Source organism: Schistocerca nitens, chromosome 5 (assembly GCF_023898315.1).
Source record: "Schistocerca nitens isolate TAMUIC-IGC-003100 chromosome 5, iqSchNite1.1, whole genome shotgun sequence".
In the NCBI taxonomy this organism is placed as follows: Eukaryota; Metazoa; Arthropoda; class Insecta; order Orthoptera; family Acrididae; genus Schistocerca; species Schistocerca nitens.
The window spans coordinates 470,198,388-470,322,657 of NC_064618.1; the positions used below are offsets into that span (position 1 = coordinate 470,198,388).

At 41.6% G+C, this 124,270-nt stretch overlaps 2 protein-coding genes across 3 annotated transcripts; one reads left to right on the top strand and one right to left on the bottom strand.

Annotated features, from left to right (window-relative positions):
- The first annotated feature begins 1,321 nt into the window (after positions 1 to 1,321).
- LOC126259331 (UDP-glucose 6-dehydrogenase) lies at positions 1,322 to 94,825 on the top strand. Of its 2 annotated transcripts, XM_049956027.1 has the most exons (11): positions 1,322 to 1,474; positions 1,597 to 1,756; positions 5,510 to 5,647; positions 39,776 to 39,940; positions 60,469 to 60,666; positions 62,462 to 62,609; positions 65,140 to 65,234; positions 74,235 to 74,438; positions 77,448 to 77,603; positions 78,055 to 78,172; positions 94,679 to 94,825. In XM_049956027.1, exons 2-11 carry the CDS (start codon positions 1,598 to 1,600, stop codon positions 94,759 to 94,761), a joined length of 1,464 nt encoding a protein of 487 aa, XP_049811984.1. In that variant the 5' UTR covers positions 1,322 to 1,474; position 1,597; the 3' UTR covers positions 94,762 to 94,825. The 2 variants fall into 2 exon arrangements, with proteins under 2 accessions (XP_049811984.1, XP_049811985.1); XM_049956028.1 differs by lacking the exon at positions 94,679 to 94,825 and having other exon boundaries at positions 78,055 to 81,081.
- Positions 94,826 to 100,082: 5,257 nt separating this feature from the next.
- Positions 100,083 to 102,348, bottom strand: LOC126260535 (piggyBac transposable element-derived protein 2-like). Its single transcript, XM_049957869.1, has 2 exons — positions 100,633 to 102,348; positions 100,083 to 100,115 (listed from the first exon to the last, which is right to left on the bottom strand). The coding sequence occupies exons 1-2, from the start codon at positions 102,346 to 102,348 to the stop codon at positions 100,083 to 100,085; spliced, it is 1,749 nt and encodes a 582-aa protein (XP_049813826.1).
- Between the last annotated feature and the right edge of the window lie 21,922 nt (positions 102,349 to 124,270).

Here is a 124,270-nt window from a genome sequence, read left to right on the forward strand (position 1 = left end):
AGACAGTTGGCATATAAACTTGTTCTACTGTGGTACGTGTGGGCTTCATGTCTATCTTGCCTACAATAATGCATTCACTATGCTGTTTGTAGAAGCTTACCTTGTGCTCCTATTTTTGTATTCATTGCTAAACCTGCTCCTGCATGACTCCTATTTGATTTTGTATTTATAAACCTGTATTCACCTGACCAGAAGTCTTGTTCTGACAGTGAACTTCGCTAATTCCCATTATATCTTACTTCAACCTATCCCATTCCCTTTTTAAATTTTATAACCTACCTACCCGATTAAGGGAATTGACATTCCACGCTCCAATCAGTAGAACGCCAGTTTTGTTTTTGCTGATAACGACGTCCTCCTGAGTAGTCCCCGGAATATTTTACCCAAGGAGACGCCATCATCATTTAACCATACAGTAAAGCTGCATGCCTTCGGAAAAAATTGCGGCTGTAGTTTTCCCTTGCTTTCAGCCGTTCGCAGTACCAGCACAGCAAGGTCGTTTTGGTTAATGTTACAAGGCCAGATCTGTCAATCATCCAGACTGTTGTCCCTACAACTACCACTGCCCCCTACAAGCACTAAGGGCCTGTGCGATTGCACCGTTTGCACATGCGTAAGGCTGGCCCTGAGTGCAAGAGACATATTCATGGTTCAGGAGTCACCAGCAGATGTCCTGAATGTGCAGCAATCAAGAGCAAAACTATGTTTCATATTATAAGTTATCTAGAGCAAGTTTTGTGTAAATCAAGAACTAGTGTACAAAAGGACCAAACGAATGAGGCAGTGCAGTTGTAAAGACACAGACTCCATATTCGGGAGGACAGTGAGACATCTAATTTAGATTTTTTTAAATCATTTCAGGTAAATGCCGGGGTGGTTCCTTCATCAAGGCCACGACGACCAGCCACCCCATCTTCATAAAAGCATACTTATATATTCTGCGTTTATATATTTCTGAGCTAATTATTTTTATCTTATTTCAATGGCAGATCCTGTATCATTGTAAGATGATACCTGGATGACTAAGTAAATGTTCGTACCCATGCGCTTTCAAATAAAAACAAATATGTACCGTAACAGAATACAGAATTTCCAGCTAGATACGAGGTCAAGTATGCGAGTGCGAAAATCCGTCAAACAAACACGCGTAATACCGCTTTTGCTGGAAACTGGCGTCGAAACGTAGAGTTAAACCGAAGCGACTCGAAGATTGTTATTTTAAATACCGCGCGCTTCTGTTTCGGTCGGTGTAGAGGGGGGCGAAGAGAGAGAGTGTCATCTGGCGTCTCTTCAAAACACAAGGCTTCGCTCCGGTAGAATCAGTGTGCATGTAACCAGCAGCAGGGACGGTGTGCGTGGAAGTGGGTGTGTGACGTGAGATTCGCTGGATGCTTTTTCGCATCCGATCTCGCAAAGCAATAGTAAACGGTAGTTAATTTATTTAACTTAGTGCGACGGTACACATATTAGGCAGGTGAGCGAGAAGTCTTATCGTCAGCATTACTCAGAAGAAAAGGATTTTGTTTAATTGTCAGACATTTCTTAATTGCCTGTGTGTAAATTGAGAACTATTCTAATTTCCGCACGTATTAACAGCATGGTTATCAACAAAATTTGTTGCATTGGTGCCGGGTACGTTGGTGGACCCACTTGCAGTGTTATAGCGTTGAAATGTCCAAAAATCAGAGTTACCGTAGTTGACAAGAGCACGGAGAGAATAGCGCAATGGAATTCGGAGAAATTACCAATATATGAGGTAACTTCAAAATTTTAATGTTTTTTGTTAAGCTGTAGCATTTGAGATGTGTGCGCTGATATTTATATAACCTAATTTTCTCACAAACATATTTTGTTTATTATTCATAATTAATGTAATAAAATTTCTTAGATGCATCTTTACAGGCCATGTTAGGTTTCCTATAAGTAAAATAAATCGGCATTCTTTTATTATGATACGTTCATTCTGTGTAAACGTGCCGTGTTACTCATTAGTTTACACAGAAAAAGATCCCCGATTAGTATGATTGCCATTTTTCAGGTGCAAAAGTACTATGATGCTATCGTTGTTGTAGTTTGAAGCAGTAAAGAACAGTTGGCTGCTTCCTCCAAGATCCCCAACATTGCTACTCCTTAAAATCCCACAGAAGAGGAACTACAAACTTATTTGTATTATTGTCAGACAGAATAAAATTGATGCCCTGTAATTGAAAATCTGTTTCAGTACTCAAACACACTAACAGCTGAACATTCAGTTGCAGTGTTTTGCAGTTGGAATGTAAACCAGAAACTGATTTTCAAAAGTAGGTGTAGGATGCACAAAGGAAACTTTGATCATTCATGTTTGGGCTGTTGTCACTGATATTAATTCTTTGTGTGGATTTTCAGTCTTTCCGACTCATTTGGTTAGCTGAGTTGTTTGTTATTCTCTGGAACTGAAATGAGGGGAAAGATTGTGTTCCAATATAAAGTGCCAATGTTTTGTTTCCTTAAAATTTCTGTTGCATTTCACATGACTATATTTGTTAAAGAACTAGTACTTTAGGATGCATATTTAATTCTATTTTTGGGATTGTGCTCTTGAAGAAATGCTAGTCCCAAGTCAATGTCTTACAATTCTGATAACTTTTCAATGACTGAAAACATGCTTGTCCTACAATTTCCATTGGGCTGGTTGATCAGAAGAATTAGAGTAACGACTACCGCTGTAGGTGCCTACAATGGTTTTTGGGATAGTGTAATTCGTATAAACTTTTTTATTAGAAAGATTATGAAAAACAGCTACCCCACTTGTATGTTGCTTGCTAGGTATTTTTGTCTCCTGTTTAGGTTATCTTCAGAGCATACTATTACTATTTTTCTTTTCTTTCCTACCGAACTAATGTTAATTTGACAATCCTCACAAATACACTAATCACACGGTCACATCACGCCAACTTCTAATAATGTGTAGGGTAGTGCACAGTTGAAAATAATATTGTAATTGACTATTTTTATATGAACTTTTCTGTTGTCAGCAGTGTAGCAAAATATGTACAATGTGCAAATGAGCTTTCTTGTAGCTGATCTGCAACAAGAAATAATTCTCTGTTGTTGAAAGGACGGACCAACTCTGAGTTTCTTATTATTGTAACTGTGATTGGATTGAAATTCTTAATGGAAGGCGTGTGCAAAAGAAAAAGTTTCAGAATGGGAGTCATACTGGCTGTTGGGGGAACATAATGATAATGATGATGATGTGGCAGGTGACTCCATATGTATGCTAGTGGAAGGAGAACAGATCACTGAGATCTTAGTTTTGTGTGTATGTATTAACTTTTTAAATATAGGTTGTGATAACACTGATCCGTAATGTAGCTCAAAGTCTAGGTTAGGTTGGAAAGTGACAATTTGGTTGCATGTTGGCAAAGCTAGCAAAGGTGAATACGAAATTTTTGATTTGGTGAGCTACTGATATGTAGTGCCACCGGATGTGTAGGCTAGGTTGGAACATGACAGTTTGTTTGTGAGCAGGCAGAGTGATATATTTAACACAGCAGTTAATGTAGAGCAGTCACAAAGGTACGAACAGATGGGTTGAAGAAGATCAAAGTTATTACAATGGTTAGAACAGCAAATTGCTATGTAAATGAGATGAGAGTTATGCTTAGGATGGTCATAATTTTCCTGGTGAGTAAGTTTCATGATGTATTTCATGTGCTTGTAAAAAATACAAACTGAACTGTAGGCATCTACTGTGAACCAGTCTAATAAGGTGTGGAGGCCTTGATGTGAATGACATTGCATATGTGTAGCAAGTTAACAACTGTCACATTTTACATAAGTGTAAATAAACATAATGGAATGCATTTCATCCCTAAAATATTTTTGAAGATTAGATGATGACTGTTTATAATGTTGAAACTGGTTGTCAATAATAAATGTATATTAATGCGATCTTGGCTGTAAAATGTTTTTTCAGGCTAAATTTAGATCACTCCATACATTTTCTCAATATGAGAAACTTCAATGAAATATAAAGGCTTCTGAAGATGTATTCTTATGTAGAATGACAGCTGTTTCTTGTGCAAGTACTGCTGTTTGTGCATTGAAACATTTCAAATCTTCACTGGTTTTCTGCAATTCAACTAAATCGTGAAAGTTCAGAGCGTGAGATCATGCCATAAATGGGGCATGCATGTATATCTACGCATGTGTTACAACCATTAATAGTACTTTCATAGTGAGAAACCACATTAAATTGTATTTCTTTTTGGTATGTCATTATCTTTGACCAGATGAAGCTACCAATACCAGATGCTGGCTTAGTCCCATGACATGATGATGATAATGATGTGCCATTTAACGACAATATGTATTTGCAAATAGGAAGAGCACAGAATACTGACTTTTTAGTCTTTATATTACTTTTTGGTATGTTGGTTGTGGGACAGAATGATTTGTCCTGAGCTAGAGGGGTATAGTAGAGGTTGAATTGGTGAAGTGGTATCACAAGCTTCAGTTAATTATCTGTTGTCTTTATCCCATTATTCAATGCCACACAGGATTTTCCAGGATCAAAATAATCTTATCAGATGAAAAGGGACCATTGAATTGGCAGCAGAGTAACGTGAAGTTCCCAATTGATACATCTTCGGTGTTTTCATCCTGTTTTGGCTATGTCTGTATTTCTAATTAATAGACTACCACTAAGATTATGGATGAAGCACAGCTGTTAAGTTTTACTGGCTTTTTTATATCTTGGAGTCATCTCAAATTATCAGCCTACTAACACCACTATAGAGATGCAACATTTCAAAATGTTTGTTACTTACAAATGAGAAGTACCTTGCTTCTCATAACATTGTATTTTGTCATTGGTAATGCTTGGTCAACAGCTTAGGTTGAGAGATGGTATAGTATGTTCTCATATATAGACCATTGCACAATTGCAACTTCCCAAAACTTGAACTTCTGCTCAAACATCCAGTTCCAAGCAAAATCACTGTGGACAATGATTCTTGTACCAGCATCACGCTTAGCTAACTTGGAATGTCAAATTGGTTTAGACTGTTATCTACATAAGAGAGTTAGTTATAAGTCTAGTGGTAAGTGTAAGAATGTTAATGTTGTTTGCAAAGTTTATATTACTTCCTGTTCAAATGCTTTCAGAAATAAATGACGAAAACTGCCATAATTTTTCCCTTTTTATTCTGCTTAGTATCATTAATGCCTCCCCCTCTTCTCTCTGTCTCTGTCTGTTTCTCGATGGTCCAGGGCATTACTTAACATTATACTAATGCAACGTAATGCATAGACTAATTGTCACATTAAAATCTTTGCAGCAGATGTAGCATATTACTGGAGTGCATTCTTCAAAATAACTTTTTCTGTTTGGAATCTGGCAGAAAAAATTAGTTAGAAGAATTAAATGGAGGAGGAACTGTTATGTAACAAAAAAATGTTCTCAATCTTGTTGGTGAGTTATACATATGGATGTTCACGGTATTCCATTTCTTTTATTATTTTACAGCCTGGTCTAGATGATGTTGTAAAGGAATGCAGAGGACGCAATCTGTTTTTCTCCACCGACATTGAAACTGCTATCAAAGAAGCAGACCTAATATTTATTTCAGTTAACACACCCACAAAGACATTTGGAAATGGAAAGGTAAGATTCCTATTTTACAATTAGTAGTCATAAATATTGTCCACACTCAGTTGGTTGCTCTTGCCTTTTGGTCCAATCACAAATCTTCTTTGAGTGTTTTACAAGTGTTTGATTTTGCAGCCAAACTGTTAGTTTACGTATACTATATTTTGATAACTTACATTATCTCAGATGTTAAATACAGATTGTGATGCTTGCTCTTTTTACTCGAACCAAATGGTATGGGAGTGAGATGTTTCATAGGACACTCAGTTTTGATAAGCTGCACCAGAAGAAGAATGGACTACTGTGTGCACTGATCTTCTTTCATGAGGTTTTGGGACAAACAGGTATACCAGTGTACGTAAAAATGTAGCATTGTGTCAACAACACAGGATAAAATGTGCCAGGCTGGCACTAAACAAAGAAAGGATTGGGGAGAAAGAATGGATACTTTTTCTCCATCTCCAAATGATAGCCATATCCCTTGCAAAATTCATGTGAATGGAATGGAGGGAATGTACAAACAGAAACCTGGCACTATAAGACTGCTGCTCAACTGAAGTTAAATTTAGATTGTCTGCTAAAGAAGCTAAGGCAAGAAACAGTCAGCCCGACAGGGAAGTATATAAATGACAAAGCACTGCATATGCTGTGCAAAGGACTAAACTTTGTGGGACTTCAAAAGCACCAGTAGTAACACATTATACATGGTCCTGTCACATTAACACTGTCACCGCCTATGTTGGATGTCAACAGACAATGACGACTCACAGGTGGCAAATGGCAGCACTAGCAGTGGATTACATATAAAGGTTATCAGGGGGATACGGAAAACGGTGCATTCTTTGTCATAATGTGTAATGTGATTGACCCGACAGCTAAAGGGACATGATAATTGGCTTTTGGGCCTAAGGTGGAAGAGTATCCAAAATGTCTAATTTTATGAACTTCTTGTGTACCGGCATGTTTAATGCATACTGTGGACAGCAAAATGTGCAACTGATGAGCAACTAACTGCACAGATGAACCAAGGGGCTAGCAATAGTGTCTCATCAATGACCATTCAGCAAGTGTTGCTGCATATGGGCCTACATCTACATTTACACTCCGCAAGCCACCCAACGGTGTGTGGCGGAGGGCACCTTACAAGCCACTGTCATTACCTCCCCTTTCTGTTCCAGTCGCGTATGGTTCGCGGGAAGAACGACTGTCTGAAAGCCTCCATGTGCACTCGAATCTCTCTAATTTTACATTTGTGATCTCCTCGGGAGGTATAAGTAGGGGGAAGCAATATATTCGATACCTCATCCAGAAACGCACCCTCTTGAAACCTGGCGAGCAAGCTACACCACGATGCAGAGCGCCTCTCTTGCAGAGTCTGCCACTTGAGTTTGCTAAACATCTCCGTAACGCTATCACGGTTACCAAATAACCCTGTGACGAAACACGCCGCTCTTCTTTGGATCTTCTCTATCTCCTCCGTCAACCCGATCTGGTACGGATCCCACACTGATGAGCAATACTCAAGTATAGGTCGAACGAGTGTTTTGTAAGCCACGTGCTTTGTTGATGGACTACATTTTCTAAGGACTCTCCCAATGAATATCAACCTGGTACCCACCTTACCAACAATTAATTTTATATGATCATTCCACTTCAAATTGTTCCGCAGACATACTCCCAGATATTTTACAGAAGTAACTGCTACCAGTGTTTGTTCCGCTATCATGTAATCGTACAATAAAGGATCCTTCTTTCTATGTATTCGCAATACATTACATTTGTCTATGTTAAGGGTCAGTTGCCACTCCGTGCACCAAGTGCCTATCCACTGCAGATCTTCCTGCTGCATTTCGCTACAATTTTCTAATGCTGCAACTTCTCTGTATACTACAGCATCATCTGCGAAAAGCCACATGGAACTTCAGACACAGCAAGCACCTGGTTCAGGCACCAATACTGACTGCTGTTCATTGGCGATGCAGGTGGAATTTGCATGCCAGTATCACAACTGGATGTCCACTGAGTGGCGACAGGTGGCCACTTCATATGAACCATGTTTTATGCACCATTGGACAGATGGCTGTTGGCGTTTATGGCATGAAAAATCTGAAAGCAAACACGCTTCAACAATCTTTGGAAAGGTCCAGGAAGACAGAGGGCATTCATTGTGTGATTTCATCATTCTGAAAGGGACATTGGATCAACACAATTGTGCATCTATTCTCAGGCACTATGTCCACCCCTACTCGCAGTTTGATTTTTCGTGGCGCAATGGCATGTACCTGCAGGACAGTGCAACATGTTACTTAGCTAGCAATGTTCACGTGTGATTCAAAGGGCACCAGGATCTAGGTCTACATCATACTTTGCAAGCCCCCTAATGGTGTGTGACAGAGGGTTCTTCTGGTACCACTAACTGATCCCCCTTCACCTGTTCCACTCGCAAATGGTGTGAGGGAAGAGTGATTGCCATTAAGCCTCTGTATTATCTCTAATTTCTCCAGTTTTCTCTTTAAGGTCATTTCACAAGATGTATGTGGAAGGATTTCTTCTCCTATGTGTGTGCAATACATAACATTTATTCACATTCAGTGTCAACTGCCAGAGTCTGCTCCATTCATCAATACCTTGCACATCATTCTGCAATTCGATAATGTCATCTGGCATTGCTACTTTCCTGTAGACAGTCCTATCATCTGTGAGCAGTCTTAAAGAGCTTCTGACCCGTTCCACTAGGTCATTTATATACACTGTAAACAGTAATGGTCCTATTACACATCCTTAGGGCAACACGTTGAGTTCTGTCCGCAAGTAATTCTTGAATCCATTCATAAATCTGGTCCAACATTTGTTAAGACCATATTTTTTTCACCAACCAGCAGTGTGGGACGGTGTTAATGCCTTTTTGAAGTCAAGGAACACATCGTCAACCTCAGTGCCATTGTCAATAGACTATGGATCTCATGGAGAAACAGAGTGAGCTGAGTTTTGCAAGATCTCCGTTTACGGAATCCATATTGATCTGCTCCTGATGTCCACCTTCATAGCTCAGTGGTCAGCATGATAGAATGCCATGCGAGGGGCCTGGGCTTGATTCCCAGCTGGGTCAGAGATTTGCTCCACTCGGGTACTGGGTGTTCTGTTATCTTCATCATCATCTCATCCTCAGCAACAAGCAAGTCACTGAAGTGGCACTAACTAAAAAGACTTGCACCAGGCGACAGATCTAGGTGATGGGAGGCCCTCGCCCATTTGATTTCATCTGCTCCTGATGCCTTTCCACTTCTAAGCGACTGTAATCGCTTTTCTAATCCACAGTAGGTTATCTCAATACCTGCCATATCGATGTCCATATGGTGATTGACAAGAGGGACCCTGTTACAATCTTCCACGGTGAAAGCATTTTAGAAGACCAAATTCAGCATTTCAGTCTTCTCTCTGTTATCTTCCGTTTTAGTGCCAGTATGGTCACGGAGTAAATGAATAGAGGATTTTGAATTACTTATTGATTTTTACATAAGATCAAAGCCTCTTATGGTTTTTACTCAGATCGGTTGCCAAAATTTTACTTGCAGAGCCATTGAACACTTCTCTCATTGCTGACCTCATACTCATTTTAGCTTCATTCAGTTTTTGTCTGCCAAATAGGTTTTGACTTAACTAGAAAGAGTGATGAAGCTCTCTTTGTTTATGTATCAGTTTTCTAAAATGGCTATTAACAATTATGGATCTTCTCAATCCCTTAAAAACATGCTCAGAACATACTTGTCTAAGGCATATTAAACAGTGCTTTTGAATTTTTTCCATTTGTGCCTCACATCTTTGTCTTCATCACTGAATATTTGATGCTGCCTGCTCAGATACTCTGCAGTTTTTATCCTGTCACTCTTGCTAAGCAAAAATATCTTCCTACCTTTCTTAACATTCCTTGTAAAACCTGTGCTCATAGTTGCCATCACAGCCTTATGGACACTGATACCTTACTCTGTGTTAAGTGATTTGATAAGTTCAAGTCTGTCTGTTGCTAGGAGGCCTAAGACTCACAAGATGATTCTCTACCCATCTGCTCGAAGTACTTTTTGAACACGATATTCAAATAATGTCACACAAATCCTAGTCAATGACACTAGTTTTGATAGCATGACTCTCTCACTGTATACCTGGCAAGTTGAAGTCGCCCCCCATTACTACAGCATGATCGAGGAAATTATTAGCGATATTCTGCAAGTTCTCTCTGAAATGCTCTACAACTACAGCACTCTATAAAAGCATCCAATGGCCATTTTTGGCTGACTTATGATGCTCAACTTCACCCAGATTAATTCACATTTGGAACCCATAATGACCTGTCTAGATATTACTGAGTTCTTTACTGCAATAAATGTGTCATCACCATTGACAACTAACTTATGATAAATATTCCAATCTGAAACCAGGTTTTTGTTGCTATTCAACCCCCACCCTTCCCTCCCCGGGGAGCCCACGGTTCTTTCGTGAGTTCGAGCATGGGACCCCAAGCTGTTGCAGCCTCTTCTTCTTTGCACCCCTCCCTCCCCATCCTCACTCCTTTCCTGCTGCCCCCTACTTCCCATTCTGTGCTCTTAGTTATGTCGACCTGGCGATCCATGTGGTTTTCTGTATTTCTTGTGGTTTCATTTCTCTTGCCTTTTCTCTTTCATCATTTTTGGTGTTTTTGGGTACCCCGTAGGTGTTTGACCTCCACTTCTAATCTTATGTCCTTAATGTGAGTCATTTGGGAAAGAACTCCCTCCGTAGCATCTACAGTGTGGATTTCTCTCTTTCCCCCCTTCCTTCCCCACCTAACCACCCTTCGCCCTGCTAGGTCACCAGCATGTGCAGCTAGTCTGTATGGTGGGGCTGTTATGTTCTCATCTGGCTGATCCCACTGACAACACAGGGATCACACTACTGATGCCTGAGCTGTTGCTTGTCATCCAGGAGCATCATAATTACTGGTAATGGCTACCATGCCAGATGGCCTTTGCTGTGGTGGGTGGTGCCCATGAGGAGAGCCTCTGAGCAAGCTTCAAAAATCTGGCCATTCTCAAACTGCCATCTCTTCTATTGGTAACTGCTCATTGAATGCTGCTTCTTATGACTCTGCAATCTTCCCTTCTCTGGCTGCCCTGTGGGAGGAGGGCTGGGCTTGCATTTGGGATGAAACATTTTCCCCAGTATCTGGTCTGTACTAGAATGGATGGGCACACATTCACTGCCACAAAGCCATTGTTTTTTGTGAAGAATATTGAGGACAAGTTTGGTGAACTGAAGTCTCTCAGTAAGATGCATCCAGTCTGCTGCTCTCTGTGCTTGAGATCATCTTGGCAATGTCCCAGAGTCTCACCAGTCTTTTAATATGGCCCAGGAAGTGATTTTTCATAGGGATCTCATCCTTCAAACTGATCAGGAACTTTGGGCCGAAGTGGGCTGGAGCGATGCACCGTTAATTTTGCTCAACATGTGCAGAAGGATAGTAAAGACAACTGTGTTGACACTGGTGCCTTTATTCTGGCCTTCTTGGGAGATACCATCCAAGAGCTGGTCAACATTTTGTGTTATCAGTGTGACGTAAAGCCGTGCACCCCGCTACCCGTGATGCTGCCAGTTCTTGCGTTTTGGTCATATGTTTTCCTGCTGTGTGGAGGCTGTGGACACCTACCCTTGTTTGGTGCCGCTGGTGGTAGGGTTCCCTCCTTCAGCAACTCCCCCCTCCCTTCCTCCTCGTTGGGGATTTTAATTCCCATCACCCTGTGCGGAGCTGTGCTTAGTCATCTAGGTGGGGGCCCCTCACTGACAAGTTTCTTGCAGGCCACAACCTGTGCCTTCTTAATGATGGTTCCCATTCCCATTTTAGTGCTGCAAGTAGCACTTTCTCTGCCACTGATCTTCCGCTCTCTTCCCCATCCCTTCTTCCTTCCTTACACTGGTCACCACAGGATGACCTCTGTGACAGTGACCAGTTTCTGTTGATTCTCTTCCTCCCTTCCTGCCTCCCAATGACTCGGTTACCCCCCTGGGCTTTCCATCATGCTGATTGGCCTCTATATACCTCGTAGGTCATGTTTCCATCGTCTTTGTCAGGTTGCATTGGTGAAGTCATCTGCGATCTGTGCAGTAAGATAATCCATGCTGCTGGCATTGCCATTCTCTGCTTGATGGCCCCCATTTGCCATTGGTCAGTTCTGTGGTGGAGCGACTGCTACCTGTGGTTGTCATCATGTTTTGCAACACGTAAGTGACACCCATCCTCTGCCGGTCTTATTACTTTGAGCCAAAGCCCATTACTTAATCAGACAGAGCAAACTGGTGTGATGGGAACGCTATGTCTCCTCTCTGGGTTCTTCTGTCTCTTCATCATGGCCTCCTGTAGGTTTGGGGGTTAGAACAGGCCCGAGGTATTCCTGCCCGTTGTAAGAGGCGACTAAAAGGAGTCTCACAGGCTTTGGCCTTTATGTGATGGTCCCATGTCGGATTTGACCTCCATATTTCTAAATTTTCCCGAAGAGCAAACCAACTGTGGAAGGGCGCCTTACATGGTGCATCATGTCCATTGTGCATTGAGATCTTTAGCCCACTTTCTCATTGTCGCATTTCAGTCCCACTCATTCTCCATCTCTTTGGTGAGGACACCTTCCTGGGTGTGTTTTCCACCATGCACTGTGCAGTGTCACTTTTTGCCCCGATGATGACCATGGATTTCTTAGCACCTCATATCCAGCATGGTAGCCAATCCCTTGTGGTGGGGCCGCCATGTACCCTGTAGGTTGTAGCCCCCTGACAACACAGGGATCACTCTGCTGACGCCTGTGCTGTTAACTCCCCACATATGCCATGGAGTAGATGCCTGTCTCCCTGGGAAATCGGGACTCCCAGCAATGGCCATCCTGCCAGGTGGCCCTTGCTGAGGCTGGGTGGTGCCCGTGGGGAGGGTCCCTGGTCAGAGTAGGTTGGATCAGTGGCGGATGACATGCCATGAAGCATAGTACGTCATATCTTGCTGGTGACCTGCTGCCAGCAATCTCCAAGCGGGCGAAGTCTAACTTCAGTGCTAAGAAGTATGACACCATACCATGGGAGGAATGCCAGGCTAAGGACGGCAGTGAAGCTTATTCGCCCAAGTACCTCGTATGTGTGAGAGTTGATGAAAAATATTTCATATCCATGAAGCCTCAGTTTTTTGTGGAACGTTTGGAGGACAAGTTTGAGGAGGTGGAGAGCTTATCCAAAATGCACTCTGCATCAGTCTTGATAGAAACAGCATCCTCTGCCCAGTAATGGGCATTACTTCCTTGTGCCAAGTTGGGGAATGTTTCTGTTACCATCATGCCCCATAAGATCTGAAATATGGTCCAGGGTAGTATATTCCATATGGGCCTTCTTTTGCAGTCTGATAATGACCTGTGCGCCAATTTAGAGCAGCGAGGTGTTCATTTCGTCATGCACGTCCATCTGGGTCTGAGGGATAATCCAGTTGCCACCGGTGCCTTCATCTTGGCCTTAAAGGTGACACATTGCCTGAGAAGGTCAAGCCATATATCCCTCCCCCGATGCAGTGCTTTAAGTGCTGGAAGTTCGGCCATATGTCTTCCCCGCTGTACTTCCAGCATCACATGTCAAGATTGTGGACGTGCATCACAACCCAATACTCCATGTGCCCCACCTCCCATCTGTGTCAACTGCAAAGAGCATCATTCACCTTGCTTGCCATACTGCAGGATTTTACAGAAAGAGGAGAAAATCATGGATTATAAGACCCTGGACCAACTGACCTACACTGAGGCTAAGAAAACAGTTGTCGCCCCATCAGTTCCTTGCACTCTTGTCACCTCTCAGAACCAGACGACTACACCTGCCTCCTTGATGGTGGGGGCATTTCCCTCCCTGTTGCTCCTGCACCACCTACTTCAGGAGCAACACCCCCGCAACCATGGGGGATGTCAGTCTGCACTTCTTCTGCTCCTCTTACTAGGAAGGAGTCCCTTGGGTCACTCCCTTCCCAGGTTTCTGCTAGTGGGAAAACGATACCCACCAGTGGCTGAAGAGTCCAAAAGCAACTGGTCGTAGGGCTTCACACTCATCCTCATTCCTGGTGGCTGAATCAGTGAAGTCCTCCCGGCCAGGGAAACCTAAGGAGCAGTCAGAGAAATCCAAAAAGAAGGTACCCAAGACCAAGGGAATTGCGGTGGCACCCACACCATTGCTACCTATAAGCTCTGCATTTGCGGATAAGGTGGAGATTCTGGCGTTTGCTGAGGACCTAGACCTCACCAGACGCAATGAAACAGACTGCTCAGGCAAAAAGTTGGTGGCTGCTCGGGCAAAAAATTGGTGGCTGCAGGTGACCCTGAGGCATAAACTACTTCATTGAATGTTTCATGCCTTCCCAGTCTCATGACGACGTCATCCTCCAGTGGAATTGCGGCAACTTTTTCCACCACCTGCCTGAGCTACAGCAACTGTTAAGCTTTACACCTGCTTTCAACATTGCCCTCCAGGGAGCCTGGTTCCCGGCAATGCGGACCCCTGCCCTCCGCAGCTGTAAGGGACACAGCAGGAACCATAGCGACTATAATCAAGTGTCAGGTGGATTAGCCTTTATGTCCTAAAGTCAGTCTGTGGTGAAACTGTGCCCCTTCAAGCCCCTCTCGACACTGTGGCTGTCAGAATAAGGACGATGCAGGAAATAATTGTCTGCAATGTATATCTTCCTCCAGATTTATTAACTGCACTGATTGATCAACTCCCTAAACCTTTCCTACTTTTAGGAGATTTTAATGCCCATAACCCCTTGTGGGGTGGCACTGTGCTTACTGACCGAGGCAGAGATGTCTAAACTTCACCGTCTCTGTTCAACCTCTGCCTCTTAAATACTGGGGCCACCACACATTTCAGTGTGGCTCACAGTAGTTACTCGGCCAATGATTTATCAATTTACAGCCCAGGACTTCTCCCATCTATCCACTGGAGAGCACAGGATGCCTTATGTGGTAGTGACCACTTCCCATCTTCCTGTCACTGCCTCAGCGTCACGCTAATGGATGCCTGCCCATATGGGCTTTGAACAAGGTGGACTGAGAAACTTTCAACTCTGCTGCCACCATTGAATCTCCCCCACACGGTAACATCGATGTGATGGTTGAGCACGTGATTACAACAATCGTTTCTGTGGCAGACAACATGATCCCTCCCTCTTTAGGGTGCCCCATGCATAAGGCAGTCCTTGGTGGTAGCCGGAAGTCGTTGAAGCAATTAAGGAGCGTTGGCGAACTCTACAGCGGCATAAGTGGCACCCTTCCATGGAGCACCTTGTAGCCTTTAAACAGCTCCATTTTTTGGTTACCAGACCCCAACAGGTGTTCCTGGTGTTAGCATAAAAGGCGTGTTACCTACAGACACAAATGCGATTGCCGAGCACTTTGCTGAGCACTATGGTCGAGCCTCTGCATCGTAGAATTACCCCCCAGCTTTTTGCATTCTCAAACGGCGGCTAGAAGGGAAAGACCTCTTGTTCACTACACGCCACAGTGAATCCTATAACGCCCCATGTACAGAGTGGGAGCTCCTCAGCACCCTTGCATGTTGCCCCGACACAGCTCCTGGGCCGGATCGGATCCACAGTCAGCTGTGTAACACCTCTTGCTCACTACAAGCGGCATCTCCTTGTCGTCTTCAACCGGATCTGGTGCGATGACATCTTTCCATCACAATGGCATGAGAGCACCGTAATTCCAGTGCTCAAACCCGATAAGAATCTGCTTGACATGGATAACTATCGGCCCATTAGCCTCAGTGACATTCTTTGTAAGCTGCTGGAACGTATGGTGTGTCGGCAGTTGAGTTGGGTTCCGGAGTCAAGTAGTCTCCTGGCCCCATGTCAAGGTGGCTTCCACCAGGGTCACACTACCACTGATAATCTGGTATCCCTTGAGTCTACCATCCAAACACGCTTTTTCCAACACCTAGTTGCTGTCTTTTTTGACTTACGTAAAGCATAAAACACGACCTGGTGACACCATATCCTTACCACATTGTATGAGTGGGGTCTCTGGGGCCCACTCCCAATTTTTAACCAAAACTTCCTTTCGCTTCGTACTTTCCACATGCACGTTGGTGCCTCCCATAGTTTCCCCCATCTCCAGGAGAATGGCATCCATCAGGGCTAAGTATTGAGTGTATGTCTGTTTTTAGTGGCCATTAATGGTCTAGCAGCAGCTGTAGGGCCTTCAGTCTCACCATCTCTGTATGCGTATGATTTCTGCATTTCATACTGCTGCTCCAGTACTGGTGTTGCTGAGCGGCGCCTACAGGGAGCCATCCACAAGTCGCAGTCATGGGCTTTAGCCCACAGCTTCCAGTTTTCAGCCGCCAAGTCGTGTGACATGCACTTCCGTTGTTCATCTGGACCCAGAACTTTACCTTCTTAACAATCCACTCACTGTAGTGGTGACAACTCCATTCTTAGGACTGGTTTTCAACACTCCATTGACTTGGCTTCCTCATCTTCGTCACCTTAAGCAGAAGTGCTGGCAGAAACTCAATTCCCCTCCGTTGCCTGAGCAACACCAATTGGGATGCAGATCGCTCTACACTGCTGCAGCTCTACAGTGCCCTTGTGCAATCCCGAATTGACTATGGGAGTGTGGTTCATGGTTTCGCAGTGCCCTCAGTGTTGCATTTACTCAACCCTATGCACCACTGCAGGGTTTGACTAGTGACAGGAGCTTTTAGTACGAGTCCGGTGACCGGCATACTGGTGGAGGCTGGGGTCCCTCCATTGCAGATCAGACGTACACAACTGCGTGCCAGTTACACTGCACACATTTGTAGTCCTTCTGAGGATCCAAATAGCCGTCTCCTTTTCCCGCCTGTGGCAATCCATCTCCCTCATTGCCAGCCCAGTTGGGGGCTAACGGTTGCGGTTCGCATGTGGTATCTTCTCTCCAAACTGGAGTCCTTCCCTTTACAACCTCTACTTGCAGTCTGTTCACATACACCTCCATGGTGTACGCCTTGGCCGCAGCTTCGTCTGAACCTTTTGCATGGCCCTAAGGACTCAGTTAACCCCGCCGCTCTTCGCTGTCACTTCCTCTCGATTCTTGATGTGTTCTGGGGGCTCTGACACGGTTTACACAGACTTCTTGATGGCTGATGGTCACATAGGCTTTGTGTATGTTCACGGAGGACATGTTGAAATACATTCCTTGCCAGACGGCTGCAGTGTTTTCACTGCAGAGCTGGCGGCCATATCTCGTGCTCTTGAGCAGATCCGCTCATGCCCTGGCGCGCCATTTCTCCTGTGTACTGACTCGTTGAGCAGCCTACAAGCTATCAACCAGTGCTACCCTCACCATCCTCTGGTAGCGTCTATCCAGGAGTCCATCTATGCACTGGAGCAGTCCCATCGTTCAGTGGTCTTTGTGTGGACCCCACGACACGTCGGAATCCCAGGCAACAAACTTGCCGCCAGGCTGGCCAAACAGGCGACGCGGAAAACGTTACTGGAGATGGGCATCTCCCATGCTGACCTGCATTCTGTCTTATGCCACATGGTTTTCCGGCTTTGGGAGACTGAATTGCATAACAGTATGCACAACAAACTGCGAGTCATGAAGGAGACTATGGATATGTGGAAGTCTTCCATGTGGTCTTCTCACAGGGAAACAGTTGTCTTCTGCCCCCTCCCACTGCTGGTCCAAAGGTAAAAATGGGCCCGAGGTATTCCTACCTGTCATAAGAGGCGACTAAAAGGAGTTTCATACGTTTCGGCCATTATGTGATGTTCTCCTGTAGGGTTTGAACTCCATTCTTCAAAATTTTCCTAAAGAGCAAGCCAATTGGGGAAGGGCACCTTACATAGTGCATTGTGTCCATCTTGCATTGAGATCGTTAGCCCACTTTCTCATAGGTGCATTTCAGTCCCACTCATTCTCCATCTCTTGGGAGAGGACACCTTCCTGAGTGCATTTTCCACCATGCTCTCTGCAGTATCACTTTCTGTGGTGGTGATGATGACAGTGGACTTCTTTGCACCTGTTATCCAGCACGGTAGCCAGTCTGTTGTGTGGGGATGCCATGTACCCTGTTGGTTGTAGGCCCCTGACCACACAGGGATCACTCTGCTGATGCCTGCGCCGTTAACTCCCACATATGCCAAGGGGTAGGTGTCCATCCCCCTGGGGTATCGGGACTCCTGGGAATGGCCACCCTGCCAGGTGGCTTTTGCTGCAGCTGGGTGGCACTTGTGGGGAGGGCTCATGGTCGGAGTGGGTCGCGCCAGGGTGGATGACACGTGATGAAGCATAGTCCATCATCTCTTGCTGGTGGTGAAACACCAGCAGTCTCCAAGCATTCACGAGCTCAATTCAATGAACAAAAGTACAACCCCAAATCGTTCCCCTTCCTGGCCACACCATGGGAGGAACGCCAGGCTAAGGATGGCAGCAGATCTTATTTGCCCCGGTACCTTGTATGTTAGAGAGCTGATGGGGAATCTTTCATGACATTGAAGGCTCAGCTTTTTGTTGAGCATTTAGAGATCAAATTGTGGGAGGTGGAGGGCTTGTCCAAAATGAAATCTGGGTCAGTCTTGATCAAAACAGCATCCTTTGCCCAGTCATGGGCGTTACTCACTTGGGACAAGCTGAGGGACGTTTCTGTAACCATCACGCCCCATAAGAGGTGAAATATGGTCCAGGGACCTTCGTTTGCAGTCCAATGATGAGCCGCATGCCAATTTAGAGCGGCAAGGTGTACATTTCGTCCAGAGTGTCCACCGGGGTCTGAGGGATAATCAGGTTGCCACCGGTGCTTTCATCTTGGCCTTTGAGGGTGATACGTTGCCCGAGAAGATCAAGTTGATGGTCTACCGCTGTGATGTAAAGCACTACATCCCTCCCCCAGTGCGGTGCTTTAGGTGCTGGAAGTTCACCCATATGTCTTCCTGCTGTACTTCCAGCATCACATATCGAGATTGCTGATGCCCATCATATCCCAATACATGTGCCCCGCCTCCCATCTGTGTCAATCGCGGAAAGCACCATTTGCCTTGCTGTCCAGACTGCAAGATTCTCCAGAAAGAAAAGAAAATCATGGAGTAAAAGACCTTTGACCGACTGACCTGCACTTAGGCTGAGAGAAAATTTGAACGCCTACATCCTGTGCATATAACATCATCTTATGCTGCTGCTACAACAGTTCTGGTACCATGAGCTCCGCCAATCCCCGTCACCTGCCCCCTTGATGGTGGGGGGGACATTTCCCTCCCTGTTGCTCCTGCACCACCTACTTCAGGAGCAACCACCCCACCCCAGCCCCGCCCCCAACCATCGGGGACATCAGTCCCCACTTCCAAGCCGGAGAAGCGTACAACTTCCTCGGTTTCTCGCGATAGGAAGGGGTCCATTGGGTCGCTCCCTTCCCAGATTTCTGCTAGTGGAGATGACACCCGCCAGTGGCTGAAGAGCTCAAAAGTGGCTGGTTATAGGAATTCACACTCACACTCATACTCAGTCCCAGAGACTGAGCCAGTGAAGTCCTCAGTCAGGGAAACACAAGGAGCAGTGAGAGAAATCTAAAAAGAAAACCCCTAAGACCAAAGAAATTGCGGTGGCACCCACACCACCACTTCTTACAAGCTCTGTGTCTGAGTATGGAATGGAGATTTTGGCATCCACCGAGGACCTAGATCTCACCAGACCCTCAGCCACAATGGATATATACTGCTCAGGTAATAAGTCGGTGGTAGCAGGTGACCCTGAGGTGTAAACTACCTCATTGGATGTTCCGTGCCTTCCCAGTCTCATGACGATATCCTCTAGTGGAATTGCGGCGGTTTTTTCCACCGCCTGGCTGAGCTACAGCAACTGTTAGGCTTTACACCTGCTATCTACATTGCCCTCCAGCAAACCTGGTTCCCAGCAGTGCAGACCCCTGCCCTCCATAGCTACAAGGGATATTACAGGAACCGTAGCGACTATAATAGAGATCAGTTGGAGTTTGCATTTATGTTCTAAAGTCAGTCTGTAGTGAAACTGTGCCCCTTCAAACCCCTCTTAAAGCTGTGGCTGTCAGAATAGGGATAATGCAGGAAATGACTGTCTGCAATGTATATCTTCCTCCAGATGGTGCAGTACCTCTGAATGTATTAGCTGCACTGATTGATCAACTCTCTAAACCTTTCATACTTTTGGGAGATTTTAACGCCCATAACTCCTTGTGGGGTGGGACTGTGCTTTCTGGCTGAGGCAGAGATATCTAAACTTTACTGTCTCTGTTTGACCTCTGCCTCTTAAATATCTACATCTACATCTACATCTATACTCCGCGAGCCACCTTATGGTGTGTGGCGGAGGGTACTTATTGTACCACTATCTGATCCCCCCTTCCCTGTTCCATTCACGAATTGTGCGTGGGAAGAACGACTGCTTGTAAGTCTCCGTATTTGCTCTAATTTCTCGGATCTTTTCGTTGTGATCATTACGCGAGATATATGTGGGCGGTAGTAATATGTTGCCCATCTCTTCCCGGAATGTGCTCTCTCGTAATTTCGATAATAAACCTCTCCGTATTGCGTAACGCCTTTCTTGAAGTGTCCGCCACTGGAGCTTGTTCAGCATCTCCGTAACGCTCTCGCGCTGACTAAATGTCCCCATGACGAATCGCGCTGCTTTTCGCTGGATCATGTCTATCTCTTCTATTAATCCAACCTGGTAAGGGTCCCATACTGATGAGCAATACTCAAGAATCGGACGAACAAGCGTTTTGTAAGCTACTTCTTTCGTCGATGAGTCACATTTTCTTAGAATTCTTCCTATGAATCTCAACCTGGCGCCTGCTTTTCCCACTATTTGTTTTATGTGATCATTCCACTTCAGATCGCTCCGGATAGTAACTCCTAAGTATTTTACGGTCGTTACCGCTTCCAATGATTTACCACCTATGGCATAATCGTACTGGAATGGATTTCTGCCCCTATGTATGCGCATTATATTACATTTATCTACGTTTAGGGAAAGCTGCCAGCTGTCGCACCATTCATTAATCCTCTGCAGGTCTTCCTGGAGTACGTACGAGTCTTCTGATGTTGCTACTTACTGGAGCCGCCACCCATTTCAGTGTGGCTCATGATAATTACTTGGCTATTGATTTATCAATTTGCAGCCCAGGACTTCTCCCACCTATCCACTGGGAGAGCACACGATGACCTGTGTGGTAGTGACCACTACCCCGTCTTCCTGTCACTGCCCCAGCTTCACGCCCATGGACGCCTGCCCATATGGGCTTTAAACTAGGCAGGCTAGGAAACTTTCACCTCTGATGTCACCGTTGAATCTCCCAATATGGTAACATTGATGTGATGGTTGACCAGGTGACTACAACAATTGTTTCTGCGGCAAGAAATGCGATCCCTCACTCTTTAGGGTGCCTAACCTGTAAGGCAGTCCCTTGGTAGTCACCGGAAGTCACTGAAGCAATTAAGGAGCGTTGGCGAGCTCTACAGTGGCAAAAGTGGCAGCCTTCCCTGGAGCACCACATAGCTATTAAACGGCTCCGTACCCAAGTACGCCAGCTTATCAAATGATGGAAGCAGGAGTGTTGGGAAAGATACATCTTGGCCATTGGGTGCCGTACGTCACCTTCCCAAGTCTGGGCAAAGATCAAATATCTTTTTGGGTATCAGACCCCAACAGGTGTTCCTAGTGTTACCGTAAATGGCGTGTTATCTACCGATGCAAATGCGATTGCCGAGCACTTTGCTCGAGCCTCTGTGTCAGGGAATTACCCCCCAGCCTTTCGCACTCTCAAACAGTGGCTGGAAGGGAACGTCCTCTCATTCACTACATGCCACAGTGAATCCTATAACGCCCCATTTACAGAGTGGGAGCTCCTCAGTGCCCTTGCACATTGCTCCAATACAGCTCCTGGGCCAGATTGGATCCACAGCCAGATGACTAAACATCTCTCATCTTACTACAGGTGACATCTCCTCATTATCTTCAACCGGATCTGGTGCAATGGCATCTTTACATTGCAGTGGTGGGAGATCACCATCATTCCAGTGCTAAAACCCGATAACAACTCGCTTGATGTGTATAGCTATATGCCCATCAGCTTCAAGAACATTATTTGTAAGGTGCTGGAATGTATGGTATGTTGTTGGTTGGGTCAGGTCCTGGAGTCACATGGCCTACTGGCTCCGTGTCAGGGCGGCTTCCGCCAGGGTCGCTATACTGCTGATAATTTTGTGTCCCTCGAGTCTGCCATCCGAACAGTCTTTACCAGGTGGCAACACCTGGTTACCGTCTTTTTTGACTTACGTAAAGCATAAGACACGACCTGGCGGCATCATATCCTTGCCACATTGTATGAGTGGGGTTTCTGGGGCCCACTCTCAATTTTTATCCAAAACTTCCCATCGCTCTATACTTTCCGTGTCCAAGTTGGTGCCTTCCATAGTTCCATCCACATCCAGGAGAATGGAGTCCCGCAGGGCTCTGTATTGAGTCTCTCTATTTTTCGCCGCCATTAACGGTCTAGCAGCAGCTGTAGGGCCGTCTGTCTCACCCTCTCTGTACGCAGATGACTTCCGCATTTTTTACTGCTCCATCAGGACTGGTGTTGCTGAGCATCGCCTACAGGGAGTCATCCACAAAGCACAGTCATGGATTCTAGCCCACAGCTTCCAGTTTTCAGCCGCAAAGTCATGTGTCATGTACTTCTGTCGGCATTGTACCGTTCATCTGGACCCAGAACTTTACCTTCCTAACGACCCGCTCACTATAGTGGAGACATATCGATTCTTAGGACCGATTTTTGATACTCGATTGACTTGGCTTCCTCATCTTCGTCAGCTTAAGCAGAATTGGTGGCAGCACCTTAATACCTTCCGTTGCTTGAGCAACACCAATTGGGGTGCAGATCGCTCTACGCTGCTGTGGCTCTACAGAGCCCTTGTCCAATCCCAAATTGACTATGAGTGTGTGGTTTATAGTTTGGCAGCGACCTCAGTGTTGCATTTACTTGACCCTGTGCACGACTGCGGGGTTCGACTAGTGACAGGAGCTTTTAGGACGAGTCCAGTGATCAGGCGTGCACAACTACTCGCCAGTTACACTGCACACATTTGTATTTCTCCTGAGGATCCTAATAACCATCTCCTTTTTCGTACCCATGGAAGTCCATCTCCCGCATCGCCGGCCCAGTTTGGGGCTAACGATTGCGGTTCGTGTGCGGTGTCTTCTCTCCGAACTAGAGTCCTTCCCTTCACCACCTCTACTTGTGATCCATTCGCATACACCTCCATGGTGTACATCTTGGCCACAGCTTCATCTGGACCTTTCACATGGTGCTAAGGACTCCATTAATCCTGCGGCTCTCCGCTCTCACTTCCTCTCGATTCTTGACGTGTTCCGGTGCTCTGAAGTGGTTTACACCAACGGCTCGATGGCTGATGGTCACGTTGTCTTTGCCTATGTTCATGACGGCCATATTGAACAGCATTCCTTACCCGATGGCTGCAGTGTATTCAGTGGAGAGCTGGTGGCCATTTCTCGTGCACTTCAGTATCTCCGTTCATGCCCTGGGAAGTATTTTCTTTTATGTACTGACTCCTTGAGCAGCCTGAAAACTATCGACCTGTGCTACCCTTGTCATCCTTTGGTAGCATCCATCCAGGTGTCCAGCTATGCCCTGGAACGGTCCAGTCATTCAGTGGTGTTCGTCTGGACCCCTGGTCACAATGGAATCCCAGGAAATGAACTTGCTGAAAAGTGGGCCAAACAGGCTACACGGAAACCACTTCTGGAGATGGGCATCCCCGCAACTGACCTGCATATGTTATTACGCTGCAAGGTTTTTCAGCTTTGGGAGACGGAATGGCAAAATCTCAGTATGCACAACAAACTGCGAGCCATTAAGGGGGCCACAAATGTGTGGAATTCCTCAATGAGGGCCTGTCGCAGGGACTCCATGGTTCTCTGCCAGCTCCGCATTGGCCATGCCTGGGCAGTCCATGGCTACCTCCTGCACTGTGAAGACCCACCTCAGTGTCGGTACGGCGCCTGGTTGACAGTGGCCCATATTCTGGTGCACTGTCCCACTTTGACTACCCAGCGACGAAATCTTGGGTAGCCGGTCTTGTTGCCACTCATTTTATCTGACAACGCCTCATTGGCTGATTTAATTTTACGATTTATTTGTGAGGATGGGTTTTATGATTTGATGTAAGTTTTAGTGCATGTCCTTTGTCCCTCTGTCTCTTCCACCCTAGTGCTTTTAGGGTGGAGGTTTTAATGTGTTATTGGGTGGCTGGCTGTTCCTTTTTATTTTCGTGGTCGGCCAGCCACTGTAATCAGCTTTCTTGTTTTACTCTCTTCTGTTTCTAGTGTCTCCCAGTTGTTTTCTTATCCTCTTTTGTTCCTTTTAGTGTTTGTTGCCTTTCCTTTGTTCTTGTGGTTATTCCTTTCTTTCCATTTTGTGTTATATGTCTCGTCCCTTTTATTCTCACACTTGTGGCATTGTTTAGTTAGAAACAAGGGACCGATGACCTCATAGTTTGGTCCCTCCATCCCCCCCCCCCCCCCTCTTTTAAACCAACCGACCATCGAACCAAGGCCTGTGACAGAGCTTGGCAGCATCACATCCTCCTTACACTCGGGGTCATTGGGGCCCCCTCCCAATTTTTATTCACCAGGTCCTGTCCGGCTGGTCATTCAGAGTCCGGATTGGCACTGTTCTCAGCTTTCTGCAGACCCAGGAGAATGGTGTTCCACAGAGCTCAGTATTAAATGTCCTTTTTCTAATCGTTATTGATGGATTTGTGGCCTGTGCCAGATCATAGGTCACCCCTCTTCTGTGTGTGGAAGATTTCTGTATTTGGCTAAGATACCACTCGGTGGCCTCTGCAGAACAACTTCAGGACGTCATCTGGCTTGTTTCCACATGGACCCTCTCACACAGGTCTCAATTCTCTCCCCTTTAGTCAAGGGTGGTGCATTTCTGCCGCCGTGTTACAGCCCATCCTCATCCAGAACTTTTACCTCGCTGCCCAGCACCTGACCTTGGTCCCCCAGTTTCATTTCTTGGGTCTTCTTTTTGACAAGAAGCTCTTTAGATCCATCATCTGAAGATTGTTTTTTTTTTTTGTAAACTCAAAGTTCTTCACTTCCTTGCCCACAAATCTTGGGGTTTGGAAAGTCCGACCCTTCTCCGCTTTTACGGGGCATTGGTTCTGTCCCACCTGGACTATGGATCAGCTGCCCCTTCCACATTACTCCTCTTGGATCTGGTTCACCATTGTGGCATCCGTTTAGCCACTGGTGCCATGACAACTAGCACTGTCAATAGTCTTCTGGTTGACACTGGGATCCTTCACCCTTCGATTTGACTGTCCCAGCTCCTGGTTTCCTGTACCATTGCTCTTTCCATGCTTACCCTTCCTATTCTATTCTGTTCACAACTTTGGGCCATCCAGTGCCCGCTGCCCACTCTCAGGTGGGTTTCTTAGTTGGGCTCTGCCTCACTTCTCTCCTCTATGACATCTGTCTCCCCTCCTTGTCCTCTTCCCCACGTTCTCTCCTGACTACCCCTCCTTGGTTGGTTCCTTGGCTACAGATTCAGATGGATCTTTTCTGGAGCCAAAAGCCTCCATCATTCCAATGGTGTTCCAATGTTTGTTTCAAACACTCTTACAGGAGTCTCAGTATGCCATTGTTTTTTATACCGATGGCTCGAAATATGCTTATCATGTGGGATACGCCTTCACATCTTCTGTTGGCATGGAACACCATCTCTTGCCTGCCACATGTGCGGTGTTTACTATGGAATTGATGGCCATATATCAGGCCCTCTGTTTTATTAAACAGTCCTCTCTCGCTTGAGTTTTGTTATTATGGACTTGATGAGTAGCCTTCAGGACTATCACTTAGTGCTTTTTTTCCACCACCGCTTAGTCTCTGCCATCAACGACCTTCTTGCTGATCTTGGTGGTGCTGCTTGTTTGGTTGATTTCTTTTGGGTTCCTGGCCACATAGGTATCCCAGGCTATGAACTTGCTGATCGTTTGGCTGTGGGGGTAACCACTTACAGACATTATCTGTCACCCCTCCATGGGCCGATTTATGGCTTTACATCAAATCCTTTTCTGCTCTATCGTGGGCTGATTCTTGGAAGGCCACCCCCTTGTCTAATAAACTTTGTGCCGTCAAGGAGACTCCCACCATGTGATGTTCTTACTGCTGTCTCTCCTGGTGGGAATCTACCATCCTCTGCTGTCTTGTATTGGCTGTACTAGGTTGGGTTGGTTAGACCTCAGTTAGCATGGGCGTTGGTTATGGAGTCTTTAACCTTGCCTCAACACTAGCCAGGTTCTCCATCCCCCCCACACCCCACCCCCTTTCCCTACATTTTTGTCTGGTCTGTTGCACTGTTTTATTTCCCCTTTTCTTGTGACTTCTTCCTCTGGTGTCGTCCCCATTGTAGTGTGATAATGGTACAGTGTAGGTATTGGGAGAGGTTGGTGGCAGTGGCAGTGCTGATGCCACACTGCCCCTACTCCCCCGTTTCCACCTACTTTCCTTCCTGTTGTTTCCTCTTCCTGCTGCCCTGACATCCCTTTTCCCCTCTTTGTTTGCACGTTGACTGGCTGTGCTGTTTGTGTTGTTCCTCACTTACTTTCTGTCATCTTAGATCATGGGACCAATAATGACCTCATTGTTTGCTCCCCTCTCCCAAATCAACCAACCAAGCTATTCACTTCCTGTTTCAATCAGTGGCATCGTTCCTTGGAGACTCCTGCAGTTTACTAATACCATATTAAGGTTTTCTATACTAATACCATATTAAGGTTTTCTATACCTCTCTGGGAAAACAAACATTCTCTGAGAACTTTGTGATGCCTGTAACTTCGATATTGGTATGCATTTCGTCTCTGATCCCAATTTGGTGAGGGGGGGCCTCTACTCTTAAAAAAAGACCATCTGCATGCTACATGTACTCCGCTATCATAGTAGCCACCTCCTGCATGTGCTGCACACCTAAGTTATTAAGAGGAACCCTACAGTTCTGCACCCAATAGTGGAGGTCATGAAATTCACATCCGATACTGTCAGAGTTGTCTGAGGCTCTGGTTTAGACCTTCCATTCTGCTCCACACCAGAGGACTGTGATCGGACCTGGGTATTGTGCTATCAATAGTAATCGTAATCTACACCACTTGTGTGTTGCTAGTTGGCTTCACCAAATCAGCCATCCATCAAAAGAAGCCGAGGATGGCCTCAGAACCCAAGTGGCAAGCATCATTCGTCCCAACATGTGCCACTATTGCAGCCGGTTGTGCCCGGTGTGGTATGTACCCACTGGCAGGGCCTCCTCCACGTCATGAATGAATCACCTCCCCTCTCCAGGCACCCCCTCCATGGGCAGATGTTCCAAGTGCACATTGCCATTTTTCGTGCCGAGCATGCTCTATCCCTGAGTAACTGCATTACCCACCCAAAATTGGAGCTCCAAATGACTAGCATACCTGCCCTTTGCACCTATCTGGACTGGGCAGGAAAACTGGCCACTGGCCCAACAGTAGAGGCATCCCAAACTGTTTCAGAAGTGTTATCAACACTAGGTAGCACATCATACCTGTTGCCAAGGTGCCAGCCGTCCAGCCCATTCCCTCTTTTGTCTCTTTTGTGTGGGGAGACCGGTTTGATGTTGCATATCAGAAGACACAACAACAACCAGGTCACCGGGGGATTCCAGAGGTACCAAAGGTGTCACAGGTCTCGTCGCCAGCACCCCCAAGTTATTGCAGCATTGAGCAGTAGGAAGAAGCCTATTGAATGTTGACCATAGCCAACTCAACTTCCAGCTGTTTACTGACAGCACCCAATTCTACTTGTGCCTGTTCACAACCAGCTCAGTTCCTAGCCATATCGTAATGCATAAAGGAACTGAATAAGATCTCAAAAAATACAGGCAAAGCAGTCAGGAGTAACTGAGAACATACAAACAGACTACCAAAAATGAAAAAATTACCTGAATGTTGCATTACTGAGGCTTGAATGTACAAAAAACATAACAAGGAGAATAAAGGAACATTAAAATATGCTCTGCAGAGTTCTCACTATAGCCTGAGACGGCAGTATCTTAAAATATAATTAAATTTATCTACTGAAAATGAGGATACTGTACTCCCATAGTCACAAAACTCCACAGATTTAAACCCAGTCGAGAATCGGAGGACCACCATAATCAGGCTGTTTGCAGCATAGATCCTCGTCCAAGAAACCTAGCACAGCTGGCCATGGAACTGGAATGTGCTTGGCTCTGCATCCCTGTTGGTGTCTTCCTGTATGTCTCATAACAGTCTGTGCTGCAGAAGGTGGTTATTCATGCTTTTGAAAAGTGGTCACATTAATGTTACTGGATAGTGTATTAGTGTTGTGGAGAAAATGGTAGCTTCAATTTCTCCAGGAATGCCAAAAGTGGTCCACTGTGATACATGCAGCAGGATCATGGAAGCACCAAGATTGACATTTAGTATATCCAAGAAAGAACCAAAAGCAGTAAAGGAGCTATAAAAATAACGCTACACAGTGTGTTAGGAGACAGCTTCTGTCGCTGCAGCAGCACATCAGAGCATGGTGTTTCATTTGTGAGTTGTAAGAGATCTGACAGGGCGCGACTTATTTTAATTTACTTGAGGGGTTGCTGGTCCCCCATTGGGCGCCTCCCCGGGTGGCGGATAGGGGAATGCTCACCAGGTATGGTGGGTACCGTGGAAATAAAATACCCGGGGTGGACCAAAACCAGTGAAGAGGAAGTCAACGGCTCAGATGCTGGAAGAGAATGTTTTTTTATAGCATTCCAACAGTAGAAGAGGCGGAAGGCATCTCTACGGGGCAGGCAGAGCTCGGAGCCTGGGAGAGGCAATCTGCCCAGAAAATGGTAATCCAAAATATTACTCAGCAAGCTTGGAAGCTGTGAGGTGGCAGCCCCATCACCAAGCTTAAACCTGCGCAGTGCTCGTAACGCGGCCAGGGGATTCTGTACCTACTGGCTCACATCAATGATTTGCCCCGGATAATGGATTCAAAGGAAACGGACATAGGCTATGGAACAGGAATTCGCAAAATAGAAACAAGAAACACTGCTTCACATTTGGGACTTGGAACGTTCATAGTCTTAATAAACCAGCTGCAGCAGCGACTTTGCTATCTGAACTAAAAACATGCAAGACAGATATTGTAGCTCTACAGGAAGGTAGGTGACTTGGAGAAGGGACACACATGGAGGATAATTGTGTCACTTTTTATGGGGGAGATGAAAAACAACATGAATTTGGTACTGATTTTGCTGTTAAGAACAGGATTGTTAATCGGGTTAAGGAATTCCATCTCATTAACAAAAGAATGTCGTACATAACAATCAAACACCAGTGGTACGATATAACATTCATAAATGTCCATGCACTGACTGAAGATTCAACTGAGAATGAGAAAGATGAGTACTATGAAGAATTAGAGAGAGTAGTCGAAAGTATTCCAACAAGAAATATGAGAATTATCTTAGGGGACTTTAATGGAAAAATAGGTAAAGAGGATGTGGTCATCCCCACAATAGGAAAACATAGCAAGCACTTGACCACAAACAAAAATGGATTAAAAATGATCAACTTTGCACTGTCAAAGAATATGAGAATTTGCTCGACGATGTTCCCTCACAAAGATACACACAAAGGTACATGGTGCTCTCCAGATGGCAAAACAGTAAATCAGATTGACCATGTTATGACAGATCAACATTTCACTTCATTTATAAGAGATGTCAGGACATATAGAGGAGCTGAAATTGGCTCGGATCATTTCCTAGTGGTAGGAAAGATGAAAATAAAGATGATTTGGAATCAACAACCAAAAGCCACATCAAAACCAAATTTAGACATCGAACGACTGAAGGAACTGTCTGTTACAGAAGCCTATGTGATTGAAATAAATAACCGATTTACAGCATTGCAAGAAGCTGAGGAGGAAAATAGTGTCGAGAAGGCTTGGGAAAGAATAAAGACTGCAGTAACAGATGCAGCAGAAAAAACACTGGGCAAGAAAAAGAAAACGAAGAAACAGAAATGGTTTAACGAAAAGTGTTAGAGAGCAGTTGAAAGGAGGAAAGAAACCAGGATGCTATGGCTGCATAATAAGGAGAGTGAGGACAGGAGGGAGATGTTCAATGCGGTTAGAAGAGAAACAGCAGGAGTTCTGCGAACAGAGAAAAGGAAATATATAACTGGAGTCCTAGAATTATAGAAGTGGAAAGCAGGAATGGAAACTCAAAGAAGTTGTTTCAGTATACAAAGGAAAGTAAGAGAGGTTATCAAAGTGAAAACCTATTCATAAAAGACAAAAATCAAAATATGCTAACGCAGCTGGAAGGTATCCTAGAAAGATGGAAAGAGTATTTCTCAGAAATGTTAAATTGCATTGATCCGCTCATAACCTTCAATTACGCAATGTCTGAGAGTGACAGCATTAATAATGACGAATGTAGAATCCCAGAACAGGAAGTGATCGGCTCCATTCAAAAGCTCAAAAACAACAAGAGAGCAGGCGAGGACCAGACATCAGCAGAGATGTTAAGAGAGGGCAGAAGCAAACTACACAAAGAAATTTATAACCTTATCACAATGATCTGGAAAACTGAAACGCTACCTGAAGATTGGAAAACTGCAATAATTTGTCCTATACACAAGAAAGGAAACAGAGTGGAATGTGGAAATTACAGAGGAATCAGTTTGCTGAACATAACATACAAAATCCTGTCAATGACCATTCTGGAAAAACTTAAACCTTACGTGGAAAACATTATTCAAGATTACCAGGCTGGATTTTGAACAAACCGCTCCACAACTGATAATTTGTTTACTATATGACAGATCTTTGAGAAATACTGGGAACTTAACAAAAACATCCACTGTCTCTTCATTGACTTCCAGCGAGCCTACGATAGCATCCACAGAAGTAGCCTCTACAACACCATACGAGAATTTAGTATACCCAGTAAAATCATTAGGATGATACAACTGTGCATGGATGGCTCCCAGGCAGCAGTGAAGTTCAGAAGATCCGTATCCTCCACCTTTCCAATTAAAACAGGCTTACAACAGGGAGACACACTTTCATGTGTCCTCTTCAACCTTGCATTAGAGAAAGTGTTTCGGGAGAGTAATTTACATCTATACAATGATCTCCGATTCAAACACAGTGAAGTAAAACTCCTGGCTTACGCAGATGACATAGTGTTGCTGAGTGAAACTGAAGAAGAACTGAAAGACATGTACAGATCTCTCAGGCAGAGTGCCAGCAAAATCGGGCTTTTGATTAACCAAGAGAAAACCGAATACATGGAAATAGGTCAAGTCATAAACCCAAATCCTTACTTTGAAACTGACCAACATTCTAAATTCAGAAAAGTTCTCTAGTTTAAATACCTTGGATCACGTTTCAACAGTAAAAATTTCATAACGATGGATATAAATGAAAGAATAGCCTCAGGGTCAAGATGTCTGTACTCACTAATCAGCCCACTCAAAAGTAAAGCTTTGTCAATCACCACAAAGATGAAGATATACAACACTATTATGTGCCCCATAGTACTGTACGGTTCAGAAAGCTGCACGCTTACAAAGAATGAAAGAGAAAACTGAATGTTTTTGAAAGAAAAGTAATGAGAAAAATCTGGGGACCTGTGTTGGAGAATGGCGTATGGAGAATTCAAAAGAACAATGAAATTCATCAGTTAATGAATCAACCCACTATCATCCAGATTTTAAAAAGTAGGAGACTACAATGGGCTGGACATGGGGCCAGAATGGAAAGCAACAGAATCACCAAGAAAGCATTTGAAGGAACTCTCCAGGCAATAAGACCATTGGGCCGACCTCATACAAGGTGGAAAGATGACATAGAGGAGGACATCGCAGCATTAGGAATTTCCGCAGAGTGGAGAGAGGCTGCGAGAGATAGGAGGTGGTGGAAGCAGATCGTTGATGCAGCACGTGGTCTACAGGGCCTGTGATCGCTGAGAAGAGAGAGAGAGAGTGTGTGCATTTTAGTGTAAAATATTAAATTCCTTGTATGTTTGTGTGTCAAGTAGCCACAGTTCTGCACTTTAATAATTGTCTAGTGTATAGATCCACCATCTTTGTTATGGATAGGGACTGTGATTGATGTGTTCAGATGCAAGTAGAGTTGGTGACCCTTCACTCACACCTCCAGGTGGTGCTGACATTGGTTACGCAGCTTGAGGCTGTTGTCTGTGGGTATCACTGTGGAGGCTGGATGTGGGGATCCAAGGTATGTTTAGTATATCCCACGTGTCCCCCAGTCACTCCACCACTGTGATCACCCCATTTACTGCTCACATTGAGGGTGACTCCCCCCACCTGTGGTTGAATGGCGGATTGTTTTGTGGTGTGGCAGGCAGCAAAAGACTTTCTGGGACACTGGTTGCAAGGTCTCTGTGGTTCGACTGACAAACAGGTTTCAAGTGCTGTCTGCAGCTAATGCAGTTGTGTGCCCTGTTTCAGAGGAAACCTTAGCCTGCAAGGTCTGGGCATTTACAGGAGGTGGGATTACTGGTGATTGAGAGCTCCAAAGTTAGATTGGTAATTGGCTCCCTTAGGGATATGGCTACCAAGCAACAGTAGTAGTCCAGTGTGTATACTAGGGGTGGGGGATCATCCCAAATATGGAACAGGTGCTTCCAGATGAGCACACGGTGCAGTCAATTGCAGATGGTAGCTCATGTTGGAAAAACAGTATGTGTCACTTTGGATTATGGGAGATTCTCTCTGGTTTTGGCTGGTTATCTGAATTGGTAAAGAGTGCCAGTCTTGCATGTGAGATGAAGATATAGTTCACCATTTCTAGCATAATTGAAAGGACTGATTGCAGATCTTTGATACAAAGCCAATTGGAGAGTGTAAATCAGAGGCTCATAGCGTTCTGCGACTGCGTAGGCTGAAGACTCCTCAACTTGTGCCATAGAATAGTGTGGTTTTGGATTCCACTGAATAGGTCAGGGGGTCCACTACACACAGGAGGAGGCTACACAGATAACGGGGGTTGTGTGGAATGGATTGTGCTGTTTTTTAAGTTAGAGTATCTCAGGAAAGTACAGAAAGGGCTTCAGTCTTGAAGGATGCTGGGCGAACACAGGACGAAAGTACACATAGCAAAAGTCCATATTGTATTGCTAAATTGTCATAGTTGTGTTGCGAAAGAGCCAAGATCCAAATGCTAATAGAAAACGTAGTTCAAATCATTACAGTTACCTAAATCTGGCTGAAGTCAGAGGTAAGTTCAGCTGAAATTTTTGCAAGGAATCTGGGATACTCCGAAAGCATAGATTAAATACAGTTGGTGGTTGCATGTTTGTAGCTGTTAGTAGTAGTTTACCTTGTAGCAAAATTGAAGTAGAAGGTTCCTGTGAGTATGAGGAGATGTTATATTTGTCACACCACGCACCACCACCTTCCTAGATGATTCATTTGCTGAACAGTTCAAAGAAAACTAACTTCTGTCTCATTTCAAATAGGTACCCTACTCATACAACTATAATTGGTGGTGACTTTACTCTACCCTCGATATGTTGTTTAAAGTAATGGTAAGCTGAAACTTCATCCAAAATTGTACTAAATGCCTTCTCTGAAAATTATTTTGAGGAATTAGCTCAGCAGCCCTCTCAAAGCATAAATGTTTTTGAAAACATACTTGACCTCTTAACAGTGAATAACATAAGCAAATAGGGAGCATCATTATGGATGCAGGGAGTAGTGACCACAAGATCGTTGTAACAAAACTGAACACAGCAATGTCCAAATCACCAGAAATTAATGCAAAATATATGTACTTAATATAAGCAGATAAGAATTTGCTTGATGCCTTCCAGACTGTCTCCACTCCTTCCAAACTAACTATATAAGTGTGGACCAGACTGGCTTAAATTCAAAGAAATATTGGCAGCAGTTGAGAGATTTAATTGCATACATTTATAAAAGATGGTACTGATTATCCATGGCACACATGCACAAAACAAAAACAAAAAAAATGCCAAATATAAAAGAACACAAAATCTCCCAAGAATGGCGATGTTTCACTGAAGCTCGAACCCTACTGCAGATTTCAATACAAAATGCTTTTAATAAATTCCACAGCAAAACTTGGTCTCGAAATCTGGCAGGAAATCCAAAGAGATTCTGGTTACACCAGTGGCAAGAGACAATCAGTGCCTTCACAATATTCAAGGAAGCAGATAGGAGTAATCCGATAAATTACAGACCCATATAATGATGTTGATTTGCAGTAGTATTTTGGAAATATACCGTGTTCAAACATTGTCAGTTATCTCGAAGAAAACTGTGGGCATGGATACAGAAAATGTCATTTTTGTGCAGCACATATAGCTCTTTATTCACATGAAGTAATGGGTACTGTGTGATTCCACATTTCTAGATTTCCAGAAGGCTATTGACAACATTCCCAACAAGGCACTTCCAGTCAAGTTGTGTGCCTCAGTTGTGTGAGTGGATTTGTGATTTCCTGTCACAAAGGCCACAGTTCACAATAAATGGAAAGTCTATGAGTAAAAGAGAGGTGACATCTGGCATTCCATTAGGAAGTGTTATATACCCTCTTTTGTGCCTAATTTATATAAATGATTTAGGAGACAATCTAAGCATATATAAACAACTAAGCAAGAAAACTAGGGAAATTGCTGAAATATTGTGTAAAGAACATAATATGTTGACTGCATACCCAAAACTTATAAAACATCCATTTCACTCAAACTGGCAGATCTGGACAAAGCTATCCATTGGGTTGGGTTTTGCCAACTAGTTGTCTGCAGATTGAATCTTGCATTTTGCTGTGAAGTGTGTACTTTCTGAAACTTACTGGCAGATAAAAATTGTGTGCTAGGTCTTGGATCATATCTGTGTATTACAGTTGGTAAGAGCACTGCCCATGAAAGGTTCTGGATGCAGGTTGTGATGCAGCATACAATTTTAATCTGCCTGGAAGTTTAGAATTCTTTGCTTGATGCTAAGGTAAAGTGAATCTGTCATCACCTCAAGATTTGTTTAAATTTGTAATCCTTTACTAGGTGTGATCCTATTGGAGATATTATTCCCTTGCTTTCGTGTGGCATTTGAGCTGACTTACCCAGTCAGTAGGAACGGTATCAACAGTTTAATGTGGACTCTGAAGCACTGTGAAACTTTTCACATTAACTGATAATTTTCTAGAGATGAAAGAAGCAATAAGTAACAGAAAAATATCTTGAGATTGATTTGGAATTGAGTATCGCACCTTTGGATTTGTCTTATACCTGCCCACTGAGCTGCACCTCTTGATGCTATGTTTTCACAACATTGAATGTGAACAGCCTGTACCACCCATCTGTACAATTGGCTTTTTCTTCCATATAAATAACTTGGAACAGTTCTGTCAAACAGTGGAAAATCCACAATGGAATGTAACAACATTATGAAAAGGATGGTTGCTACTCACCATATAGAGGAGATGCTGAGTTGCAGATAGGTGCAACAAAGAGACTGTCAGGTAGTGAGTTTTGGCCAACCAGACCTTCATCAGAAAAGTACACACTCTCTCTCTCTCTCTCTCTCTCTCTCTCTCTCTCTCTCTCTCTAAGTGCTACTTGTGGGAGCATACAGGCACAAGATCAAGAGAGGGTCAGGCAGGTAGGTGCTGTTGGGAGTTTAAATGGAGGGTGGGGGAGGGGTAGTGCAAAAGAAGAGAAATGAAAAGATTGAAAGTGTGTTGATGGAATAGAGGGCTGTATATGGGAACAGGAAAGGGGCTGACATGTAAAGACAATGACCAATGAAGGTCGAGACCTGGAGGGTTATGGAAATTAGGATATATGGCAGGAAGAATTCCCACCTGCACAATTTACAGAAGCTGGTATTGGTGGGAAGGATCTATATGGCACAGGCTATGAAGCTGTCACTGAAATGAAGACAGTCATTTCGGGCACCATGGTCAGCAACTGGGTGGTCCACCTGTTTGTCAGTGGCTATTCATGTGGACAGACAGCGTGTTAGTTGTCAGGCCCACGTAAAATGCAGCACAGTGATTGCAGCTTAGCTTGTTGGTAACATGACTGGTTTCACAGGTAGCCCTGCCTTTGATGGGATAGGTGATGCTTGTGGATGGACTGGAGTAGGTGCTGGTGGGAGGGTGTACAGGATAGGTCTCGCATCTAGGTATATTACAGGGATATGAGCCATGAGGCAAGGGTTTGGGAGCAGGGCTTCTGTAGAGATGGATGAGGATAATTTGTAGGTTTGGTGGGCAGCAGAATACCACCGTGGGAGGGATGGGAAGGATAGTGGATAGGACATTCCTTATTTCAGGGCATGAACGAGGAATGTCTACCCACTATCCTTTCCACCCCTCCCACTGCGGTATTCTGTTGCCCCTAGAACCTATACAATATCCTTGTACATCCCTACATAACTCCTGCTCCCAACCCCTTGCCTCATGGTTGTACCCCTGTAGTAGACCTAGATGCAAGACCTGTCCCCTACATCCTCCTATCACCATCTACTCCAGTTGTCACAAGCATCATAGAGCCCATCAAAGGCAAGGCTACCTGCAAAACCAGTCATGTGATCTACAAGCTAAGCTGGAACCACTGTACTGCATTCTACGTGTACATGACAATCGACAAGCTGTCTGTTGGCATACAAACTGTGGTCAATAAACAGGTGGACCATCTCGTTATTGAGCAAGCACCTCCTCCCCCCCCCCCCCCAACATGTCATTCTTCATTTCTTCATTTCAATGACTGCTTCACAGCCTGTGCCATCTGGATCCTTCACATCAACACCAGCTCTTCTGAATTGTGCAGGTGTGCAACATATCCTGTGTTCCCGTAACCCTCCTGGCCTCAACCTTCATCAGTCATTGTCCTTACCCATCTAACCCCTTCCTTGTTCCCATTCCAGCACTACACAGCCATCTATTCCACCAACGTTCAGTTAGTCTTTTTACTTCTCTCCTTTCCTGCTACCTCCCTCCTCCCCTCCGCTGTCTAACCTCACACCTGCACCTGGCTGCCGTACCCTTTCTCCATCTTGTACCTGTACACTCCCACAAGTAGAACTTAACGTTCCCCACCCATAACCTGCTATGTCCCGCCTCCCTGCCCCAGCCTCCTCCTTACCCCCGCCACCTGGTTGTCTCTCCCATCATGCACTGCTGTTCACAGTCTGGCTTCAACAGCCAGAAACTCCGGTTGTGTGTGTGTTTTTTGTGTATTTTTGACGAAGGTCTTATCGACCAAAAGCTCACTTCTGACAGTCTTTTTGTTGTGCCTATGTATGACTCAGTATCTCTACTATATAGTGAGTAGCAAATATCCTTTTCATGATATTGTTGGAATAGTTCTGTGAAATATTTAATTATCTATATTCTGTAATGTAGCCAATCTTATTTTGTCTTCAGTCCGAAGACTAGTTTAATGCAGCTCTCAATACTACTATAATCCGTGCAAGCCTGTTCAGTTCCGAATAGCTACTGCAACTTACATCCTTCTGAATCTGCTTACTGTTTTTCATCTCTGTCTCCCTCTTCAATTTTTACTGACCACACTTCCCTCCAATACTAAATTGGTGATCCCTTGATGTCTCAGAATGGGTCTTGTCAACTGATCCCTTCTTCTAGTCAGGTTGTGGTGCAAATTTCTTTTCAGCCCAGTTCGTATCTCCTCACCGGTTATGTGGTCTACCTTTCCAATCTTCACCGTTCTTCTATCGCACCACATTTGAAATGCTGCTATTCTCTTCTTATCATCCAATTTCCACTTCCATAAAGGGCTAAACTACCTACAAATACTTAAAGAAAATACTTACTAACACTTAAATCTTTAACCTATGTTAACACATTTCTTTTGTTTGGAAGGGCTTTTCTTGCATTGCCACTCTACATTTTATTATCTCTGTACATCAGTCATCATCAGTTATTTTGCTGCCCATAACAAAACGCATCAACTATTTTAAATGTCTTGTTTCCTTATCTAATTCCCTCAGCATCATCTGATTTAGTTAGACTGCATTCCATTATCCTCATTCTGCTTTTGTTGATGGTCATCTTGTATCCTCCGTTCAAGACACAGTCCACTCAATTTAATTGCTCTTCAAAGTTCTTTACTGTGTAACAGAATTACAGTGTCATTGCCAAACCACCTCAAAAGTTTTTATTTCTGTTCCCTGAACTTTAATTTTTACTCCAAATTTTTATTTTGTTTCTGTTACTGCTTACTCAGTGTATAGGCTAAAGGAGGGTGGTGATAGGCTACAGTCCTGTCGCACTCCTTTCTTTTTCATGCCCTTCAACTCTTTTTTTAACTGCCATCTGGTTACTATACCAGTTGAAAATAGCCTCTCACTCCCTGTATTTTACAGTTTAAAAGGGCAACAAATGTAAAAAGGATAAATCAGTGTTTCAATCTTGTAAAAATAAACTGATACAATGCCACTGATCAGTGGAATAAAATAAACTGCAGTCAGATACCTGTATGGTGTCCACCTTCATTTTTTTTTAAATGTAATTGAAGCAAAGATACTGACCTTAAGGAGATTAAGAGAAATAAATTTAAATAAATGATTGATACTACTATTCTAGTATTGCTTTATATGTAAGTAAATGCTTTTTCTTCTTCGTTGATTGTGACCAAGGGATCACAGGTAGCACCTACAAGATGCATGGAGTTGCATCATCACAAGTTTTGAAATAAACTAGTAACACGGAAAAAGTATTCCTTTGCCACTATTCAGTTCAGTTTTACACACTGTATTGTCATTGTTAAATCTGTGAGATTGTCAAGGGGTTCATACAAAATACTACTGGCCTGAGATTTGTGTAGATCCAGAGCAGCAGAACCAAGCTATCAAGAAAGTCAAACAATTGTACATATGGCCATAATTATTCTTTTTTTCCACATTTGGTCTCATTCAGTTTCTGTTTGTCACTAAAGTTATATATTTGTTTAAATCTGCTTTCAATAATGTTTTGCTTCAATACTAATGTTCTAAAATTGTTATTAAACCATAATAAACTGTCCCATGACTTACTATCTTGGGTGGAGACTACTTATTAATGGTGCACTATTGCCAGTTACCCTTTTCATTTTAGTACAGCTGCTGCAGCCAACTTCATCAATGGCCTGTCTTATATGCCCCCACCGCCTACAACCCCAATTGCCACAGTCTGTAAACAGACCCCCCTTCCCTCCATGCTTCCATATTCTTTTCTCCCTTCACACCACTTACCTTCTGATGTGATGGGCACTGTAGTTATAAGACTTTTTTATGACCATAAACAACCCACCACTAATGTCATCTAGCCCTTCTTTCAGAAAATAATACGTTTACAATTAGATTTACTTCTATTTATTTCTGGTTCCATCCAGTTAGCCTATTAGTTTTATATGGACATAATGGCTATCGATAAATTAGAGTAAATGTAAAACATATACCATGTAAAATATCAAAATCTCATTGCTTTACTTTTATCCACATTTGTGCTTCATTTTACTGCATCAGTTGAAGTTGTAATCATGTTCTCACGCTTGACCAGGGAAGTGTACCTCTTATTTTTCACAGTAGTTTACTTTAGACTGCCGCTCCACTGGCAGAAACCTTGAGCAGTGTCATTTCGAGGAACAACTGTGTGGGATTTTAGAATTTGTCTCGTGGTGAATGAAATCAGAGAAGTCAGTTATGTGAGTTTATACTTTGATTGGCATGTGGGAAACTCATAATTAGTATGAGTTTTATGTAAATTTTTGCATTTTGTGAACATTTAATGTTCTGCTGTCAGGATTTATATTGCCATATATTAAGTATTGTGAGTTATTAAGAAGAGACAGATATTATTGGATTTATTTCTAGATATCAGTGAAGCAAGTGTATGTAACACTTACTGCCAAACTTTGCAACTGCCACCAATTTACTTAGGATGATATATCAATTAACCTGAACCAAAACGCATGTTCATATGCTTAGTAAGGGAATAATTTGCCTGGATTTAATGCATTGTCATTTTACAGGGTCGAGCTGCAGATTTGAAGTATGTGGAGAGTGCTGCCAGAATGATTGCAGATATGGCCACAGGTGACAAGATAGTTGTTGAAAAGAGCACTGTACCTGTAAGGGCAGCAGAAAGTATACTCAACATCCTGAGAGCAAATAAAAAGCCAGGTGTATCATATCAGGTATGGTTGTTTACTTCACCATTATAGATATGGTAACTGATTACAAAATATGCTTAAGTTAAATGTAAGTAGAAGGCTGATGACATATCCAGAAGATTATGAACTAGCATAGGAAATGAATTTCTGCATGTGTTTTCGGTCTTCCTGTAGGTATAGGGAACCAATGTTACTTGTTTGCTGTTATGGGAAGAACATGTAACATGTTTCAGTACTAGTAAGATGTAGCATAGTCTGTGTTCTTTATTGGTTGGTTGCCTGCTGTAATTCTATTTTACACAAGCAGTGCATCATATCTGCTATGTTTGCCTTAACTGATAAAATACTGAAGTTGTTGTTGGTGTGGTCTTCAGTCTTAAGATTGGTTTGATGCAGCTCTCCATGCTACTCTATTCTGTGCAAACCTCTTCATCTACACTCTTGTGAATCTGCTTACTGTATTCATCTCTTCGTCTCCCTCTACAGTTTTTACCTCCCACACTTCTATCCAGTACTTAAACTAGTGAACCCATGATGTCTCAGAATGTGTCCTGCCACCTGACCCCACTCTTCTAGTAAAGTTGTGCCACAAATTTCTTGTGTTGCCAATTCTGTTAAATACCTCTTCATCAATTACACGATCTACCCATCTGATCTGCAGCATTCTTCTAAAGCACCACATTTCAAAAGCTTCTTTTCTCCTGTTGTCTAAACTGTTCATCATCCATGTTTCACTTCCATACATGGCTACACTCCGCAAAATACTTTCAAAAAAGATCACTTGACATGTAAATGTATATTCAATGTTGACAAATCTCTTTTCTTCAGAAACGCGTTTCTTGCCATTGCCGGTCTTCACTTTATATCCTCTCTGCTTCAGCTAGTGTCAGTTATTTTGCTTCCCAAATAGCAAAATGTGTCTCCTATGTTAAGTGCCTTGTTTCCTAATCAGAATCACTTGAGTTAAGTAGACTAAATTCCATTATCGCTGTTTTGCTTGTGGTTTTCATCATATAGCCTCCTTCCAAGACAGTGTTCATCCCATTCAACTGCTCTTCCACGTCTTTTGCTGTCTGTGACAGAATTACAGGGTCATCAGCAAACCTCAAAGTTTTTATTTCTTCTCTCTGTACCTTAATTTCTATTCCAAGTTTTTCTTTCGTTTCCTTTACTGCTTGGTCAATGTACAGATTGAATAATATTGGGGATAGGCCTGACCCTTGTTGCACTTCCTTCTCAACATCTGCTTCCCTTTATACCCCTTGACTCTTACAGCTGCCATGCGGTTTCTGTACAAGATGTGAATACCCTTTCTCTCCCTGTATTTTATCCCTGCTACCTTCAGAATTTCGAAGACGTATTCCAATCAAGAGTGTCAAAAGCTTTCTCCAAGTCTACAAAAACTATAAATATAGGTTTGCCTTTCCTTAACTTATCTTCGAAGATAAGTCATAGGTTCAGTGTTGCCTTGCATGTGCCTTTATTTCTCCAGAATCCAGACTGATCTTCACTGAGGTCAGGATCTACCAGTCTTTCCATTCTTTGATAAATAATTCGTGCTAGTATTTTTCAACCATTACTAAGTAAACTGATAGTTCAGTAATTTTCACATTTCTCAGCAATTGCTTTCTTCAGAGTCGGAATTATTACATTCGTCTTGAAGTCTGAGGGAAGTTCGCCTGTCTTATACATCTTGTTGATTATATGGAAGAGTTTTGTGATGGTTGGTTCTCCCAAGAGTATTAGTAGTTGTGACAGAATGTTGTCTATTCGTGGGACCTTGTTTATACTTAGATATTTCAGCGCTCTGTCAAATTCTTTTTGCAATGTCACTTCTGTCATTTCATCTTCATCTATATCCTCTTCTGTTTCTATAATATTGGCTTCAGATTGCCTAGGACTGGTTTTCCATCTGAGCTCTTGATATTCATACAGTTATTTCTCTTTTATCCAAAGCCCACTTCAATTTCTCCTGTAGACAGTATCTATTTTCCCCTTGTGGTCTATGCTTCTGCATCTTTACATTTGTTTTCTAGCCATTCCTCATTAGCTACTTTGCACTTCCTATCAGTATAATTGCTTAGACATTTCTAATCCTTTTTGTCTTCTTTATTTGCTGCACTTTTATAGTTTCTCTTTCCATCAATTAAATTCATGATCTCCTGTGTTATCCAAGGATTTCTGCTAGGCCTTGTCTTTTTACCTACTTGATCCTCTGCTACTCATCTCCCAAGGCTACCCATTCATCTTCCACTGTATTACTTTCTCCTGTTCTAATCAACTGTTGCCTAATGCTCCATGTCCTTAATTTCCTACCTTAATGCAATTTCTTCAGTTTAATCTACAGTTCACAACCAGTAAGTTGTGCTCAGAGTCCACACCTGCCCTGGAAATGTATTACAATTTAAAACATGGTTCTGAAATATCTGTCTTGCCATTATATAATCAGTCTGAAATGAAATGTTCCGGTGTCTCCAGGTCTCTTTCATGTATACAGCTTTCTTCCACAATTCTACATCTACATGGATACTCTCCAAATTACATTTAAGTGCCTGGCAGAGGGTTTATTGAACCACCTTCACAATTCTGTATTATTCTAATCTCATATAGTGCGCGGAAAGAATGAACACCTATATCTTTCCATACGAGCTCTGATTTCCCTTATTTTATCGCAGTGATCATTCCTCCCTGTGTAGGTCGGTGTCAACAAAATATTTTCGCATTCGGGGGAGAAAGTTAGTGATTGGAATTGCGTGAGAAGATTCCATCGCAACGAAAAACGCCTTTCTTTTAATGATTTCCAGCCCAAATCTGGTATAATTTCTGTGACACTCTCTCCCATATTTCACGATAATACAGAACTTGCTGCCTTTCTTCGAACTTTTTTGATGTACTCCGTCAGTCCTATCTGGTAAGCATCCCACACCGCGCAGCAGTATTCTAAAAGAGGACGGACAAGCGTAGTGTAGGCAGTCTCCTTAGTAGGTCTGTTACATTTTCTAAGTGTCCAGCCAATAAAACATAGTCTTTGATTAGCCTTCCCCCACAACATTTTCTGTGTGTTCCTTCCAATTGCCGGCCGCGGTGGTCTCGCGGTTCTAGGCACGCAGTCCGGAACCGTGCGACTGCTACGGTCGCAGGTTCGAATCCTGCCTGGGGCATGGATGTGTGTGATGTCCTTAGGTTAGTTAGGTTTAAGTAGTTCTAAGTTCTAGGGGACTGATGACCACAGCAGTTGAGTCCCATAGTGCTCAGAGCCATTTGAACCATTTTTTTTCCTTCCAATTTAAGTTGTTCATCATTGTAATACCTAGGTATTTAGTTGAATGCATGGCTTTTAGATTAGACTGATTTATCATGTAACCGAAGTTTGAGTTCCTTTTAGCACTTGTGGATGACCTCGCACTTTTCGTTATTTCAGGTCAACTGCCACTTTTTGCACCATTCAGATATCTTTTCTAAATTTTTTTGCAGTTTGTGTTTTCAACTTCTAATGACTTTATTAGTCGATAAACGACAGCGTCATCTGCAAACAACTAAAGACGGCTGCTTAGATTGTCTCCCAAATTGTTTATATAGATAAGGAACAGCAAAGGGCCGATAACCCTACCTTGGGGAACACCAGAAATCACTCTGGTTTTACTCGATGACTTTCCATCAATTACTACGAACTGTGACCTCTCTGACAGGAAATCACAAATCCAGTCACATAACTGAGACAATATTCCATAAGCACGCAATTTCACTATGAGCCACTTGTGTGGTACAGTGTCAAAAGCCTTCCGGAAATCCAGAAATACAGAATCAATCTGAAATCCCTTGTCAATAGCACACACACTTCATGTCAATAAAGAGCTAGTTGTGTTTCACAGGAATGATTTTTTCTAAACCCATGTTGACTGTATGTCATTAGACCATTTTCTTCGAGGTAATTCATAATGTTCAAACACAATGTGTGTTCCAGAAATCTGCTGCATATCGACATTAATGATACAGGCATGTAATTTAGTGGATTACTCCTACTACCTTCCTTGAATATTGGTGTGACCTGTACAACTTCCCAGTCTTTGGGTATGGATCTTTCCTTGAGCAAACGGTTGTATATGATTGTTAAGTATGGAGTTAATACATCAGCATACTCCGAAAGGAACCTAATTGGTATACAGTCTGGACCGGAAGACTTGCTTTTATTAAGTGATTTAAGTTGCTTCACTACTCCGAGGATATTTGCTTCTACATTACTCATGTTGGCAGCTGTTCTCAATTCAAATTCTGGAATATTTACTTCGTCTTCTTTTGTGAAGGCATTTCAGAAGGCTGTGTTTAGCAACTCTGCTTTGGCAGCACTGTCTTCGACAGTATCTCCATTGCTATCGCGTAAAGAAGGCATTGATTGCTACTTCACATACGACCAGAATCTCTTTGGATTTTCTACCAGGTTTCGAGACAGTTTCGCTGTGGAAACTGTTATAAGCATCTCGCATTGTAGTCCGCACTGAATTTTGAGCTTCTGTAAAAGATCGCCGATCTTGGGGATTTTGCGTCTGTTTAAATTTGGTACGTTTATTTCGTTGTTTCTGAAACAGTGTTCTAACCTGTTTAGTGTTCCAAGGAGGTTCAGCTCCGTTGTTTGTTAATTTATTTGGTATAAATGTCTCAATCGCTGCCGATACTATTTCTTTGAATTTAAGCCACATCTGGTCTACACTTATATTATTAATTTGGAGAGAGTGGAGGTTGTCTCTCAGGAAGGCGTCAAGTGAATTTTTATCTGCTTTTTTGAATAGGTATATTTTTCACTTATTTTTTGAGGATTTGGGGATTACAATATTCAATCTCGCTACAACAACCCTGTGTTCACTAATCCCTATATTGGTTTTGATGCTGGTTATTAACTCAGGATTATTTGTTATTAAGAGGTCAAGTGTGTTTTCACAACCGTTTACTATTCGCGTGGGCTCATGAATTAACTGCTCGAAATAATTTTCAGAGAATACGTTTAGCACAATTTCGGATGATATTTTATGCTTACATCCAGGATTAAACATGTATTTTCACCAACATATCGAGGGTAAATTAAAGTCACCACCATCTATTATTGTATGAGTCTGGTACATGTTTGAAACCAAAGTCAATTTTTCTTTGAACCTTTCAACAACTGTGTCATCTGAATTGGGAAGTTGATAAAAGGATACAATTATTATTGTATTCTGGTTGCCAACAGTGACCTCTGCCCATACTAACTCACAGGAAGTAATTACTTCAATTTCGCGACAAGTAAAACTACTTCTGACAGCAACAAACACGCCGCCGCCAACTGTGTTTAGCCTACCCTTTCGGAACACCATTAGGTTCTTCACAAAAATTTCAGCTGAGCTTACATCCGGCTTTAGCCAGCTTTCAGTGCCTATAACGATTTGAGCATTAGTGCTCTGTATTAGCGCTTGGAGCTCTGGTACTTTCCCAACACAGCTAAATCAATTTACAACTGTTTTACCGATGGTTAGTGTATCTATGTTCTTCCTGTGTTCAGCCTGCACCCTTTGTGACTGAAGCCCTTCTTGTGTTTTCCCGAGACCCTCTAACCTAAAAAACCGCTCAGTCCATGCCACACAGGCCCTGCTACCTGTGTAGCTGCCTCCTGCATGTAGTGGACACCTGACCCATTCAGCGGAACCCAAAACCCAATTACCCTTTGGCGCAAATCGAGGAATCTGCAGCCTACATGGTCGCAGAACCGTCTGAGCGTCTGATTCAGACCCTCCACTCGGCTCTGTAACAGAGATCCGCAGTCTGTCCTGTCGACTACGCTGCAAATGGTCAGCTCTGCTTTCATCTTGCAAGCAAGACTGGCAGCATTTACCACTTCTGTTAGCCAATCGAAACCAGAGAGAATCTCTTCTGATTCAAAGTGACACACATCATTGGTACTGACGTGTGCAACCACCTGCAGTTGGCTGCAGCCTGTGCTCTTCATGGCATCCGGGAGGACCCTTTCCACCTCTAGAATGACTCCACCCAGTATGCACATGGAGTGCACATTGGTTTTCTTACCCTTCTTGTCAGCCAAGTCCCTAAGGGGCCCCATAACGCGCCTAATGTTGGAACTACCAATACTCCCACCCTCTGTGACTGCCCGGATCTTGCAGGCTGAGTGGTTTTATCTCATCATACATTTCTTCAGTCTTCTCATCTTTGGAGCTAGTTGACACTGTACTATTGTGGTGTGGTGATAATTTATTCACTATGCTGTACTTAGCAACTTACCCACATTCCTATCTTCTTATTCATTATTAAACCTGTGCCTGCATTATCCCCATTTAATTTTGTATTTATAGCCATTACTCACGTGACCAGAGGCTTTTGCCTCCTCCCCCTCCTCCTCCCACCAAACTTCAACCTATTAATTTCCCTTGTTAAATTTTCTAACCTATTTGCCTGATTAAGGAATCTAAAATTCCACGCTGCAGTCCATAGAGTGTCAATTTTGTTTCTAATGACATCCTCCCGAGGAATCCCTGCCCAGAGATCCAAATGAGAGACTATTTTACCCCTAGAATATTTTACCCATCATCATTTAACCATACAGTAGAGCTGCACACCCTTGAAAAAAACTACAGCTGTAGTTTCCCCTTGCTTTCAATCATTGCAGTACGACTACAGCAAGGCAGTTTTGGTTGATGCTATAAGACCAGATCAGTCACTCATCCAAACTGCTGCCCCTGCTGCAATTACTGAAACAGCTGCTGCCCCTCTGTAGAAACCACCTGTTTGTCTGAACTCTGAACAAGTACCCCTCCAATGCTGTTGCACCTACAGTATGGCTATCTGTAACGCTGAGGCATGCAGGCCACCCCACTAGTGGCATGGTCCGTGGTTTATGGGTGCACCAATATAAATTGCAAAAGTTAGACAGTTTGTAGCAAATGTGACAATAGCAGCATATGAACCTGGAACACCACATCATTGCTATTTTTCTGCATAAAGTGCAGTGGGAATTTTGAATTCTGGAGTTAAGTCCTCAGCATTCATTGATAAAAATAAAATCAACACAGCGAATCCCCCTACACTGAAGTGAAAAATCTGTATCGTGCTCTGAAACTGTCATTGTTCACACCACCATTTGTCGCTTAGACTAAAAAGTCAGTAGGATTAAGTAACTGTTTTACACAAATATAAGTGGAAGCTGTGACTGCCACATCAATATGTAGAAGCTAGCAAGTCTATCTCTTACAGCCAATTTGGTAATTTCAAATCCATAATATAAAACAGAAACATCAGACTGCACTGGTGTGGTTCTGTTTTACATAACAGATGATACTTTGTCTGCAGAGTCTATAATTATCCCTAAGAGAAACTTTTGAGCTCTCATCCAAACCTCCAACTGCAATAAGCACATCAGCCCACCAGAATCCGAAAAACAGATAAAAACTTCTCTGTTAAAATGGCTGTTATACTGAAGTTCAACAGTTGTGGCCTGTACCTTTCATCTGTGCCTGAGAACTTCAGTGGCATTGCTTGAAGTTCCAAGGCCAGAATCCATGCGGCTCTGAGACGTGCAGTACGCAAAACAAAATATATGACACACACTTTTATTGGCAGATCTGGATTAATCTTCTAATCTGTTACACTATTAAATCGATCTGCATAAGAGTCGCCAGCCTCACTTGGACACATGAGACATAGTTACAATTGTAACTACTTCTGTACCACCAATAAATGGCCTGTAAAAATGCAACTGCTCTCAAAATGATTCTGCCATGTAACCACTGGACTACAAAATGTACAGGTGCTGGACAAAAATATGGAAACACTGTGAGAAATGTATGCTTGAACATAAATGCAGATACTAGCCAACCCTGCAGGTTTCACTCTTGCATTTGATCATGAGTGGCATCTTGGCGATATTGTCAATATGTTGCAAGTGTCAGTCAGGATCTGAACTGTGTTCTGTGAAATTGTGAGTGCTTGATGTCAAAGTTAGTGAATTTGATCATGGCCAGATTGTTGGTGCTTGTATGGTGAGTGTATCCATGACCAAGGTAGCCAAAGTATTTGGTGTTTCAAGAACAACCAAAGCAGAGATTTATGCCAGACATGTGGAAAGTGGAAAAACATCATCCACTAAGTCACAACACAGAAGAAAGGGTTTGTTGAATTATCATGACACAGTCTTTGAAGAGGATTGTCATCAAATATAAGAGGACAACAGCTGCAGAAGTCACTGCAGAACTGAATGTCACACTCACAAATCCTTTCAGCATCAAAACAACATGAAGAGTGCTCCATAAGCTGGTAATTGCAGGGTGAGTTGGAATTCCAAACTACATCAATGAATGCAACTGCTCATAACAGCAGAACATGGTGCCAGAGCCACAACATGTGGACTATGGAACAATGAAGGAAGTCGTTTAACCGGATGAGTCTTGTTGAATGCTGTTTCCAGATTCTGGCCAAGTTTACATTGCAAGAGTAAAACATGAAAAGAGTTCAGTGATGATTTGGGCAGCCATATCATGATATTCAATGGGCTCAAGGTTATTCTGTGAGGTTGCATTAGTGCAGGGATTGTGAGACCATTTTGGCCGATCAGGTCCTCCAGTGGTACAATGTTTATTCCCCAGTGGTGATCTGTGTTCCAATACAACAGGGTCCATGTTCACAAAGCTTGCACTGTTCAGTACTGGTTTTGTGACCAAGAGTATGAATTGCCACATCTCCCCTAGCCACCACAGTAATACCTATATAATTGAGCCGTTGTGGTCTGCTCTGGGAAGAAAGGTGACTGATTGATATCCATCTCCGTCATTACCCAAACGTGCCACTATTTTGCAGGAAGAGTGATATAAGATTCCTTTGAAAACCAGACATGGTCTGTATTTATTCGTTTTGAGATGACTGGATGTGATTGTGGGTGCCATTGGGTTTCTAGACCATATTGGTCATGGGAATCTGTTGTGTTTTTGGTGTTTCCATGTTTTTGTCCAGCCTCTGTAATTAACAAAGATGTTGCAAAATAATTTGATCAGGCAGAATATGATGATCTGGCCAATTGGATGTGTGGCCACGTCTGAAGAGTGAGGTCTGCAGAATGCTAAGAGACCATCCGGGTGTGGGAGAGTTGACTTGGGGACTCCAGAAGAGACGTGTCTAAGCGAGATTCAGTAGGAGAGGCCACTTGAAGTTCCTGGAATAGAAACATCAATTACGGCATTCATGAGACTTGGCTTCCGTGCAGCACTGCTGCCAACAGCAGACACCAGCTGTGGCCTATGCCAAAAATACACACTGCCCACCACATACGCATCACCACAGGGAGAAACAACCAACTGACTCGAGCACATATTCAGCTGCATTGCCAGCAGTTTGATTGTACTTTCACTACAGCACTCCCATCAAAGTCTGCCTGTCAGTTCGGTTTGTCTTTTGGCAGCCATGAATAAATCCTGGTATCAACCCTGAGAATTGTGTATTGTTAAGTAGCTGTTTTGCTTCCCGTCTCTTTGCCCATATCATCCCACTTTCCACTCATTCCCTTTCCCCTCAACTTGCCACTTCCAATCTCAAAGGTAACTAATCCTCACTACCATTGTGGTGGTATTTAAAACAAACCTGAAGTGCATTGTCATAGTGGCATTACTGGCAATGCTCTTATGAGACGGGCATCAAATTTTAATAGACATCATCTTTCAGATGTATAAACATGCCTACAAACTTTCGTTTATGTCGCACAACTCCTCCTTGGTGTTGCTATTCCTTTTTTTTTCCCCCAGTAGTGTATGTAAATGCTGAGAGAAATGCATGCTTGAACATAATGCAGATGCTAACCCATGCCTGCAGTTTGTGCTGTAGTAGTTGACCAAGAATGGCACCTGCGCAATGGCCTCAATAAGTTAAAAGTTCCAGTTGTTTTCAGAACAATGTTCTGTGTAGTTATGAGTGTTTTATTTTGGAGTTAAGAGAATTTGAATGTGGACAAATTATTGATACTCTTACAGTTGGTGCTTCCATAACCAAGGTAGCCAAAGTGTTCAATGTCTCAAGAGGCACTGTATCAGAGATTCATACCACATACAGGGAAAGTGAAAAAATATCATCTGCTAAGTCACAACATGGGTGAAAGTATGTGTTGAGTGTTTGTGATAAACAGTTGTTAAAGAGAATTATTATGAAAACTAAGAGGATGACAGCTGCGTAAGTCCCTGCAGTACTGCTGTACTCATGAACCCTTGTCAGCACAAAAACAAGAAGAAGCGAGCTCCGTAAGTACGGAATTGCAGGGAAGCTCCCAAAATAATTAGTCAGTGATGCAAATACCTGTAACAGGAAAACATGGTGCTAAAGCCATAGAACATGGTCTGGGACTGTGCAGCATTGAGCAAAAGTCATTTGATTAGATGCGTCTTGTTGCATACTGTAGACAACTTCTGATCAGCGCACACTCCGCTGCAGAGTGAAAATCTCATTCTGGAAACATCCCCCAGGCTGTGGCTAAGCCATGTCTCCGCAGTATCCTTTCTTTCAGGAGTGCTAGTTCTGCAAGGTTCGCAGGAGAGCTTCTGTAAAGTTTGGAAGGTAGGAGACGAGGTACTGGCAGAAGTAAAGCTGTGGGTACCGGGCGTGAGTCGTGCTTCGGTAGCTCAGTTGGTAGAGCACTTGCCCGCGAAAGGCAAAGGTCCCGAGTTAGAGTCTCGGTCGGGCACACAGTTTTAATCTGCCAGGAAGTTTCAACTTCTGATCAAGTTTACATCCTAAGAGGAGTGAAACATGTTGGGCGTTTGGTAATGATTTGGGCAGCCATTTCATAGTATCTCATGGATGCCATGTTCACTCTGCAAGGTTGCATTACTGCCAAGGATTATATGATCATTTTGGCAGATAAAGTCCATTCGGAGGTACAGTGTTTGTTCCTCAATGGTGATGCTGTGTTCCAAGATGACAGGTCACCTGTTCATACAACTTGCACTGTGTAGGAGTTGTTTTGTTAGTGCGAGAATGAATTGTTGCATCTTCCCTGGCCACCAATCACCAGATTTCAATGTTATTGAGCTTTTGTGGTCTATTTTTCAAAGAACATGGGTGATGGCTATCCACCTCCATCTTTGTTGCATGACCTTGCCCCATTTTGCAGGAAGAATGGAATAAGAGTACCTTGAAAACCATACAGGTGCTGTTTTTATCCATTTTGAGATCCCTGGGAGCAGTTTTCAATGACAGTGGTTTTCCTACACCATATTAGGCATGGTAAGGGGTTCTGACTTGACATTTCTGTATTTTTTGTCTGCCCCCTCTACACTGCTGGCAGTTGATACACTACCCCCAGCTGGGTTCTTGCAACTTCTGCCAATGATCTCCATTAAAAACAAAACAAGATAACAGTTCAAAGCCAGCAGGATTAAAGGTCACACCAAAACACCATACCTCAAGTTTCCATGAAAACAAAAATAATTTGTTGACATCAGTTAAACTTAGCAAAGTCTGTCTTGTTTACTAAACACCTCAGTCGATATAGCTACTTAGCTCTAAAACCTAATTTGAGGTCTCACCCTATTGAGCACATGCTCAGTCACTAAACAGTAAAATTTGCAAAGAAAACAGACAATTCTTATGCTGAATTCCACATCTGTGAACAGGAATGCACTTTTGGATTCATGTAGGCATTATTTAAATAATGGCTTTGTTGTTCACTTACTGACTCCATAAATGCATGTGCTCTACCAACTGAGCTACCCAGGCATGACTCACATCCTTTCTTGCAAGTTTTGCAGGAGAGCTTCTGTGAAGTCTGAAAGGTAGGAGATGAGGTACTGGCAGAATTAAAGCCATGAGGATGGGTTGTGAGGTGTGCTTGGCTAGGTTAGCCGGTAGAGCACATACTCACAAATTGCAAAGGTCCCGAGTTCGAGTCTTAATCTGACACATAGTCATTGAGAAATGCAGTTGGAAACACCACCTCCAGCTCTGTGGGCCCATGACTTGTCAGCCATCTTCTCAGTTTCACAAGCCCAAACCACTGCACAAAATTATTTAAAATTCAAGCCTTTCTCTCTGCCAGCTTCAGGAGCCAAATTCAGGCCTTTCAGTTGGCCATTTCCTGCTCCCACCAATAGCACTACCCTTCAGAGCCCTGTTTTCTGCCAGAACGTTTCAAAAGGAAAACACTGCCACCGTTGGAAAGTCACGAGCTCTTAAGTTAACCTAATAGATTGCAATCGCAATTCATATTGAAGGATTACAGAAAGACCAACTCATCATCTCCAAAACAGCTTGAAGAAAAGGGTTTGCCTCCCAGATACTGGAAGCTGGCTGTGTCACACTCAATAGCCAAGGACACAACCCCTAACACAGCCAGGAAATAGTTTACAGCCCATGTGAAGGAATTAACATGTTGAAGATCCATTGTAAAGAGATTGACACCCCATTCGAGGATTATAGTCTCCACATAAAGGATGGAGGGAGGGCTATAGGCACATTGCCACCTTAATAAATTATGAATACCATATCTCATCTCTTTCCTTTGAGAACAACTACATTCTTGCGTCAATATTTAGCCTTTACCTGCCTTGTAATGATCTAGCAATTGATGCTCTGCACAATCTTATCACACGGTTGCCCGCAGGTTTCTACTCTGTGAGCAGTTTCACACACATCATGCACTGTGAGCTTCACTGCCTCCTGCACGTGGGTTCAAGCTATTGAGAACTTTGTGGTGATTGAAAACCTATCATTTTAGCAGTGCTACAGATTAATTCTGTCATAGATCTATGCTTAAGGACTCCAACTCTCTCACAGCCTGCTCAGTGGAAGGTGAGTGATAATCTGCACTTCAGTGACCACTTTCCAATCTGGATACATCTACCAGACAGAGCACAGCACCCAAAAGTAAGCTTTACAAATGGGGCCTCAGCAACCCAAACTGTGCATTGTAGAGCCAACTGGTTGTGTCTGAATGTAGATAGAAGGCCCAGAAATGAATGGATCATATAACCAAACAGTTCACCACAATATTAATTCGCCCTTCACAGGGCATCCCCAAAAGCCACCTGTTCCTCAATGAAATGATGAATGCCACTCTACAGTCGGGCAGACTGGTGGTTCTGCAGAGCTCCAAGGGCATGTCATCTGGTGAGAATCTAGCAGCCTTTAGGACAGAAACGGCAAAATGGGTACCTATAATTAAAGAGAAAGAAACAAGACCATGGCTTCAGTTTCTGATCTTCTTCACCCATTTAATTAAACAAGCAGATATGTGCATAGCTATTCTGAGACTTTAGGTAGTGATTCGGAGACTTTAGACTTTCAGAGGGAGATGTGAGCTCCCTACTAATTCTGTAATAAAGGACAAGAGCTTCTTTTTCTTCAAAAACATCACCACCACTGCAAGCCAGGCTCTGGCTGTCTTTTGTGACAGTGTGATAATGAGAAGTGATGTTGGGACTTCTGTTCTACCAGTGATGAACAGTACCTTCTCTTTGAGGAAGTGGATATAGCACTGTCCACAGCAGGACACAGCTCCATGTCATTAAAAATTCTTTACTTCCTATAAGCTGCATTATTTTATTTTATTTACACGTCAAGTTCCATAGCACCAAATTGAGGAGCAGATCTCCAAGGTCATGGAACATGTCAGTACATGAAATTACAACATAAAAGTAATGACATAAAAATGAAATGTTTATGAACCCGAAAAAGTCAAGCCATAAGTTTAAGTAAACACAACCAACAATACAACAAGAATCAGCTTAATTTTTCAAGGAATCCCTCGATAGAATAGAAGTAGCCATGAGGAAACTCTTCAGCTTTGTTTTGAAAGCGTGTGGATTACTGCTGAGATTTTTGAATTTGAGCAGTAGCTTACTGAAAATGGATGCAGCAGTATACTGCACATCTTTCTGCACAAGAGTTAAGGAAGTCCAATCCAGATACAGGTTTGATTTCTGCCAAGTATTAACTGAGGGAAAGCTGCTTATTCATGGAAATAAGCTAATATTGTTAACAAGAAATTACAGTACGGAACACACACACACACACACACACACACACACACACACACACACACACACACACATTGAGAGGCTAATGTCAAAATACGCAGACTCATAAACAGGAGTGGACAAGAGGTTCATGAACTTACACCACTTATTTCCCGAACAGCCCATTTCTGAGCCAAAAATATCCTTTTAGAATGGGAAGAGTTACCCTAAAATATAATACCATAAGACATAAGCGAATGAAAATAAGCAAATTAGTCTAATTTTCGTGTCAATCAATCACTCATTTCATATACCATTCAAATAGTAAAAATGGCAGTCTTAAGTCTTTGAACAAGATCCTGAACTTGGGCTTTCCACGACAGTTTACTATCTATCTGAACCCCTAGAAATTTGAACTGTTCAGTTTCACTAATCATATGCCCATTCTGTGAAATTAAAACGTCAGGTTTTGTTGAATTGTGTGTTGGAAACTAAAAACTGAGTCTTACTGTGATTTGGCATTAATTTATTTTCTACAAGCCATGAACTTAAGTCATGAACTGCACTATTTGAAACTGGGCCAATGTTGCACACAACCTCCTTTACTACCAGGCTAGTGTCATCAGCAGACAGAAATATTTTAGAGTTACCTGTAATACTAGAGGGCATATCATTTATATAAATAAGGAGCAGGAGTGACCCCGACACTGGTCCCTAGGGCGCACCCCCCCCCCCCACCCCCCCACATCACAGCCATTATCAACATTGTGAATAATGACCTTTTGCTGTCTGTTGCTAAAGTAAGAGGTCAACCAATTGTGAGCTACTGCCCTTATTATTGGAAATGTTAAGAAAATCCTGCTCCAAATTTTAAACTAAATACAGAAAACTGAACAGTTCCCAGAGTAATGTTAGAAAGCCATTTCAGTTCCTCTCCTTAAGTCAGTGAAGGACATGTAGGTGCCAAGTAGTTGTTGTAACATTGGTATGCCAGATGTAAGAGAGAGGACTTAAAAGCAGGTGGTCAGTTGGTGCCTTGTTGGTATACTAGAATTCAAGCAGCTGCTTAGTCGCTACAGCCTCTATTGTAAGTGGCTGTAAAGCAGGCTTTCATATGCAAGCAACATCCAATTGTTTTATAACCTTGACAAGGTCTTTTTTTTTAATTTTTATTTTAAATTCTTACTCTCTTAACACTATTTTAGACATTGCGCAATGGAAAATCCGGGATGGGATGTGACAATATTATGAAAAGGAAAGTTGCCACTCACCATATAGCGGAGGTACTGAGTTGCATATAGATCGTGTGGCTTGAGTTGCCAGAGAGCAGCTGTGTGTGTGTGTGTATGTGTGTGTGTGTGTGTGTGTGTGTGTGTGTTTGACAAAGACCTTGCTGGCCGGAATCTTATTTGTGACAGTCTTCTTGTTGTGCCTATCTGTGACTCGGCACCTCCGCTATGTGGTGAGTGGCAGCTTTCCTTTTCATAATATTGTTATTTTAGACATCAGAATGGAGAGATCCTACAAGATTGTTTTTTATACAAAAGTGACTATGTTTTCAACAGCTCTTGATTGTATTGCATTCGTGGTAAAGTGCACTATCCAGTGCTCTTTATTTGTGGAAGACATATTCATTTTTATTTCGTCTTCCAGTCTTGCAGCCACATATAGATTAACAGGGCATCACATCATTCAAGTCAGTTGAGGAATGAGGACGATTCTGATACAGAGAGGCCAAGTCTACATTGGAACTAGATCAGTTGTTGTCAAGGACTATTTAACAGTACAGACAAGTATCAAGCATAGAGATTACAGGCACAGCTAAATTCTGCATGGATATCAAAGGTGTTCGTATTGTGAGAAGAATAGTCAGGTGCGAAAACACTATGAGGAGACTGCAGATCCTACATTCCTTGCAAATTAAGACTCAAGAAATGTGAGAAAGCCAGAAAAGAATGCAATGCATATGAAGCACTATTAAACAGAGGAATATTAAAATGGATTGTGTGTAAGAAACAAATAAATGATGGTTGCTTGTACACAAATACAGATAGCAGTACAAATTAGTGATAGCGGATATGATAGGTTACTTCATGATTCATGCCGTGTGTTCTGATTTTTCAAAGTAAGATTGCCTTATTTTTTTAGAAATAAAAAGCATTGTTTATTTTCATAGTTGCTCACATCATTCTAAAGCTCAAACATTACTCTATTTTCCTACATAATTATCATTTCTATCAAAGCATTTTTGGAGATACTACTGAGTAATGAAGTAACCTTGTGTTTGATATCATCAGTCTGTGATCATAGTCCACCCCATTGTTCTTTCAATTTCAGGAAAAGTGGTAATCACTAAAGGCTAGGTTCAGCATGTAGAGAGGAGCAGGGGTGGGGAAATGACAGTCCAGCCAAATCCTTCGAGGAGGACTTGGTTTTGACAATAGATGCTGTGTTGAGTGTTAGCATGCAGCATCATCTCTCCTTTGCCCAATTTTCCTCTCTGGCAGTTTTGGATCACCTGCCTGAGGTCCCTTAGTGTCTCACAATAACTGCCTGAAAACAGAGTCGTCATCACTTTGGCAGCAGTTGCTTGGAGTCTTCTGTGAGCATTCGTGGGACCCATCACATGAAAAACTGTGATATGTCAATTTTTCAGACAAAATATTCTCTCAACAGAGCTAGCAGAATCTCAGGAACCTGAAGAGCCAGTTCACACATGGTGATATTTTGATATTTGAGCAGTAGTGTCACATTATTTTGAACAGTCTCATATGAAATCAATGGTTTCTGCTCCAGTCTTCAGTGTGAATGTCCATGCTACCAGCAGTGAACTCCCTGCACCACTTGCAGACATTATGAATGGCCTTACACTTTTTTGCCATAAACTTCACACAAGTGATGAATAGCTTCGATAGGTGGAACCCTGTTCATATTTGAAAACTAGGTAACTGCATGGATTTCATACCTGGCAGTAGCAACAGTCAGTACTTCCATTGTAGACAGGTGCTAGACACACAGTGAGCAGTGGGGAGAAGTGGGGAAGATTAGCATTGAGAGTGGGAAAGCTGCTGTACACGGCAGTATTGCTGGATTTTGCCAGCACTTCTCCTCACAGATCTACAACTTTGGAAACCTTCTGTTTGAATCAACACTTGTGTATACCATTGCATGTTCTATGTCTGTTGTATTCTATTTATTAATCTTCACTCTGTGAACTACTTGTGTGGTGAACAATTTCCTAGCTAGAGGTGATTTAGGAGAACCTCAGATATATATTAAACTACCCGGATACCTGTGGCTTCACACGTATGAATGCTTTTCACATGTCATACACACTTCTCTTCCTCTCCACATCTCTGCCCATCTCCACCATCTCTTTGCCCATGTGCTCTACCCTCCCTCCTCTGCCCGTCACTTCTACCCTCCCTCCTCTCTGCCCGTCACCTCTACCCTCCCTCCTCTCTGCCCGTCACCTCTACCCTCCCTCCTCTCTGCCCGTCACCTCTACCCTCCCTCCTCTCTGCCCGTCACCTCTACCCTCCCTCCTCTCTGCCCGTCACCTCTACCCTCCCTCCTCTCTGCCCGTCACCTCTACCCTCCCTCCTCTCTGCCCGTCACCTCTACCCTCCCTCCTCTCTGCCCGTCACCTCTACCCTCCCTCCTCTCTGCCCGTCACCTCTACCCTCCCTCCTCTCTGCCCGTCACCTCTACCCTCCCTCCTCTCTGCCCGTCACCTCTACCCTCCCTCCTCTCTGCCCGTCACCTCTACCCTCCCTCCTCTCTGCCCGTCACCTCTACCCTCCCTCCTCTCTGCCCGTCACCTCAACCCTCCCTCCTCTCTGCCCGTCACCTCAACCCTCCCTCCTCTCTGCCCGTCACCTCTACCCTCCCTCCTCTCTGCCCGTCACCTCTACCCTCCCTCCTCTCTGCCCGTCACCTCTACCCTCCCTCCTCTCTGCCCGTCACCTCTACCCTCCCTCCTCTCTGCCCGTCACCTCTACCCTCCCTCCTCTCTGCCCGTCACCTCTACCCTCCCTCCTCTCTGCCCGTCACCTCTACCCTCCCTCCTCTCTGCCCGTCACCTCTACCCTCCCTCCTCTCTGCCCGTCACCTCTACCCTCCCTCCTCTCTGCCCGTCACCTCTACCCTCCCTCCTCTCTGCCCGTCACCTCTACCCTCCCTCCTCTCTGCCCGTCACCTCTACCCTCCCTCCTCTCTGCCCGTCACCTCTACCCTCCCTCCTCTCTGCCCGTCACCTCTACCCTCCCCCCCTCTGCCCGTCACCTCTACCCTCCCCCCCTCTGCCCGTCACCTCTACCCTCCCCCCCTCTGCCCGTCACCTCTACCCTCCCCCCCTCTGCCCGTCACCTCTACCCCCCCCCCCTCTGCCCGTCACCTCTACCCTCCCGCCCCCTCTGCCCGTCACGTCTACCCTCCCCCCCCTCTGCCCGTCACGTCTACCCTCCCCCCCCTCTGCCCGTCACGTCTACCCTCCCCCCCCCTCTGCCCGTCACGTCTACCCTCCCCCCCCTCTGCCCGTCACGTCTACCCTCACCCCCTCTGCCTGTCACGTCTACCCTCACCCCCTCTGCCCGTCACGTCTACCCTCCCCCCCCCTCTGCCCGTCACGTCTACCCTCCCCCCCCCTCTGCCCGTCACGTCTACCCTCCCCCCCCCTGCCCGTCACGTCTACCCCCCCCCCTCTGCCCGTCCCGTCTACCCTCCCCCCCTCTGCCCGTCACGTCTACCCTCCCTCCCTCTGCCCGTCACCTCTACCCTCCCTCCTCTCTGCCCGTCACCTCTACCCTCCCTCCTCTCTGCCCGTCACCTCTACCCTCCCTCCTCTCTGCCCGTCACCTCTACCCTCCCTCCTCTCTGCCCGTCACCTCTACCCTCCCCCCCCCTCTGCCCGTCACCTCTACCCTCTCCCTTCCTTCTCCTCCTCCCATCTCTGTCCACCTCCATCTACTTGTTCTCTCTGTGTCTATCTCCATATTCTCTTTCTGTCACTCCTCCTTCATCTTTTCACCACCTCGTTCCCAGCTCTCTGTCCATTCCCTCCATCTATCCATCCACTCCTGCACCATTCTCTTCTTATACATCCACTCCTGCTCCCCTCTATCCATCTCAACCCTCCCAGAGCCGTGCCATCAGCACATGTGGCCCTTGCAGAATAGGTTGGTACAGCAAGCCAATACTACTCCTACAAACTTCCTGGGCAGGGCTGCCTACTCTACAGGGGCCATAAAACCGTTTATTCCCCTTGATATAATGGCTGCCCTGCGAAGCAGGTCCATACTGCTCCCTCACAACATGCATGTCAAGCTGTTTTTGCCTCTATCTCCACTCTTAGTGCAGCCAGGAGATTATAAACACCACTGTGCTGATGCTCGTGAAGATTGTGTTTATGTGCCAAATTTGGTTTAAATTGACGCAGGGGTCTGGGAGGAGATCCTGCACATACATACTTATGCTCTGCTTTATAGATGCACACTAGCCTTTTCCCTGCAGCATTGCCTGCATGAGTGTTCAACACATACGTTGCACACATCTTCTCCTCCCGCTCTCTTGGTCTATCTCCTCGTCTGCCCATTTCCTTCTCACCCCCCCCCCCCCCCCCACTGCCTGTCTCTCCTCATACCTCATCCTTCTCTGACTACCTCATTCCCCCATACCTCTATCGGTACCCTTCTCCCCCTCTCTCCATCTCCTCCTCACCCCTCTCTATTCATCTTTTCCTCCCACTCTCCGTGCCCATTTCCTCCTGCCTGCATATCTGCCCATCCCTTCGTGCGCGCCTTATCAATGTCAATCTTCTGCCCTGTCTATATTCATCTCCTCTTCCCTCTCTTCTGTCCATTACCTCTTCCCCCACATCTCCCTATTCATCCCCTATTCCCCCTCTCCCAGTCCATCTCTTCTCCCCCTCGTTTTGTCCGTCTCTTTTTTCCCCCTCTTTTTGTCCTTCGCAAGTGTTTCTAGTGCAAAATAAGTTGACAAAGCAAGCTGATACTGCTCCCACAATATGCCTGCTGTGCAGGGTAGTCTACATGTCAGGGACTGGATAAATCTTTTCTTGCTGCTGATGTGTAGACTGCTTCGCTAAGCAACTCAGTAACGCATCTGATGATATTCCCACATGACATGCCAGTTGTGGAGGGCTTCATATTCAGCAGGGGCTTAGAAATCACATTTTTGCCAATATCTCTGCTGCTATTGAGGCTATAGGAGGTTATAAACTCCACAGTGCTGATACAAAGTTTGCTATTTGTGTGCCAAATCTGGGTGACATATGATCCAGGTTTTTGGGAGGAGATCCTGGACATACATACACACAGTCTGCTTTTTATATCTATAATATAGTCCATTATTTTGCTTACAAGTCTGACTGCATTTGTATTTAGCCTTCCTTTCTATAGTTATTTTCCTCTAAAATCTTAAGTCAGCAGTACCACTGAATTAGTCTTACTAATTATTCTCCTAGATACGATTTTTGTCCTTTTTATTGTTGTTTTCCATGTATTGGTAGTGACTGTTTACTCTTTGCTGTATCTAATAAATTTATATGGATTTTTTCAGATCTTGTCAAACCCAGAATTTCTTGCTGAAGGAACTGCTATTGATGATCTGATCAACGCAGACAGAGTGCTCATAGGTGGCGAAGATTCACCTGAAGGACAAGCAGCTATTGAAAAATTGTGTTGGGTGTATGAACATTGGATTTCAAGACGAAATATAATAACAACAAATACATGGTCATCTGAATTGTCTAAACTGGTAAGTGTGTAACAAATTAATATTCATACTTTGATAGGTAATGTAAATATCGTGTGGCTCCCAACCCCAGTGCAAGTCTTTCAATTTTAGGTCGTCACTTGATAGCCTCTCTATTAATGACACTAGTCATTCTTCAACAGTTCCTAATTTTCATTCATTAATCTGAGTGAACTACACTCCAGAATTTCTTACCCTCAGAAAAATCTGAGTTTTCATGGTGAATCAAATCCTGCACGTAAATGACTTTTGCCAGCCATGAGTTAGTCACTAAGATAGATAAAACAAACAACAAGGTGAGAATAAGAATTGCTGGCTGCACAATTAATTCCTATAGAATCATTCCCTAGCCTTTCTGCTAGTAACTTTAGCTTTATGTAATTTTAATTAGTGAATGCACTGAAATTATCACTGCCTACCTGACACTATACAAAGTTTTCCTCAGAGCTTTTAAGACCTATGAATGGTCAAGTACAGCACTCAGTTTCAGAGCATGCAGTGTAAGATAATGTACTTACTTCAGTGCTAGCTTCACAATCTGACACCCTGTTACTTTTCTCACCACCCATATCTTCAGTTATCTCATTCTACAGCTACATGTGCTCCACATCACCATTCCATTACTTCTTCTTCTTCTTCTTCTTCTTCTTCTTCTTCTCTCCCTCTCCACTCTTCTTTTTTTCTCTCCAAAATTTCTCCTAGCATCCCTATCTTGTCTCCTGCTTCCATGTATAGGTGCTTGCTACCTCCAAGTACAGACCGTGGCATTTAAATCCGGAAAAATGAAACTTTTTTAAAAAGCAAATTTATTAAAACAAAATACAAATGAAAATCTTTTTACGTATAAGTAATGGTATCTTTCAAGAGTAACATTACTCGATGTAACCACCTTCAGCCGCAATGACCGCCTCTAGTCTTGTCCTGAAGCAATTCCACGCACTCTTTAAAACAGTGCTGTCCATATTCATGAATGCTGCTTCAGTGGTGGTGCACAGAGATGCGACATTAGGGAGCCTCATCTTATTGGTAACTCTTTCAATATGCTGCAACATAGTAGTCGAGGGGGTTCAAATATAGGCTGTTTGTTGGCCATAACTCCTTTGACCAGAATATGTCAACATTATTAGAGAGCCAGTTTTGGACTAAATGGCTCTTATGAGCTGGTGTACCATCTTGTTGCAAGACATATTGTCTCCCTGAGGCCACAGTTACCATTAACGGTTTCGTAACAATCGTCAAAACTTGCAGATAAATTTCTTTTCTGACAGTTTGTCCCTATTCAGAATAATGATATCACCCTCACTATACGCAACACCTAGTATGCAAACCGCAGACTTCTCCGAAGCATTATACTTGGCCACAATATCGTAGACAGTTGATCTCAGATACCTGAAGTTAATCAAACTGTTTCAGTGGGTGAACGCCCAGCGTAAAGACTTTTGATAATTGCAGCTCTTCGGTTGTACTCTGCACTTGTCTGTAACATCTGGGCCATTTTGAGATTCTGACTGTTTACTAGATGCCTATGGCTTTCAAGAATGCCAATTGTGACCTCTGGTGGAATTATGATATGGTGGGAAATTCAAATTGAAATTTGCCCAAATTTAAGCACCTCACTCTGCACATGTGTGCCTAAAAGCATTGCACTCTGCACATGCATGCCTAAAAGCTTGTCACTGCTGGCATTAATCTTGATGCAATTTCTGCTGTGGAATGTATTTTCATCTTAATATCTTTTTTTATCTGGAAGATTTTAACTTTTCCTAATTGACTTTATTGTGTTAATTTTTTCTTGTAGGCAGCTAATGCATTCTTGGCCCAACGAATTTCGAGCATTAATTCACTGTCTGCTGTTTGCGAAGCAACAGGAGCAGATATTTCTGAAGTCGCACGTGCAGTGGGTCTTGATTCCAGGATTGGTCCAAAATTTTTGCAAGCATCTGTTGGTAAGACACTTATTTAAGTAATCATGATAGCTTCACATTGATTACAGGTAATTATTTCAAATGTGAAGAACACTATTACCTTAAAAGGTGCTACGTGTTGAACAATTTATTCAAAATGAGAGGAATGCTAGTATGTATGTGATGTGTAGCCTGTGTGAGGGAAGCAGTTTGGATACCACAGTGTAATTTTGCAAGCACTGAGAATGGACCGTAAGGTGCAAGTATGTGTTTCTTATTTAACAGCAGTATGAATGGAATAATGTTTTGAAAATAAGTTAAGAGATGAATATCAACAAAAGTAAAAAAAAGGTAATGGAATGTAGTAGATTTTAATCAGGTAATGTTGAAGGAATTAATTATGAAATGAGACACTAAAGCTTCATGAGTTTTATTATTTGAGCAGCAAATTATGGCCAAAACAGAGAGGATATAAAATTAGATTGGCTATAGCACAAAGTGCATTTCTGAAAAAGAGGAATTTGCTAACATCAGATATTAATATAAATATTGGAAAGTCATTTTTGAAGATATTTGTCTGGAGTTTAGCCTTGTATAGGAGTGAAACTTGGGCAAGTAGTAGTTTAGACAAAAAGAGAATAGAAGGTTTTTAAATGTGGTGCTACAGAAAATTGTTTAAGATTAGATGGAGAGATTGAATAACTAATGAGGAGGTGATGAATCAAATTATCAGCTTGGTAATGGAAGGAAGTGGTGGGGGCACCAGGATGGGGGAGGGAGGGACAACTAAAAATGTAGTGGGTGATGAAGAGATGAATAGAGTAAGTATGCTGATATGGATGTAGGTTGCAGTAGTTAACGCAGAGATGTAAAGTTTCGCATCATGGTATATGATAATGTGGACAGAGGCATCGAACTGATTTACGATATTAGCCAATGAAAGTTTACAGTGCAATTGCTGATCATGTTGTTATTGTGTGTGTAGCAAAGGAATCTTTTATCATATTTTATGTCTAGCTGAGTGAATCACAGTAATTAATGAAATGATTAAGATGTTTTGGGAAGAATATAGAAGATACAGTACGAATAAGTATACAGTATGAATGGACTATAAATTGTCAGGAATATCTAGAAAATGTTTATTCTATGATACCATAAATGAGCATAACACTAGAAAAATGTGTACAGGTGTGATCTGCAATCAACAGGAGTCAGTGAGAGACGCCTTATAAATAGTCTATGTATAATGAAAACTGAATTGCCCACCTTCGATAAAACTTTTCCCATTGTGTAACTGTATCGTCATGTTGTTTTGTAGACCAGTGTTCCAACCACTGTTCCAAGTGGTCTCCATTAGGGTGGCAAATTTACTTTTAGGACCAGTCCCACAATCAAACCTTATATAGTATAATTTCATAAATACTTTGAATGGTGCTAGCTAATCTCACAGCACCAATGCTATTTTGTGGGTGGTGTACTGCTTGTGGCAGTGATAGTGTTGTGCAGGGTGGGTAGAGGGAAAGGGAGGCAGTGAGTGGGACTGGGGATGGGTGGCTAGCAGTCAGAGGGAGGCAACCCATGAAAAGTTGTGAGTGCTTGTGGGATGGAGGCATCGCTCTCAGCAAGCCCCATAGTAACTACAAAGTTAAACTGTGCATACAATAGATGTTTTTGGCTGTTGTGTTTACTGTCACACCTCTCGGTGCAGCTTCCCAAATGTCATCGGCTCTTAGGCCAGCTTCTGTTGACAGCCAAGGCGAGACTTGCCTGTAACTGTCATTGTGCTTCATGTTGGCAGGCTGCTTCACGATTTCTGTCACTTCTTGTATCTTACTATTGAAAGTAAGTGACTGTGCAGCTAGTACATGAAAGCTTTCCAGAATAGTACAATGTGATTTAAACTTATTGTGGTGCTCCATCATGGCAGACTCGCTGTTCTGTCTGAGGCATATGAGCCTTTAATGTTTCATTGCCTGATTGGATGTGTAATTCACTTAAAAGAAAATATAACTGGTCAAACTGAAACCCACATCATGAAAAATACTGATACCACATCATGACTATAAGTGAAATGACTGATACCTTTTGGAATGAATTAACATGCTCCTAAAACCATCAGTCTGTAAATTTGTTTCTGTAATATTTACATTTAAAAAATGAAACCCAATTTCTTACAGTCTGGCAGTTCTTTTGTATTGTTTTTATCCTTCAATAAAATATTAATATATTTCCCATGAGAAATGGTTGATAATTACTGACAAGTTAAAATTGTGGATGTGAACTGGGATATAAACCTGAATCCCTGCCTCAGGCTGTATGCTTCTTCTTATGCTATCAATATCTGTCTTATTATTGACACTTTCTTCCATAATCTCTCAACTTCACCACACAATTTTGTCAGAAATGGTCACAGTGGCATAGAATCAATTAAAGAAAGAAAGAAAGGAAGAAAGAAAGAAATCATCTCTAATCTAAAATAACCCTTGTACTTCTGTATAATGTTTCAGGAAAAGTGTGCAAAGTGCAGCTAAGGTGTAGCAGTAATTTTAATGTGGTGTATTTTCTTATACAGGGTTTGGTGGTAGCTGTTTCCAGAAGGATATACTTAATCTTGTGTATATCTGCGAATGTCTTAACCTCCCAGAAGTTGCAGCTTACTGGCAACAGGTTAGTGTTACTATTATTTATAATGACATTTTTTTATCAATATCGCTTTGCATTTTAGTAAAAATTACTAGATTTTATAACAATATGTTTATAAGTCTACTCATGATCATCCATTCCTGAAACATACTTGGCTATATCTTGAATTTAATGCCATGCTGATCCTTCATACTAATGAAGGCTACAGTGCTGTACCAAGTTCTGGCTGTTGATCTTCATTGGTTGTCTGGTGCCTCCAAACTCTTCAGTGACATTACAGTCATGAGAACGATGTGAAAGGTGTGGCAATCTGGATAGTACCCTCTTCTCTGATCTTACCTTGTGTGTAAAAGAATTTTAAATCTCTGGCTTGGTGCCGTGCAGTGTTCAGATAGGTCCCCAGATACTGAATATAGAATGCTGACTAAAGAGATAGAAATGGTTCGACAATTTTACAAACATAACTCAAATATCTGCAAACTGAAAATGTGAAGGGTGATTTCAGATGGGCGGAGGGGGGGGGGGGGGGGGGGATTGATATCTGAGATAATGGAGAAATACTGGCCCAACAGTAAACTGAAAAACTCTTTTAATGAAATTGCGTGAAGTGGTCCATTGGATGCCATAAAATGTAAATAATAATGATGATGATGATCCATTGTTTTTCCTAGTGGTCCTGGTTTATCCATTTGTTTTTGAATCATCTCTTACGTCAATGGCAGTTGCTGGATATATGTCTCGAAAAGCCATGGACTAGAATAGAACCTTGTGGTGCCCCACACTTCATAACATCGTTAAAGTAATCATATATATTCTCTTCATGTTGACACTAGAGGATGAGCTTCTGTTTGAAACTTTTATAGATGTAGAAGGAAGTGTTGGTTAACTTTTCCCCTAATTCCATAATGCTCCAGTTCGTGCATGGCCTTGACAAGTAAGTGCTTCTATTAAATTAATAAACCTTGCCAGATGAAGAGCACCTCAGGAAACTTGGCCTTCATTGGCTGAGTACAGGTTTTGTGAACTTGCATTACCTGAGCTGGGATCTGTTGAGGACCACCAGTCCTCTAGAACTGTAAGTTCTGAGCATGCTTCAGCGACCACTGTGGGGCAAGCCGGTGGAATGTTGTGTGTCACAGGAAACAAGGATCCTGATTTAACCACCCACAATTCTAAGATGGTACAAACCTATCTGTCATCACAAGGCAACCTCTGAGGACTGAGGAATCTGCGACATTTCAGTTGTGTAATGCTTACCCAGGCAAGCAGTGCTCCGTTTGGGTGAATCTTTACATCCCAAGCTGCTCATGGGAACACCATGATGAAAACCACTCCAGATGTGATAGGTGTGTTGTCTGCAAGAATTCACAACCACATGGCGAAAAGAGTACTGTATTTACTCAAATCTAAGCCGCACCTGAAAAATGAGACTCTAAATCAAGGAAAACAAAATTTCCCGAATCTAAGCCGCACCTGAAATTTGAGACTCAAAACTCAAGGGGAGAGAAAAGTTTTCGGCCGCACCTCCAAATCGAAACAAAGTTGGTCCATTGTAATACGAGACACAATTTAGGTCGATTGAATGACAATACAGCTACAGTAGATTGGTTCGAGTCGTAAGCTTAGCAGTTAAGCTTTACCAGGTAGCCATTGCTATGCGTCAGGCACTCCGTCCATATTTATACGGGTACCCTTCCTTTTTCATGTGCTTCGTCTGGTTTGAAATGATTTCTTATTTTTCTTTGATCTGATAAATGCCGTTCTCTTTGTTATAGGTGTTTACGTCACTCTAAGCTGAAAACGCATTACTGTACTGTGTCATGCATTGTTTGTCGCCTTCTGATAATGTGTGTTTACGACCTGTCGCCGCTCACGGCATGGCTTGCTTTTGTGCACACTACCGCCACTTACAATTAAAAAAACAAAAGAGAGGAATCGTCTCATTAGCGAAACAATGGCAAGAGACTGCTATTTGTTGTTACTTACACTGCTGCTTTCTTCGATAATGATCAAGAACCAAATAATAGATTGCGTATGATAGAAGATGTTCTGAACGAGAGTTTAGCAAAAAATTTTCTCCGTTTGAAAATCTTTGCAGATGCCTCTGTAGTACATTACATTCTGCACAGAAATTAGTCATCTTAGATTTAAAAATCTAGTCAATTGCCGTGCTTCATTTCTGACTGTACCACTATTAGGCATAGGAATAATACGAATATAAACATGACCTGTTATGTATATTTTTCTGCGTTTGCTGTTGTCTCACTCTAGTTTCGTAGTTTATTAGGCAGACAGGATTTAAATGAGATAGCAGCAAACATGAAACAATACATGGCAAAATGTTTATATTCATATTATTCTTATGGTGAAGAGAATACTGCATGTGATTCACAATACATAAAAGTTCCTATTAGCAACCATCTCTTCTCACAGGTAGGAAAAAATTCAGAACGTAGAGTTGGCCATATTGACAAACATCCCAAACAGTCTTGCCAGTCAGATTTTCGTAGTACATTGAAATGCTGCTACATTCGAAGATGAACAATACGGAATTTGTATTAACTTCATTGAATAATGTATGAAAATGCAGTGGTTGAAACTCAGGGCGGAGAAAAAAAGCTCATCTTCTACCTTTCTTTTTAAATTTATTTACTGATGCAGAGGTTTTGGCGCCAGTATTTATCTATGTGCCTGCAAAGCACGCCTGTGTAGTGCTACATATATTAGACGGCAGAAGTTAGTTGTGGCGGCACCTACCAACATTTTTCAGAACTTCCGCTTACATTGCACTCGATTCTAAGCTGCAGGCAGTTTTTTGGATTACAAAAACCGGAAAAAAAGTGTGGCTTAGATTCGAGTAAATACGGTAAGAGAAGAGTTTCCTTCTGATAGTCTGATTAAAATTAGTAAAGGGTCTCAATATGTAATCAAACAAAATGTGATTGTATTTACTAAAAACATAGAGGGGATGTTTGAAAAAAGTGCCTCCTTTCTATATCCATAAAGGTTTAGAATGGCTCTGCTGGTATTGTAAAATCTGTGTAAAGATTATGAAATCATACATTGCTGAAGGAATGCTTTAACAGTGTTTATAGAAAAGGTAATCTAAAAAGTGTCTCTCTCAAGTTGCCTTTTCCCCTACCAACCTCCAAGGGAAAACTGACTGGGAAAGTAGCATGATGTTTGGATCGAAAGATGTCCCAGGTACTGTAACATGTAATAATGGCACATCTGACTGATGAGGAGGATATCATGGAGTTAGATGCCTTGCCACTACACACAGAGTGCCTCCCCCGCAATCTGTCAGTGCCTCACTGTCCCAGCACAAAGATAGGAGGAAATTAAAAAACAAAACACTAAAATGGCTCCCATACTTCAGTGGAACAAGAATGGATACAGGACACGTGGATCAATTGAGACTCCACATATTGGGCAAACCCTTCTGCCTATGTTTCCAAGATTCCGTTTTAATTTGTTGAGCATGTGGACATCAAGCAGTTTTATGCACTGTTAACCACCCCAAGCAGAAAAGCTGCTTTGTTGGTGCTGCACAATTTTGACTAAGGTAAACTGAACCTGCAATAAATAATGTTAGCCCCAGGGAATAAGCAAAGGTACACCAGGGAAATGGTAGCGAGGGGCATGAAAGGACTCCAGGTGCACTCAGTGTGTATGCGTGGGGGCCTCATTCAACATGTTGAAAAGTTTATTCTGGCAGCCATTGATGGAACAGGGCACAATCAACTGCAAGCTTTGGTGAATCTTAAAACAAACGATGCCTCTCCTGTGGGCTTTGAGTTAATACATCAATCATTCCAGCAGTTGGCAGAGAAGATTTAAGAACAGCAGCCTCACACATGTTTCTACAAAGCTCACAATTTGTAGCATTGTTTCCAGAACTAATAGTGGCTTCCTTGTTCTGAGTTGAGTGGAAGGACTGAACCAGATACTTCAAGAGTTCTGTGACGAGTTTCTGGACTTGTGCCATAGGGTTGAGAACTGTAGGATCCCCCTAAATTGGCCAGGTGTGCAGTGCACATTAGAGGCTGCTATGCAGGTAGTTGACTGTGAGTGGCATAAACACAAGGGTTTTTCAGATTAAGTGGCTCTCCATCCAGTACAGCTAATGAATGTTATAAGAGACCTGAAAGTGTTGGTTAAGATCCAAAGGAATGTCCCCCCCCCCCCCCCCCCCCCAAAGGTGAGAGTATTCAAATCCTAGTACTTGACTGCTGAAGCATTCACAACAAAGTGTCTTAGTTTAAAGTGCTCCTGAGAAGCAGTGACACTCATGCAATTCTAGGAACAGGAAAGCTGGCTAAAACTGAAAGTTGATAGCAGTGCGATTTTTAGGGAAAATTTAAGTTTGTATTGAAAGTATGGGCTAATGGGAAATGGAGGTGGCATATTTGTCACAGTAGACAAACTCGCATCTAACGAGATGTAAATTGAAGCTGCATGCAAGATTGTTTGTGTAGGAATCAATATCGGGGATGGGATAAAACTGTAATTGAACCCTTCTTTTGACCGGCAGGCTCACCTCCTGACATAACCAAAAACTTTTAGTGAATTCCTCTGTCTGCTTGTCCATAAGTTCCCCAGTCATACTGTAATCATCAGTGGAGATTTTGATCAACCAATATGAATTGGAAAATTACAGTTTTGTTAGTGGTGGGTGTGACAACATGTCCTCTCAAACATTATTAAATGCCTTCTCTGAAAACTACTTGGGACAGATAGTTCAGAATCCCACTCATAATGGAAATAAATCTAATGACAACAAACAGACCTGACTTACTTGAGGATCAGTCACAGGTATCAGTGACCAAGAGGCAGTTGTGGCAACAGTGACAACCAAAGTATAAAAGGCAACTAAAACAAGTAGAAAGATTTGTATGTTTTGAAAGACTAGATAAAAGAGAGAGTGTCTTTTCTCAATGAGGACATTCAAACTTCTATCACAGGACGGCGTCATGTCGAGGAAATATAGTTAAAGTATAAAAGAGTAGTTGACCATACATTGGACAGATATGAACCCAATAGAAAAGTTCATAATGGAAGAAGGGGAGGGGGAGGCTCTTTATGGTAAATAAGCAGTGTAAAGAAACTTCTAAAGAAACAGACTATAGCTAAATAAGTGTAGAGCAAAGCATAGGGCTATAGAGAGACACTGAGTAAAATGTGTTTGGTTGTCGAGAGCAGCCTTCAACGACTACCATTGCAGAATATTGTCAAATTCTTTTTCACAAAACCGAAAGAAATTCTGATCTCATGTAAAGGCTGTTAGTGGCACCAAAGTTCGTGTCCACTCACTCAGTGCAGCTCCACAGGTGTGGTTTCCATGGATGCCTCGCCAGTTTCATACACTCCTTCCTGTCAGAACGGTGTTTTGAGATACAGGGCTTGTTGGAATGTTTTAAGCAGAACACCATGCCTCAGGAAGTTTTTTAAAGTGTAACAGTGTTCACCATCATGATAAATAGTAGCATTATGTTCATGGTAAGGAGTCTCACACAATGTTCGATTTTCATGGATGACTTTTCAAACTGCTGCGTGTTCTCTAATAATAACCGCTCATCAGTTGCATTCGATTATCAGGCAATTGGAGAATTGGGTGATTGCCACAGGTTTTAATTTCTCTTCAGAGGAAACTGTTTATGTTTATTTTAATTGTTCCCACCTCTCTGTAATATACTTGTTTTAAAACTGAGGGACGCTGTTCTCAGTTTTACAGAAAAAATGAAATACTTGAGATGTCACACCTTAAAGATATGAAATTAAGAGGTCTCAAGGCTTTAAATTTTTAAAATGCATTAGCCGTCAGTCTTGGGAATAAGATAATGCATGTCTGCTCCAATTTTATTAAGGCATCATGCAGATGCCACTTTAATACAGTTGCCAGATTTCTGGATAAACAAGGTTTTCATATCTTAAAAGGCTGGATGTGATACAGCATGAGGCTGTTAGGATGGCAATGGGGCCTTATCACACAAGCCCAGTTTCTAGCTTCTTTGCAGAAGCTGGTGAGACCGCATTGTCAGTTTGATATCATCTCCAAAATCACCAGCATTCATCTCCAATTCCTGGCCATCACTGGGACATCTGTTCAATAACTGCCCATAGGTAACAAGACCATTCAGAATCCACATGAGGGAGGGACTCAAGCTATTAGAGGTGGGAGGGGGGATTAAGCTCCAAAGCCAGGGATGGATTAGGGGAATCACTCCACACTTAATTTTGGAATTAAAGAGATGCAGGAATAATTATAACCCAAATTACATTTTTAAAACTAAATTTTACATTGTTTTAAATTGCTTCCCAGAATTTAATTAGTGTTTACACTGATAGTCTGAGAATGGGAGCTTTATTGTCTGTTTAGTTGTGTTCCCCAAATGTGTCTCAGGTCAGTGCTCCTGGACCAGTTTTCAGTTTACTGTGAGGAATTGCTTTTTATCCTCAGGACTCTGCAGTGGAGGAGGTGACAACATGGGAAGATTCCTAAAGTCCCTTTGGTGACCAGTAGTTCTAGTCACGTCTTTATCTCCTCTATTGGTGATCTAAGAATATTACAAATCAGTCAAATAAGATTTTGTAAACTACCTCTTTAAGGAAAGGGTTGCATAGCATTAGGATTCTTTAAATGAATCTGTCTAACATCAGATTATCTTACAGCTAGTTTTATAGGGTCATTACACATTGAAGCATTCAGGACAACTACTCCTAGATATTTTACAGTTACAAGGTTACAAAACTTCTATTGTTACCCGCCACATTATTTGAATACACACTGCCTGACAAAAAAAGTGAAGCACCCAGAAGGAAAGGAGGAAATAAAATGAGACTTCATGGGTGAGAGGGTATGTGCCATTATTTTGGTGCTAATGAAATGGAGTTAAATTTACAGAGAACTCGGAAATATTATCTCCTTACCAGTATGACGTTGCACCCCTCTGGCCTGGAGGAATGCACTAATTCGATTGGGAAGCATGTCATAAATCTGTTGCAGCTACTGCTGTGGCAAGCTGATCATTGGTATCCTAGATACTAACAATGGGACAAAGATAGCATCTGAGGTGGCCCCACACATGTTCTATTGGGAGCAGCCAGTTAGTTCATACACATAAATACCATGTGTTGAAAAAAACTGTCCCATCAAAAAATTGCACCTTGATACTGTCACATGAGGATGAAAGATTCTCTGCTTTACTGTCGGAGCTCCCTCGATCACTAATGGCCTTGATGTGAAGTCATATCTGATGGTTCCCCAGACCATGATGCACAAGAGTAACACCACTGTGCCTCTCCAAACATTGAAAGGGTGGCATCTCTCCTCAGGTCATTACCATACTCAACGATGGTCATCTGTAGATGTGGAGAACTGTGACTCGTTGCTGAACACAGTGCTTTACCATCCCTCAGTAGTCCATGCTTCCCAGTCGTTGCCCCATTCAAAATGCAGTTGTTTGTGTTATGGTGTTAAAAGCTGAGCATGCATGGAATGGTAATTCCATAGTCCAGCTGCTGCTGGTCTCCAACCAATGATGCAGATGACACAATATGTGTCATTAGCTGTTTTTAAAAAGCAGGTGAAGATGCGAGCACATTATGACACACTTGGTGCCCAATAAGGCACAAGTGGTGGTTAGATATGGTCAACCGGAATGTTGTCGATGCACATGCATGCCCGCACTTCCCTTGCAGCCCAACATCAGGCCACTGTCACACCTGAATGCCCCATAAATCTGGATATTCCATGTTTCAGTCAGCCAGCCAAATTGAGGCCCAAAATCTTAGTAAAAGCTGCTGATAGTGCTTTCTCTTATGAGTAGATGGTATCTCCATTTCCTACACTGTGATCACTGAACATGTGGCACTGTTAACACCCCCCTCCCCTTACATAGGTAACAGCACTAAAGCCACTGACACATTTTAGTGGTTCTTATACCTGTCACAGAGATTTATAAGTCTAACTATTTACATACACATTGATGACGGGCCTGTGTATGAAGTTAGACTGAATCCAGCCATGTCTGCTGGGTGCTTCACTTTTTTTGGTGTGACAGTTATTTTTAACAGTAAACAACCATTAATGCTCTCTTTGGTATAGTTGAACATCTGTCAATTTCCTCATGTTCAGAGTGATATGCAGAGTTCTATCTGCTAGAAAGCTATAGTGCAGTTGCAGATCGATGTTCCATAAGTTCGCCAGTCACAGCACGATTTAAAGAAAATTCGTTGTGAAGCTCCCATGACAGGTGAGGTATATAAAGATAGCTCTCGTTGTTCACTTCTTGTGACCTACTATCAAGTTCATAGTGAACAAACTTTTAAACTTAAATGATGCACAGAAGATGCTGCAGTCACTAACAGTTTGTGAATTTTAGTATAATTAACCTTTTTAACCTTCAGAAAGCTGGTGACCTTTTTACTCACCTTTTTGGCAGAGTATTTATATTTGTTAATAAATTGAGAGACCTAATTTCTGGTCCGTGCCTACTTTCAGGAGGCAAAATGTGTAGTATTGCTGTTAAACACATTTATTTTGGAATATGGGTAATACAGACATCTCAGTGAGCATCAAACACAAATAAAAGTAAACAGGACACATTACCTGCATCTCAGAACTAATAATTCCTCAGTAGTGAGAGATATGTTACCAAGGTTAAAAAGGAAGAGCCAGTCACTCAGACCTAGGATGAGGACAACCCTCTTGTAGTGTGGAAAGGATATACATTATACTTCTAACATATTTTAAAGCCATGTAAGAAAAAAAAATAACCACACTACATTGCCCCCTTACAACATAGTGGCAATAACAATGGAAGGAGGGAGAAGTGAGACATGTAAATGTTGGTCTTTACTCTCTTGGATAACACTCGTGTGTGATCTTCATTTGTATTGAGACTGCACTTTAAGCACTTTATCATCAGCACTCTCATCCCTTTCCTTTTCAAATTGCTTACATAAAATTTAAGTAACTGATACTGAGCAGTAATGAAATTATAGTTCTGTTTTCCTTTTCAGGTGATAGATATGAATGAATATCAGAAATCTCGGTTTTCTGCTAAAGTTATAGAATCATTGTTTAATACTGTAACAGACAAAAAGATAACAATACTTGGATTTGCATTTAAGAAGAATACAGGAGATACACGGGAGTCTCCAGCCATACACGTTTCAACGACATTACTAGATGAAGGTGCAAAGTTGCATATTTATGATCCAAAGGTTTGTACTGTTAAATATGCATTTTGCATGCATGTTCCTTACAGATTATATATTTTTAAGAGGCCTTATTGGACTGAGTATGCAGCAAAATTTATGCTAAATCCATCTTCAGTCAGATGTATTATTTTTATTTCACATTCTGTTTGCTTCCTGTCATATCAATAAGAAAGTACTCTTTACTTTGTAAAGCTTCATAGTTCTTGTTTTATAACTTTACAAACTTTTATGTTTCAAGGTAACAGTATAAAATTTTCTGGACTTTCATAACACGCTACATTTGATAAAACACTTTTCACTGATATTCAGTTTCACAATAATTGATTATATGATGGATTAGTGTTCTTGTTCAGTATAACAACCCAGCATTTTTATTAATTTAGTCTCCCACTTGTTTGTCACATGAGTAGTTGGCGTAGCACTTAACTTATTCTTCCTTTATATATTTACTAGCCTTTCCCCCTCCCGCTCCCGAGCTTCAGTCACATATACATTCCATACATACGTTGCACACACCTTATCCTCCCCCTTCTCTCTCTCTCTCTCTCTCATCTGCTCACCCTTCCAAACTACTTATTCATCTCCTCCTCCTCCTCCTCCTCCTCCTCCTCCTCCTCCTCCTTTGTCCCTCCTTCCCGCCCCTCCACTGTCTGTCTCAAACTGCCGCAGCTGTGCCCATCCACACATGTATGCTGCCCACAAACCAAGTTGACAAAGCATGCCGATACTGCTCTTATACACCTCTGTCATGCCAGGACGCATACACGTCAAGGAATGAAAAACCGTTTCTTGCCCCTGATTTGTAGGCTGCTCTGCAAAGCAGTTTGATTAGACAGGCCAACACTGCTCCCACACTTCATACCTGTCATGCAGGCCAGCCTATAAACCAGGGGCTGAAAAAAAAAACCTGTTTCCTACATCTCAGCTCCTATTGGAGCTTGGAGGTTATAAACCCCAGAGTGCTGATACTCTTGCAATCTGCTGTGTCTGTGTCAAAATCAATGCAGGGATTTAGGAAGAGATCCTGGGACTGCGCGCGCACTTGTGACTCACGCCGCAAAATATGTTTGCCTCTCTTTGTTCATGTAGTCAATAATTGTTACATATTTCCTTTCTTAACTACCTTTAAAATTTTTATTCTTATTAGGCTTAAAGTAACTGAAATCCACCATTTAATATATTGACAAGATGTCAGGTGTTTATTTCTTTTTATTCAGCTGTGGGTTCTTGGTGAAATATTGTATTAACCAAACAAAACAGTTTTTTAGCTTTGTTTCACAAATGTCTTTATTATTGTAAAATCTAGGTTCCAGGTTATTAGCCCAGTGTCAATACACAACTGATACCAAAGATGAGAACCAAGCAACGATTAACATGTCAACTTCTTAATCTTTCAATTTTAGACTTAAACTGTAAACTATCTCTGTTGGCAGTACAATTTAAAAATTCATTAGGACAGCATTTACCAAAACTGTGACTAAATGTATTGAAGAAGACAGATTAGTTTTTTTCTGAACATTGTTTAGATGAATATAACAAATACAAAGTAGATGTAGAAGTCTTGCACATAGAGAGTAAGTGTGCAGAGCTCACTCAGAGAGATCAGCAACTAAGAAACAAATGTCTGTATCCCCACATTTATTATTGAATGAACGAACAATTCAATTATTCATTCCTTTTTAGACAATGTTACAACTCTGGCATAGAAGAAAAATTTGTGTCTTCATTCATGAGTAGATAATGACAAAAGATTCCATTCCTGTGCATAGCTCTAGTCCAGTGTATGTTTAGTCATACTTATGGTAAATGTTGTGCTAATGAATATGTGAAATGAAATGATCGTATGGCATTTATTGGCCGGGATATCCTCTTTGGGGTTTGGCTGCCATATTGCAAGTCTTTTTAGTTGACGCCACTTCGGGGACGTGTCAATGTTGATGAAAATGATGATGGACATGCAACACCCAGCCCCTGCCGGGAATCGAATCCAGGCCCCCTTGCGTGGTAGGCGGTAATGCTACTGCTATGCTATGGAGGCGGACTAATGAAAATGTAATTCCGTATATAATTGTATCAAAACTAACAACAGAGAGAACTTTAAAATTATACAATTAACAGAAATAGAATTGCTTGGTTCTCATCTCTGGGATCAGTTACATAGCAGAGACTGGTCCTATAACTCAAAACCTACTTTGTACAATAAAGTTTGTGAAAAAGGGTTTCATTTATTTATCAGTTGTTTGTGTTTAGAGGCATTTCAGAAATACATTGTCTTAAAAAAAATCCAAAATTATCAAAATTGAATGTCTGTGGCAAATAGTCTCTTTCTCAAGTAATGAAAAATCCAGGATGGAATAACAAAAATTGATATGATAAGGATAGATTGCTGCTCACCATGTAAAGAGAGGCTTGTGAGCATTTTATTTTGGACAAAAAAGTCTTTCCAAACTAGAAAACACATCATCGTGCCAGTCCGTGATACTTAGTTTCCTTTAAATATTGTGTTTCTGTGATTCTGTTCAATAATGTGCGGGTGTTTCTAGATAATGACTCAGCAGATTACAGGCTCTTTCATAGGAGACAATTCCAGTCTCTGGCTTCAGTACGAAGACGTACTTTCTTGATAATTCTCACTGCATAATATGAGATGCAATTACCATGTAATTTCTTTTTCTTCCCTCTGTTTATGTAGATTCTTATTCACAGAGCATTTATTTTGTAATAAACTTTAAATTCCTTTTTTTAGCAGTCTGTGAGGAAATATATTGGTAGCTTAGAACAATTGTCATAATGTGTCCTCAAGATAACCAAGTAAATAAAAGAACAACATGTATACTTCCAAAAATATTCACAACATTATTACTTTCATTGAGGTAATGTAGATAACTGCATTACTTTTGTCACAAATGCACAAGAGAAAATATCTCATAGCTGGCATGCTGCCTTGTCACTTAGTGTTCTAGCCAACTGTTACCATTTTTGGCAGTAACTGATGTTGATGCTTTGTATTAGGTGGAACCTTCACAGATTCTTGAAGACTTGACACATCCATCTGTCACAGAAGAGCCTGAAAAGGTGAAGAAATCAATTGAGATACATAGTGATGCATATACAGCAACAAAGGGAACACATGCTATAGTACTATGTACTGAGTGGGATGAGTTTGTTGTAAGTATTGATAGAATTACCTGTCTTTGATATCATATTTTGAAACATGGGTTAGTTTGATGGTATGTGCACATCCACATCCATACCCGCACCCACGTCCTCCTTTCCATGCACCATACCTTTTCCTCCCACTTCCTACCAATTTCTTGCACTCCTTACCCATTTCCTGCTGTCAGTTGCCCCTCGTCTTGTACAAGCACTTTAAGACAATTGCATGAGAATTTTAAAATGTGGTTTTTGCTTGTAGGAGAAAAGTTTTCATGTAGTGGAATAAGCCTGTAATTATAAACATATAAATGTTAACAGCTTAATTTTATAAACTACTGCATGCCATCATACTTTCATGCTTAAGTGCTCCCCTCACAGTTTTTGTGCTGATAGTAAAACTCATTACAGTTATTACAGTTATTATTATTATTATTATTATTATTATTATTATTATTATTTCTAGACTCTTGATTACCAACGCATTTATAATGGAATGATGAAACCAGCATACATATTTGATGGACGGAAAATTTTGGATCATGAAGCTCTGATGAAGATTGGTTTCCAAGTCCAGACAATAGGTAAAAGACTTTCACGACCAGTTGTATCTCGAGTGTGGGGCAGTACAACACAGGTTTAAATAAAGACTGAATGTGAAAGTGACATTGCATAGATGATCTTGTCAGACTGAGTAGTATGTTTCAGACAGAAAGCAGGTCAATTTTCCTGTAACTTGTGCCGTATGTGAACACTTGTTAGCATTTAAAGACTTATTTTCTGTATAAAACATATAACTTCAAGATGTATGTTGTTCATTGTATATTAATCATCTACATCTTTTACACTTTTGTATAGGTGTGTTCTGTTGTGTTATAATTCTTGTTTTCTGTCGTTTAATGATCACTGTTTCAACTTGTGGAGATAATATTCATTTAGTTTCATAAAGATCTAGTTTTTGCCTGCATAGCAGCACACATAGGTAGTTTTATGTTTATTGTTAATTTCATTTTGTAGTTTTTGTGGTCAATGTAACTTTCATGAATGACACTACAGGTGTCGTTGTCATAACCTTCGTAGCACTTTTGTTTCAGAAAGTGACTGTAAGTGACAGGGCACTGATGGAGACAGCAAGCTACTAGCCCCTCACCCCTGTCCTCTCAGTTACATTTATCAAGTGCCCTGTCATAATCCTCATGTGATTTCCATCATATAGACTAATATTTTCTATCCCCCTCTGCTATTGCTTCCCCTCTCCCTCAATCTTTACCTCCACTTTCTGGTATAAGGCAAGAGAAAGCAGAGAGCACAAGTTAAAAATGTTTATATTCACTTTCTCCTTTCATATTAATCCATTATCTATGTTACCATTGAAAGCCAGGAATGTGGAGTTTAATGATTTACTTTCATTCTGTGCTTTCAAGGTGGTGGTAATTTCTATGGGAAATTGCCTTTGCCATACAGAAACTAGAGCAAGATACCATCAGTATTATCAGATATATAGCATAACATTTTAAAGGAAAGTATTCTGTGTGTACTTCAATACAAATTCCATTTACACCTAATAGTTTCACAATATATTTTAGCTATTTATTGTTCCTTCTCTTTTCCTATAGCGGAATTAAATTTCATTATATAAAACCATAAATATAAATATTGACTGCTGTCAATTGATACTGTGATTGAAGTATCATCTCATTTAAAATCGATTCCTGCTTAAAGTATTTGCAGTATTTTGAGGACTGTAGTTGTCAGGGTACTTGTTTACGGGACATTTAATTCAAAATTTCCCCACTGATCAACTTCTTAAATAACGAACTAGTTTTGTCCTCTGACCTAGTGCAATATTCTTTGAAGAAGGCAACCCTTAAGAGAGTATTCTGTTAAAAAGAAATGATTTAGAGAAGTAAGATCTTCATTGTGAAAACGTGTTATTCATTTGTTCCCAGCTTCTTTGTACATGTGTTGAAAGCATTTAATCGTATAAGAAATGTACTACTGCAAGACAAATATGCATTTACAAAAAATTTTATAGAATGAAAAGTATTTAATTATATGTGTGATTTTTCTAATTGTTAAACTTGCTTTTTGTAGACTTCTTGATGTGTTCTTTTGATGCAGCAACAAATAAATGCCAGTGATCATTATGTACACATGAATCTGTAATATTTACTCTTCAGTGGAGTGAGTCTTTAGAGGATGTAACTATCATATTAATTTGTGTATGCTAAAAGTTGCCATGTTGTCCAGGAAAATATTTTGTATGTGGTATTTCAATAATGAAAATATCAAGATAGAAACAACCACAGCAAAAATGAGGGAAAGTAGCTAGTCACCTGCAGATAAATGACAGTACTTAAGAGTGGGTGTGTGGTTACCTCTCCCCATATTTCATTTGTGCTAGACTCATAGATTGATCTTGCTTGCCTGGTGTTTGGAGGATTGGGGAGTGAATGACAGCATCAGGAAATAAAATAATGCAAACTTCAGATATCAAAAGCTAAAGTTTCTGCACAAGTCTATATAACAGAAATAAAAAACAGAATGGATCCATAATGATATGATAAAGAATGTGAAATGCATCTCAGCTTATTGTTACTACTTGAAGTTAACAGAAAAAAATATTTTTAATATCTCGGATAGAGCTGGCAGTCATTCACAACCCTCTTTTCATCCAGCATTCACATCTTTCTTCTCAGTTATTCTTTGTATGTCATGGTTCTGTACTTCAAGTTAAGGCAGCAATCTGAATTTTATTTTCTTCAGTGTGCTTTTGTGTATCCATTGTTGTTAAATTTTGTAAACATGACTGAATTTCATATTAAATTAGGCCAGTTATGATACTGTTCTGTTACACTGCTATACTTGTACAATTTATCATTCCATAGCAGAAACCTTCAGTTGAAGCATACTTAAAGTAACATAAAATGTTTCCTTGTTAGTTCATTTAAGTGGTGATGGGCATGGGATAAGTGCTACAGTTAACACATCCAGTGTTGATTTTATGCATGTAATCTGATCCTGGCAACTGGGATTATGCATTTTTCTCAGTGAGGTTGATCTCTTCCCTGCCCCCCCCCCCCCTCTTTCCCTACCCCCACCCCACCCCCACACCAACTTATCTGCATAATTTAACAGCCCTGTGAATATAATACATGTTCAGCTATATGAATGACTTACTACAATTGCATCATGCATTGTAACTTTTATGATTCTACTCACAGCTGTTATTTTCTCAGCAACTGTAACATATATTCCAGAATAAATGTCTTGCACTTGTGATAAGACCATGGAATTGACTTTGAATTATTGATACCAAAAAAGCCATCCATAGTCTCATTTGCCAGGGTCAGTCTTGTGGAGATGTCTCAATTTGTGTCAAACGTGAAAATCAAATGCAGTTTTATGTTGTCCGTTTTATTTATTAAATTGTAAGTGACCATGTAATTTGTGCATTATCTGTAACTGTGCAAATACATGAATTCTAAATACATTTTGTTAAAATTTTTCTTGGTTATTCCTCAAAGTGAACATTGTTATTGAGTAATACTGACCTAAATTTACATTTATGTTCTTCCAGTGCTGCACATTTTGTTATCTATCAAGACGTTCTTAATTCAGTTCTGTATTGGGTCTGATATTTCATAAATGTGTGCTCTTAGGTGAACTGGGATAATCTTATGCCAACAAAGAAGCTGCTTAGCACAAAAAATGTGTTCCATAATTTTAATGCATTTAATGAGGCTGTTCTTATAGACCTTGTATGAGACAAGGGTAACTTTGCCTCTATTTCTCCACGTGAGGTACACCACCGTAGGAACTTTACTACCAGTTGTTTAGCATTATACACTGATGAGACAAAACATTATCACCATGCTCACTGTGAGACTGCTGGCAGGCGACATGGAGAGGAAGGCAAATAAATGGAGCAGAGATGAATGGGAAACCATTCCAGCAATGATATATGAAGCTGGTAGACTGTTCACATGCTCCTGTCTTGAGCACCTGTGGAAGTGGTTGAACAATGGTGAAACCATGAGTAGGCAAAAAGTTGTAGGATGCCCACACCTATTCATAGAACATGAAGGTCAAGGGCTTTCCCACTCTGCAGGATAAGTGGTGATATGTGTCAGATATGATGACAGAGTACAATGCTGGTGCAGGCACAAGTGTTTCAGAGCACACCATTCGAGGCAGAATGTTGAAGATGGGGTTCTGTAGCAGACAAGCATATTTGTGCTTGTATTAACCAATGACATTACATTTTCAGTGGGCATGGGATTATCATGATTGGACCACAGATCAATAGAAACATGTCGTGTGGCCAGAAAAATCCTATTTCTTGTTGCATCAGGTCGACAGTCATGTCCGAACATGCTGTTATCCAGAGTAACAGCTGCTTGAAACATGCACCATGCCACGGATTTAGAACAGAGGGAGTAGTACTGTGCTGTGGACGACATCCATGTTGGATTCCATTGGGACCTGTGGTAGTAATCAAAGGAATTGTGACAGCTGTGGACTCTGTGAGCATTATTGCAGGCCATTTGCATGACTTCATGTGTAATGCCTTCCCTGATAACAGTGGCATCTTGTAGCAGGATAAATCTTGGCCAGGATCTTGCTGCGGTGGTTTTGACAGTAAACTCTCACTGATGTTTTGGCTACCAAATGGTTCAAATGGCTCTGAGCACTATGGGACTCAACTGCTGAGGTCATTAGTCCCCTAGAACTTAGAACTAGTTAAACCTAACTAGCCTAAGGACATCACACACATCCATGCCCGAGGCAGGATTTGAACCTGCGACCGTAGCGGTCTCGCGGTTTGGCTACCAAATCCACCTGATCTGAACCAGATGGAACACACATGGGATGCAATATGGTGTCAGCTCCATGCCCACAAATTACCAGCCCATAAGGTATGGTTATTGCACAACCAGTGCTCATACGTACAGTGCCACATACCTCCAGAAACCTACGAGGACTTGTCCACTCCATGACACATACAATCACTGTTGTATTGCACTCCAAAGGTGCACCAACACACTGTTAAGCAGGTGGTCATAATGTTATGGCTCATCAGTGTGTGTTTATTATAGAACGTTTTAGGAATAAAGAAAATTGTAGCACATTGATTACCAAAGTGATTGTGCTGTAATGTACTAGTTCAGTTACAGTCATCTGAATGCAACACAGCTGTGAAAGATATATATGTGTAGACACTGTTTACACAATCAATAGATGTTAGTTTCAAAAATACAACTGCTAAGAATATTTTAAAAAGTTATTACGTGTAAAACCTTCCCAGGGGACACCGCCTTATTGAAGGTACCTTCAGTGCCAGGCAGGAGGGTTTGTGTGCTCCGATGAAGTCAAGAGCTGTGTCAGCAGTAGCATAGCTACTGGCAGGGTCACTCAAGCTGGAGTGGTCTTGACAAAGGAGCCAGACAAAGTGTGTCCCACAACATAGGGCAGGGAAGGCTCTATAGGCGTAGTGAAGCAAGCTTCCCTAAAGGAGTAAACCTCATACAAATCCTGGTCCTCCAAGTTGGGGGTTGGGCAAGTGGCTAACAACCCTTTCCTGTAAAAAAAAAAAAAAAAAAAAAACCTCTTGTTCAGGAACCTCAGAGTAAAGAAGCCAGACGAATTTATGAACGACGACACGGTACTGTTAAAGGCAAACAAAAAAATATGTTTATGGAACCTGGAACGTATAATCACTGTATAGATCGGGGGCCCTGAGGTCACTGCTAGGTCAACTCAGTAAAACCAAGGCAGGCATAATTGCCCTACATGAAATATGATGGACTGGACATGGAATGCTTGATAGGGGAAGCTGGATAATTTTCTATCGTGGTTCAGAGAGCCACTATGAATTTGGTACAGGGTTTGCGGTAAGACAAAAATATAAACACTTAGTGAGTGGATTCACTGGAATAACATCTAGGATCTCACATATGTGATTAAAGACCCGATTCTCAAACTACTCATTGATCAATGTATATGCACCCACAGAAATATCAGATGACCAGGATAAAGATACCTTTGAGAACCTTGAGAGAACTTATGATAGATGCACTGTGTATGACACTAAAATAATTATTGGAGACCTCAATGCACAAATTGGTAAAGAACAACATTATCTCCCAGTAATGGGAAAGCACAGCCTCCATGAATTCACAAATTACAATGGCCACAGAGTCCATTTAGTTTGCACTGTCACATAACATGGCTGTAGGTAGCACTATGTTCCCACACAAAAGGGTTCATAAAGCAACATGTAGCCCTGATCAGAGTACCTTCAACCAAATTGGTCGTGTAATTATTGATGGCAGGCATTCCTCAAACTTACTAGATGTACAAACTTACAGAGGAGTTAATGTAGATTCAGTTAATGTAGATTCAGACCACTACCTTGTAATTGCGAAACTAAGAGCTCGAATATCCAATGCAAGAAAAGTCAAAGGAACACCTCAAAGTAAGTATATGGTATCGAAGTTAAAAAATGAAGTCCTCTTTAAAACGTACTCTGCGAAAGTTGCTGAGAATCTTGCATTATACACCCCTAGTGTAAGTGATAACCTGGATCAGGAATGGAACACTTGCAGCAATGCAGTCATTAAAGCAGCAGAAGTAGTGGTAGGGAAAGAAGGAAAACAACCAAGGAATTCCTGGTTTGATGAAGAATGTAAGAGAAAAGTCAGAAGAAAAATCTGGCATACAGGAAAATGCTTGAAAAATCATATACTTGTTTAGCAATAAGAAATTCTCAAGATAAAAGCAAAGAAGTGAAGAAACTGAATCGGAGAAAGAAAAGGGAATGGGAAAGAAGGCAGACTGAAGAGCTGGAGACAACTGGGAAAACAAATGATGTTAGAGTATTTTATCAGAAAATTAATAGTGAAAGAAGAGCATTTAAGCTGCACATCAACCTGTGTAAAAGTAAAAATGGGACACTACTGACCGATGATCAAAAGGTATTGAAGCATTGGGTAGAGTATTTCAGTGAACTGTTGAAGGCTTCAGAGTCCCCAGTTTCTCCAGAAGGTGATGCCATAGTGCCCCCCCCCCCCCCCTTTCCCAAGGAGAAGTGAACAAAGCAATTGCCAGATTGAAGAACAATAAAGCACCAGGAACTGACAATATAACATCTGAACTATTGAAAGCTGGAGGAGTTTAGCTAAATCGTAGGATCTACAGGACTGAGTGCCCCATCTGGGAAAAGGCAGAGTTACCAGAAGAATGGAATATAGGGATAGTGTGTCTGGTGCATAAGGAAGGAGATCTATTTGAATGCAGCAACTACAGAGGCATAACACTTTAAAATATTATATATAAAGTACTATCAAATATCCTGTTTAGTAGACTTTCACCTATAGCAGATCAGAAGCTATCAATGCGGGTTCAAACCAGGAAAGTCAACTGTAAACCAGGTGTATACTCTCCGACAAATAGTAGAAAAGACCAGTAAATTCAATGTTGGTGTTTTCATTGACTTTAAATCTGTGTTTGACACAATAAACAGAGCCAAACTTTATGGGGCAATGCGGGAATTTAGAGTGCCTGCAAAATTGGTGCATTGAATAGAGGTTACCCTAAGGTATCCCCAGAGTATTGTGCAAGTGCAGTTAAGGCTATCACCTCAGTTTCCCACTCAAACTGGGCTAAGGCAAGGAGATGGGCTTTCTTGCCTACTTTTTAACCTGGTACTTGAAAAAGTGGTATGTGAATCGGGTATTCGGACAAGAGGAACTATCTACTATAAGCCTGTACAATTGCTGGGATATGCAGACGACTTGGATTTAATGAGCAGAACACTTAGAGATCTACAAAGCACATTTTCAGCTCTAAAACTGAGTGCAGAGAAGATGGGTTTGAGAACTAATGAAGGAAAGACAAAGTATATGTATAATGGCGCTAACCAACCCTTACACCCCACAATAACCCTTGATGGATTGACATTTTAACGAGTGGAATGTTTCACATATCTGGGCTCCAAGATAGAAGCAAATGGCACCACCTTTACTGCAATTATGGCTGGCATAAGTGCTTCTAACCAATGCTACTTTGGAATGTTGCTACATTTTAAATCCAAGCTTATATCAAGAGGGACTAAGTGCTGACTTTACAAAATGCTGATACACCCAGTACTTTCTTATGGCTCAGAAACATGGACAATTACAAAGCAAGGTGAAAAAAAATTGAGGTCACATGAAAGAAGTATTCTGAGAGGGTTTTTGGACCTGTATATGTAAATGGGACCTGGAGAAGGTGAAGAAATGATGAACTTTATGACTGCTATAAGGAGGATGACATGGTAAAGTTCAAAAAGCTGTGTAGACTGAGATGGGCTATACATGTAATGCAACTCAAGACAGATCCCACAAAGCAAGCCTGCTGCAGTGAACCTGGAGGATGAAGAGCAAGAGGACAACCTAGGTTGAGATGGAGCGACGAGGTTGGAAAGGACACTGCCAGAGTCGGTTGCCATAACTGGAGGTCCATGGCAAAGTCCAGAGAGGAATGGCAGAAAATTATTGAGGAGGCCAATGGAAGAAGAAGATTATGTGTAAAAAGTAGTTGTGCTGCTGGCTATTGTGGTGTTTCAAACAGAGTATTAAAAATTTTTTGTGACTCGATAGGATTAGTCGTAAGCTACATTTTAGTCAGTCAGTCAAAGACTTGGGGGTGTATTTCCCGACAGACTTAAATGTGCAGTAGTAGCACCCATCTATAAAACTAGAAATATGCAAACCACTTTTAATTACGGACCTGATTGATTCCTTACAATCTTTTGAAAAGTATTTGAGTGAATAGCCTATGATAGAATGTTGTCTCATTCTTACGAGCAGAATGTGTTAAATGCCGTGCAGTTTGACTTTTCTTAATAGGTTTCCACTGAGAAAGTCATACGGGATCTCGAGTGAATTCTTGGCAAAGCTAAACAATAAATATCCTGTTGGTATAGTCTGTAACCTTGGCAAAGTAACTAATTGTGTAGATCACAAAATAGTATTCGACAAACTAAAATGTTATGGCATAAATGACATCTTTCTCGAACAAATGGCATCATACCATCACAACAGAAAGCCAAGAATCACATTATCAGACTGTGCCACAAGAACGATACTAATCTCGGAATGGCGTAACATACTGTGGGTTCCCACAAAGGTTGCTATTAGGATTACTTATTTTAACATACATAAATGATCTTCTAATGACTTTAAAGAACAGTTCAAAAACTGTAACATTTGCTGCTGACATGAGCATGCTAATCAAGGTTCCAAACTCAAATTAGTAGATGCAACTCAGATAATATGTGGACAGTCCTCAAAGTGATTCACAGCTAACAGTTTGTCTTAATCTCTCAAAGACTCATATACAATTTTAAACAAGCACAGATGACATTTTAGCACCAGAAGTAGACATCAATAGCCATGTACTGAATGAAGCAGTGTGTGGAATTCTTTGCGGTCCAGTTGGACAAAAAGTTAAAAGGGAGTCAATACATGGATAAAAATTAATCAAGAGCATTATGCCCTTAGAAGCATCTGTCATTATATTGATCAAAAAACAAAGGTATGATCTTTCTACAGACGTAAACTCCCTGTTCTCTTAAGGAATTACCTTTTTGGTGTAGTGCGCCTGAAGTAAATAAAGTATTTGTTCAGAAGAAGTTATTGTGTAAAGTACATAACCTCACACCTCGCAGATGTCTTTCTAAGCATTTCCAGTCTGAGCTGCCAGTGGTAGTGGTCATTAAGCATGAGGTGTGCTTGCTTGTGTGAATGTGTGTTTGTTTTCTTTGGTGAAGAAGGCTTTATCCAACAGACAATCTTTACAGTGACTAGCAATCTGTTTATTTCCTAATATTGTTGGTATTCCAACCTGGAGTTTCCATTGTTTGATTGTGTTTCTAAGCATTTTAGAATTCTCGTAATCATTTCCCAGTATATTTACTCTTTAATGCTGTTTGTTACTAGTAAATGAATGTCAGCTTCAGCTGAACTGTCATCTGCAAAATCACAACACAAAACACAAAAATGTTTACATTTAAACTCTGCTACCTTGTCTATGGTTCAGACACTGGAAGGTTTGAGACAGAATACATAATGGTGACACAAAGGTATTCAGCAAACTATTTTACACAAAGGACAAAACTATCCACTCATGACTAATTAAAAACATCTCTCATTAGCCACTACTGCAAGTTATCTGGTTATCTAGATGCAAGATTTGAAAATTACTGTTAAATACTTGACAAGTAGTTGATTGTAAAGCTGCTTTATAAGTACTGAAGCATTGTAAACAGACCACTGACATTACAATTGTAGGTAACTGTTTTGTTTGAAGAATACCATTATAATCAAATAAATAATATGCTACCAAGATAAACAGCAGAGGAACAAACAGCTTTTTTCAGTGTTATGGCTTCCTCTCTAATTTTCTAGGTTATATTTCACTGTCATAATTACAAAGAGTACTAAGCTTTTCAGTTTATTATTGCTACAGTGTATGATTTAAGTTTATATCATTTTCTTGTCTGTTTTTCATGTATAACTTGACTCATTCCATACACCTGAAGGTTCATCCTCTGAATGGTATCTATGGAATACAATGCATGAAGATATACAGTTTTCAACCTTATTCATCATCAAATATTGCTGAAGGGTAAATCATCACATACACATTGAGGGCATGATTTTAATTCATTGATTAAGTGATTTAAATTTGAAACTTCCTGGCAGATTAAAACTGTGTGCCCGACCGAGACTCGAACTCGGGACCTTTGCCTTTCGCGGGCAAGTGCTCTACCATCTGAGCTACCGAAGCACGACTCACGCCCGGTACTCACAGCTTTACTTCTGCCAGTATCTCGTCTCCTACCTTCCAAACTTTACAGAAGCTCTCCTGCGAACCTTGCAGAACTAGCACTCCTGAAAGAAAGGATATAGCGGAGACATGGCTTAGCCACAGCCTGGGGGATGTTTCCAGAATGAGATTTTCACTCTGCAGCAGAGTGTGCGCTGATATGAAACTTCCTGGCAGATTAAAACTGTGTGCCCGACTGAGACTCGAACTCGGGACCTTTGCCTTTCGCGGGCAAGCGCTCTACCATCTGAGCTACCGAAGCACGACTCACGCCCGGTACTCACAGCTTTACTTCTGCCAGTATCTCGTCTCCTACCTTCCAAACTTTACAGAAGCTCTTCTGCGAACCTTGCAGAACTAGCACTCCTGAAAGAAAGGATATAGTGGAGACATGGCTTAGCCACAGCCTGGGGGATGTTTCCAGAATGAGATTTTCACTCTGCAGCGGAGTGTGCGCTGATTTAAATTTATTTCCTAATTTAAACTAACCCCAGAAAGTCCAGGATGGCATAACAATAATATTATTAAAAGGACAGAATGCTGCTTACCATAATTTTGATAATGAACCCAAATAAATTACATTCATTAATAGCATTTTTACTGGGATTCCAGATGAAAGCTGCAGATATTTCACTGCTCCTTCTAAGAGCTATTTTCAGCTAAACCAATTTTACTGAAAAAGTAAGGCTAGAGAACAATTGTGCTCAATTAGGTCAATATTTAGTTTAAAAATGTGCTATTTTAGTTATAAATTGCACTACAAAAATACATTCTTGTATTTACAAGATTTATAATAAAGAAGGCATTTTGAAAGCAGCCACTGCTCCAACTTGCTACATTCAAACTGACATGAAGTAATATAGTACAGTTTGATTGTAACAGGAAAAAATGTGCATTTATCCCAGTAGCCTCCTTATCTAATATCACAATGCTTAATACTGAAGATGACAATCTAATTGGGCAACTATTTTACACATGTTGCTAATGAACTGCTGAAATGTGGAAACTGTAGAGCAACAACGCTAATTCTTTAGCCCATAGCATTATATTTTTTTAAGACTTTAACTTGCAGAAAATATGCTCCAAAAATTATATGGTCGAACAGTTAGTGGCAATGTAAGATCCTGCATGATGTTTTCATTCACTATTCACAAATTACTCCAACATTTTATATTCCCCACATAATATTAATTGTGGCCTATATACCACATTTAACCAACCAGAAATAATCATGTCGACCAAGAATCACCTTCCAACTGTACGAGGTGCGTCCAGAAACAACGTAAAGTCTCATTCTACTACCACCGCAGCACTAGCATCACAGTTCCACACATTCACACTCGTCTCTCTGGTTCATTGTCTTTCCACTGATGTCGTTACAGCAGGATTGTGTTGCGTTTACATTTGATAGTGATCACTCAAAACATTTAAGACCATATCTGAGCCTACAGAGTATGAAGCGCCTTCGGTAATATGGTTTTTGAAAGGGAAGAATTCTCAGCCAGCTAAAATTCACCAGCTTTTAGAGATTTATCGTGAAAATGTAATGACATGAAATGATGAGAAAGTGGGTGGGACAATTTAATGATGGTTTAGTCGAGTAAGCAATTGAGATAATTCGTGAAAACAGACAGTTCACAATAAGAATGGTCTATGATGAGTTTCCATAGATTTAGAAAATGGGTTTGCACAAGATTGTCACAAATCACTTAAATTCTTGCAAATTGTGTCCCCTTTGGGTTCTGAAAATGCTTATAGAAGTCCGCAAAACAAAGCGACTTTGCAGTGCTTTGACATTTCGTACTGAATACTTTATGCAGGAGATGAATTCTTAAATAGAATTGTGACTGTTGATGAAATGGGTTTGTGAGGTCACTCCAGAATCAAAACGACAGTTGATGGACTGGAGGTACTCACAATCTCTCCTCCCCCCCCCCCCCAAAAAAAAAAAATCAAAACATTGCTAGTACAAAAAATCATGTACACTGCATTCAGGGCAGTCTGTCTGACAACTTCCTTCCCAAAGGTGAGACTGTCAGTGTGGTACAATGCTGTGAAACACTGAAAACTTCAACACTGAATTCAAAACAAAAGGCATGGAATACTCAGTCAAGGCTCTGTGTTGCTTTGTGACAATGCATGTCCCCATTGTACTGGTGTCACTCAGCAATTTGGTGGGAGCAGTTGGATCACCCATCATACAGCCCCAATCTCGCAACTTCTGACTACCACTTGGTCTTGAACTTGAAGTGTGATTTTGGAGGAAGGCGCTATGACAGCGATGACAGTGCAAAAAAGAATGGGGTTCAGCAGTAGCTGTTTTCATTAGCAGCATCTTTCTATGAAGAGGCATAGAAAAGTTACTTTCTTGCTGTTACAAATGTTTGAACAATTGTGACTACTACATAGACTTAGAGTTTAAGTGATGCTCTTTCTTGTGAAAATAAAGTTTGGTTTTTTAAAAAAAAAGTTTAGACTTATTTTCCAAAATAGTATTTACTTTCCAGACATACCTTTTATACATATATAACAAAATAAAATGATATGAATATAATAGAGGGAAACATTCCACGTGGGAAAAATATATCTAAAAACAAAGATGATGTGACTTACCAAACGAAAGCGCTGGCACGTCGATAGACACACAAACAAACACAAATATACACACAAAATTCTAGCTTTTGCAACCAACGGTTGCTTCGTCAGGAAAGAGGGAAGGAGAGGGAAAGATGAAAGAATGTGGGTTTTAAAGGAGAGGGTAAGGAGTCATTCCAATCCCGGGAGCGGAAAGACTTACCTTAGGGGGAAAAAAGGACGGGTATATATATATATATATTCTCTCTCCGTACCCTCTCCTTTAAAACCCACACACACACACACACACACACACACACACACACACACACTCTCCGTACCCTCTCCTTTAAAACCCACATCCTTTCGTCTTTCCCTCTCCTTCCCTCTTTCCTGACGAAGCAACCGTTGGTTGCAAAAGCTAGAATTTTGTGTGTATATTTGTGTTTGTTTGTGTGTCTATCGACGTGCCAGCGCTTTCGTTTGGTAAGTCACATCATCTTTGTTTTTAGATATAACAAAATAAAATACCGGATATATAAGATAAGACACCGGAAGGCTCCAAACAGATTACATAATGGTAACAGAGATTTCGAAACGAGGTTTTATACTACAAACCAGCCCCAAGACCATGTGTGTATTCTGCACACGTAATTCATTGGCTGCTGCTTAGAACTGAAGAAACTGCATAAAGGTGGATAAACTGAAAAAAATTCAGAGGCAATTGACAGAAATGGGGGGAAGAAATACAATAGAAGATAAACAGGTAGATTGTGGTGACAGCAGAGGATCAAACAGGCAAAATATGTGGCCCAGCAGAATCCATGGATAACAAGTGAGATGTTTACTGATATGATGAAAGGAGAAAATATAAAAACTCAGCAAATCAAGCAGGTGACAGGAAATACACACATCTAAAAAGTGAGTGCAGAATGTACAAAATGGCCAAGTAGGAATAGCTGGACAAGAAATATAAGGCTTTAGAACCATGTATGATTAGAGGAAAAAACAAATGTTACCTGTAGGAAAATTAGAGCCTTTTGGATTAAAAAGAAACAGTTCTATGAATATCAAGAGCCAGGACAGAAAGCTGAAAAGTGGAAGGAATATATAGAAGAGAAATGAGCTTCAAGACAATGTTGTTGAATGAGAAAAGGAAGTAGGTTATGATGAGACAAATTGTGAGAGTAATTTGACTGAGGACTAAATGACCTATGTTGAAAAAAGACCCAAGATGGTATTTGCTCAGTGTTATTGAGATCCTTGGGAGAGAGAGAGAGAGAGAGAGAGAGAGAGAGAGAGAGAGAGACATGATCGAACTATTCAACCTAGTATGCAAGATATATGAGAGAATACTCTCGGACTTCAAAAAGATGGTAATAAATTTGAATCCATAGACAACAGGTGCTGAAAGGCATGAATACATAGGAATGCAAAATTGGTAAAAGCTGACATTGGGGAAGATCAGTTTGTGTTCCAGAGAAATGTAGGAACAAGTTAGGCAAACTGACCCTAAGACTTACCTTAAGTGATACGCTTAAAATGGGCAATCCTACCTTTATCAGATTCTTATATGACGAGAAAGCTTTCGACACTGCTGGCTCAATACACTTTTTGAAATTCTGAATGTAAGAGGAATAAAATACAGGAAACAAAAAGTAATCTACCACTTGTACAGAAAACTAGACTGGGGTTATAAGAACTTACGGAAGCATTGGTGAGAAGGGAGTGAAACATTATTGTAGTACAGGCCTGACGTTATTCAAACCACATGTTCAGTGATATCTAATAGAAATGGAGACATTTTGGAAAGGGAATTATAAATCGATGAGAAGAAGAAAAAACTTTGGTGTTTATTGATGACGTTTTAATTCAGTCAGGGATGGGAAAAGATTTAGAAGAGCATTTGAACAGAATGCACAGTGTTGTGAAAAGAGGTAATAAGATGAATATCAATGAAAGTAAAATGAAGGAAACAATATTGTCAAATTAAATTAGGTGATGCTGAAGAATTAGATTAGGAAATGAAACATTAAAAATAGTAGACAATTTTGCTATTTGGGCAATAATGTAAGTGACAATGGGCAAAGTAGACAGGATGTAAAATGAAGACTGTCAGCAAGAAAAACATTCCTGGAAAAGAGAAATTTTTTAACTTTGAATATAAAGTTAAATCTTGGAAAGTCTAATGTGAAGAGCTGCATCAAACCAGTCTACAAACTGAAAATCACAAGGACATAAATGACTTCTCTTACATTTGTGAAGCAAAATAGTTATTTTAGCTGACAAAACTAAGTTAAAATGGAGTACAACTGACACATGTCAATAGGAGGAGTGATTAACATTAATGTATGATTACATTTTTACATAAAACATGGAACACACAAATCTGTATTAGACAGTGTATAACTTAACCAATAAAAGAAGAGCATAAAGTAAGGACAGTAACTAGCGAAAAATGTTAAAAAAACAATTAGTAGCCACACTGATGAGAAATTTAATTGGAAACAACATATTAATGATACATAGAATAAGAGTAATGTTGGTTTCTCCAGGTACTTTAGTTCAAGATGAGGAAAGGAAACTCATGTTACAACATATTTTGATATCTTAGCTATTTTTTTATGTAGTCACTCTTCAAGTTTAAAAACATTTTATGTATGTCTTCACAATCTTTCACATGCCTTTTGTATTCTCAGTTGCCACCAAGTTGTTGAACCAGGCACTAATGTCTTCTTTCAGTTTGTTGTCATTTCCACAGTGCTCCCTCCCCCTCAAAGTCCTTCTATTTGGGAAAATGGTGGTAATCACTCAAGGCCAAGATCAGGCTATAAGGTTAATGTTCAGAAACTACACATTTAAACTGTTGGAGCAAATTCTCCATCAACTCAGCAGAATGCAAGTGGGTGTTTTTGCGAAGAAGCACAATGTCAATGGACAACAAATATGCTGCTTGTTTCAAATGGTGCAGTGTAGACTTTGTTTCTTGTGTTTTTCAGTCAAATGTCCATGATCTCTTCTTGCACCCACTTTTATTTAGTCCAAATTACATTAACAATTTGCTAAAGAGTTGATCATGACATTTCAAGAGAGCACAAGCTCAGTCCATCGATAGTGAACCATCTATCCCACAGATGTTTACAAGGAGGCACTAGCCATGAGTACAGATATGTTATTCATTACAGAATTCTCATACAAAATGAATAACCATTAATGCTCTGGAATGTAATAAGTTTTATGTGTCACCTATAAAATTTAATTCTTGTGGCATGACAGTTCTCAAAACTGACCAAAATGGCAACTTTAGAGTCTTATCCCTATTCCATTTGTGAATGGAACTTGAAAGGGAATGATTAGTAGTGATACAAGGTACTCTCCAACACACACCATACTATGGCTTCTACAGTATGTATGTAGATGTAGCTGTAAATATTGTATTTTATCAACAGAGCCACACTAAGCATGCATGTAATGTTTGAAGCTTTCCACATATAAGTAAGTTATTTATACACTAAAACCATATCCAAAAACTCAAAATAAAATAATAATTGAAGTACAAGTACAAGTACTCAACAAATATTTGAGATGCTAACTGTTAAAAAAATCTTGTCATTCTAATTACTGTTTTATTTGTTTTTCTCCAGGTGCTGGGAGACTTTCTTATGGGAGATCATGGCTACATCCTTCCCTGGCAACATTGCTACTGCAGTGCAATAAAGTACATTGATGCATTTATGATGGCACTGTAATGTGTAAGAACTTACATCCCAATAAAAAAAATGATACTGGAATTCATATAAGTATTTGTGGAATCAGGTACAGCCCACTTTCTCCCTGAAACTGACACACTGTTTCATTCTTCACCTTTTTCTAATTATTTAAATTATAGTGCTGTACACATTAAGATTGCATTGATTTCTAATTTTTTTAAGAACTAGAGGTCACAGATGGCATGCCTCACAAATGATGAATATAATTTACAATAATTGAGGTGTATTCTTAATTAAGCCACTGCTTGTAATATCTTGGATGTTCTACATAACATTATCTTCACTTTGTTTGAATTACTAACCTGCCCCTATCCCCTACCTTCCAAGACAAATGTATTGAAGAAAACAGTGAAAACATCACTTGAAGACTTAGAGATTATTCAGTTGTAGCATCAATGAAGTAACCTGCTGTGGCTGCTTCTGCCTGTTAATGTGTGACATGACTCATTCCACATCCCCATAGCCTTTCATTGTGGTGGGATTTACAGAACACAATGTGTGAATGAATGAATGAATGAATTATAAGTGACAAACTTAGCAAGCTGGGGCTTGAAGGATGAGGGTGACATCCTCTTTGATTGTGGTCAGGTCCACAACATGCAGTATATTTTGGAGTGCCCTGCTTCTCTGTTTTAGTGTACTACTGAAGATGTATGATGAGAAAATAAATGTGTAAGTGATGTTTCTTAACACTAGGCCAACAAACTGAAAAAACTGATTATGTTACGGACAGGAAAAAGGAAAAAAGTACAAAGGAGTTATAAAACATTCTTGTCACCTCGCAACTTTGAGAAAACTGGGCAAAATGAAAAGGGTATTTACAGAAGTGAAATAGCACTGTATAATATTATTAGGAATATGTTAGGTAGTGTATTACAAAAGTCTGGAAAGTGTTACGTCTACATTTGATAATAAGTTAAAATGAGTGACATTGTTGAGTTGAACACTCCAATGATATCCTTTTTGTCAGAACCCCAAAGAATGTCTGTAGCACCTTGAAGGTGCGGCAAGCAGCTAGTGCCAAACTGAAGCATTAAATCAGTCCTTAAGCCATGTTTTGTTAGCTCAGTTCACTGCACATTACACATGCGTATCACACATGTTCATTAGAAATTGTACTCCCCTAAACAGTAGCAAGATACCACCTCCACATTATTATTATTTCTTTCCTTTCTCAGACGTTATATCTGGTTAAAAATGGAAAGTGATGTGGAACCTTGATCAAGCATGACTTCCTTTTAACTGTACAGTATATGTTACATTGCATTTAGGAACTTTCGGGTAGTTGAACATGTATCATTGTATCAATAATTATAGATTTCTGTAGTTGTATTTATACGTTTGGATGTAGCTGTATTGCATTGATGTACTGGTGGATATTGTGTTGTATGACTCCTGTAGTTGATAGTATAATTGGTATAATGTCAACTTTATCCTGATGCCACATGCCCTTGACTTCCTCAGCCAGTTGGATGTATTTTTCAATTTTTTCTCCTGTTTTCTTCTGTATATTTGTTGTATTGGGTATGGATATCTCGATTAGTTGTGCTAATTTCTTCTTTTTATTGGTGAGTATGATGTCAGGTTTGTTATATGGTGTTGTTTTATCTGTTATAATGGTTCTGTTCCAGTATAATTTGTATTCATCATTCTCCACATTTTGTGCTGCATACTTGTATGTGGGAACGTGTTGTTTTATTAGTTTATGTTATATGGCAAGTTGTTGATGTATTATTTTTGCTACATTGTCATGTCTTCTGGTGTATTCTGTATTTGCTAGTACTGTACATCCGCTTGTGATGTGATCTACTGTTTATATTTGTTGTTTGCAAAGTCTGCATTTATCTGTTGTCGTATTGGGATCTTTAATAATATGCTTGCTGTAATATCTGGTGTTTATTGTTTGATCCTGTATTGCAATCATGAATCCTTCCATCTCACTGTATAGATTGCCTTTTCTTAGCCATGTGTTGGATGCGTCTTGATCGATGTGTGGCTGTGTTAGATGATACGGGTGCTTGCCATGTAGTGTTTTCTTTTTCCAATTTACTTTCTTTGTATCTGTTGTTGTTATGTGGTCTAAAGGGTTGTAGAAGTGGTTGTGAAATTGCAATGGCGTAGCCGATGTATTTATATGAGTGATTGCTTTGTGTATTTTGCTAGTTTCTGCTCGTTCTATAAAGAATTTTCTTAAGTTGTCTACCTGTCCATAACGTAGGTTTTTTATGTCGATAAATCCCCTTCCTCCTTCCTTTCTGCTTAATGTCAATCTTTCTGTTGCTGAATGTATGTGATGTATTCTATATTTGTGGCATTGTGATTGTGTAAGTGTATTGAGTGCTTCTAGGTCTGTGTTACTCCATTTCACTACTCCAAATGAGTAGTTCAATATTGGTATAGCATAAGTATTTATAGATTTTTTCTTGTTTCTTGCTCTCAATTCTGTTTTCAGTATTTTTGTTAGTCTTTGTCTATATTTTTCTTTTAGTTCTTCTTTAATATTTGTATTATCTATTCGTATTTTTTGCCTGTATCCTAGATATTTATAGGCATCTGTTTTTTCCATCACTTCTATGCAGTCCTGTGGTTATCCAATAAGTAATCTTCTTGTTTAGTGTGTTTTCCCTTGACTATGCTATTTTTCTTACATTTGTCTGTTCCAAAAGCCATATTTGTATCATTGCTGAATACTTCTGTTATCTTTAGTAATTGGTTGAGTTGTTGATTTGTTGATGCCAGTAGTTTTAGATCATCCATACAGCATCTATACAGCAAATGTGTGATTTTGTGTTGATATGTTCCAGTAATATTATATCCATAATTTGTATTATTTAGCATGTTGGATAGTGGGTTCAGAGCAAGGCAGAACCAGAAAAGACTTAATGAGTCTCCTTGGTATATCCCATGCTTAATCTGTATTGGCTGTGATGAGATATTATTTGAATTTGTTTGGATATTAAGTGTGGTTTTCCAATTTTTCATTACTATGTTTAGGAACTGTATCAATTTAGGATCTACTTTGTATATTTCCAATATTTGTAGTAACCATGAGTGGGGTACACTATCAAAAGCTTTTTGGTAATCAATGTATGCGTAGTGTAGCGACCTTCGTTTAGTTTTAGCTTGATATGTCACCTCTGCATCGATTATCAGTTGTGCTTTACATCCTCGTGCTCCTTTGTTGGTAGGCATGTTATGGGGCGATATTTTGCTGGGTTTGCTGTGTCTGCTTGATCTTTAGGTTTCAGATAAGTTATTCCATGTGTAAGTGTATCAGGGAATGTGTATGGATCTGCAATGTAACTGTTGAATAATTTAGTTGGATGTGAATATGTTGAGGTGAACTTCTTTAGCCAGAAATTTGCTATTTTATCTTTTCCAGGGGCTTTCCAATTGCGCATAGAATTAATTGCTCGGGTGACTTCATGTTGCAAAATTATCACTTCAGGCATTTGTGGTATCATCTTGTATGTGTCTGTTTCTGCTTGTATCCACCGTGCATGCCTGTTATGTTGTACTGGGTTTGACCATATGTTGCTCCAGAAGTGTTCCATGTATGTTATGTTTGGTGGATTGTCTATTTTAATGTGTGTGTTATCTATTGTCTGATAAAATTTCTTTTGGTTTGTGCTGAATGTTTGGTTTTGTTTCCTTCTATTTTCACTTTTTTTGTATTTTCTAAGTCATTTGACCAATGCTTGTAATTTCTGCTTCTTTTCATCTAACTGCTCTATTGCTTCTTGTTGTGAGATTTTACCTAACCTTTTTCGTTTTTTATCTGATATTTCATTTCTTATAAATTGTGTTAGCTGTCCGATGTCTTTTCTCAGTTTTTCTATTCTGATCTGTAGCCTGTGTTGCTATGCTGGTTTTGTGGGTTTCTTCTGTGTGTTCGTTTGTTCAGATCTCTGCGTAGTGTGTATATTTAGTGTAGTGAGTGCTTCTATATAAACCAGTAGTTGTAACTCTTCCATAGTTGTGTTTTCATTTATTTTGTTGTGTATGATTGTGTTGATAGTTGTTATTGTTGTTTCGACTTGTGGGTTATTTGGTGGTCTATGCAAGATTGGTCTAATGTCTGTATTTGTGTCTTTGTATTCTATATATGTCAGCTGAAATTTTTCTTCTATATCTAACATGTGTGTCACTTCATGTTCTATTTGTGCTTGTTCTGGTGGCTGTTTTAAGATTTCATTTTCCTCTGATTATTTAATTGATGCGTGTTGTTCTTTGTTTGTTTGCTCTGGGATGTTTGAGTCTATTACTGTATTTTCTTCTTCTTCTGATTGCACATTATTTTGTTCCAGTATTTGTTGTACTTGTTGTTTGATATTTTCTAATTCTGACTGGGGTATCCTGTTATTTTTGATTATTACACGGATCTGATCAGCTAGTTGTTGTTCTGTTAAAAATTTTAATTCTGGGTATCTGGTAATAAATTTTGTGTATACTTGTGATCTGTATCCAGTTGTGTTGGTTCCTAAGTTTGTTGCTTGGTAATAACAGAACATGAGGTGTCGGTTAACTTCATCTGACCATCTCATCCTCTGTCTTTGTTTTCCTTCTAGAGTGGTTGCAGGAAGCATATCCTCCAAAACGCCTCTATTTGGATTTAAATCATTTTCCATGTGGCTAGCAGTGTCGTTACCATTGTGGACGGGCATAGATTCAAGCGTCGTCCCTGACCTTGACAGCGCTTGTCCGAGGCTTCATTAGTTCTGTCCTGAACCAACTAATCACACTAAAAGGGGGGTTAGCCCTATTAGTGGTTTGTTCTTTTCATCGCTTTTTACGACTGGCAGAACATACATAAGGCCTATTCTTTTCCCGGGCCTCCACGGATTTATTATTATTATTATTATTCTTTCCTGTCTCAGACGTTATGTCAGGTTGAAAATGGAAAGTGACGCGGACCTTCATCAAGCGTGACTTCCTTTTAACTGTACGGTATATGTTAAATTGTATTTAGGAACTTTCGGGTAATTGAACATGTATCAATAATTACAGATTTCTGTAGTTGTGTATATATATATATATATATATGTTTGGATGTAGCTGTATTGTGTTGATGTACTGGTGGATATTGTGTGGTATGACTCCTGTAGTTGGTAGTATAATTGGTATGTCTGATCAGCTAGTCATTGTTCTGTTAAAAATTTTAATTCTGGATTATTATTATTATTATTTGTTTCTTTTCTCAGACGTTATGTCTGGTCAAAAATGGAAAGTGATGCGGACCTTGATCAAGCGTGACTTCCTTTTAACTGTACGGTATATGTTATCCCTTAAATGCATGATTTTTTATTTCAAGCTGTAAAAATTACCATGTTTAGTTTATAGTGCCTACATTTCGAAAAAAATATTGAAAAATTTTTTAAATTAAATTAACAAAGCACTATTGTTGAAAATCGCTTTGTAGCTGATCAGCTACATTTTGAGTTAACACCTTACGAGCCACAATAAATGTGCTTATTTTGCTCCCTCAATTTTGACCAAATCTCTCGTAATTTAATTGTTGATTATGATTAAATACTTTGTATAGGAAGGGAAAAATCCTAAAATAATAAATAGGACATTAATGTTGTAAATATTGAGCATTTATTGTATATTTTATACACTTTTATATATGAACAATAAGGTATCTAGTTCCAACAGGTTTGTACCCAAGCATGTGATAATCACTTTACATGAAAAGTTTGAAAACAGTTCTTTTGTTTGTGCAAACACAATGCAACTGCACATTTATTACACTGAACCCAGGAAAATCCCTTGCATCCTGGCATTTTGCACCTCTGTCTCACTTGCAAGTACGAAGGCAGGTGACCTACTTGATCCAGCCTTACATCTTGTGGAGGTACATGTGCTGTGGGCCCCTTTGTCTTCTTAGCTTGTATTTGGTTTTCGAGTTCATTACTTGGCCTTCCACGTTTTGCTGAAGTTTGACCTGAGCGACACAAACAGTGAGCAATTTCCATTCGAAATTCGGAGAGTTTCATAGTTCTCCTAATCCCTTTGGTTTCTGCTACTCTCCTATACAACAGCCAGGAATTGACTACTCCCATGTCCAGGAGATGGTAAAACAATCTTATATACCATTTTCGACTTTTCACAAGAATTTTATGTCGACCCATTATGCTGTCAAGAAGGTCAACACCTCCCATATGTTTATTGTAGAGCTTAATTATTTGTGGACAAGGTATTGTTATTCTTGACTTTGTTTTTTTGTCATACCTCCCTGCTTCATGAATAGGCTGCTGTCCAGCAAATGTAGAAAGCAACACCACACTCTTGTTATCTTTCCACACTACATTTGATATGTCGACACCATCCACTGTTGCGATGCGCTCTACTGATGCACCTCGTGCCATTTTCTTCAGCTCAGCTTCTGAAGGGAGCTTGCAGTCTGGCACTCTGTTTCTTCTGACTGTCCCAAGTGAGTAAATTCCTTGTTTATGTAACCATACAAGCAGTGGCAGACTTGTGTAATAATTGTCACAGTACAGTTTGTGGTTCATATTTCTTGGTAGTATCCTACTGAGTCGAACTACAACATTTGCACTTGCTCCCAAGTCTTCCTCCCCAGTCACTCTTTTTTCTGGTTCATTTTCATCTCCAGTGAAAATCTCAAAATCGTAGGCATAACCAGATATGCCACTAATAACAAATAATTTGTATCCATATTTATGAGGCTTGTTTGGCATGTATTGTTTCAAATAACTTCTAGCCTTTGTTGAACATATCTGTTCATCAACAGAAACACACTCCTCAACAGGTATTGTTTGAAACCAAGATCTCATCAATTCTATTATGGGTCTTATCTTGAAGAGTCTATCATGACCTTTTTCACCCCTGGGTATCATTGCACTGTTGTCATTGAAGTGAAGAAACTTACGTATTTGCTCATACTGATTCACTGTCATTGTTGTCTTGATCAGATGAGTACCAGTAACTTCTCCCCAGTAATCCCTCGTATTAGGTACATGAACTATTGACATTACGAGACAGATGCCTATAAATTTTTTTATGTCATCACAGGATAAATCTATTGGTCTATCAGGATTACACTGCACACTGTATCTATGAGACTCTTCGACAATTAGATCAAACAATTTAGATGGAAATATATGTTTGAAGAATTGGTATGGAGTATTTAAGTTTATTACTTCTTCTGGTAACGAAGTATTGCCATGAAATTTTGACTGCAGTTCGGGAATAATCAACTGTTTATCTTTCCAAACCACACTCCTGCTGTTTTTGGTAACATTTTTGCTGCTGCATGGCAGTTTCAGAGCATTATCAGACAACTGTGACGTCGATTCCTTCATTATAACATCAGATTGTCTTGTTCCAGAAACATCTTCAGTCCTAATTACTGGTACTTGACTTTCTTTGTCACTACTGTCACTATCACAATCAACAGATTCTGGAGCAACATATGTCTCATCTTGAATGGAATCGTCAGAGAAACACTCAAGATCGTCATCACTGCTTAGTGGAATCTCTAACCATTCCATAAGCATTTCTTCTTGACTCTTTCGAGACATTTTTACGTCAGCGCCTGAAATGCAGTAAATGAAAAATGTAGCTGATAAGCTACATACACAAAAACAGGCCTAATTTCAAATCTATCGCAAAGACACTCGAATTAACTGTTTACACCATATCTACTTACGTTTTCAAAATGAAAAAGTAATTTTCAAACCCAGAAATCAGTGCACAAACACCAAAAACACACCTCAACTTTCCGCCAAAACACACACTTGGCAGTATGTCCACACAGCTCACTGTCGAACTGCTTCAGCTCGTCCTGTATACACTTAGCTACATAACGAATTTGATTGAAAATGTTTCTCCATATGGAATAAATCGAAGAAATGAGGTCTGTAGCTTATCAGCTACAGTATGCATTAAAGGGTTATATTCCATTTAGGAACTTTCGGGTAATTGAACATGTATCAATAATTACGGATTTCTGTAGTTGTATATATAAGTTTGGATGTAGCTGTATTGCATTGATGTACTGGTGGATATTGTGTGGTATGACTCCTGCAGTTGATAGTATAATTGGAATAATGTCAACTTTATCCTGATGCCACATGTCCCTGACTTCCTCAGACAGTTGGATGTATTATTATTATTATTATTAATATTATTATTATGTGTGATTGGACCATGCAAGCCTTATGATTCAGTTTTTCTGAAGTCCCATGCAGCTCTCATTTTTCTCTCTCTATGAATTCTCTTTCTTTTTTCATTCCATTTTGTTCCTGCATTCTTTGCAGTTTCATTCTCTGAATTCACTTACCATCTGTCAATTTTTTGTCTGCATGAGCTTCTGTCTAAAACCTACAGGAATTTACCTGGGCACTTTCTGTTTTTTTGTGATTTGTGAAGCCTGTGTACAGCTTTCAATCATCTTTTGTGACTTTTGAATACAGGATATAGCTTTCAATTGTTCTACGTATGTTAAAATCTTGTAGGTAAGTCATGTTGCTGAGTGCCCATGGATGTACCCCTTAATTTTCTATCTCCTTTTCAGTGAAACAGTTTGAGAATTTTTTTGTTTTTTTCTGATTTTTGTCCTGTTTCCAGATGTTTTCGATGTCTTTCTTTTATGTGAAGTCTGAGAGTACTGCTGGCATACAGCATTTCTGGTTTGATAAATATGTTGTAGTGCCTGATATTTAAATGTGTGATGAGAGATTTTTAGTTGTAGGTATCATGAGTTATTCCATATGCCTTCTTGAGTTTCTGTACGCGTATCCTCCATGCTATTTTTTCTCTTCTCAAAGATCTCACCTAGGTGCTTCACATACAGAACTCTCTCAGTCTGAATATACTTTGTAGACAGTTTTTGGATGCAGGGTTTTGAACACATAATTTGTGCTTTCATGGAAGGAATTTTTTAAGCAAACTTTTAAGCACATTCTTTGAGGGTTTTTATGTGTTTCATTACAGTGACCTATCAGTGCTAATATGGCCAAGTCATCTGCAGAAGTTAGACATGAAATTATGATTTCATCTTTCTGTCATTCTAATTATATGGGTCTCTGTTAGTTTAGAAATTTCCATTTGTTTTTTTCTCATTCTCAGATGACTCTCTCCAGAATTATGTTAAAGAGGAGTGAAAATAGATTGTTACCCTGCCATAAACATGATTTGATCAGTAAGATACAGATATTTTGCTGAAGAATATCACTTTCCTATATTGGTGTGGGTGTGTTTAATTATATTTAGAATTTTAGGATTCAGCCATTGTACTTTGAGCATGGAAATGAGAGATTGCTTGTTAGTTAGTGTTAAAAAAAAATAATAAAATAAGCAGATGATTCGACTGTGTCTGACTGTTTTGTATTTAGTATTGTTTTTACATTGAAGATTTGTTCTGCACATCACTAAAGAGGGCAGAAGCTTGCTTGGTTGAAGGTACTCTCCATTATTTTTATACTTAGTTGTTGTTCTGTTATTGCAACAGGCTGAGAAAATTGACTTGAAGGAGAGAAATTTTTTTGGCAGTTGTTTTGTGCCCAATCTTGTACAATGGATGAATGAAGATATATTTCCAGTTTTTATTATTATTACTGATTATTAATACACAGCATTAAGCTGAAAACTTGCAAAATGTATTGCTTTTTCTCCACTCTCTTTGCCTTGTATCCATTTGCATCTTTTTGAGCTATTTATTTATCATTCAAATATCCTCTTAACTTTGTTGAGGTTACCGATCTTCACCCAGTGTGATGCAGCCTTGTAGCTGACAGGTGTGTAAAACACTTCAAATATCAGATACAGTTATCCCAGTAGCTTCTAAACTTCATATTTCTGAACCTGGCACACAGTTGTGTGTTCCACATGACACAGAGGTAGTGTACCTATATTCGGGCTGCAAATCGCGTGAAATTCACAACAACATTAGAAGTAAAATAATTTACACATAGACTATGCATCCCTATCTAGGGTTCAGAATAATTTTTATGCTCTGATGCAAGAGCATACAAAGGTTAACGGTAGACAGCAGGCAGCAATCTGAAAATCCTCATGTATCCAAAAACCTAACTCTTAATTTTGTAGTAAATAAATCTAGACATTGCCCAAAAACGCTTTATTTGAAGTATGAGGTAAAAAAACAGCTTAATAGGGTAAGAGAAGGCATAATGGCTTTTCTTTTTTCATGCAGCTGTTTTCTGACAAAATATACACAAGTATAAAATAATCTAGAAGTAAATTTCAGAACTGTCAGTGTAAGTAGCTGTAACTGATTTGCTGTTAATGTTTAACCTGACTCATTCCAAACCACATGTGAGTGAATGATTCAATATTATGAAAAGGAAAATCACTACTCACCATATAGTGGAGATGCTGAGTCATAGACAGACACAACAAAAAGACTGTCACAATATAATCTTTTTGGCCAACCTCTCAAGTGTGTTGCAACCCAAATTCAATGGAGCCTGCAGAGGCCAGATTAGCATCAGATAATTTGTTTAATTCGCAAAGGATGGCATAATGACTATGCATCCCAATCTATGGTTTAGAACAGAGTTTTATACTGTGGTTCCAAAATTTTGTGCCTATGATGTTCATCATTACTGCCATTGCATATCTGTCAGCAGAGTTACCTGCTATGTGCATGGTTAACCTGCTTGGTTAGCAGCATCATCAGTTGGCTTGGTTTATCTGAAGTCGCACTGACTTGCCTAATTTCGTAAGACTCCATGTGCACTTGAAGGTGGCTGCAAATAAAATGTTCCCACTCTTTAGCTAGTGTATCAATTATATGTTGGTTTATATACAGGGTGATGATAATTAAACTTTCAAAATGCTGTAGAAATAACACACTGGTCAGAATGATATCAAATTGGAATGGAATATTATTGGGGAAGGCGGGAAATGTATGGCAGGAAAAAAAAAATGTGAAAATTGTACAATAGATGGCGTTGTATGTGTCAGAATACATAAATGGAAACACCTGTCGTGCCCATGACCCATTGAAGTTGGTATAAACACGCCGGGTACACGGCTTTTTGTCCTTTCTCACCAGTGATGTTCGCCATGACTGTCTCAATGCAGGAGTGCTTGTAAAGCTGTATTACAAGAATGATGACTGTGCACAAGTCGCTCTGCAGAAGTTCCGGACACTGAAGGGTTTGAAAAACGGCGTTAGTCATATGACTGCCATGGGTCTGGAGGAAATGACTCGGAAATTCGAAGATGGTTATTTTGGTGTGCAACCTGGTAAAGGGAAGAAACAATTTGATTTGAAGCCAGTGGAAGCCATGGCCACAGCAGTGCAGGAGGAAACAAGTGGTGATGTGCAAACATGTAGTGCATGGAGAATTGCCTGAACATTGGAAATACTTGTGAGCATGGTGCATAAAATCCTACGAAATGTCCTCCTTTGCTATCCACTCAAAATTACCCAAGTGCATGAGTTGCTTTCTGTTAGCCTGCTTTAGAATTTCTTGCTCACATGGAAGTGGACAATGATCGGTCATGGAAGATTTTGTGGACTTCTATCTGACAGGATATGTCAGTACAAAGAATTGTCAAATTATGGGCAACAGAAAATCCACATGCAAATCAACCAGTAGCAATTCTTCCTGAAAAGATCACTGTGTGGTGCGGGTTTGTTGCATCATTTATCATAGGGCCATATTTTTTTGAAGAGACAGGCGCTCCCAGTCCTGTTAGCTGTACCATCACTGGTAAGCACTATGAATGTCTTTTGAGCAACCACACCATTCCAGATCTCCAACAGTGTGAATGTGTGGATGGGATCATTTTTATGCAAGATGGTGCACCTCCACACATTTCAAATCCAGTCAAGCAGCTGCTGAAGCGCCATTTTGGAAATGCTAGAATTATCAGCCACCATTTCCCTACAGCCTGGCCATCCTGATCACCTGATCTTAATCCGTGTGACTTCTGGCTGTGAAGCTATGTGAAAGATGTTGTGTTCAGTGTTCTGATTGAAAACTTAGCTGCATCGAAGGCATGCATTGCATGACACATTCTGAACGTAACCCCAGAAACACTCCGATCAGTTGTGGAACGTGCTGTTTCTCGATTTCAACTTGTTGCAGGAAATGGTGGACAGCATACTGAACATGTTTTGCGACAGTTACATGGAAATCAATAAGCCGATTTGATTTTGATTGATGCTTTTTATGCAGTTTTTGGCCTCAGGACAATTAAAAGTGAATGTGATTGATGATTTTTAAGTGGTTTTTGGCCTCAGGACAATTAAAAACTTATTTTTCCCATCTGATGTGATACGACCTTGCCGTGGTGGACGGACATACATACAGGGTGTTTCAAAAATGACCGGTATATTTGAAACGGCAATAAAAACTAAACGAGCAGCGATAGAAATACACCGTTTGTTGCAATATGCTTGGGACAACAGTACATTTTCAGGCAGACAAACTTTCGAAATTACAGCAGTTACAATTTTCAACAACAAATGGCGCTGCGGTCTGGGAAACTCTATAGTACGATATTTTCCACATATCCACCATGCGTAGCAATAACATGGCGTAGTCTCTGAATGAAATTACCCAAAACCTTTGACAACGTGTCTGGCGGAATGGCTTCACATGCAGATGAGATGTACTGCTTCAGCTGTTCAATTGTTTCTGGATTCTGGCGGTACACCTGGTCTTTCAAGTGTCCCCACAGAAAGAAGTCACAGGGGTTCATGTCTGGCGAATAGGGAGGCCAATCCACGCCGCCTCCTGTATGTTTCGGATAGCCCAAAGCAATCACACGATCATCGACATATTCATTCAGGAAATTAAAGACGTCGGCCGTGCGATGTGGCCGGGCACCATCTTGCATAAACCACGAGGTGTTCGCAGTGTCGTCTAAGGCAGTTTGTACCACCACAAATTCACGAAGAATGTCCAGATAGCGTGATGCAGTAATCGTTTCGGATCTGAAAAATGGGCCAACGATTCCTTTGGAAGAAATGGCGGCCCAGACCAGTACTTTTTGAGGATGCAGGGACGATGGGACTGCAACATGGGGCTTTTCGGTTCCCCATATGCGCCAGTTCTGTTTATTGACGAAGCCGTCCAGGTAAAAATAAGCTTCGTCAGTAAACCAAATTCTGCCCACATGCATATCGCCATCATCAATCCTGTGCACTATATCGTTAGCGAATGTCTCTCGTGCAGCAATGGTAGCGGCGCTGAGGAGTTGCCGCGTTTGAATTTTGTATGGATAGAGGTGTAAACTCTGGCGCATGAGACATTACGTGGACGTTGGCGTCATTTGGACCGCAGCTGCAACACGGCGAATGGAAACCCGAGGCCGCTGTTGGATCACCTGCTGCACTAGCTGCGCGTTGCCCTCTGTGGTTGCCATACGCGGTCGCCCTACCTTTCCAGCACGTTCGTCTGTCACGTTCCCAGTCCGTTGAAATTTTGCAAACAGATCCTTTATTGTATCGCTTTTCGGTCCTTTGATTACATTAAACCTCCGTTGAAAACTTCGTCTTGTTGCAACAACACTGTGTTCTAGGCAGTGGAATGCCAACACCAGAAAAATCCTCTGTTCTAAGGAATATACCATGTTGTCTACAGGACACTTGCACGTTGTGAACAGCACACGCTTACAGCAGAAAGACGACGTACAGAATGGCGCACCCACAGACTGCGTTGTCTTCTATATCTTTCACATCACTTGCAGCGCCATCTGTTGTTGAAAATTGTAACTACTGTAATTTCGAAAGTTTGTCCGCCTGAAAATGTACTGTTGTCCCAAGCATATTGCAACAAACGGTGTATTTCTATCACTGCTCGTTTAGTTTTTATTGCCGTTTCAAATATACCGGTCATTTTTGAAACACCCTGTAAGTAACAGTATCACACCTGTACACACTTGCACACTGAGTAGAACAGTTTGTTTAACATCAAATGTACACCTTAGGTATTGTTGTATGATTCATTTGTCATTTGTAGTTGACCACTATTAAATCATGATGCTTACAGCGCTATCTATTGCTACATTTTGTAACTATTTATTTTTCTTCTGCCATATGTTTTCCCTCTTCTCTGGTAATATTCCATTTGACATCATTCTGACCAGTGGTGTTATTTCTATAGCCACTTGAAAGTTTAAATTTAATTATAATCACCCTTTATTTTAGTATCCACAGGATCATTGTCCATGGATTTTTTAATAATTATTATTCTGATAATCTTCCAGGCTTAATGAATCCAGCCCAGCCTTCAAGCAGCATTTCAAACTTTGGTTAGATACGGTACTACCTATGGTGCTGCATGTTACACCACTTCTGATTGGATGCCATTAGGACCAGGAGACCTCGTATCTTTAGCTTGGGCACTGTTAGTGCAATCCACTCTTCTATATTTGGATAAACAATCATATTTGCTGTGTAATTTTGTTCCATTTCTGCTGTGAGCAAAGTTTCAATTACCTGGTCTGTTTGGATGACAATGTATGGGAGATGTATGCTGTTTGTCTCCATTCCCAAGTCATTTCACAGATGTCTAGTCATAGGTTGGCCAATATCATGAGGGGTCTTCACTTTCGCACTGAATATTTTGTATGGCACTCACCATAAGCTGTTTTCTAATTGTGTACTTACTTACTACTTCCACTTATCCTTTCTTGTATTAGACACAGCTGATTTACACCTATTTTTACTTTCTTTAGTTAATTTTAAATGTACTCACTTCTAAAGTCGAGGCTGCTTATAAACTCTTGTGCAACCTATTACCGTGGTCTTCAGTCCGAAGACTGGTGTGATACAGTTCTCCATGCCAGACTATCCTGTGCAAGTGTCTTCATCTCTGTGTAACCAACACAACTACATCCATATGAACCTGATTACTGTACTCCTACCTACATCTATCTCTACAATTTTCATCCCCCACATTTCCCTCCATTAGTGAATTGACTATTCCTTGATGCCCCAGGATGTGTCCTATCAAGAGATTCCTTCTTTTAGCCAGGTTGTGCCACAAACATTTTTCCTCAGTCTGAGTCAGTGCTTCAGCATTAATTATTCAATCTACCCACCTAATCTTAAATATTTTTCTGTAGCAACACAATTCAAAAGCTTTTCTTCTCTTCTCATCTCAACTGTTCATCATCCATGTTTCACTTCCACAGAAGGCTACACTCCAAACACAATACTATCAGAAAAGACTTCCTAACCCTTAAATTTCTTTTTTCAGAAATGCTTTTCTCACTGTTGTTAGTCTGCATTTCATATCTATAGTAAACAGAATAAACCATGACCAGGAGACACTGGCCAACCAGCTCAGGGTTTCAATGATGAATCACTGAAAACCATGAAAGATAATAACTTTGATGGACAAACAACATGACAGCACAACAGAATGACAAGTCTGGAGTGAAAAACAAAATCGAGAGCCCAGACATAGCAGTGCCTGAAACCAAACAACACTGCATACAAGGAATGGACACAGTCAAGAGTATGACTGAGCTCCGGAAACCCATGCTGCTAGCTTTAAAGCGAGGCCATGGATGACTATAGGCTCACGTGTGGGGCATGATGCTGAAGCAGCAACAGCATTACTCACAAGTATTACAAGCGTCACCTAGCAGCTGTGTCTAGGTCCATGAGTTCTGGTGGGCTTTCAAACTCGTTGGGCCAGAATACCAGATACCTCCTTCCCTCAACCCAACCCCAATCCCCGAAATGGATGTGAAGAGCCTGAAGCGCCATGGATGATGTTTCAGAATATGAACCAGTGGTGTGGTTGGTGTCCCAGCAAAAGAGCCTATCACCTGGGAGAAGGAATGCGGAATGTTTGATGGTGCACTGGGGAACAGTGATGAGGTATGGATGCTGCAGTGAGGTCTCAACCTCTAAACCCACATCCACAGGAAATGCCGATGGTGCCCTGTAGTGCAAATTGTACCCGTGTAGTTGAGGGGTTTGGAAGGGTGGCCACTCCAACTCCAAATGACCTACTGAAGGGTGCACAGTCAGTAGACAGAGTGTTGACCGTCATAAGGTGCAGCCCATGGGTAGCTGCCACTGTAGCTGGCACCCACAAAGCTTTTGCTCCACTTGAATGTGTCCAGACTGCTGAACCTGTGGGGTATTGTCCAGCATGTTTGATCTGGGGATCTGAGAGTTGTGGTGCCAGGAGGTGGAGGATAGTTCTTGGCTGTCACCCATGGAGGAGATCCACTGGGTTACAGTCATGGACAGGAGTGGTTCTGTAGGTGCTCAGGAACATTGTGAGTGTTGCTGTGGTGGAGGATGTGCCCACTGCTTTAAACATTTGTTGTTTGAATATACATGCCATCTGTGCCACTTCCTCATTGGAGGATGAGTGAAAAGGTGGGATAAATAAGTGTTCAATGCCACTGGTCTCACAGAACTGTTCTAAGGCTCTCACCTTGAATTGGGGCTCACTCTCAGACATGAGGATGCAGGGAAGCACTTTGACAGCGAGAATCTGGGTAAGTGCATTGAACGTGGCGGTCGTAGTGCTGGACACCACACTAAACACAGAGGGATAGTTTCAATAAGTGTCCAGAAAAGAACGAGCAAAATCCAGATGAATGTTGTCCCAGGGCCAACAGGGAGAGGGTCATGGGGCGAAAGACTGAAGCGCAGCAGCCTGATATTGGGCATATGCAGAGTAGCTGTGCACCATGACCCAGTCCTGTCCAGTAGGCATGTCACCTGGCAAGGGCTTACATCCGCAACATAACCTAATGCCCACAATGGAGGAGTTCTGAGATACGAGAGTATAAGATAGTTGGGACAGTGACATGGTGGGTATCAGCCTCCACATCCAGCAGGAGCACACCAGAAACAACAGACAAATGATAAGAAAGGCAAGCTCAAGCCTGGAGTTCTGGATCAGCAGATTGGGAAAAATAAGTGAGCCACCCATACAGCACATAGTGCATGACACACTGCAAGATTGAGTTACAGCACATGTTTGCCACGATGTAACATTAATGGTAAACCCATCCAAGGTGCAGCGACATTCTATGTCAATGTGGAAACAGCAGATCTCCTGTTGGTCCAAAGCTGGGTCTTGTCCTGAGGGTAGATGAGAAGGCGCACCAATGTTTACATGTTGTGCAATAGGCTTGTACTTAATGGTGTAATTGTAAGAACTAAAGAAAAGAGCCCTAAGCTGGAGCCTTCAAGCTGTTTGCTCAGGAAGCTGAGAGCGTGGCCCAAGGAGTGCTACCAATGGTTTATGGTCAGTAATGAGGGTAAACTTAGACCAAAGAGTTACACAAGGAATTTCTTAACACTGAAGATGATTGCTAAAACCTTCTTCTCAATCTGTGAGTAGTTTCTTTGAGCAGGCTCAGTATCCTCAACATATTGGTGATGGGTTACTCAGTTCCATCACTGTTATCGTGCACCAGCACTGCAGCAGTGTCATAAGGGGAAGCATCAGCAGCCAAAACAAGGGGACATGATACAGAAAAGGGCATAAGACTATGTCCATGTATTCTGGTGGGCTTTTGAACCCATCGTTGCAAAATACGAGATACATACTCCTGACCACCACCACCAATCCCAAAATGGGTAATAGGCTCTGAAGTGCTCTGGATGGTGTTTTGGAACTGAACGTCTTTCTTATGCAACTGGTTGAGCGGGTGCATAATGTGTGCTGCTTGTAGAACGAACTTACAATAATAATAATAATAATCCCCTTTATCCAAAAAAGCCTGCAACTCCTGCAGTTTTTGGGGACATGGAGAGAGCCAACAGCCAAAATGTTATGGTCAGTAGGCTGTATCCTGTCATTGTTAAGCAAGTGTCTAAGATACTCCAATTGCTCACAAAAAATAAAATAAAGTAAATGTAAAAAAAAACTTGCATTTGTGTAGGCAGCACTTGAGCCTTGCACCATGCAACATAGTAAAGAGGGTGCAGAGGTTGCACATATAGCAACCATAACTATTAACTTATCTAGGTAAATGGTACAAGTGGGAATGGACATGGTTAACTGTTGCAGGTATACCTGGAAGATTGCCAGAGCAGAAGGTATCCCAAAGGGCAAACATTTGTATTTGTACAAGCCAAATGGTGTATTGATGACCGTATTGCATTGTGATTCCTCATCCATTGGAATCTGTAGATAAGCATTGGCAAGGTCTATCATACAAAAATATTCACCACTGACAAGCTTTGTGAGAAGGTGATATGGGAAAGGTTTCCACATGAGCCTGGACACTTATTGTTGACCCAAAATCTGTACAGAGCCAGAGGGAGTAATTTGGTTTTTTAACCATCATCAGGGGTGTGGTTCAAGCACTGGTTTTGACAGATTCAATCACCACAGCTTTGTGAAGGTGATAGAGTTCAAGCTTAACCGCCATATGTAGGGAGACTGGAAGTGGACTTGCCTGACAGAAATAAGGCACTGCATTTGGGCATAGAGAAATATGCACCTTGAAACTGGTGGTGCACACAACACCAGTTTCAAACAGAAATGCAAACGAAGCATGAAGGTCATCAAGTTCCTGGAAGGGAACCATGTCTGAGACGATCTGAAATTTGCTCATCCAAGCACATCCAGGCCAAAAATGTTGCCAGCTGACCAGCTGAGGGACTATTGACAACAAACATTGTTACTGGTAGTGAGCATCGCAGTAGTTGCGAAATGACCTCTTATGGCAATTGAGCTGCCACCATTGCAACCAATTTGCAGGAGGGCAGAGTCACCCCTGGGTAACCCAGATGAGGAAATGTTGGTAAGTTCATGAGGGAAACCATTACTCCTGTGTCTACATGGAAACGAACGTCCTGATTTGCAATCATGAGATCAATGACCACCTTGGTAGCAGGAGGACTTCCCTGAGCAACAATGGCTTATAGTTCTTGCACCATCCCTTGACACAACATCTGACAGTTGGGAGGTACTCATACTTCCCACAATGGGTGAAGTGCTCGCAGCGATCTGGACAGTCTGCACATTGGTGTGTTGTGAAACAGTCATGAAACATTGGGAAAACAATTTATGAGAATTTCATCCCCTTGCTGGCAGCTGAACTACTGACACCTGGGGACAAGCCATGTTGTTGTTGTTGTTGTTGTGGTGGTGGTGGTGGTGGTCTTCAGTCCAGAGACTGGTTTGATGCAGCTCTCCATGCTACCCTATCCTGTGCAAGCTTCTTCATCTCAATGTACCTACTGCAACCTACATTCTTCTGAATCTGCTTAGCGTATTCATCTCATGGTCTCCCTCTATGATTTTTACCCTCCACACTGTCCTCCAATACTAAATTGGTGATCCCTTGATGCCTCAGAACATGTCCTACCAACCTATCCCTTCTTCTAGTCAAGTTGTGCCACAAATTCCTCTTCTCCCCAATTCTATTCAACACCCCCTCATTAGTTATGTGATCTATCCATCTCAGCTTCAACATACTTCTGTAGCACCACATTTCAAAAGCCTCTCTTCTCTTCTTGTCTAAACTATATATCATCCATCTTTCACTTCCATACCCTTCACTTCCATACACTCCATACAAATACTGTCAGAAAAGACTTACCGACACTTAAATCTATACTCAATGTTAACAAATTTCTCTTGCTCAGAAATGCTTTCCTTACCATTGCCAGTCTACATTTTATATCCTCTCTACTTTGGCCATCAGCAGTTATTTTGCTACCCAAATAGTAAAACCCATCTACTACTTTAAGTGTATCATTTCCTAATCTAATTCTCTCAGCATCACCTGATTTAATTCAACTACATTCCATTATATTTGTTTTGCTTTTGTTGATTTTCATATTATATCCTCCTTTCAAGACACTGTCCATTCTGTTCAACTACTCTTCCAGGTCCTTTGCTGTCTCTGACAGAATTACAATGTCATCGGAAAATCTCAAAGTTATTATTTCTTCTCCCTGGACTTTAATTACTACTACATTTTTTCTTTTGTTTCCCTTACTGCTTGCTCAATATACAGATTGAATAAAATCGGGGACAGGTTACAACCCTGTCTCACTCACTACCCAACCACTGCTTCCCTTTCATGCCCCTCGACTGCCACATGGTGTCTGTACAAATTGTAAATAGTCTTTCATTCCCTGTAATTGACCCCTGCCACCTTCAGAATTTGAAAGAGAAATTGTCAAAAGCTTTCTCTTAAATCTTCAAATGCTAGAAACGTAGGTTTGCCTTTCCTTAATCTATCTTCTAAGATAAGTTGTAGAGTCAGTATTCTCTCACATGTTCCAACATTTCTACTGAATCCAAACTGATCTTCCACAAGGTCTGTTTCTACCAGATTTTCCTTTTGTCTGTAAAGAATTCACGTCAGTATTTTGCAGCCGTGACTTATTAAACTGATAGTTCGGTAATTTCCACATCTGTCAACACCTGCTTTCTTTGGTATTGGAATTGTTATATTCTTCTTGAAGTCTGAGGATATTTCGCATGTCTCATACATCTTGCTCACCAGATGGTAGAGTTTTGCCAGGGCTGGCACTCCCAAGGCTATCAGTAGTTCTAATGGAATGTTGTCTACACCCGGGGCCTTGTTTTGGATTAGGTCTTTCAGTGCCCTGTCAAACTCTTCACGCAGTATCATATCTCCCATTTCATCTTCATCTACATCCTCTTATATCTCCATAATATTGTTCTCAAGAACATTGCCTCTGTATAGACCCAAAATGTATTCCCTCCACCTTTCTGCTTTCCCTTCTTTGCTTAGAACTGGTTTTACATCTTGATACTCATACAAGTGTTTCTCTTTTCACCAAAGGCCTCTTTAATTTTCCTGTAGGCAGTATCTATCTTACCCCTTGTATATATGCCTCTACATCCTTACAGTTGTCCTCTAGCCATCCCTGCTTAGCAATTTTGCACTCCCTGTCGATCTTATTTTTGAGGCATTTTTATTCCTTTTTGCCTGCTTCATTTATTGAATTTTTCTATTTTCTCCTTTCATCAATTAAATTCAATATTTCTTCTGTTACCCAAGGATTTCTACTAGCCCTTGTCATTTTTCCTACTTGATCCTCTGCTGTCTTCACTATTTCATCTCTCAATGCTGCCCATTCCTCTTCTACTCTATTTCTTTCCCCCATTCTTGTCATTTGTTCCCTAATGCTCTCTCTGAAACTCTCTACAACCTCTGGTTCTTTCAGTTTATCTAGGTCCCATCTCCTTAAATTACTACCTTTTTGTAGTTTCTTCAGTTTTAGTCTACAGTTCATAACCAATAAATTGTGGCCAGAGTCCACATCTGGCCCTGGAAATGTCTTACAATTTAAAACCTGGTTTCTATATCTCTGTCTTACCATTATATGATCTATCTGAAGTCTTCCACTGTCTCCAGGCCTCTTCCACATATACAACCTTCTTTCATGATTTTTAAACCAAATGTTAGCTATGATTAAGTTATGCTCTGTGCAGAATTCTACCAGACAGCTTCCTCTTTTATTCCTTACCCCCATTCCATATTCACCTACTACTTTCCCTTCTCTTCCTTTTCCTGCTATCAAATTCCATTCCTCCATGACTATTAAATTTTTGGCTCCCCTCACTATCTGAATAATTTCTTTTGCCTCATCATAAATTTCTTCAATCTCTTCATCACCTACAGAGCTAGGTGGCATATAAACTTGTACTACTGTGGTATGCGTGAGCTTCATGTCTATCTTGGCTACAATAATGTCTTCACTATGCTGTTCATAGGAGCTCATCTGTGCTCCTATTTTTTTATTCATTATTAAACCTACTCCTGCATTACCTCTACTTGATTTTGTATTTATAACCCTGTATTCACCTGATGAAAAGCCTTGTTCCTCCTACCACTGAACTTCACTAATTCCCACTATATCTCACTTTAACCTATCCATTTCCCTTTTTAAATTTTCTAACCTACCTGCCTGATTAAGGGATCCAACATTCGATGCTCCAATCCATAGAACACCAGTTTTGTTTCTCTTGATAACGATGTCCTCCTGAGTAGTCCCCACCTGGAGATCCAAATGGGGAACTATTTAACCTCCAGAATATTTTACCCAAGAGGATGCAATCATCATTTAACCATACAGTAAAGTTGCATGCAAAAGCACGGCCATAGTTTCCCCTTGCTTTCAGCTGTTCGCAGTACCAGCACAGCAAGGCCGTTTTGGTTAATATTATAAGGCCAGATCAGACACTCATCCAGACTGTTGCATGATTTTCAAAATATCATCCTAAAAAGGGTTATCCAGCTTGAGGGCTGCCATGCATACTTCCAGATTGGGAGCCAATTGGACACCGCATCTCGTGCAAGTGAAATCACAATGTTGATTCAGTCCTTGCAGAGCCACCACTCACGAGTGATATGACTGACCTGGTTGCTTGTGGTACTGATGGAACACAAAGTATGATGCAACAATATGGAATTGTGGTGAATAACAGTTCGATGGGAACAAACTCATCTCCTCGAATGTGAGTGCAACCCGATTTGTGATGGAAACCAACCTCTTTTGTAAGAAAAATGTGTCTGGGAAGCCCAAGAAAAGAACAGCAACTGTTTTGAGGGCATCATCAGAAATCCAAAAGGCAGCAAAGTGCTGTTTCAGCCACTGAAAGTATATGTGCCATTCTTCTTTTATGTCATTAAATGGTGGAAATGCTAGTGGGTGGGACTGGGAAGTGACCACAGCCTGAATAGGTTGTGAACCCTGCCCGTGCAAGTATTCTGACAAAAGTTGAATTTTCTGGCATAACAAATCAGTCTGCTGCTGCAGATGTTGTTCCATGACATGCACGAGTTTCACATCCATACGAAACTGTTAACCTTTTTCCTTGTTGTCAATTATAGCAGCCACAATTGGACATGATCAGGAGATGCTGGCTGACCGTCCAAGAATGGCAATGATGAGTCGCCAAAAACCACAAAACATAACAACGGCTATGGAAAAACAACAAGACAACACAAAAAAAGACAAGTCTGGAGTGTAAACCAAAATGAAGAGCCTAGACATAGTAATATCTAGAACCAAGCAACACTGCATGCAATGAACGATATGAGAGTGCAGTCGGAATGCAACTGAGCTCTGTGCCCCTGCACTGCTAGCTTTATAGCATGGCCGGAGGCACCAATAGACTGGCACATGGATCATGGCCCACACCTAGAACAGAGGGGGTAACAATAGCACTCACAATTATTGTATGCACCGCTCAGCAGCTGTTATGTAGGTCCATGCATTCTGGTGGGCTTTCGAACTTGTTGGGCCAGATAGTAGAATATCCTCTCTACTTTGTCCATTGTCACTTATTTTGCTGCCAAAATAGCAAAACTCAAAACTTATCTACTACATTCAGTGTCTCATTTCCTAATATAATTCCCTCACAAAGACCTGATTTAATTTGAGTATGTTCCATTTAAAAAAAAAAAAAAAAAAAAAAAAAAAAAAAAAAAAAAAAAAAAAACTCTCGGCCTGAACAGGCCTTGAAAGCCCAACAGAACTTGCTGTGCTGTGTCATCCTCAGCCGCTGGTATCACTGGATGTGGATACGGAGGGGCACATGGTCAGCACACTGCTCTCCCGGCCGTATGTCAGTTTATGAGACCGAAGCTGCTACTTCTCAGCCAAGTAACTCCTCAGTTTGCCTCACAAGGGCTCAGTGCACCCTGCTTGCCAACAGCGCTCGGTGACCCGATGGTCACCCACCCAAGCGCTAGCCCAGCCTGACAGCAGTTACCTTCGGTGATCTGACAGGAACCGGTGTTACCACTGTGGCAAGGCCATTGGCGATTGTATTCCATTACCTCTGATTTACTTTTTTGATAAAAATCTTGTAAATCTCTTAATGACACTATACATTCCTTTCCACTACTCTTCTAAGTCCTTTGCTGTCCCTGACAGAACTCCAATGTCATGGGCAAACCATAAACCATTTATTTCTTACCACTTAACTTTAATTTCCTTTCCAATCCAAAATTTCGCCTTCATTTCTTTCAATGCTTGGAATGTATAGATTTAATAATGTCGGCTACGTGCCACAACAATACAAGATGATGGTTTACTGCTGTGACATTAAACCGTATGTCCCTCCCCCTATACGGTGCTTTAAGTGCTGGAAATTCGGGCACATGTCTTCCTACTGCACTTCCATCGCCACATGTCAAGACTGCGGGTGTCCACTGCATACAGGTACTCCCTATGCAACTCCTCCTACTTGTATCAACTGCGGAGAGCAGCACTTCCCTGCTTACCAGACTGCACAGTACTCCAAAAGGCGTGGAAAATCATGAAGCACATGACCCTGGACCAGTTGACTTACCAAGACGTTAAATGTAAATCTGAATGATAACACCCGATTCAGTTGACATTCACATATGCTGCACCTACATTACCATCACCATGAAAAGTACCAGTCATACCACACTCTATGCCACAAACAGTGGGGCCTTTGGGCCTCCAGAATACATCTGCCCCTTTGGTGGTAGGGGGAAAATCTCCTTCTGTTGCTCCCAAAGTACCTACTTTGGGAGCACAGGCCCCCCAAATGCAAGGGACATCAGTCCCCTCCCCACAGCCAGAGAACCAACAGCCTCCTCCGGCTCCTCTCATACAGAAGGTGTCCCTTGGGACCCTCTCTCCCAAAGCCTCCACTAATGCCACAGTGGAAACTCACCAGTGGCTAAAGGAGCCAAAAGCTGCTGGACAAAGAGCTTCACGGTCTTCCTCCATGCCTGAAGCTACTTCAGGGAAGTCCTCCCAGCAAGCCCATAAAGAGAAGTGACAGGGCAAGCATACAAAGAAGTCTGCTAAGAAAATGGATCCTCCAGTGGCATCAACACCACCACTCTCTACCAATTCTGCACCTGCAGATGAGGTGGAGATCTCAGTGTCCCCCGAGGACCTGGATCTCACTGATGCCTCATCCACAATAGGAATGGATACAAATACTCAATCGGTGGCGACAGGTGACCCTGAGGCATAACCGGCCTCCTTGCATGCTTCATGCCTTCCCAACTTCACAATAATGTCATCCTCCAGTGGAATTGCTGTGGTTTTTTCCATTACCAGGATGAGCTACGGCAACTGTTAAGCTGTACACCTGCTTTCTGCATTGCCCTCCAGGAAACCTAGTTCCCAGCAATGCGGACCCCTGCCCTTCATGGCTATAGGGGATATTACATGAACTGTAGAGACTATAATAGAGTGTCTATGTCCTGAACTCAGTACACAGTGAACCTGTGCCCCTTCAAACCCCTCTTGAAGCTGTGGTTGTCAGGATAAGGACGACACAAGATATAACTGTCTGCAACCTATATCTTCCTCCAGATGATGCAGTACCCCTGAACACATTGGCTGCACTGATTCAACTCTCTAACCCTTTCCTACTTTTGGGATATTTTAACTCCCATAACCCCTTGTGGAGTGGCACTGTGCTTACTGGCCGAGGTAGAGGTGTTGAAACTTTCCTGTCTCAACTCGACCTCTGCCTCTTAAATACTGGGGCCCTCACAAATTTCAGTGTGGATCATGGCACTTACTAGGCCATTGATTTACCCTGTGCAGGCCATTGATTTACCCTGTGCAGCCCAGGACTTCTCCCACCCGTCCACTGCAGAGCCCACAATGACTTGTGTGGTAGTGACCACTTTCCCATCTTCCTGTCACTCCCCCAGCGCCATTGCCCCAGACGTCTACCAAGATGGACTTTAAGCAAGGCAGACTGGGAAGCTTTCACCCCTGCTGTCACTGTTGAATCTCTCCCACAAGGTAACATTGAAGTGGTAGTTGAGCAGGTCACTAGAACAATCGTTTCTGTGGCGGAAAACACGATCCCCTGTTCTTTAAGGTGCCCCCAATGAAAGTCAGGACCTTGGTGGCTGCCGGAAATCGCTGAGGCCATTAAAGAGCATCAGCGATCTCTGCAGCAACATAAGCGGCACCCTTCTCTAGAGCACCTAATAGCTTTTACAGGTCTGAGCCCGCATTCGCCAGCTTATAAAAAGATGGAAACAGGCATGTTGGGAGAGGTACGTCTCAACCATTGGGTGCCATACATCACCTTCCCAAGTCTGGACGAAGATCAGACATGTTTGTGGTACCAGACCCTGACAGGTGTTACTGGCATTAACACCAGTGGCACGTTATCTACCGTTGCAAACACAATTGCCGAGCATTTTGCTGAATACCGCGCTCAAGCCTCCGCATCAGAGAATTATGCCACAGCATTTCACACCCTCAAATGGCAGATGGAAAGGAGAGCCCTCTCGTTCACTTAACGTCACAGTGAATCCTATAATGCTCCATTCACAGAGTGGGAGCTCTTCAGCGTCCTTGCAAATTGCTCTGACACAGCTCCTGGGCCAGATGGGATCCACAGTCAGATGATCAAACATCTCTCATCTGACTAGAAGCGACATCTCCTCATCATCTTCAACCGGATCTGGTGTGATGGTGTCTTTCCATCGCAATGGTGGGGGAGCACCCTCATTCCAGTGCTCAAACCAGTAAAAACCCACTTGATGTGGATAGCTATCGGCCCATCAGCCTCACCAACGGTCTTTGTAAGCTGTTAAAATGTATGGTAATTTGGTGGTTGGGTTGGGTTGGGTTGGATCCTGGAGTCATGTTACCTACTGGCTCCATGCCAGGGCCATTTCTGCCAGGGTCACTCTACCATTGATAATCTAGTTTCCTTTGAGTCTACCATCCGAACAGCCTTTTCCAGTCACCAACACCTGGTTGCCATCTTTTTTGATTTACAGAAAGCTTACGACATGACCTGGTGACGAACATATCCTTGCCACATTATTAGTATATCAGTGGGGTCTCCGGGGACCACTCCCGATTTTGATCCAAAATTTCCTATTGCTCCATACTTTCAATGTCCAAGTTGGTGTCTCCCATAGTTTCCCCCACATCCAGGAGAATGTGGTCCTGCAGTGTTCTGTATTGAGTGTATCTCTATTTTTAGTGACCATTAACAGTCTAGCAGCAGCTGTCAGGCTGTTGGTCTCACCTGTATGCAGATGACTTCTGCATCGTACTGTTCCTCCAGTACTGGTGTTGGTGAGCAGCGCCTACAGGGAGCCATCCACAAGGTGCAGTCATGGGCTCTAGCCCACAGCTCCCAGTTTTCAGGTGCGAAGTCATGTGTCATGCACTTCTGTCAGTGTCGTACCATTCATCTGTGTCATGCACTTCTGTCAGTGTCGTACCATTCATCTGTGTCATGCACTTCTGTAGGTGTCATATTGTTCATACCAAATGACGATCCACTCACTGTAGTGGAGACATATTGATTCTTAGGACTGGTTTTGAGCGCCCAGTTGACATGGCTTCTTCATCTTCTTCAGATGAAGCAGAAGTGCTGGCACCACCTCCATGCCCTCCGCTGCCTGAGCAACACCAACTGGAGTGCAGATCGCTCTATGCTGCTGCAGCTCTACAGAGCCCTTGTTCAATCCCACCTGGTTATGGTTCGGTGGCACCCTCAGCATTGTGTTTACTTGACCCAGTGCACCACTGTGACATTCAACTGGCAACAGGAGCTTTTAGGACGAGTCTAGCGACCAGCATCCTGGTGAAGGCCGGAGTCCCTCCATTGAAGGTTAGGCATGCACAACTGCTCGCCAGTTATGTTGCAAACATTCATAGTTCTCCTGAGCATCCGAATTACTGTCTCCTTTTCCCATCCATGGCAGTTCATCTCTCGCATTGGAGGCCCAGGTCAGGGCTTAAGACTGCGGTCTGATTTCTTTTCTCTGAAGCGGAGTCCTTGCCTTTATCACCTATACTCAAGGTCTGTTCACATACACCTCCATGGTGTACACCTAGGCTGAAGTTTCACCTGGATCTTTCATATGGTCCTAAGGACTCAGTTAACCCCCAGCTCTCTGCTGTCACTTACTCTCAATTCTTGACATGTACTGGGACCATGAAGTGGTTTACACTGAGAGCTCAATGGTTGGTGGTCACATTGGCTTTGCATAAGTTCATGGAGGACATATTGAAAAGCACTCCTTGCCAGATGGCTGCAGTGTTTTCACTGCAAAGCTGGCGGCCATTTATTGTGCTCTTGAGCACACCTGGTGAGTCGTTTCCTCTCTGTACTGATTCCTTGAGCAGCCTACAAGCTATCAACCAGTGCTACCCCCACCATCTTATGGTGGCGACCATCCAAGAGTCCATCTCTGCCCTGGAAAGGTCCAGTCGTTCAGTGGTGTTTGTGTGGACCCCAGGTCACGTCAGAATCTCAGGAAATGAACTTGCTGACAGGGTGGCCAAACAGGTTACATGGAAACCACTTCTGGAGATCGGTATCCCTGTAACTGACCTACGATCATTATTATGCCACAAGGTTTTTCAGCTTTGGGTGACGGAATGGAATAATCTCAGTACGCAAACAAACTGTGTGCCCTTCAGGAGACTACGAATGTGTGGAAGACTTCCATGCGGGTCTGTCGCAGGAACTCTGTGGTTCTCCACCAGCTCCTCATTGGCCATACTTGGCTAACATATGGCTACCTCCTCCGTTGCGAGGACCGCACTGTGGCTCACATATGACTGTCATCCACATCTTGCTGGACTGCCCACTTTTAGTCACTCTGCGGCGGCGTTTTAACCTACCCAGCTCCCTACTTTTGGTTTTGGGCGACAATGCCTCAACAGCAGATTTAGTTTTATGTTTTATTTGTGAGGAGGGTTTTTATCATACCATCTAAGGGTGGGCATTTAGCCTTCTCTCTGAGGTCGCCACCCTCCCTCCATTTTAACTCTGTCGCACTTTCTTTGCATTTGTTTGTCTTGGTGGTCGTCTTTTCCCTACATGTGTTCATCTCGCCTTGTCTTTTTGGGGGGGACATTTTAATGTGTTGCAGAGTGGCTGGCTCATCCGCTTTTATTATTGTCTGTCAGCCAGCCCAGACCATATGCTCTATGATTTTAATACCTTCTACTACTTTTCTTTGTGGTGTGTTTTCCCCATTTTTGTTCGTTTCATTGGTTTCCCTTTTAGGTGTGGTGTTGGGTGTTTTTGTACCTTGGGCCTTGCTTGCAACAGGAAAAGGGCATTTATGACCCTGTAGTTTGGTTCCTTTATACTCCAAACCAACCAACCAACCAACCAACCAATCAATCAGTCAATCCATATCTGCCTCTGGAAATGACATGCAGTTTAAAATCAGGTATTGAAGTTTTTGTCTTACTACTATATACTCTATTAGAAAATGTCAGGTGTCTCCAGGTCTCTACCAAGTATACAACTTTCTTACATAATCTCTAAACCAAGGGAGTGTTTTACAGAAAAGCCTACTTACGTACTCGTAAGAATGAGTAATAAGTGAGGCATTTGCGAACATGCTACAGCCCACTATGAAATACTTCCACATGGCACAAGTAGACAAGATTAAAACAATTAGTATGTATGGAGAGGTATTTAAGCAATAGTTCTTCTCACACTCCATATGCAGTTTTTGGCACAATGGTAAGCATGTTGTGCCATGAACTTCACAATGGTT

Coding starts and splice junctions, on each gene's coding strand:
- LOC126259331 (XM_049956027.1), top strand. CDS start 1,598: ATGGTTATCAACAAAATTTGTTGCATTGGTGCCGGGTACGTTGGTGGA. Junction 74,439..77,447: donor TGCATATTTATGATCCAAAG/GTTTGTACTGTT, acceptor GCTTTGTATTAG/GTGGAACCTTCACAGATTCT. Junction 77,604..78,054: donor CTGAGTGGGATGAGTTTGTT/GTAAGTATTGAT, acceptor TATTATTTCTAG/ACTCTTGATTACCAACGCAT.
- LOC126260535 (XM_049957869.1), bottom strand. CDS start 102,348: ATGTCTCGAAAGAGTCAAGAAGAAATGCTTATGGAATGGTTAGAGATT. Junction 100,116..100,632: donor AAGATGTAAGGCTGGATCAA/GTAGGTCACCTG, acceptor TAATTTTTACAG/CTTGAAATAAAAAATCATGC.